This window comes from Microtus oregoni, unplaced genomic scaffold (genome assembly GCF_018167655.1).
Source record: "Microtus oregoni isolate MIOR12 unplaced genomic scaffold, Mior012 000018F_ref0000195, whole genome shotgun sequence".
Taxonomy (NCBI): domain Eukaryota; kingdom Metazoa; phylum Chordata; class Mammalia; order Rodentia; family Cricetidae; genus Microtus; species Microtus oregoni.
In genome coordinates this window covers 9,322,778-9,466,956 of record NW_024543077.1, presented here as the reverse complement: position 1 = coordinate 9,466,956, position 144,179 = coordinate 9,322,778, and the positions used below count along the sequence as shown (strand labels likewise).

Sequence of the window (144,179 nt, the reverse complement as noted above, 5' to 3'; positions counted from 1 at the left end):
AAACACGTATGTCATTGTTATTTCTACTGTGTATTTGTTTATATATGCAAATATACAATTGTGAAGACCCAAAAAAATGTGAGCCTATTCTACCTTGTCTGAAGGTCAAAGAGTTTGAGTTTATTTTGCACTCTCAAAGTTGGTGATAACAACTGTGACTACACACCCTGACTTAGGGTGTGGTTACTTGGTGTTTTGGACTTTAAGTGGCCTATAGAGGTAGATATGTTCCACCTTGAACACAATTCAGAGAATTCAAGCATACTTCTGCTCCTTCTTTTGAAATAGGAGGTATGACCTAGGGAGTGGCTGCCTTCAGGACACTTCGTCTAGGGTGGGTTCACTGCCTCCTTTGTATCACTTTAAAGCAGTCTTTGTCTTCTTCCCCTCCCTTTCGTATTGGGGTATAAAAGTTTATGGAAAATAAACGTGGGTGAACTCGAAACTCAATTTAGGAGGCACTGAGCTGACTTCCTGAATCTATACTATGTCTCTGTGTTTGTCTTATTTCTGTTCCTTCCACCTAGCATTCCTAGTCAAAATGCTCCTACCCCGAAAGTACAAACCCACTGAAGTTAGGATCATGACAGAAGTTGTTTTGTATTATATACTATTGATACACGTTAGCATATATTTGCCCCTTCATTATGATTGAATTATGTGGCTTTCTTTCATTTTTATTTGTTTTTAATTGATTTTACCGTAAGTACATTTTTATATATTTTCATATTTGATATAAATGCCAGAACATATTGTTCTTTAGTGATGTTTGGGATGATTTAGTGGTTTGTAAACATTTTTTTCCAATTTCAAACACAGAGCATGTAGAACAGATTCCTTTCATAAATTATTTTTCTTGCATTTGTTGCATGTTGATCAGCCTTTGCCTGACTTAATTATGATTGATATTGCAAGCTATTGACTTTTACAATAATGTGATACAATATCTTCATTTGACAGTTGGAGAATTTAGGCCCCTGTACCCAATACAGGAATAGATCCATGTGAGGAGAATTCTGAGAGCTTGTGGGAACAAACCAAAAGAACAGGGAAGGATACTTGGATCTCAATTTCTTCAGGACAGGGCTCCTTCTTGGTTTTCATGCTCCTCCCAGGGTAGCAGATGGGTGTAAGCTTACTTCAGATTACTCGTTATTGCTTGATTGTTATTCATAGTTCCTTTGTATGCGTCTATGGAAAACATTGATTTGCCATTTGCAACTTGTCCTTCTGATTTTATACAGCTTGACCTCATAGAACTTAACTCAAGTGACCATTTTTAACCATCAGAGTAAAGACTGCATGAGATTCTGAATAGAGTTGGCTATTGTATGGGGTGTGTGTGTGTGTGTTTGTGTCTGTGTGTATATACCTATATATTGCATTATGTATACTATATATATATATAAGTGTAAATATATAGTATATATAATGCAGAAACACAAAGTAGGCTGTTACAGCAAAGAAGTGGTACTACAAGCCTCAAATACTCTCTGATGACTTTGATGATGCTAGGCCTTTTAGCTGATGGAAACTACTGATATTCTAAGTTAATAGATTCCAAAATGTTTTTATCTGATAGTCACAGGGTATTGTCTGATACCAAGGTGGCCAAGGAGTAGCTATTGAGGAAGATAAAGATGGCTTGAAATAGACCATAATTCAGCTTTGCACTGGTCGCATTCCAATCTTTCACCTACCATAAAGTTCTAACTAGGTAATGAGACTTGCAGAAGTCTCAGGTGGAGCTTCTTTTTAGAAACTTCACAAGCCTAACTTTATTTTAATCAATATTGCACACACTAATGTTTAAAAATCACTTAACATAGTAAGATTTCAACTGATATTGGATAATATATAAATTATAGCTGTAAATATAAAAGTAAAAATTTAAATGCTATTTCTTTTCTTCGTTGAATTATTTTCCTTTCTAGTTCAAACATACTAGTAGATCCTAGGAACACACTTTGTGTACTCTCATCCCTCTGGGTTCTGTTCACACTGCTTCCTATCACGGAGAAGAACTTCGTTTCTTCCTGGCTTGTTGGTGTATTGTCAATTCAGACGTGACTATTGCTTCTGTGGGGAAGCATGAATTGACTTTTTTTTTAGTTATTTTAAAATGTACTTCTTTATTGTATGCCTAACTTACCTAAATTTCTGTAGCAAAATTAAATTACTTTTGTTGTTCCATTTCTTTGTGAAATGGTAAATTTTCTTTCAGCGATGGTGTCCTATAGACTGGTGCCTAATTCAGAATATTACTCAGTCTGAGCCTGATAATAAGAGTTTATATATTAAATTGAACAGACATATAAAATAGATTTTGCCTCAGCAAAGATATATCACTGAAATGCTAAGCTTAATTTTAAAAACCTCTGATAGATATAACAAAATTCACCAGATGGCCTTTGACAAAATAAATATATTTTAATATTATGCCATCTTTCTTCTGCATGTATAGTTGTACTATAATTTTCAAAATAAAATCTCATTAATGTTGTTTATCTATCTACATGTTTTAAGTTGTTTATCTCTCAGATGCATAATTTAGAAGTCTTTTCACATGTAACATTTTAAAATGAAGAGCACATTTAACATATTAAACATACTTGTGCTGAACTCAATTAGCTTGGGGCTTGACCTACCAACCCAACACTATGAAAGACATTCTAGGCTCATTTGCCCATCGCTTTCAGTTCTGAAAATAGGAGTCTCTCTCTCTATCTTCCTTCCTTCTTTTTAAAATCAATAATTTAGTTATTCTGTAAATGGATGCTTCAAAGGAACTATATTTTTAAGTCTGAAAATTGTAGCATTCCTCTATAATTTGGCCATTCAAATGTTATCTCTTGAAATTCATGAAGGTATGAATCCTTTGTTTATTTTCAGCGTTTAGTTTGTGGCTCTTTACAGTATGGGCACGGTGTCTTCCTGGAACAAGCGAGGGAGCTAGGAGACACCAGCAAGCTTTAGACTGGTCCCTGTTAGATTGAGATGTTTATTAGGAGAGGAGATGTTCCTTAATCTATAACTCTACTGTATGTCGCATCTTCATTTGTCTTGTGCATCATTGTGTTTTATTGACGTTTCCTGATGTCTTCACATAAGTTATGCTCTTGTGCCAAGAATGATTGCACTGTCTCTGCTTTTATTAGTTTACCATTTTCTCCAGGGAACTGACGAAGAGACACATTTTTGAGATTGCAATTAAGTGAAAGTTAATACTGGATTCTGAGAGAAAATTTTGAAAGAGTATAAGTCAAGGAAAAGTTAAAAAGAAAAGCCTCCTTATTTTTTAAAGAAACTTTAACACTATTTCTTTAATCTCACTTTTCAAGTTCCTATAAACTCAAAATGAAATGTTATATGACCCCTGTAAGTACATCCAAAGTGGGGGACCCCAGTGAGATTCATTTACACCCAGAGAGAATTAGATCATCCAAAGGATAACTTTGCTGAAATGTGATTATATGGAAGCAGACAGGATTTTGGCCAAAGAAATAGCTTATGGAATACCAGTTCTCATGCACTTTCATTTATGGATCTCCTTGGGGGCGCCAACTGTGCTGAGACTTATTGAATCTTTTTCTAGGCACCATCAACTTGGTTGCTACTTTCTAAGTCTCCTGTCCCAGCACCAATTGATAACGGTGCTGTGATTACAGCATTACTGTCTTTGAGTCCCTTGCGGTGGTTGGTGCATAGATGAAGAAATAGAAGTCCACTGGCATTGAACACTCCCAGTGTTGTACTTACCTTGTGCAAATCATTCACGGTTACATGACAGTGTGTTGAGTGCTTAATTCTAGAAACACATAAACACACAAACACACACATACACACACACACACACACACACTCATGCATTTTACAATGACATTGATAACATTCATGGGCAGCTCATAGTATAAATTAAGATGAACACTTACTTATTTTCCTTTTCTCATCACTTTTCTTCTAAGACCTCAGATTGCTTTGCCTGATCTCTTGATCAAGACTTGGGCATGTTTGGAAAGTTTCCACGCTCCTTGGTAGTCTCTGGCTTTGTCGTAGTGCTGGCTCCACTTCTGCCAATGCTCTTGAGGAAGATCAGTTTCTCCATGCATCCCAAAGTTGCATTTGCCAAAAAAAAAAAAAAAGATTGCTCCATTTTATCAATTCAGATAGAATGGCAAAATGATAGCCAAATAATTAAATTATAAAAATGATGAAAGCTTCAGGAACACCTTTCCATCTCTACCTCTGCTTAAAAATGGAAATTAGGATTATTATGAAGAAGAAATTAAGCTGTTTTTTCCAATCTTTGAGGTAAAGGTGCTGCTCAATGCCTGAAGATGATAATCAACAATTAAAATTGTAATTAAAAAATGGCTGACACACTAATGGAACAAATTAGAAAATGTTCTCCACGTGTATAAAATCATGGCTGTCAAGAAGGATTTTTCATATTTTAATAAAATTACATTAAATTAAATATGTTTGTATAAAATATACCTATGTGTATAAAACAAAATATTATTACCAAATGAGCAGACATAGTCTATGCTTCTCTTAATTGATTTTTATTCAGTTCTATTTTACACTTATTTACTTATTTTTGTGTGTTTAAGTACAGAGGACACCTTGCAGGAGTTTTCCCTCCTTCCATGTAGTAGGTCCTAAGAATTTAATCCATGTGGTTAGGCATGGTAACAAGTACTTTTACCCACCCAGCTATCTCTTTGGTTCATTTTAACATGGTATAATCTCATTTTGTTAACACAAATAGTTTACTTTACAAGATGTTCTCTATAACAGGGGAACATGAAAACTTTTACTCTAGTCTACTTTTGCTAAACTTCTCAACATCTGTATGAGTTGCAAAGGGGATTTTTTTTTTTTTTTTTTAGATTTGTTTTTGTCCTTAGACTGCTGCTGTACGTCGTTTGGTAGAACGCTTTCAAGGAAATCTGGTGCTGTGTAGGTATGTACTTGGACAGGGACACGGCCTGGTAACTGTAGGTAGGCAATTCTTTGATACAGAGATGATTTGACCCCAGAGAGTGCAGTGGTAGTGTCCTAGTGTGAGTCCCAGTATGGAGTGGAAGCTGCGAGCTCTGAATAGTGACAGTCTCTTGTGTTTCGTGCCATTGCACATGTGAGTGCAGCTGATCTTGTTCCTCACTGTCAGGCCCGCCATCCAAAAGGCCTCTTTCCCCACTGGGCTGCAGTTTGTGTTCTACTTGCATCTACTCCTGGCTCCTAGAACTGCTGTTTTAGCTCTTCTGTGGAAGCGGTTAGCCAAGACTTGCTACAACTTTATAGTCGTATTTGAGGAGTAGTATATCAATCCCTCCATTCTTGCTCTTAAATATTTATTTTGCTCTTTTGGCAGTTTGAATTTCAATGCAAGTTTTAGAACTTTCAGTGCCTGTGTGAGGGTTTTTGGTTTCTTTGTCATGGCTTTTATGCGCCAGAGCCCTTCTTCACTCTCATGGCTTTGAGACTGCATTTACCAGGAACGTCCAGTTTATAACAGTGCTAATTTAGAGAACTAAAATTAACTTAAAATTATTGCTTGCATTTTTTGAGATTATAATTACATCATTTTCCCCTATCCTCCCTCCAACCTTTTACATATCTCTCCCCCTGCTCTCCATTAAATTATTACTATTAATTGTTACTACAGGGAACTAAGGAATGCTGAGAGCAGAAGAAATAGTCTTCCCCAGGGAAAAGCACACCAATTGGTTATCCAATACCAATTTGTCAGACCTGAAACGTACATACGAGTAATATTATACATGTCGAGCAGGTTGTATATATACATTATACATATTGAGCATTATATATATATGTATATGCATGTATGTCAGAATTAACTTTTGATGTGAGAGGTGATTGATGTATGCTATGAATATGTTTTATTGCCATTGGTTGATAAAGAAACTGCTTTCAGCCAATGGTTTAACAGAGTAAAGCCAGGTTGAAAGAGATATAGAGAGCAAGTGGGCAGAGTCAGTGAGAAGCCATGTAGCTGCCTGCAGGAGACAGACACACCAGAATCTTGCCAGTAAGCCACAGCCATATGGTGATACACAGATTAATAGAAATGGGTTAATTTAGGACATTAGAGTTAGCCGGAAATACGTTTAAGCTGTTGGCCAAATAGTATTTCAATCAATACAAATTTCTGTGTGGTTATTTCAATTCAGGGCAGTTGGGGAAAGAACATGAAGCCTTCAGCAACAATGGACCAAGACCCCCTGAAAGGTCTCTGTGAACCCCCCAAAAGAAAATACTTCGCCCAACAAAAATCAGGAAGCAGTTTGGAGAGAACTATGCCCAAATTCCCAAATATTGTTTTAAAATGTGTGTTTACATTTAAAGGGGGATATGCTATAGTGATTTGCTTTGGTATGGATCTTGGTTTATTGACACAAATTTAAGGTAAATTTTGTTACATGTATTTTTCTGCCCTTAATTAAGGTATTGTGTTTGTGTAGCTCATTTAAAAATGTAATGGATAATTAAGAAATACAGGTTAATAGATAATCATCTATAATAGTCAAGTTTGTGGTAATGTTAATTTAGGTTTTCTAGATGTACAGAGATGTATTTCAGATGGATAGATATCTTCAGATCTTTCAAAGACTACAGAATTTAAAATGGCATCTAAAATGTTTTAAGAACTTAGGACTTTTCATGACAGTGATCACATCTGCCCCTGGCAGCACCAATCTACTTCAAGAGGATGATGGGCACGAAAGAGGCTACTCATGGAGTTTGCTAGTCATTTGGGCAAGAAACTGCTCTTGCCTGGACTGCTTGATGTTATGCTCTATAAACTGGACAAGCAGGACCCACACAAAATGACTGGTAAACTTAAAAAAAGATGAGACAGTACTTTGGGGTTCCTGCATCATAAAACAGTCTGCCAGACATTCTGCAGGACACAGAAGAAGGCAACTGATAGACTTTGCCATCATAAAGCAGAACAGATTTTTGGATTTCCTGCTTCATGGGAAAGTTTGCCAGATACTATGGGCCAGTAGGCTGAAGATGGGTACCTGCAATGTTACGGAATAACTTTGGGTGACTGTACAGGCAGTCTGTCAATTCTAAAGTTTTGGAAGTTGCTTACAATTCACTTGCTGTCAACTTAGGTAATATTATATCCTTCTGGGGTCTTTGATGGAGTTGAGGAGTAGATAGTTATAGTTTTCTTTAGTTATGATAAAAGATACAGTAGATATAAATATTGTAACTGTAATTCTTGTTTGATATCTGTTTTGTTTTATGTCATCTTGTTATGTTAATGTTAAAACCATCCTTTTCATTTAGACAGGAAGGTGATGTGGGACGTGATGTAGGCTGTGAATATATTTTATTGCTATTAATTAATAAAGAAGCCTTTTTTGGTCAATGGCTTAACGGAGTAAAGCTAGGCTGAAAGGGATATATAGAGAAAGGAGGAGGAGTCAGAGAGAAGCCGTGTAGTCACCTGCAGGAGACAGATGCGCAGGAACCTTGCCAGTAAGCCACAGCCTTGTGACACACAGATTAATAGAAATGGGTTAATTTAAGATATAAGAGTTAGCCAAAAGTACGCTTAAGCTATCGGCCAAACAGTATTGAAAATAATACAGATTTCTGTGTGGTTATTTTGAGTCAGGGTGGTCAGGGTATGAACAAGCAGCCTCTAGCAAGAAATTTTAAAAATTATTTTCACTTATTTGTGAATGTTCTCGTTTGCTGTTGTTATAAGCACTATGATCTAAAGCAACTCAGAGAGAGAAAAGACTCCAGTTTCAGAGAGAGAGAGCCCATGTTGGGAAAGTCATGTCCCCGGGTGAAAAGTGGAGATAACATCTCCACCAAACACAGAAAATAGAAACAACTGGAAGTCGGGGAAAGACTAAAACTATCAAAGCTCTCCTCAATGATGTTCTTCCTGCAGCAAGGTTTGACCACATGAACATCTTATAACCTCTCTAAATATCCCCAACAATGGGAAACCAGGTGTTTAAGGCAACCCAGCAGAATTGAACCAGCTGCCCCAACAGGCCCTGGCTGAGGAGGGGAAGTGCACAGCTGGCCACCCAGCCACCCCGGGGTCCAGGAGACAATAAGATGCAGCAGAGAGTCGAGTCAAGCAGGAACTCATTTACTTTCTTACAACCTGCAACTTATAAAGCAAAAACCCACGAATCGCAGAAGAAGCTTAAGGGAAATTAAGCAATCACATCAGTGGTCACGTCTGCATCAGCTGCAGCTCCTAGAGCCCCAAAGGGGGATCATGTGGACATCAGACACTCTACATCATCTTACCCCATCTCTAACTCCAATCATCTTCCTGCAAATTAGTCAGATCTCCTCCCTACTTGCTCCCCTTCAGCGCCATCTTGGCTGGGAGTATTCTTCACGGGCTTTGCAACGTCCTCACCGTTTTTATGAATTTCGCGCCTTTTTTCCGGCATGCTTTTGGTGTAGCTCTTGTGCTTTGGCACCAACTGCGCCTTTTTTAAACTGTTACTTTTTTTGCTCTAACTTTGACACTCCTGACTCCTCTATATTCATCCTCGATTCAGCCCACACAAGGGCAGCCCAAGGAGGACGTTCCTGGTTCAAATGATCACAGAGCTCACTCTGAGTGAGTGTGCAGAACATGCAATATAAAGGCATTATTGTTCCTTTAAATGGATATATCACAATGTATCAACTTTATGTAAGCAGATATTTGGATTGTCAGTTTATGCTGAATGAGAAAACTAAGACATTTTAGTACAGAAATTTGTGTTAATGTTTGCATGAAATAAATATCTAGAAATGAATTGCTGATGTACATGTAAATGGATCTTTGATTTTTATACAAAATTCCAATATTTTTTTCAAAACATGAGTTGTTCAATTTATTTACATGAATTTTAATGTCAGGCTTAATTGTTAATTTCCAGATGTGGAAAACAAAATTTTGCTGGGATTTTACTCTAATGATTCTGGGGTGTTTTTCACCTTTTAGAGATTTGTGTTTGTGGTGCTCTGTTTGCAGTAATACTCACACTTCTCCCTATAGTGTTTGTAGTATTAAGTAGAGCAGCAACACAAGGGCGATAAAGGGATACAAACAAGAGAGGAAGAAGTCAGCATGTCCTTATTTGTAGATTATCTAATTCTCTGTTTAAAAGTCCCTAAAGACCCACAAAAAAATTCTTAAGCTAATAAACACATATCAAAGTGCCAGGGAACAAAGTTAGCGTGGGAAAATCAGTAGCCTTAGTATGGAAGGCAAACATACTGAGAACAAAATCAGGGGGGAAAAAAGGTATCACAACATTAATCTGAATACTCTGAAAATAAGGAAAAGATGGGGAATAAGTTTGAACATTGGCACAGGAAAGGACTTTTTCCCTATATTGCAGGAATTAAGAAGAACAACTAACTGTCTGTGATCCAAGTGGTTACAGAATTATTTTAGGGACCCATGGTTGTTTTCTTGCTACTTTAGAGAACAACAGATAGACATCATCTTACCACTGAGTTTGAGATGAGGAGATGGTGAGAGGACAAAGATGTTCTAGGTGAGATGCTTCACTGGTATCTGTTAAAAATCATTTTATACTCCACCATGAGCTTGACCTGAACACTGTCCTTGAGAGGCCCTGGAAGAGATGAGTTTATTTTACTGATTATAAATACAAAATACATGTAGCTAGAAAACATAGTCACATAGTTAAAAATGTCAGTGTTTTAATAGTTTCTAGGAAGCTGTTGCTTGGTCCTCTTTCCTTGTATCTGAGGGTGTTAGGATGATTTGACTAGAAGAATACATTAAAAGTAAATTTATATTATTTCTGAGGCTCTCCTAGCAGATAAAGTGTCTTCTTTCCTGGGTAAATTTGCTGCTGGATTATGGATTCCTAGGTCACAATGTAACACATCTCTGCACGCATCTGAGGATACCCAAGCCGGATTAAGAGCACACATGAAACACTCAGTTGATAGTTACAGATGAACTCTTCTTAAATATGCCTGTCTTCATGAATGTGAATAAAGAAACTTTCAGATTATTTTAGCTATAGACACGGTGAAGTCCTTCTTACCATTTGGGTCTTCTCAGTTACACTTAAACAGAGCGATTCCAAGGGCAGCTTATTTGAGCTTCAGAACTGCTGGACACATGGGTAAAATTGAAAGGTGACCCTTATTTACCACTGAATTTAGATTGGTTTGGAGTAGATGACTAAAGTAGAAATGTCTTTCAATCACAAACTTGTATTATTTGGAGTTAAACATAACTATAAATCTAAAATCTATTTACAACCCCAAATAGAGTAATTCAAATGCCATCTAGTTTAAGTCCATGGGTTTCTTCAAAAAAAAAAAATCAATAATCAAAGTATGAGTTTTACATACTTTGTCATGATTTCTAGCAATTTTATTTTCTTTAATGACTTTGCCACATATAGGGCAAAAGGTCAAGGTAATTTCATTTCATTTATCTACTCTGGCTGTGGTTTGTGCCTTCTTTCTTTCCTCATTGTGACTTGTCCTGCCGTATTATAATCCTTACAACACCAAATGAAAAGCTTTTAAGCTCTGATTCTCTTTACTGAGAAAAGGTCTTTCATTTTTAATGTTTAGAGAAACACATGTGAATTTAATAACATGTGTGGGATAATTGTTTTCAAGCTTATTACCATGTTGAATGCCGTGTTTCATTTCTAACAGAGTACTAACAAGATTACGAAACCACACGTAAACATAGACATGAACTCGTGTTGATCATCCTTATAACTGGTCATTCAATATCCACGAAGTGAATGGCTACGGCTGAAGGGCTCAGATGACAAGCCGTGCTCTAAGGACTTAGTAAGCATGGCGTGAAGCTCACAGCAAGTGCTCTCTCTGCATCTGGGTGCTCTCTATTTTCGTGGCAGTGTTGCCCAGAGCACAGCATGTGCTCAACGTTGGAAGTTTTCTTTTTAATACTTGTGAAGGGGATTTAGCCTTTGTTAAATAGTGTGGTGTTCTGTATCTCTGCAGTGAAAACGTTGCATAAATTCTCACCCTTAATTCATGTATTTACCAACCCTGGTCTATAGAAGTAGAAGCTAAAGCTTAGAATACTCAAATAGTTAATGCAAAACAGAGAAACCATAATCATGACTCATTCTGTTGGATTTTAAGCCCCACCTTAGCAGTTTTTCATTAAATTTTCCTTTCTTACCATTTTCACTAATTTTACGTATAAAATATTGTTTTTGCTGATAAACTATACATTAAATTCTAATTAACTTCCATATCTAAAGCCAAAATGATGGGATTTGCTTCATAAGCCATTGCAATTATTAACTAGTATCTGCTTTATCTTGAATCTAGTAGTTCTCAAGTTCACCGTTAATTAATATAGATTAAATGACAGAATTATTGTTCACCAAGGTTGGCACCTGCCAGTGGAAATGAAATAATAAACATGAACTTTAACTATATTGGTAAAATTTCAAATTCAATTTCTGAGGGTTCCATGAGATGGAAAAGGTGCAGGAGAACACAATTGCAACGAAACTCTCAAGGCATGTTTACTTCTCCATGCCTCTCTGTAATATTAATTTCCCTGCAAATTAAATTTACATAAACAATGCTATAAGTGAGATATTAGTCATAAAGCAATTATTGCTATCTCAAATTTCTACTTTTCATTTATCCTCTTGCACCTTTGTTCAGGTCTCATTTTGTACGTAATACTTATATGTTTGTAATACTTATATGTTGAATTATAAATAATTCTTTAGGTTGAAAATAAAAAACTTTAACTTCTCTGAAGGCTTAGGTGAATTGTTCTAAGCATGTAGTAATGGATCGAAAGGACAAATCGTCTGGATTTAAGAACCATGGCTTTCATTCATTTAGCATGGCATTGTTCTAGAATGGTTTAACTTTCTGTAGTTGTTTAGTTTGACCTAATTAAGATCTTTTGATTTGATTGCCATGATTAGTCTCCATATGCCAGATGCTGAGCCCAAGAATCCCCATAGCTCCATGGCTCCTCTCAGAGCCAGACGCGATGAAGCAAGCCGCCAGGTCAGACATGCTGAATCTTTCCCGGTAAGACTGGTGCTACACAGATTACTAAAAATGGGTTAGGCAAAATACGAGAATTAGCCCGTAAGAGGCTAGAGCTAGTGGGCCAAGCAGTATTTAAATGAATACAGTTTGTGTGTCGTTATTTCTGGTGTAAAGCTAGCCGTGCGGGAGCCGGGCAGTACGAAAAGCAGGCCCACAGCTCCTTCAACAGAATGGCGCCCAGACGTGTGGACAACTGAATCCACTGAAAGCCTGAGAAAGCTTGGGAAAGAGTAAAGCATGTTTTCTTGGTAGCAGCAATTTCTCGGGTCTGCTCCGCTTGCTAGAGGCAAGCAAGTGCTCTCATCTAAGAGAGGCTTCATGATGTCATTTATGAAAGAAAACTCTAGTTTGTTGTTTTCCTCATCTCAGTCTTTTTGAACCATATATTTCAGCAACAGCTTTCTAAGTTCAATACAAAGAAATGATATCACCAAAAGACTGTTAGTTGAAAGTCATAGAGCTAAGGGTTCCCTCCCCTGCATCACAGAATGTAGCACACTGATTTCCAATGTCTGTGCTTCAGATACCCACAGAGTTCCATTTTCAACTATAGGGAGTTAAAGTTTCAACTGAATGTTTATGAATTCCAAGTTTTAAGGGTGCATGTGTACTTATGAAAGCAGGTTGGTGTTGTTCCAGTAGGTACAGAAAACTCAATACCCGTCTCATATGAGTCCCAGCGAGTGGTAAGTGAAAACCCAAGAAAAGGCTATTGATAGGCTAGTGACTTTATGAATATTTCACTTTTAGATACATATCTAAAGCACTTAAACCAAAAGATACAAAGTAAATATTCAAGATAAAGTAGCAAAAACAATCAAGAGGAGTTACTGGTGTGAGCTCTGCTGTTCTGAAATGCAGATACAAGCAAAGCAGAAGACAATTGCATTTTCTAATATAAAATTTTGATTATTATTTGGAAAATATGCAAGTGCTTATTTTTCCATAGTGTTAGGAATTTGAAATAATGATTAAAAACAACTACTTAATAAATGTTTTAGGATCATATTGACATATTTCACATTTATAATTAAAAAAGTGAGAATGAAAATTTTATATGGGAGAAGCCATTTTAATTTTATGTTCTAGAAAATGTACTAGGTGGTCTCTTAAGTAGGCAAAACCATGAATAATATGCTTTAACTCAAGACATATAGCTATTGACAGTTTTTTATTTATTTTTTTTCGAGACAGGGTTTCTCTGTAGCTTTGGGGCCTGTCCTGGAATTAGCTCTTGTAGACCAGGCTGGCCTCGAACTCACAGAGATCTGCTTGCTTCTGCCTCCCGAGTGCTGGGATTAAAGGTGTGAGCCACCACTGCCTGGCTTACTGACAGGTTTTTTAAAAGGAAAAATTATCCTTTTTGATAACAATGATGACACTTGATAATAGCTATAAGAAGGTAAGCTTTGAAGAAAAAGTAGGGACTATTGGGATTTTTTAAAATTAAATGTAGCATAGATCATCATTTAGCTGAAGTGGAATAATTATATTCCCTCATTGGAAACCCCAGAATGCATACTTCATTAACTTAGAAATATCTACAACTTTTCACTATCACTCACAAATTCAGTGGAACACATACTGAAGGAAAGTATAAGTGGAGAAACGCTGGCTTTGCCTTTTCCAAACACTAGAGAAAATGGCCATGTCCATTTCACAATGCTTCTACAGAATGCTCCTAAATTCCTAGTTCCCTGGGCCAACAGCTGGTTCCAATGGGTCATCTAAACAATCTAGGACTCCACTATGCTGGAAGAATGTTGTCCAACTCTGCGGTCTGGCAGAAACCAGTCTTTGCTGGTGGAATGACGCTGGGAGAAGGCACTGCAGAGACCCTCACAGAGTCAGAAGCTCTCGGTATTCAGTCTGACTGGGATCTAAGAGAAGCCTAAAGCTGTCCCAGAGGTTTCTATGGCCATGGCCAACTTCATGAACACATGTCTTTAAAGCAGTAAAAGCGTCTGGAGGGCAAAAACCTAAGAGCTGACTAAGAAGGAAGGGTGTGGTAGAGCAGTTTTTAGAGAGGACTTCTCATTGCTGAGAATGGATTGGAAAATTCAAGACAGAAGAGAGTAGTAGGCTATCTGATAAAGATTAAAGTGGGAAGAAAAGCTGAACGCCATTGCTATGAAAACTCCACACAGAACAGCATCTTAGATGAAGAACTTTTAGTGGGAAAATGGGGACGGGGGATAGAATGGCTCCTGTTTCAATTCAGTAACAAAAATTAATAAATATTATAGTATTTATAGTTCTTTTTACTGGCTTTGCCATTTAAAACTATCAACCGTGTATCCCAGACTGTGGAAGAGTTACACACAGACTGATAGAGAGAACAGTCTTCAAGGAAAACTAATAAGAACGACTTTGCTGTCAACAGTCAACAGAGTTTTAGGATATTTTTAGTCATTTTAATATCCTAAGGCAAAGAATAAAAATTTTAAACATTTTTGAAGAAGCATCTCACAAATCATAGATTTAAATAAAAAAAGAAAATTTTGTTGAAGAAAACTATGTGTTTTATGAGGTAAAATACAACTCCCAGGTTCTTAAAACAAAATAATGTAAACTATTGCCTAGATCTTACAAGTCTTTGTCATGCACACATTGGTCTGTTCCCAAAAAGGGATGGAAATATTTTTCCTGCTATTTTTCAAAATGTTATTTAGAATTCTTGTTACTTTTCATCTTGCCATTTTCAAGTAAATTTGATAAAAACGCTCCCATATAATAGACTCTAGCTAAAATAGTAAGCATCTATTTGTAGTAGCTATCGATGGCTTACCCAGAAGCTACGCTGTCATTCTGAATAGACCCATCAGACTTATCACTGAAGAGTAAGATAGTTCCTTAGGATCAAACATCTACAGATGTTTAAGACTTATGGTACAAATTAAAGGGAAGAAATTGTTTTAAAAGAGCCAACCTATTTAACATGCAAAGTTGTCTTTAAAAAAATTCTCCTTATGGAAATACAGCTTTCACTGAAGTTTTGTCTATGCTGGTAATCATTCTCTATGAGACTTGCCAACGTTCACTGTCTATCCCCACTGGAAAGAAAGAAAATGGATGTTTTCCATCTGCAGCAAAGTAGAGTCAAAACAAATGTATTTAAATTGGAAACACTTGTGGCTGAAAGAACCGTTCTCCATGAAAACATCTGGTTGTACTTTTAAGTCATTGCCAAATAAACGCATGCTGGAAAGTCTATTTTATGCCACACATGGTCACCCGTGTAGATGTAGCCTAAACCTGTTTTCCTTTGAGGTCAGCACCCTGTTTTAGGACGAAAAGTGCAGTCTGGTGAGTGTGGAGTGAGTATTTAACAGGACTGCAGGAGTGGCAGTTCGAGCAGGTCACCTTGCTCCCAGATGGAGGCCAGACAAAGGCAGAGCCCTGGCTGGTTCTCAGGTAGACGGTGCGGGAGGCTGGAGTAACAACTCTTGGGGGGGCAGCTCAAGCAACTACTTACTTGTGAACAAAGTCTGCCGCGGTGTCTGCTTTCAGCTAGCTCTGGCTCTCGCTTTTTTCCTTGTTTCTCTCCATCTCCTTTTCATAGGTCCAGGGAGATATAATCCCTTGAAAAGGTGCAAGCAGATAGCATTTCAGAATGTTTGGTTGTGTACCTTAGCTATGCAGAGTAACCTCCAAATGCCTGTGATGTGACTCTAGTTTCATTTCATGCATGTTTAGAGTAGACATTTCTGGGTAGGGAACAATTTTTTTTTTCATATTGTCACCCAGGGACCCAGGTTTATAAGATCCTGTGGCTTTCTCAGTCCAGGGGGCTTTGAGATCTCTGAAGGTTCCTGTATGTTTCATCATCAGAGAATTTGCAGGTTTTTGTTGGATTTTTTTTTTATATACTAGGTTTGAAATTTTATACAGTAATTTCTTCTACATCTCATTGGCCACACCTAGTGCAAAAAAAAAAAAAAGCAAAAGGAGACAAAAACCCAACAAAGCAAAAAAGTCAAAGATGTCTTCAAGTTGTGTATGAAGGAAAATGGGAAGTTAGTGTTGATGAATATAACATTACTCTTGTTTTAGTCGGGAGAGTCAGGAGTGTAGAACGAAGTTTCCATCCTGCCGTTCATCCCAAAGAAGCAAAAGAGGCCCATATTAATTATAAACTGTTTAGCCTCTTAGCTCAGGCTTATTATTAACTAGTTCTTTCAATTTAAATTAACCCATAATTCTTATCTATGTTTAGCCACCTACCTTGGTACTTTTTCTCGGTGAGGCATTCTCATCTTCTTTCCTCTGCATCTGGCTGGTGATCGCGTCTCTCTGCCTTTCCTCTTCCTGGAATTCTTAATCTGGTTATATTTCCTGCCTCCTGCCTAGCTACTGGCCATTCAGTGTTTGTTAAACTAATACAAGTGACAAATATTTATGTGTACAAGAGCATTATCACATAGCACGGGAGAATGAGTAGAGAGATCTTAAAATAGAAAACATTGACATATATTTTATATTGCATATATATATATATATACATATATATGGATGTTAGAGGATTTTCTGTGTGTGTGTATGTGCACACATGTGCACACACAGCATAATAACAATTATCTTATGTGACACACTCCTGATCTTTTTTTCTCTTTATCCCAAAGTTACCTGTATAGTAACCTCCAAGTATCCTTCTGAAAGTGTCTTATGGGCACTTATGTACATAGCTTCTATAGTCATATTAACTTCTGTATAATAAGCAACTATAAAGTACCATTGTCTCCCCTTACTGTATACTGCTCCCTTCCATGTCTACCCCTTTTGGAATCATCTGCAATGTGCTACTGTGCACATTTCAAGGTGAGAAAGGATACACCTCTGAGATGCCTAAGTCACATAAGTAGTGCTGGGACACACCATGAAGCTGGACGTAGGCAATGCTACTCTCATGTTCCTTCATGGTTTAGACTTCCCAAAACTTCATCATCTTCTGCCTGCAGACCCCATTCTTATTGTTATTCCCAGGAACTATTAAAAATGCCTATGCATGTGTAAACATGTATGAATCCTTTCTACCACTGAGCCTCAATATAAATTATACATAAATGTTTTATGTAGTCATTGCAATAAATGCAAGAGTTGGGTGCATATTATTTTATCTGTCTTGTCCCTGCATCTCTAGGGAGAGGACTTAGCTCCTGTCTTTCAGTTCCTAGAATCTAGTAAGATTCTGTCTCAGATCTACGAACCCAGAGTTCCCATGCACACTCAGTGTCCTGCAGAACTTCTTTAACATCTAGATTAGAACAGCTATGCACTAGCTGGTTTTGGGTGTCAACTTGACAATAGCTATAGAGTCATTAGAGGACGGAGCCCGAGTTGAGGAAATGCCTCCTTGAGATCCATCTGTAAGGTATTTTCTCAATTAGTGATCAACGGGGGAGGTTCAAGCCCATGGTGGGTGGTGCCATCACTGGGCTGCTGGTCCTGGGTTCTATAAGAAGGTGGGCTGAGCAAGCCAGGGGAAACAAACTCATAAGCAGCACTCTTTGTGTCCTCTGCATCAGCTCCTGCCTCTGGGATCCTTCCCTGTTTGAGTTCCTGACCTGACTTCCTTCAGGGATGGCAATGCTAAAGTGTAAGTCTAATAAACCCTTTCTTCCCCAACTTACTTTTTGATCATGGTGCTTTCGTCCCAGTAATAGAAACCCTAAGACAAACTATATTCTTTTTTTTTCCTAAATAAATCTTAGTTTTCCATACTTCCCCATTCCTTCCATCTACATTGAAATGCCTACTATTTCTTTCCAGTGAGACTTTCAGCACAGTACGAGGGCGGGCACCCATAAAACTCACGGAATCGAGGTCCAGCTTCACACACAGGAAATGAATGGTGCATTGTACATGTAAAATAGTAAAGCTGAGACTATGGTGTCTTAACTCGACGATGTCACTAGGCTGACTTAGTGACCGTCCTGTGTGAGAACTGCTTTGTTGAATCATAGGCTTCTCTGAGAGAGATTTTAGATTGGTATCTGCAAATTAATTATTATTCAGCTTACTTTTCTTTAAGAAAATGGGTTTCTCATCCATAATGCTTGAATGTTATCCTTTTTGCCATTTTATTATTTTATGGTATAAAATAAGGACTGCCTTATTTGTGCTGGTTCTATTAATATTTAATGACCATTAAACAGTTAATGGTTTAGTCACACTTTCCTTCTCTCCCTCATTCATTCATGTAATTTACACATCCACTTATTACTTGATTATCCACCAAACTGCAAATGATGTACAAAGGCACAAACCACAGAAAATGAAAATAAAATTATTCTGATTTTTAAGGCATTTATAATTTGAGACAGGAAAGAAAAATATCAATATGCAATCAAAATTTTGATAAATACAATATACTAGTCATGTCAAAGACAAAATTAGAATAAATTGAAAGATGAGGTATGTTCCTTTTTAACTCACAAAACAGCCTAAACACTTGAAATGAGACTTCACAGAAAGCAGAGAATAAGTATAACCAACTTTGATTTTTTTTTCATAAATGTCTGTATTAGTTTGAATCCCAGTCAAATCCCAGTTATCTTTCGGAGCACACTAATTAGATGTAGTGCGTACAGTAACTGGTGGCATGAGGAATTCCAAATCTGAATGATATGACTTTCAAAATAGCATATAAGAAAAGCAGAGAGAAGAAGATTATCACCAGCCTTCATTCCCCCCACCTAACTCATACTTGCTAACATAGCAATAGAAAGGGAAAGTAAGACTACAGAGTCCCTGTGGACTCCATCCTCCTTCTATCAGAGAATTAGCTATTTGTTTTTTTTTTTTTAACAGGGTAGGCTCCATGAAGTATTTTTGGACATTTCAGAATAAAGGTAATTAAAAGCACACTGCACAACCAAAGAACAAGTAAATACCTACAAGATCTCATAATCCTGCTCAAGTAAATTGTGTGGTCCTAACTAAACACATCAAGCAGGAAACGGGATGCTTCTTATTAAACATATCTTTTAGCCTGATATCTTATATGAGAGGATTCATATGATGGATGGGAATTTGTCTCAGCTGCAAGATGAAGCAATAATCCAAAACTGATTATAAACTGCCATTTCCTCCAAGAGTTCCTAAAGCTCTTGGTTCAAAGGGCTTGTGTCCTTCACCAAGCTCTATATTTTTTCAGGCGTGCAACCAGCGACTCAGGAAAGATAGCAGAGCAGGCCTGCTTCCCTTTCCCTATTTCCCCTGCTCTTCTCAGCTTCTCTAGAGGACAGACCAATTGACTGGCTTTAAAATACCCTGTTTCCTTATCTTTGCCTTTGACTTTTAAAGATGATTTAAAAATATTATATTCCAGCCGGGTGGTGGTGGCGCACGCCTTTAATCCCAGCACTCGGGAGGCAGAGGCAGGCGGATCTCTGTGAGTTCGAGACCAGCCTGGTCTACAAGAGCTAGTTCCAGGACAGGCTCCAAAACCACAGAGAAACTCTGTCTCGAAAAACAAAACAAAAAAAGGAGCTGGGGGCTGCAATAGTTTAGTGGGTAGGAACTGCTCATCTCGGTCATTCCATAGCTGCCCTTAATCATGGAGATCCTGTGGGGATCATTCTGCAGGTGTTATCTTCTGTCCTGTCACTTGGGTACTCTGTCCCCTTAAGAAGCAAGCCCCACCCTCTCCCCCTTCTGCTGAGGCTAGCGAATCTTCTGCCTGCCTCCTCTAGCTTGATCTCTGTCTCTTCTGTTTCTCTTCTGAAGGGTAGCTGCTGCCTCTTTCTCTTCTCCCCTCCCCCACTCTCTCTGCCCCCCCTCTCCTCCCCTCCCCCACTGTCTCTCTTCTCCCCCCCTTTCCCTTCCCCCTTTCCCTTTCCATTCCATGACCCACTAAATGAACTCTATTACCCAAACCCTCTCTCTCTCTCTGCATAGCATATCTGTCCATCTCTCACCAGCCACAGTCTCCCACACTTTGATCCACAGAGGCCTCTGGGGACCCACCAAGTGCATTGTGCCTGGGAAGGTAAAAGAAGAAACAAGTGAAGAGCAGAACTCTACATTCAGGGTTTTGTGGAGTATTTTGTAGGAAGCACATTTTAATGGAAAAGTAACATAGTCAGGTTTTCCAAGTAGAACTCCTTGATGATGGGCACAGAGGGTGGATTGCACGACGCAGGCAGCCATCTTCAGTTCTCAGTTGTCCATAAGAGGTTCCTGCATACCCTTGGATAAAGAGCTGTTCATTCTTTACGGAATCTTTATGGCATTACATAGAAATCCCACTGCTATTGTTGATACAGAGCAGAGTTTAGAATAGGGTAGGTTACTTCCGAAAATATTTAAATCATGACCTCATGGGGTATACAGTATGAAGGAATACAAAATTACACTGTAGAACTTGAGATTTTTAATGAGATACCCTAAGTAACTCCAAAGCAATAGCTTTGGAGAATGTTTGTGGAATGATTCTCGCATACCCTGAATTGTGCTAGCTTCTTTTACCCATGACCATCGAAAACCAGCCTTGATAAAAAATATGACTTACCGGGGTAGGGTCATGGGAATTTTAGAAATTTAAGTAAAAAATATAAAGATGCATAAAAATAATTAGACAGAAACCATAGAAAGTATCGGGAAGACATTCCAGTGACTGAAATCACCCATGTTTATTTTTCCACAGTTATTATACCCAACATAAACAGGTGAGGGGGGAAGGCAATAAAAGGCTTTACTAACATGATACAAAGAATACCTCACACAGTCAATCGCTTTATCCCTCTGAGACATCAAATCATTAGCATTCTGTTGTCTAGGTAGCAAAGCCGCTCTGGGTTAAGTATCCTGAAGCTGCCCCACCCCAGGTGACCTCATAGCTCCAAAAGAAGGAGCAGAAGCACATTTGCATATCCTGACCACCTGTCTGGATGGCATGGAGCTCGCTTCATTTCAAAGTAACCAAGCTGGGAGGTAGAACAATGCTTGTCAATCTCCAAACTTTCCAAACTGTCCAACAAGGTGGAAATGGGTCTGCCTTTTTCGGCCTCCACACATGACATCATATTTTCCATAAGCATTCTGAGGCCATGGTTTTAACTTACATATCCTATAAAGAGAAAAATTGACATCAAGGGAGCTTAAGCAGTAAGCTTATAGATGGACCGGAGTCTTAGACTTTGGTACTTTCCACTGCCTATGAGCTGTTATGCTACTTCTATAAAAATTTAGCTCATATTGGTGTTCATAATATTTCATCATGAAGGCATGATGCACACCTGATATTTTCCTTTCTGCATTTAATTTTTTTTTATTTTCTTGAGATTATAATTTTTTCTTTCCCCTTCTCTTTCCTCCTTCCAGTGTTTCCCATACATCCACCTTGCTGTCTTTCAAATTCATTGATTTTTTTCCCCCATTAATTGTGGTTACCTACCTACAAACATACATAAATACATTTGCACAGCCGGCTCATTCTGTACGTTACTTGTTTGTTTGTTTTCAAGACTGACCCTTGGGTATTGAATAAACACTTGGTTTCCATCACTAACTCTCTAATTGGAATTACAACCTGTTGAACAAGAAGGAAATTATGTGTGATACTGAAAACCTAGCCAACTGCCCTTGACTATTGAAGCCATAAATGAACCTGGAGGAGAACCTACAACTATCACTTTACTAAACTAGTATAATCCCCAGCTACATTCTAAATATTTCTACAGGTGTTTACCTGGATTTTGGTTTTGTGCTGAGATAAAAGGTTCTTGTGGTTAGAAACGTACATCGGTATCTTCATGGTAAAACCCATGAAGGGTCTGATGTCTTGTCCTGTTTTCCAGCTGAGAACTTAGCTTTCCTTGGGCATTGGGAGACTCTCAGGTCCTACACAAAGGACATTGTTTCCTATGGAAACCTCAGAGGTGATAATATCAGAATTTAGCTTGACTTCCACGTTGCGTCCCATGTCCCTGAAAGCAAGACAGAGAAGGCCAAATGATGCAGTCACATGCTATTGGGTAAGCATGGGGAACCTGCACGTTTACAAGTTGCAGCTGACGATTAGAAGTGTGACTGACCATGACATATGCTGGAGACTTTCTTATCCTGGCCAATGAACAACTCCCGCCACCACAGCCAGTCTAGGGGATAACACTGAATCTTTTTTTTTTTAAATTTATTTATTTATTAAGGATTTCTGCCTCGTCCCCACAACCGCTTCCCATTTCCCTCCCCCTCCCCCGATCAAGTCCCCCTCCCTCATCTGCTCGAAGAGCAATCAGGGTTCCCTGTCAGGGAACACTGAATCTTTTAAAGCTGTCCTACAAGACTGTCTTCAAGGAGAACCAACTACCAGTGTGGACAGGTACTAAGTTAACAGGGTTAGTAGAGGTGATAGAAACCTGGAGAAGTGCCTTGCAGCATCTCACTCAAAGTGAGTCTGTTCAGGATAATGGACATAGAACCATCCTTAACTGCCCTAATTATACACCCCAAATCCCGTACAAGACTTCCTAGATAAGTATTTCCAAGAGCTGTTCCTGGATTGCTAATATAAACCACGTTTCTGTGGGGGCCAGCCATGATAAGCTAAGTATGAACAGTTCATGCCATATGCAAGTCTTTTGATTTTATTCTTGCATGGTTTTGTTGCATTCATTAACAAATTTTATTTTTTTTATTTTATCATAGAGATTTTGACATCCTGGTTGAAACTATGTTTCAAAGAACTTATAGCACTGTGACAAGCTGAGCCTCCTGTATCTGTCTCAGGTCCCAGTAGAAGACTGACTCAGCAAATTGCTTAAACCATCAAAGAACCTTGCTTATTCTGAAGTGCTCACAGGGTCTTGAATGGAAAAATGGAAATGCTATTATTATTAAATTATTCAATAAACCAAGACATTATGTCAATTCAACATTGATAACCTTCAGTGGTGCTTCAGGTTGGAGTGGCAGAGCAGGAAGGAATTTCCCCCTTGATAGGGAACAACGGGGTGGAGACTCCTAATCAAGGCTGTCAGGAAAAGAGCCAACACCGAACAGAAAAAGAAATTCCTCGTACTTAGATCAGAGCTCAGAAATGGAGTTTTTTAGAGTTGCTATGACTTCACTTGGAAACCTGTACATTGATAAAATCAACTGCAATTTTAGCCTGAATCAGTTTTTTTTTCTTTGAAGTTTATAGTAAGTACATCTGTCCCTGTCTCAAGAATGGCCAGATCCTTGGTCTAGCTGGAGGTTTGCTACAGTGCACAAGGGGCTGTTTCCACTTCCTTTTCTCCATCCTGAGCAGCACAGTTGCCATCCCGACTGTGCATGTAGATAGAGCCCTAAAACTGGCCAAGCAACAGGCAGAGAGAGAGAGAGAGAGAGAGAGAGAGAGAGAGAGAGAGAGAGAGAGAGAGATGCCCCAGTTGAATGGGTTTATGTTTTGGCCTGCCACTTAAGTTATTGTGTGGGTTTTGCCCACCACTGAAAACAAGCAAGATCCGGGATAGCAAAAGTCTGTATGGCAAGGGACAGTCTTAATCAACACTACTCAAACCTCTGGCAGCATAGTAGCATACTATAGTCCATTCACAGAGGGCAGGAGAAGTTTCTGAACGCAAGACTTGAAGCTGACATGTAGTGCTAATGCAGGAAATCAAGCCTTACCCTGGGAGACCCTGAAAGTGACCTCTTGGCATCAGCCTGAGCCCAGGGCATCTAGCACAGCTCAAGTGCCTGTGGAAAGCACATAGCCCCTGCTGTTAGAATTTCTAAACCAGCCAGATAACTTGTGTCTGGGTGCTGTGGTCTTGGAGAAAAGTCCACTTCAGTGGGAAGGTTTTAGTATGACTCCCATGGCACGCTCTTCTTTATAGATTGTTGGGCTATGGTAAAACACAGCAGAGGGACACTCGTGACCACAGGCATGATGCTGGAGCCTGGGTTAGGTCGTGAGAACAGAGCGTCCTCCCTAGGCATGCTCCGGGTTCTTTCAGGAATAAGCACAGAGAGGGCAGAGGAGAGAAACTTGGACTCAGATTGCCCTCTAGTTCTGAAACAGTGATAATGCACCTACAGAAGACATCCAGCAAATCTGAACCCAGTGCCTTTCAGGGCTGAAGCAAAGGAAGTGAGGAAAAGCTCAGAGAAAATTAGCAACTTGCTTAGAATTTGTGCCAAATAAGGCAGAAGTGCGCACATAAACAAAACACCAACAGCAAAAGCAAGATTAGAATAAATAGTTAACTCTTCAATGTCCATATGATGTCAAGTCTTATATTTATTATTAAACAACCTTCTTTTTTTTTTTTTTTTTTTTTTTCGAGACAGGGTTTCTCTGTAGCTTTGGTGCCTGTCCTGGAACAACCTTCTTAAATGTGAATTTAGATTATATTTTATTATTTTCCATAATATTCAAGTTTCTTGTGTGTGATTATAAGAAATTATATTGTATCCATGATTTAAAAATAAATGTGTCATTTAAGGAGGAGTAGGAAAGCAACTGTATTATATAAGGAAACTCATATGACAGAAAGGCATATTTGAAATATAATATATACACACACAATCATTCTACATATATATAAAAAACATTCTATTTTAAGTTTTATTAAATATTTTACATACAATATATTTTGACCATATTCCTCACCTCCCCCAAATCTTCCCAAGTGCTCCCCACTTCCCTACCCACCCAATTTCATGCTCCCCCTTTGAGCCTAAAAAAATAACAAAAAATGTCCAAAAGAAACAAAAGCAACTAGTTAAGAGATCCCTAATTAAAACAAGACAAGAAAACCATGGGTTCTGCTTTGTGTTGGTGAACTGCTTCCTGGGTACAGAGTCTGCCCTGTAGTGGGGTTGATGTACCCAGTGACACTCCATTGGAACAAACCAATTGCCCTTTTTCTAGCAGGTATTAATTGCGGGAAGTATCTTACAGGGTAGGACTTTGAGTCCCACCTCCCTTGTTCACCACGTAAGTGCTCTAGACACATAGCATATCAGGAGGGGAAGTTTGAATGAAACATGTCAGTGAATTTTCAACATTACCACTGTTTAACAACTGGTGCTCCTCAGTTCTGAGTATTGTGGCTATGTGTCAAACACTACAACTCTTCCATTATACCTGTACTTCTGAGACATGGTTGGCACCCCTTCCAAGTATAGTAACCTCCAAGATATGCAAAATCTGAATTTTTAAAGATTAATTAATTACTGTGTGAACATACATGCCCGTGCACAAGTGGGTACATCATGTTTTTGCCTGCGGGGAGGCCCAGAAGAGAGCCCTGTATAGCTCCTCTCTGGCTCCCTGCCTATTATGTGAAATAAGGTCTCTGCCTACCCACGAGGCTCTCCTTTTCTAGGCTAGCCTGAAAGCCTGAAAACTCCAATGATCACATAATGTCTGTACCCTGCTTGGAGTTGAAGTTACCAATGTGAAGACACCTGGTTTTCCATATGCATAGGTATTCAAGCCCTAGTACCCTGTATTGCACAGCGTGCATTCTTAACTACCAAGCCAACTCTCTAGCTTCAGCATATGAGCTTTGGCATCAGTTATGAAAATATAAATCTATTAAACAATTAAAATAACATTCACTTACACAGAGAATAAATGACTATTGTGCATCCAACCCAAAACTGATCATTTATATTATCATCCCCACCCTAACACGAGGCTAAGAGAGAACCCTGGAAGAATTCATGAAAGTCATGTTAAGCATAGGATGACAGGGAAGGCGGCTATGACAAGCTGTCTTCTGTGCATGGTCCCTGCACTCATGAACTCATGAACTGGTTACCTGTATAAGATCAAGCTGACAAGACCCATCAACATTCCAACAGGCAACATTAATTGAACTCAGTGAATTATGAAAAAGAATAGAGGCCAAGCCAGAGTGGGAGTGGAGAGTGCAGTGTTCCTATATTCAAGGTGAATTGTTTACATGTATTAAATTGTTAAAAATAGAAGATATTATATTAAACAAAAAAATCACACTTTTATTTAGGGCGTTTATCAATTTTTCAATCTAAGTATTTTAAGGCATATAATGAGCTGTCATAACTTTGTGTTCTATATGACAGAAATATATGTAGCTAATAAAATGCTTAGTAAATAAAATTTTCTTTGAACAGCTAATGGGCCAAATAGAAATACATTTTTTTGGAATCTTTTTTCATGCTTTTTATTAAAAATTACCTTTTCATTTTACATCCCAACCCCAGTTCCCCCTCCGTCCCCTTCTTCTGCCTCCCACCTCCCCCACTTTCTATCTCCCATTCTCGCATCAGAGGGGACAAGGCCTTCATTGGGGAGTCTATAAGGTCTGGCACACAACCTTGGGGCTGGACCAAGCCAGTCCACCTCTGTATCAAGACTGAGCACGGCATCCAAACATAGGGAATGCGCTCCAAGAAACCAGTTTGTACACCTGGGATAGGTCCTGGTGTGACTGCTAGGGTCATAATTGTCACCCACATTCAGAGGGTCTAGTTCCGTTCCGTGTAGGCTCCCCAGCTGTCAGTCCATAGTCCATGAGCTCCCATTAGCTCCGGTCAGCTGTCTCTGTGACCCCCCTTGCTCATATGATCCCTCTTTCCTCTCTTCAGCTGAACTCCAGGAGCTCAGCCCAGTGCTTGGCCGTGGAGCACTGCATTTGCGTCCACCTGTTACTGGTTGTAGGTTCTATGGTGATGATTAGGGTAGTCACTAATATGATTACAGGGGAAGGCCCTTTCAGACACCCTCTCTACTACTGCTAGGAGTCTTAGCTGGGGTCATTCTTGTGGATTTCTGAGAATTTCTCAAACACCAGGTTTCTCCCAAACCCCATGATAGTTCCCTCTAGATATCAAGATATCTCTTTCATTGCTCTCCCCCACAACCCTCCCCCAACTCACTCTTCTTGGTTTCTCATGTTCCCATCCCCCCTTCTTCTCTCTCTACAGTTTACCCAGGAAAATGGTTACTGTCTCCTAGAAATGTGTTTTTACAGAAATAATATTTGCTTTTTATTTACTTCACTTTTCATCTCATTAATATTACAAAATAGTAATAATTCACATTATAAAATACATCATTTGCATTAGCAATGCTAAAACATTTTATCATGCCATATTTACATCATTTTCAATGTATTTATGGTCATAAATGTGTTACAATGTAACATAATACTCAAATAATTATATTACTCTTTTACATTTATTCTAGCTTGTATGGATAACTCTAAATTATGCCAAATTGTATATGAATAATTAAAAATACGTAAACACGTAAGTACTGGGAAGCATAAACAATCCTTTTTCTAACAAGATATTAGGAGTCTGTTGTTGTAAAGTAGTGCCATCTCTTTGAGGGTTTTTCTTTTTTTAAGTGTTTCTTTCTGACCTGAACTTTCACGCTTTTTTATCAGCCCCTATTGTCCCTCTGGGAAGTACAGTTATTTTTATCCATCCTTTATGTTTTCTCGGTTATGAGCTACCTAAGTATGGGTCTTGTTTCTCCTAGCAACTACTCAGCAGCCATAAGTACAGACATGATTCTACAGCCATGGCCGGCTGCAATGTCTCAGGCAGGGTTTGAAAGAACGCATAGGGTTTCTAGATGAATAAGGATTAACGAAGAGATCACCTGGCTCCTCACCAAAAATTCTCCTTAGGAAACCACCCCTCAACTGGAAAGGTGTACATTAAATGCGTGGCACACAGCAATCCTAGCTTTGCCGATAATCTTACCAGATTTGTGTGGGAACAAACACAGGAGCTGAAATATGACCTGGGCACAGTCACTCAGACAAACAAATCTACTGTCATCATGGTTGAGTAACAGCTGACTGACCTGCTGGATTAACTTGTAAGAAGACTGAATTTATATAAATAGTCGGAGTTGTGCATTTGTGAGGAGTTCTTGCTGTAGACGTGGGAGAAGCCAGCAGGAGCATGAATCCCTTCAAGACTGTGTTAATGTGTGGAGGTGAGTTTAAGTTTGCTAATTGCTCGCCTTTAGAAGACTCTGGGTATGAAGTCTTGGATCTGTGCGGGCATCCTTTTAGATTCTGTCAACATTCCTTAACTTCTTACTTATTCTTGAGTACACGTATGTGGCACGAGTAAGGAGAAAAACTTAATACGGCCTTGGGTTATTTCAAGCAGAACTCTGATTGGTATTTCCCAGACTCCTCTTTTTGCAGCAGTATTTCCTTTTACCCTCATGTCTACTATGTGACAGGATCGTATGATGCATTTTTTAAGTTTATGACTAATTTTCTGATTGTTGTTTTATTGGATACTGTATATGCTAATATATTATCCTTTGTGTTGTATTTCACAATTTGGGAGTGAGTTTACAATATTTTATTTCTGCTTTTGGCTGAGGAGGTGTGGCGTTATGAATCTATAGTGAGTCACATTGAAAGCAAAATGGAGTCTATCTTTCACGATGAAGAAAAACATTGAAAATAATAAAGCAAATAAAACCAGAACAGACATTACAGTGATGTTTTGAAGTGGTGTTTCAAATAAAAATACAATAAACTTTCTATTAAAATGTAGTTTAAGCAAACACACAAAATTCTTTGAATGATCAATAACAAAGAAGAAATTAGTGAAATTTCCTTTGGACAAGAACAGTCATTGCACTCGATAATAGTTCAACAGCCGAGTTAAATGGAGACATAATTAAGATGAAATAAGGCTTGAACTTCATCTTGTTCTTTTGTCAAAATAGTTTGTGCAAGGCCCAACAGAAAAAGTGTATTAAAATGTCATTTAAAGGGAAAACCAACACCAGTTTGGTTTTACATACAAACTTTCCTCAATTGCATGCACTGATGATTACAAACCTACAGAGTGATCATTGGTAAAAAAATTTCATTGTCTTGGTTTTACTCAAGTCCTTCTGTCTTACAGCTCTAGTGTTTTCTAATATTGTGGCAGAAATTCAGATATTAATCAACCCTGTGAATTTGCCTGAAAATAAGCTTCCTGGAACAGAACTAAGCCGGGCTTACGACAAAGATGTGGCCGGGAAACCAAACGCCTATCGCTTTTTGAACAAAACAAAATATTTTGTCATCGATGCAAGTAAATTAGCATTTTATGGACTTTTATTTATTTTATAATTGTTACTTTTAAGTAAGACTCTGAAAATAACGACTTAGTTCTACTTCAATGGTGCATTAGAATGTTTGCTCAAACTTTGCTTCAGATAGTTACAGTTTCCCTCCGTCTTACTCCACTTTCAAATGAGACATTGATTGCCCCAAGTGTTCTTCCCTGAGTCCATTAATTAGCCCGAGAGCTGCTTCTCTTTCCTCCTTTTCAGAGCAAACAGTGAAGGGTGGAGCTGGCTCAGCATGGCCCTCTGATTTCTCTTTTCTTTCCTTTTCTTTCTTTCTTTAAAAAATAAATCTATTTACTTATTTTACATTCTGGCTTCAGTCTTCCTTCCTTTCTATAGATTTGGGATCTATATTTTGAGCCAATTTCAAGGAAAACATTTTGAACAATAATTTGAAAGTGTCTCTATGAGGAGGAGTATTGAAGCATCAGTTAAGGCAGGAAGCACACATCACTTCCCACACTTACGGCAACGCCCAGCTAGGTAGATTGTGCGCTTGGTCACTTGGTAATAGGAAGAGATTCTCAGTTAAAACACTGAAGAAGTAAGCAAAATTCATTCCTTCCCGCAATTAGCATGTGATCCAGGTCACTAGGAATACAGGTGACATGATTCAGGCCATTGAGATAGAGGTGATGTGATCCAGGTCACGGGGATGCAGGTAACATGATCCAGGTCACTGGGGATGCACGTGTCATGATTCACACCGCTAGGGATACAGGTAACGTGATCCAGGCCCCTGGGAATACAGGTGACATGTTCCAGGTCTCTGGGATACACGTGGTCCTAGCGGTGATTGCTAAAAGATCATCAGCCTGTGTTTATTTATAATGCTTTTTGTTCAAAATGTGATTTTTTTCATAATTATATGATTTTATAATTATATATAAAGTTAACTTAGTGTTAATTGTAAACTGAGTTGTATCTTAGCGTAGCTCTTATTTATATTTCAGACAGTTATTAAAGTTCATGTACATATTTATTTGTACATTATACTCAAGAAATGTCGCAGCATTGCCTAGCATAATTTTCATAATTGTAAGAAAATTGGTTTTAAAAATAGAAATCACGTTGTGTCTCAGCTGCCAGCCATGTGTCTTCTTTGGAATGTTCTACTGAGACCAGCGCCTGTTCTACACTGTTTAACAGCCCCATTTGCGCAGAGGTCGTTCCCAACTTCTGTTATCAGACCCTCTTTCTCTACTCAGTTTCTGAGACTCTACATTAAACATCAAATTTAGCGTTAACTTATTCTGAATACAGTATGTCTAGAAATCTTTCTGTGGCAATAGGACCTCTGATTTACTTATTCACTCTTTTATCATTTGCATGTGGCATTTGTAAATGTCCTTGTATAAGCCAAAGACTGACATCAGGAGTCTTTTTCAACTGCTCCTTACCTTATTCTTTTGAAATAGGCTCTCTCATTAAGTCTGGAGCTCATCTGTTTGACTAGGTCAACTGTCCAGAAAGCTCCAAGGATCCTTCTGCCTCTGCCTCTGCCTCTTCAGCTCTGGCATTATGAGACATGAGCCTGAGCTCGTCTTTGATGTTGATCCGAATCCAGATCCTCAGGTTAGTGGCAGAAACACTTTACAGATCTATTTTCCCAGGTGGTCTTTGACTTTTCCTACTCAGATTGCAGCAAGACCCTCTCCTAAGCCTCTTGAGCTGCCTGCTACTGTTTCTTATTTGACCTCTGACATTTGATCCAAGACATTCTTTTTTCCTATTTGACCTCTGCTACAAGGAGAGTGTAAATCTTGACTTGAATGACTGATGATCACTCCATATTTCTCGCTCACCATTTCTTTATAACATGAATCTACCCAAATCGAATTATCAAAAACATGCGTGTATAATCTCTCATCTACTGGTTCCTGCTATTGCCTAAGATGAAAGTTCTTGCAAACAAGCATTTATCCTCACCTCCATGCTCATCAGCATCCCACCCAGCTGCTTCATTATGTTAATGCCATGCAGTCTTGTGTACCCAGAACTTTCACTTCTGCCCCCATATGTTCCACTTATGAAAAGATCAATTTGGAAAAAAGAATCATTCTTTTCGTATCCTATTCTGATGTTTTTCTGCCTCTCGTCTTACCCTCAAATTTTCATTTTCATGGACAAACGTAGCATGTCCCCTGCTGATATTACTCATACTCCCCCAGATCTCATATCTCTAGGTCAGGAAGCCGGGCATCAGCAAACTTCTCTGTCTGTCAAACTGATTCTTGAGTGGCTGCGGTCCTCATTGGAATTTCCCCTGCTTATTTTCAGCTCCGGATATTTTACTTCATCCCACACCCTGGTAGTCATTTCTCTGGGGACCCGATGAAGTCACTCATACTGCTTCCTTCTACTTTGTGTTCTGCCACAAGCGTTTCTTCTCTTTGATCTTCAAGCTATATCCTACCCAGTGTCCCAAATGCTCAATCCCTTATGTGAGCCAGTGTAAAACCCTGTATAACTTTAAAATAAATTGCCATCCACACATCCCTGTGGTTGTATCCAGAATTTCATCAACACCCGGAACAATTTTGTTTTTGAGTATATGTGTGTTCACATGTTTATAGCTGCATATATATATATGCACCTATATGTGTTGCATAAGCATAGATGCTCATGAACATGTGTTGGTGGGGGTAAGAGTTGACAGTGAGTATCTTCTGGTACTGCTTTTGACCTATTTGTTGAGTCAGGGTCTTTCACTTGAACTCAGAGCTAACCAGTATTGCTTATCTGGCTAACCAGTGTCTGCCAGGAAACCCTTGTATTTACTTTCCAAGACTGGGAATCTAGGCAGGCTATGTCTGCCTAGATTTAATGTGGGTTCTGGGAATCGGAACTCTGATGTTTGCGTTTGGACAAGTTAACCATGGAGCAATCTTCCAGTCTTTTTTCTTTTAATTTTAATTTCAGGATCTCAGACTCAAGTTATTTTTCAAACTCTTAATGCAGAATTACTAATCACTAATGCCCAAATCCACTGATTTGTGTTCTTTCTTTTTGTAAATTATCCCTTTGCTCTCTATAGTTGTTATAATCCCTCTATCCATCCCTCCCTAACCATGCAGCATGTAGTTCTTGGTAATTTTGCTTGAGAGAATTCATCCATTTGATTGCCCAATTGTTGTTGTTCTGCTGTTCCTGGGCCAAGGAATATTTAGGAAAGATCACACGAACGATCATATCAATCCTAAATTGTCCTTAGCTCAAAAGTTGTCTGAGTGATCATCCAAAATGGCTCAATCAGATCCATTTTCATTGACCACCATGTTTCTTTCTCTGTATTTCAAACCTCTGATATACCTACATTTTTTTATTATCAACTTAATTCACATCACATATTGGGTAAAGAATATAAGTGATCAGTAGAATTCCTTGGTTCATTATAGACAGGTGTCCTTCTCTGTTCTCTTGTTCCAGGTGTACTTTATTTAACCTGTTACCATTCCTTTCAAATTCCTCTGCGTTCCCCTTATGTTTTAATCCCCTTCTCAGTAATTATCCTGACTGAAATTTTTTATACTTTCTTTATTGGATCAATCTTTTCTTGTATTTTTTTATATCATTCAGATCAGCCTTTTCTTTTATATTCTTCATCTGCTTCTTCACTTTGGTACATTTCAGCCATCATTCTGAGTGAAGCTCGTGTGTCCACGAACCATCTCATACTCATTAAATTATTCAATGTCTGTAAAGAGTTCTCTTTAGCATTGTTCTTAGCTCTTGCATCTGTCATACAGTCTTTAATAAAGTTCAGTTTGAAACACAATTCCACCAAAATACATCATTCTACTTTAATGATAGTTTCAAAGATATAGTTTGGTTCTTACCTCATATAAGCTTATTTTTGTTATTGTAAGTAAAAGAAGCACACTTATCTCTCTTTTTTCTCTTAGTTTTTCAAGATAAAGTTTCTCTGTAGCTTTGCGCCTGTCCTGAAACTAGCTCTTGTAAACCAGGCTGGCCTAGAACTCACAGAGTTCCATCTACCTCTCCCTTCGGAGTGCTGGGAATAAAGGCACGCCCCACAACTGCCCTACCTGCACACTTATGTTTTACAGTTGCATTTATTTTTATTTTATGTGTATGGGTACTTTGCCTACATATATGTCTATGTACCATATGTACAAGTTGTGTCTAGAATCCAGAAGATGGTGTTGGATCCTTTAGAACTGAAGTTGCAGATGCTTGTTATGGTCATCTAGTCCCATATGAATGCTGGGACTAAAATTTGGGTTTTCTGGATAAATAGTACTCTTAACTGCTGAGCTATCTCTCCATCTTTCCATTCCTATAGCAGTGCAGTCTATGAATTACCCCTACTACACTTTTTCCTCCACCTCATCTTCTGTACAACCCCAGTATTTTCCTTGCTTATTTTGTACATTGTGGTTTTTTGGTACTATAGTTTTTTTTTTTTTTTGGTTTTTCAAGACAGGGTTTCTCTGTGGTTTTGGAGCCTGTCCAGGAAATAGCTCTTGTAGACCAGGCTGGTCTCGAACTCACAGAGATCCGCCTGCCTCTGCCTCCCAAGTTCTGGGATTAAAGGCATGCTCCACCACCGCCCTGCTGGTACTATATTAGTTTATGTCAACTTATTCAACTTTGTATGCATCTCTTGACTAAAACCTCACCTATTTAGCACATTATCACCGTTGTAAAATATATTTGAATGATCACAAAATGCACATAAAGTCCAAATATTATCAAACATTAGATGGCTATCAAAATCAGTTGCCTCTAGGTCAGCATATCTACTGCAAAGAGCTACTCAGAAACACCTTAAAATTCAATTATTTAAATATGGCTTCAATAGCTTTTCCTAAAACCAACTTCTCCTTTAACATTTGTGTGAGTTCTGTATATAATACATTCTCTCTTGATATAAAACAATCCTGTACAGGACCATATAATCTTCAAGGACCCTGTGGCCAGCACTGCTATTGCTTTGCAGGACATCGCACACGTGATTCTAATTTTTTGGTATATAATCTTTGTCTTTAAAAGCACCGTTACAAGCCATTCCTCATCACATCTCATCTAATATTTATACCAGTTTCCACCACAGCTTTCTTGCTTCTGGATTTCTTCCACTATTATTCTGTTATTGACAGACCTTTTATTAAAAAGCAAATATGATCATTTAGTACAATATTTTGACACCTATCTATGTTATACCACATAATTATTTGATAGGCTCCTATTTTCTCAAGATAAAAAGAAAAACTCCTTAAACCATTCAGAAGTCTTTCTAAAAATGTGGCTCCTTTTTTTTAAACTTCTGTTTTTAAAAGATAACACTTCTGGTCGCATGTTTTATGTATGAATCAAAGTCTTCTATGCATACCCTTTGCTCCTATCACGTCACTGGTTTTTGCTTTTCCCCTAAACAATTCCTTCACATCTTTGATTTTTCAGCTGAGAAAAAAAAAGTAAAGGACATCAGTTTAGAATGCATTCTGATCTCAACTTTAGATAAAATGCTCCCTTATCTGTTAACTCTCCTCCCATTCTCTCTCCTCCCTTCCCTTCTCCTCGATTCCCTTCCACCTTTCCCCATAGATATTCTCTCTAAGTAGTCCAAACTGACCTTAAATTAGAACACTATCCCTTTGGGAGTATTAACATCATGGTGGTGGGACATCATGCCCGACTCTCCCCATGTGCTGTAAGTCTTTACTGTCCTTTATCAGATTGTATTGCTTAAGGATAAGTGCCTAGCTTCTGATTCTTTAGTGTATGTACCTATACTAGTGAACTCAAGTCCCTGTTTCTAATTCTTGACCCAATTCTTTAGATCTGCATGCTTCTTCTATTTCATTGTGCTGCATAATAAATCATTTCAAAATAGTCTTGAGCTGTTGTAGGGGGCCACTTGTTCATTTCCTTGCTTCCCAGAATCCCAAAATGACCACACAGAAACTACATTAATTAAATCACTGCTTGGCCTATTAGCTCTAACTTTTTATTGGCTAACTTTTACATCTTCATTTAACCCATTATTTTACCACGAGGCTTGTGGCCTACTGACAAGGTTCCAACATGTCTGTCTCTGGCAGCAGCTCCATGGCTTCTCCCTGACTCTGCCTCCCTACTCACAGCATTCAGTTTAGTTTTCCCTGCCTAGCTCGATTCTACCCTATCACGGGCACAAGACTGTTTCTTTATTAACCAATGGTATTCACAGCATACAGAGAGGAATCACACATTGTAGAACTCTGCTCTTTCACTTCTTATAGTTCTGAGAGTTGGCTGAGTGAATTTTCTAATACTCCTGTGATCCTTCATGAGTTATGTATTCTGAAAATTTATTCAAATCTTTCTCAAAGAGTTTGATCAATCCATGGAACAAGTCTATCCATATTATCTAGACATTCTATCTTAATCAAAATTCTATTGCTGTGAAGAGACACAATAACCTTAGCAACTCTTATAAAGGAAAACCTTTAATCGGGATTGACTTACAGGTTCAGACGTTTAGTTCCTTATTATCATGGCAGGAAGCATGACAGCATGTACGCAAACATGAGTAGGAACATCATGATAGGCAAGCAGAAGGAAGAAAGAGAGCCACTGGACATGGCTGGAACATTTGAAGCCTCAATACACAACTTCCTTCAGTGACACACTCCCTCCAACAAATCTACACCTAAGGCCATACCTCCTAATAGTGCCAGTTCCTGGTCACCAAGCATTCAAGTCTATGAGGCTTTAGAGACTATTCTAATTCAAACTACCCTGTCTTATTTACTTTCTCTAACATGCTCAGGATTTTGAAGGTTATAGTTCATGATAGGTTGGTTCTATTGCTATTAAACCCGGAAACTCTAAGACAAGGTAGGGAGGCATGACAAGGAAACACAGTCAACTTCATAGACAGAGAGAGAAAGAGGAAGGTAGTGAGAGAAAATAGGAAAGGAGAGGGGGAAAAAAAAGACTGAGCTTGCAAAATTCTGTTATAAGACACCCCCTGGTAACACGAAGACCTGCCACTACTCCGCAACTTTTGAAGAACTCACCACCTTTCAATATTACAAAGATGGAACTTAGCTATTAACACATAAAATTGTATAGAATATTTTAGATTCACTGCAGACCATATCCTAGAGCTATTCCTGGGGACTCATCAACAAGCGTCTGGCACTACACTAGTACTGAAGTATGAGCTGTTAGGAATTTACTTCTCTTAGTAGTTGGGCCTTTAAACCCAAGATGCACCCAGATTTTACATGTTATCTACACAGATACAGGCAACATCACATTATATCCTTAACACTAAAATCTTTAGAGGGAGTTAGAGAAGACTTACAGTGTCATTCAGTCAAGTTTAGTTCTTAAAATCTAACAAAATGAGATCTACTAAAAGACACCATAGCAAATAAATCCTGTCATTTGTGCTTTTGATATTCCCTCAATGATGGATCTAGCACTATACTTTGAAATTATTTCTTGACTAGTTAGGAACAATAACAAGCTCCATTTCATTTTAAGTGATGTTCAATTAGGGTTATGTTTGTCTCCTGCTATGACTTGAGTTTATTTGGTATTTAACATTCCATAAAATTGAAAAGGAAATCTCTAAGAACTTATAGAGAGTTTGCTTCAGGAAAAATTAATATTTGTCCTTTTTAAACTCACAAGCTAGTACCACTAAGTTTATATCTTTTAAAATCTAGTAAAAGAGAGTCTGTTAATAATAGTGAATTTCTCAGAATATATAACCATTTTTCTCTCTATTCAATAGGATTCTTTAAAAGATAGTAATATATTTACTTTCAAGCAACTTATTTGTGGACACTTGTTTCAAATAAATAAATCCAGACAATAAAACTGATATGCCTAATAATTAAAAAATGTCTAAATTGTCTATATTTTTCTTCATTTTATCTTTATTGTCTCTACTCATCTTTATTTAACTGATCAGGTTAATCCTGAGAATCAGATTAGTCTAGCAGGAGCAATATATCTCCTTCTGCAACATAGAGTTCTTGGTAACAAATTTTATCTTAGTTTCAGGTCAAAAGTCTACAAAACCCAGACCACAGGGAGGAAAGAGATGGCTCTGTTGATAACTAGTTCCCATATAAACATGAATGTTTTGAGGTCAGATCCTTAGCACCCATGTAAAAACTGGGCATAGCAGTGGGTTTCTGTAATCCATTGGAGGTGGGAAAGGGTAAAGACAGAGAGACCCATGGTGCATGCTGGCTAGCCAGTGTACCCAGTCAGCTAACTCAAATGGTGAGCTATCCTGCCCCAACACAAGGTAATAAATGACCGGGGAAGACACCAACATCAATTTCATGTAAACCACTGTACCACATCCACATTATCAAACCCATAAAGACCTTATATCATGGATTTAGGGTCAAGTTATTATAATTAGTGAGGCTTTATATAAATAAACAATTTACTTTTTGTTTGTTAATACCAAATGATTATGAGGGTAATAAAATCTCTGCCACTGATAGCCTCTGTGATTTTGGAAATGATTTTCAATGAAAATGTTTTAGTAAAAACACAACTTATCAGACCAAAAAATGTGAATCATTTATATCTACTTGTCTGTATGTTTTCTTTGTAAGTAATGTTTTTATACCTATTTCCTTTTTTTCTGTTCTTCATGAAAAGTTTATAGAATGGCAATTAATTATTCTAGTTTGGTTAGATCATATCATTGTCAATTTAATTCATTTATATGACAATTATAGTTTCCAATTCTGACATGATTTTAGTCATTTAGGTATATTTTTATAGATAGATATTCTATGAGCTAGATTGATAGACAGTATTTAAGATTTTAATTGTCTCTTTATTAGATTCTGGTGTCATCACGGCTACAAAAATTTTTAATTATGAAACTGATCCAACCAGGTTTCTGCTTATAGTTGATACTGGAGGGGTCATGAGACATGTTTTGACCATTAATATAATCGATGTTCCAGAACCTCCAGACTGCACTGCTGACCCCCTCTTTTCTTCAGGTTCAGGTATGACTCTTGCTTTTTCCTATTATTTAGTTTCAACAGAAGCTACAGTGAAAGAAATGAGACATCCTTACTGTTTAATATGGGAATATTTGATAACATTATTAGAGAACGTAGTAGATACAAGGATACAAAAACATGTCAATATATATGTATATAAGAAAACACACAGATGCTCAATAAGATTAGGTTGAAAATGCATGTGCTAAGTAGCAATTTTCACTTACATTTCTGATGTTAGAAAGCAAACATACTAAAATTAGGAAAGTAATTCTTTTTTATTTATTTATTTTTTTTAGGAAAGTAATTCTTAAGAACATTTTTTTAAGAGAAGTAGATAGTAAGACAGGAGAGAAATATAAGTGATTGTCTTAGTGAATAACTCTTCTTTCTTGGCTAACAAGTGAGACTTTCAGAATCCTGCTTTGGTTATATTTTTATTTTTATTTCTTTTTATGAATAAAATCTGTCATCGTGAAATATTTCATTTAAAGTATACTTCTTCTGACAGTGATTTTCCATTTAAGTGATCAGTGCTTAGTCTGTGTTCTCTGTGAAGGATCAGATTCTTTTAATTATAGAACTATTGTCTGATAAATACTTCCTTCAAATTTTTTTCAACAACAAATTAGTTCACCTTCATTAAAAGTATGTCAGTCATTGTGCCTTCTTATTTTCTGATTATAAGGAAGAGATGTAGGAAGGAAAAATGATAAGTTATTGAGAATTGGATGCCTGGGGTACGGTTTGAGCTGATGAATTCGCCATCAACCAGCTCTACTCCTGCAGCAGCAATGCAGCCATGCACAGCTGACAGCAAGCAGGTGTATTGCTGTTATTTATGAATGCTGGAACATCAGCTTCATACAGCCTTTCTGGTGTCACAATGTATCATCTCTCTTCTTTGTGTGTTTCAATTATTTTCTTTTATTAGGACTTTTAATTTTATTTTAGTTCATAAACCATAGAGGCACAGACATATTATAGCTGTAACCCATATGAATAATTTTAACAATATAGAAAACAAATAGAAGAAGGCCAGCCAACAGTCTGTTGTCATAACCCAGGGAGGGTATGGTGCATTTCGGCCAGGGATGTGACAAAGATAAGTGTCAAGCATTGTCTTGATATGGTTAGATAACAAACCAACTCAACGATAAACAAAATACACTAGGAAGAAGGAAAGTGCTCAGGTTTCTGATTTGGTAAACTGAGGCAGAGATCCTCAAGCACAAAAGGGAAAGTGAGAAACAGACACCATTTGACTAGAACTGTGAGATGACTTTGAACATGCTATTTGGTTGTGTTTTGGGGGCCTAGGCAATAAATAGAGTGTAAGCATGACATGCAAGCGATCGTGCATAACACGTTGTTTTTGATATGCCTTGTTACATGTATCAAAGTAGGGATTTAAGTTAGCAGTTGAGCTCAGAGGTCATGTATAGGGCTATGCATGTTTTGTAATTGAAACCATGGATTTGGATGAAATTGCTCAATCACAGTGGGGAATTAGAGAAAAGGGAGGCAGAGGGCCAACTCTTGAAGAACAACGTTTAATGACATGGGGAAGAAAGTTAGCCTGCCAAGGAGAGAAAGAGGACTCGAAGGGGTGTTAGACAAAGGAAGCGTTATGCCATGAACAACAGGGAAAAGGACATCCCAGAAGAATGTCAGAGGCTTGCTAAGTAGAATTGCATTGTACAGTTAACTCAAATGGGGAATTGCATTTCTCACACACAACATGAGGAAACATAACAAATGAGTCTAGGAGCTATTTTACCATGTCACAAAGCAGAAGCCAGAGTGTTACAGGTTGATTAGCGAGTCTGAGAAAAGAAAACATTTCTTTAAACATCTCAATATGTAATTGGAGAGAAGGCAGTGACTGGTTTATATGGAATTGCAAGACTCCTGTCTAGTTTATTTCTTTTTAAAAAGAAGACATGGGGGTAATTTCACAAACAAATAGGGAGAATTCATTTAAATGGAAGATTGAGCACACATAACGGGAAGGACAAATGGGTGGGATAAAAAGCCCAGCTGGAATTAATGAAACATCTATCACTGTTCGCATCTCTCTTTTAAACATTTATATGTCTTTATTTATCATTTTAATTTATTTTCTGTTTATCAAATCAAGAAGTGCCTTGAAATTTTCTATTTTCTCCTTTCAAATTATGCTTGTACTCTACATTCTGAGAACATTACTAGTGACCCGAGTGTGTCAGTTTGAGTATCTACTCGAAAGACATCTTTATCACTGCAATTAAAGTGTAGGTTCATGAAAAGATGATTTACTATACCTCCATTTTGAAGATCATGAATTTGGACTATAATTTTTTGAAACATAAAGTAATTTTTGAGTATACTGTTTTAAGGTTTGAAATATACAAAGCAAAATCAAGTGTTCAATTTCCTAAATGAGCCATATTAAATTTTTAAAAAATGATCATACAATAAATTAGGATTTTTGTATATGAAAGTACCTGTATTATATTGCCCTCAGCTATTGCCTTTACTTCATTAGGAAGCCTGATTACATGGAGAAATGTAATGCACGCTCTGACTTCTTTTTACTGTTATGAAAAACGCTCCCTGGCAGTTATGTGCAGTTTGGTTTGGTTTCAAACAAACACACACATACACACCTTCACTGGCATTGACTGTATAGTTAATGAATTAACCGTGATCTTTTCGTGTTTCATTTTTCCCTTCCTATTGTAGTCAAGAAATGAGGTACCAGATTATCCCTCTTGATCTCTCCCCACCTCCGACCCGAGTTCCTGGGCCCTTTCCGAATCTCAAACTCCTATGTCTCTTGAGCGTGATGACTACCCAACTGTTACTTTGGGTTCCCTTCTTGCCTACAAGGGGATAAAGATGTGTGCCTGGCGATGCCAGAATAAGGGAGATAGTTACTAGATACCATGGGTTGTTAATTCACTGTTGGACACGATTTAAAAATGCGTGCCAGCATTTTACCTTATCAAAGACTTAATAGCTACTCATGAGATTGCCAACTTGGATATTCCCAGGAGATGTTTTCCATAGATTCTCGAGTTTTAGAGAAACTCCTTCCTTGTGGTGCTCTAGTGTCTGCCAAGTGATTAAAGAATCACTTGAATAAATGTTGATGGAAAATTAATAACATAGATACCATGTTTGGTCCATTTGTCAGGCAAGCATGGACATAGAAATAAGTTTTTGCACAATTGTTTCTGCTGTAGAGTGGATTTAAGATTGAGTAGGAGAGGAAAAGATCATATAAACCCGACAACGAAGGGTAGGAGAGTCGGGGCCATAGGCAATCAGTGCTTGCTCAGGAATGCGTTTGTTTGTGTGCTATAGAGGAGGAGGCAGAGGTGAAAGAAATGGAAGAGCAAGGGAGGTGCTGGACAGTGAGCAGGTTTGCCCCTTGCAGAGAAGTGGTTTCCCTTCCTGTAGGACAGAATTGCCAGCTCTAGAGGTTGTGCAGAACCGCTGGGGGAAGCTCAGCTCCTACTAGCCTAAGTGGCTGTTAGCTTGTTGAAGTTCTTGTTGAAGTTCTTGTTGATAGTTCTTCTCTGGACTGCAAGATAGATGATAGGGGCTTAAGGGTGTACGGGGAAAAGACAAAGTTTGAAGAAATGTAGAAAGTTAAAGAGGGCACTAATGAAGAATTGCTTCAGAGCATTGAGGGTCCAGTATAGTTAAACCTTTAACAATTCTTTTTGTTGATAAGAGTTTGGGCTTATAAAGACTCAAAAAAAAAATCCGACAATTGGCCAGCATTTGGACAATTCAAAAGGACATTAGGTCCAGTGTTTTGGTCATTTGAACCAAGCTGAGTTCTAGATGCCTGCATCTGTCTAGCTAGGATGTAATTCATTCATCTCTTTTACATCTGAACCATTATCTAAAAGTAACTTTGTTATCATAGTAAAAAACAAGCTTTCAGAGTTTTTTTTAAAAGTATTTCTGTATTTTATTACTGTACACTCATTATGCTTTGAACAGAATTTTACTTTTTGCACTTTCAATAGATTTAATTTTTGTGGCAACAGCTTCACAGAATAATTAGACCTAGTGTAAGCGTTTTTTTCTCTTACTGACAGTTTGCATTTTCTTTCTTGGCATATATCATCATAGTAAAGTGAAAAATTACGACATTAATTTTTAAGGTTATTAAGATTTTATTTTTTAGCTGAGTGGTAATGGCACACACCTTTAAACCCAGCACTCAGGAGGTAGAGGCAGGTGGATCTCTGTGAGTTCGAGGCCAGCCTAGTCTACTAGAGCTAGTTCTAGGACAGGTGCCAAAGCTACAGAGAAACCCTGTCTCAAAAAAAAAAAAAAAAGAAAGAAAATATTTTATTCTTCATATTTTATTTTATCTATTACTTTGAAATTGGGTGATGATATGTCTTTAAATTATGCTAAAGTGAATCTTTGAGTATTGATATTTATTCTACTTCTTCTTTCTCCTCCTTGTTGTTTTGCTTCTGGAGAATATTTGAGAGACATGCTCCTAAGTAACGGCATTATCCTCAGCTATGCCAAAATCTTGTAGAGTTTGACTTTAAACGTTAGAAAATTTAAATTTAGTTGAACAGTTTAGTAAAGTTTGATTTTATTATAAATTTCAATTAAGCTTATTACTTATATAAGAATTAGCAAATTTAAAAATGCTTTGTCACTGATGTTGAGTTCAAGTTTCAATAAGTTCTAGTGGATCAGCACACAGACACACAACCCTAATAATGCACACACACACACACATGCACAGACACACAGAAACACGTGTGTGTGCACAGGTGTACTCATTTCAGAAATGAAGAAAGCAATTCATTTAACCTGCCTTTTCCTGAGCCCTCTCCATCCATCCCATCAATGCCACATTTTTAATAAGTTTTCTGCATTATTTAAAACCTGTGTCTTAAAGCAATGTTACAAGGTTTGTGAGAGTGCCCACCTTCTTCTGGAAGAAACAGACCCTAGCATACACGGAAATCCTTTGTGGCACCCTAGTGGATCCTCGTGCCGTCTTCTTTCTTACTAATAGTTGCTGCCAATAATACTAAGGAGTAAGGAAAGCACTCTGTGAGGCAGAAAAGATGACAGGAAAGATGCCAAAGAGAAAAAGATAAAAGGGAGAAAGAAAAACTAGCTGTCGTAAATCATTAGCCCAGCCCCATAATAATCCAAGATTCACATGAACACAATTAATATTTTGCTTTTGCTATAATAGTCTTGATTTTTCCCTCACAGCTACATTTGAAATTGCTGAGGACCATCCACTCTTTCGACCCATTTATAAAGTGAAGGCTACAGATGAAGACGCTGCACATGGGGACAGGCTGACCGTAGGTGGCATTTTTTGTGAGAGATGCATGTCCTTCTGAAGCTGACACACAGGGCCAAGTATCTGAGACTGTTTCGAAGAGTAGACAATGTATTTTAACGAAGAAAGCCAATCATTCAGTGCAATACTAGTGTTAAAGTTGAAAAAACATTTTAATAGATTGTTTTTAATGTAATTATACAATAAAATGTGTTTGTATATACATACACTACTATAAATCAGCGTCTATGGACGTATGTGCCTGTGTGTGATGTTGATGCTCTGTCATTCTAATTCATAAGTATCTAACCTAAGGAGACAGATTTTCTCGTAATTGATTCATGGTTATACAGTTTCTCATAGACTTGTCAAGAAGAAAAATAAAGCCTAAAGTTCTTTCTGGAGAGTGTGCTCCAGAAACTCTTAAAGTCGGCATGATATCCCGGCAACTGTTCCTTTTTGTTTTTGTTGTTATTATTTGATTTTTGTTTTTCAAGACAAGATTTCTCTGTGGCTTTGGAGCCTGTCCTGGAACTAGTTCTTGTAGACCAGGCTGGTCTCGAACTCACAAAGATCCACCTGCATCTGCCTCCTGAGTGCTGTGATTAAAGACATGCACCATCACTGCCAGGCAACTGTTCCATTTGAACACAGAGTGACAGCCCTTATACCTAATTCAGTAGCTCTCACGGTGAGGTACTGGAGCAGCAATGGCTGCTGGGTTGTCAGTTGACCTGGGCTGTTCTTGTTTTTCCCAGACCAGTGTGGTGACATTGGGGTAGTCATATAATCTCTTCTGCCTTTGATATCCACAATGGGAAGATACTTTTTTCTTTCCCTACCCCTCAATGATATAAGTGCTGTTTTCAGTCAAAGTAAATGCAATTCCTTGTGGATTAATCAAAGTCATATTGTTATAGACTAGTCAATAAGAAATTCGAGATATTTCCATTTTGATAATGTTTTTTTTCAGTAGATAAAATAAAAATAACCTATGGTACAGCTGAAGATAGTATTGTCAGTCTGCCATTTGTAGGAATATGAGAGGAACCAGTGGGTGATATTCTCAAAATATAGGGTTTTGAGAATTAGTTAAATTGTTAGAGTATAGGATTCAGATCAATTTAAAAATAACAAAATAATAACTGGACCTTTCCCTAATAAATTGTTATCTTATTTCACTTTATTGCCAGCTACTTTTGAGAACAGATTTATCTAATTTAGCCTCTCCTCGAATTACTGGAGAACTTTCAGTGAAGTTTTAAAAACAAATATATAATTGTATTAATAATTGAGATTTTAAAATGTGTGTGTGTAAATCTTGATTTTTGAAATTTAAAAAGTGGAAATAAATTTATTCTGTATGTATATCCATTTATATACAAAATAATTTGTAGAATCAGAATTAGGCATTTTCAGATTCTTGGAGGAAAATGTGGCTATAAAACTTTATCAAAGGAATGTATAAGCAAGTATGTTGGTTTTCTTATTCTGCAAATGACAATATACCAGTGATTTTATAGCAGTTAGCTCATAAGAATGATAATTATGAAAAAATAAGAAACTGTCTTTATGTTTGTCCCATTATTGTATATTAGTAATATTTCTGTGCCTTTTGATTTATTTTGGAGTAAGTAATATACATTTTATTTTCCAGTACAGCATTGTGACAGAGTTATCTGGACCGAAGAGGGGAGCAAACTCCTTTGGAGTAGATCCTGTAAATGGTGTTGTTAGCTTAATAGGTGACTTGGACTTTGATGCTGGATATCATGTAATTTAAATTTATTTATTTCTCTATTAAGAATGGAATAGAATTAAAAAGTAACTTTGAACTCCTCATGAAAATTTAGAGACATTGTGACATTACAGAAGGGGTAATATTTTGTAAGATTAATTTGCAAGGATTTGTGTAGACATAACCCTTACAATTACCATAGTGTAGGGATAGTACTTTAACTACCTAAAAGCTTTTCAAGACATTTAAGACAAAATGACCAAAGATAACCCAGTTAAATGACCATTGGAATAACCAAGTGTGAAGGGCAGATGAATGTAGTTATTACTGCTATTACTACTATTGCAAAACTGTTCCTATTTTGGAGATGACACCCTATATGCTAATTCATGATGCAGTTGAAAGCTACTGAGTAAGAAAAAGGAAGACTCTAGAACAGCGATTCTCAGCCTTGCTAATGTGTGACCAATTCCTACAGTTCCTCGTGTTGTGGTCACCACAACATGAAATTATACTGTGGTTCCTTCACAGCTGTCATTTTGCTACCGTTATGAATCATGATGTAAATATCTGATATGCAACAGCAGGGCTCGAGACCCACAGTTTGAGAATTGCTGCTCTAGAACAAAATTCAGGAAGTCGCTGATGCTATTTAAGAGGCAGATGAGTAGTTGAAGATGACTTCCACTTTCTCATTTGAAGAAAAACGAATCTTACCTAAACTCCAGTTTGGAAATGTTGAGTGTTGCAGAATCGTAGAATAGGTAATGACAGATTTTTTAATTGATTTTTATTGAGCTTACATTTTTCTCTGCTCCCCTTCTTGCCTCTCTCCTCCCCTTCAACTCTCTCCCAAGGTCCCCATCCTCCCAATTTACACAGGAGATCTTGGGCAATGACAGATTTTATGGGTACTGTATTAGATTAAAGTAAGATGGAAAAGAGTTGAAAGTTAGGAATACTACTTCGATGTGGATGTAACTAGTTCAGATCTGACACTTCTGGTGTTCCCCTGCCTCTCTCCCATCTTTACTTGTACATTCCATACAACACAGGCAGATTTCTAGAACTTCTTCTTTCTTTATCCCCACTATACTCTTCGTCAACTAATTGTATGAGATTGCACGTGTGGTCACCCCCACAACCATTGTCTCTCATTCAGCAGGGAAGCTCATATGTTCTAGGCATCTATAGATATTTGTTCAAAGTCTCTTAGGGACCCTTTACTCTGTGAGCAGTGCTTAGTTTGTGTTCTGAAAGTGACACTTGAGGATAAGAATATCTAAGGGGTGAGGGGGGGACAGGCCCACAAGGAGCACACTCAAGTCTGGTGACATCCTCAGTCCTTCAGAGTCCGCAGTCCTTCTTATCTGAAAGAATAGCTTGAGGTCCCATGTTTAAGGATCAGCCTAAAGCAGCTGGCTCTGTTCATAACTTCACTTCATTATATTTTGGGTTTATGGCTAAGTATAGAATTCATTCATGTTTTTGCTTTAATTGCTTCTATATTTAGGGAGTAGCCCAGTGACAAAGACCTCCAAGTTAAATTTTATGGGATATAAAATAAAGCTTTTTGAAATGTATTGTGAGTGCAGTTAAGGAATATTTATACTATTGTTGTATAATGGTATATATTATATATAATATAATTTATAGTCATTCAGAATAGTATTTTCTTCATATATATTTGTATACTATATATGTAATAGATGTACAAAGTACATCTATATGCCAGTTATTAAAGGATATGTTATAAATTTTCAAGGTCTCTCTTCCAGACTTTTCAGCTATCAGTGAGAGCAACAGATTCAGTGGGATTATTCTGTCAAGGGACGATAATTATCAATATTCGAGATGTAAATGATGAGAAGCCTCAATTTGAGTAAGCACATTTATTTCAAAGTGTAAGCATAGGGGAATGGTTGAAAAAAACCCTTTTGTATATATTACAAATGATAATAAATAGTCTGTGATAATGGAGAAAATGATAGCATTTTCTGTTGAAAGCATGTTGGTATAACCAAGGCTGATGCACGCATGCATACAGAGTACATTGTGTATGAGAAGATACCTGAACCAAGTTTAGAAGTGATCAGCCTGTAATGTAATGTAATATGATGGAAAGATTCCCAAGACGTTCAAATCCCTTATGATCATTTTTCATAACTACAGTGACCTTAAAGTGTATAGAATATTTAAATATTTTATTTTCATATTCCCAAGTACAATGTAAGGGGACATATTTGTAAATTGTGGGTATGTAACTTTTATATTCTAAAATGTAGTAGTTTAATTTAATATTCTACTATAATAGGGCAGTAGTCAAAAACTTCCTATACTAGTAAAGAGAAAATGTAATAGTGTTATGGTCACTTTCCTCCTGCTTCTAAGCTGTGTCTCCACATAACTATAGGGAAGAATTTATCGAGTTCCTCAATTCACCTGGATAGAGTATCTGAGAGACTGAAGCAAAATTAGAGGTTTAATAATCTCTTATATATGAAAATAATCGATCTGAAAGTCTACCTATATCTGTAGTAAAAGTACCGTCATGATTTAAGAATAATATTCTGCTTCTCTCAGCATTTAATAAATATAAATTATTGCCTATATAACATAATTTATTGCTAAGTATATATGAACCATGGCCAAATTATTTTTAGTTTCTAAATATTTTTTTATATCTGAAGATGCACAGACTATTAAGTAATAGGGAGACAGAAAAGAAAGAGATTTAAAGTGTTCCAGAATATAATTGTTATAGGAAACATTGTATTTATTATGTTTGATATGAGAGAGAAGGGAAATGAAATGTGATCAAGAATGCTGTTCGGGAGCACAGCATCGTACACTCAACTCTCTCGTCTTTGGAGCTCACATGGCACCCAAGTTATCAGTTAGGTATGATGCCTTAAAGATGCAAAATAAAGAGACTGACATTTCAGAAATATTCTGGGGATAATCAGAGACATTGTGTGAAACTCAGAGAGGTAATGAATAATGTTACAGAAATTGACATAGTATCTTGCTCTAAGTTATAGCTTTGGGCAGCCCTTCATCCTAGAGATTACAAGACGAGTGAATGCATCCAGTATATTATGTTCATTTGCCAACTATTCCATGCGTCCGCTTCCTGGAACAATAGAGATGCATTATTCCACTCTCTTTTTCATTTTCCATCTCCCTTATTCCATGGAGTTCCTGATAATCTGGCCTGATAGCAGGAACTATATAAAAGGAAAATCGTATTTTAAAAAAATCTATGTAACTTTGTTCCCCAAATAAATTTTCTCAACATTTGAATCATTAGGAACTCTTAAATTCTTGACAAGAGGCAAGGGTTTTATAAATAGAGAAGTTTCTTTACTTATAGTCAGTAATTACATTGTAAGAGTTGTTTCTTCACGATTTTATTCTTAGGCCATTTCCTATGGATTCAATTAATGTGACTGAAAAGAAACCCATTGGAGACTTTGTAGCGAGAGTAAAAGCAACAGACTGCGATGAAGACAGCAGTATTACGTATTCTTTTAAAACCCAGCAGGAAATGTTCGCTTTGGATCCACGTAAGTTTTATATAAATACTTCTAGAATACATTAGCTAAACATGCGCCTAGCTCTACAGTCCCTTCGAGCTTGGGCTGCTAAAATTACTCTTCTAAAACTAAACATGGAGTAGAAAGCATAGCAGAAACATGTGGCATTTATACTTATGACTTCCCTATTTGTTAAAAGACAGTCTCATGAAATAGTTACCTAAAACTTTGCGTCTATTGTGAACATTGCCCTTCCGAAATAGCGTGAATGCATCAGTGGAACACATAACTATCTCTTTGGTAATTGTAAAAATTGGCACTTTTACCAGGTAATTTAACGTTAAATATTTGATTATGGATCGATTTGTGTCTATGTGGACAGCATAGTTGCTCTGAAAGATTGTTCTTGCGGAGTTTCATTACACATGGTATTATCAAATGTGGTAATTGAACAACAAAACAGAAGCAACAAGAAAATGTTGTGGAAACTGACTGTGTAGTTTCAGATAGCTGCAGTTGCTATTTAATTCTAGAACCTGAAATCAGGAAAGGAAAGTGGGCATAGGGTGAAAAAATGCAAGGTACATTAGAACACAAACAGATAAGAGAGATTCCATCAACAAGAACTGTGAGAGTTCTTCTTGCCTCTGACTTTGATGGTGTTGGTGTCCTACAGAAGCTGGGTCTTTTCGTCTCAGACTTCGTATGCACACTTAATCTAGAAGTCAATGGAAGCTGAGAGCTGTTCCAGGTGTGGTCAGTCTGAGGCCGTGTGTAGCTATGAATATGGTAACACAAAATTATAAACCTAGTTAAAACATGGGATTTGTGTGTGTGTGTGTGTGTGTGTGTGTGTGTTTCCATTTTTGTATAACTCTACTGCCTGATTCTTGAGCATGGGCTTTGTAGAGTATAGTGTGTTGCAACAATGTGCAAATGTTGAAAAGACTGAGCGGAAGATAAGGTGGCTACACATTCAGTGGTAGCCAGTTCATCTCAGCAGCAAAATAGTAGAACAGCCGAAATTTACATTAGAATCTAAATTACAGCAAACTGAAAGACTGCCACGGCTTTTCCAGCCTCCCTCTTGACCAAGCATCTCCCCGTGGACCACCAACATGAGGAGCACACGAGAATAGACTCATCAGGTTGGCACATCACAAAGCCTTAGTTCTCATCAGCTATTATTTGAGATTTATTTGAACCCATAGTTTTTTATTTGTTCACAAATCTTCAAATTCAGGTATCAGTGGAAGGATAAAAGAAGAGGTTCGTAGAGTCCCAAAGGCTTGTGAACGTGCTGAAGATCTGAAGGATGAGGTCAAAGTAGGTCCTTGCAGAGAAAAAGAAGCAAGTCCTAGAGGGAAATAGGGGGTGGCACCTGGGATGAACAGTCACCACTTTTCGGCAAACTTTCCTTAGTCTGACCCTTGAGCTCATCCTCCTTCCACATTTATGTCTAAAACAATGGCTGAGCTTATTATCAGAAGCAATGAATGATTGGGACGAGCTCTCACACTCACTACAGAAATATGTTATTATAATCAATATCAAATGTGACTTCCTGCATTTGATATTTAGACTAGAAATGATACTTTCTATGATGATTTAGAAATTTAGAGGAAATATAGTGAAATAATTTTAATAAGCATTACTTTAAAACAAACATGTAGTAAAGAAAACACTGTTGTAGAATGCTATTTTAGCTACATAAAGATGCTTTACTTTTGTTTATGCTGTGTTTGTTTTCTGTTTTTCTGTTTTTTTCGAGACAGAATTTCTCTGTAGCTTAGGAGGCTGTCCTAGAACTAGCTCTTGTAGACCAGGTTGGACTTGAACTCACAAAGGCCCGTCTGCCTCTGCCTCTGGAATGCTGGGATTAAAGGCGTGCGCCACCATTGTCCAGCTGCACCTTTGTTTTCTTGTGTAAGGATGTGTTGCTGCCTAAGGCACCTGATTGGTCTAATGAAAAGCTGAATGGTCAGCAGCTAGGCAGAGAGAGGAATATGTTGGGTTGGCAGGCAGAAAGAATAAGTAGGAGGAGAAATCTAGGCTCAGGAAGAAAAAAAGAAGGAGGACTAAAGAGAGGGACAGGCCCAGGGCAGGAAAACAGGCAGCTACTAGATAGCAGGGCACAACAGTGAATATAAGATACACAGAAAAAAAAAGATTAAAAACTCTAAGGCAAAAGGTAGATAAAGAGAAAGAGATTAAACTAAAAGAGCTAGCCAGAAATGAGCCTAAACTAGGCTGAGAATTCATAACTAATAAGAAATCACTGTGTCATGACTTGGGAGCTTTTTTGTGACCTTAAAAGAAGAAAGCTTTCCATGTTTGCAATGGATATATACTTGGCAAATATCACCTTTCTTATAAATGAGAATTGTATTTTTATATAAATTTAAATATCATCAGTATAAACTGGCATAGGAATAAATAATTGTGCTTAAAAGTTTTTTCCTTTCTTAGTCACAGGTATAATCACTGTTCGTCAGTCTTTGACTCTTGACAACCCAAGGAGCTCCACAAACTATGTTTTAGAAATAGAGGCCAGGGATGATGGCAACAACACCAGCTCGTACGTGTTCACAGTTTTTGTGGAGGACGTCGATGATCCTATCTCCTGTGATCCGTATTTTTCAACAGGTGCAGGTATATTCCAAGTCTGTTTCATTTCAAAGATTCAGAAAGGCTGTCCTATAAGAAGTACAGTGGAAACATAGCTGAGTTTACTTGGTGATTTGATTTAGTGTGAAGAGCGCTAAGGAGTTAACCCATGACTTTATGTATGTAGTGGTATGCTCCATCACTGAGCTACGGCTGCCCTTCTCGGGTTTTTGAAACAAAGGCTCACTTCATGACTCAGGCTAGACTTGAATTTGTGAGGCTTCTGTGCCACCGTGTGCTACTGTGTTCCTGTATGCTACTGCATCTGTGTGTTACTGCATCACTGTGTGTTACTGCGTCCCTGTGTCCTTGCATGCTACTGTGTCCCTGCGTGCTACTGTGTCCCTGTGTGCTAATATGTCACTCTCTAACTGTGTGCTACTAAGTTTGAAAAACTTTATTAACAATAATCCTTGAAGAAAGAGGCTATATCTTGAAAACAAGGAGAGCTAGGTATATGGGAGTGTTTGAAGAGAGGAAAGGGGTTATTTTTTTTTAAAAAAACAAAATAAACAGCCAGAAAAAGTTGAGATAAAAGAAGAGTAAAAAAAATAAAAATAAAATAATACCTGTGTAGTTTAAGTTCCAATTATAGCTATTAGTTTACATGGTACACAGAGAAGATTTCCAAATGAATCTATAACATATGGGTCAATATGTTCTTCACAACTTGTCAAATGTATAAAAATCTAAAGAGGGAGATATGATTCATATGTCTGGGGAGATAGTGCAATCTGTAAGTAACTTTGCAAGAGTAAGGATCTGCATTAAATCCCCTAGAAGCCATGGAAAAACAAACAAACAAACACTCAGCTGGTGTTATGTGCTTGCAATGTTATTGCTGCCGAGTCAGCCATAGGTGGGTTTCTGAAGTAGCTTGGCCAGTCAGCCTAGGCAATTGGCACAAACTTAGATAGAGAATGAATGGCAACCAAGGACTACTGAGAACAGGAGAAATAGTCTTTCCCTAGGATAAAGCACACAGGTTGGTTCCTCCATACTATGTAGTTATCACTGAAAACATATACATATAAGTAACATTGCATAGACTGTGAAGATTGTACGTATATTTAGAAACACACACACACACACACACACACACACGGGCACACATGTATATACACATACTAGGAAATAATAAAAAAGAGGCCGTAAGTTTGATCGAGAACAAGTGGGTAGGAACATATGGTGTAGTTGGAAGGAGGGATGAGAAGAAGGAAAATGATGTTATTAGATTAAATGATGTTATTTAAAAATTTCAATTTTAAAAAATATAGTTAAAGAATAAAGCAAATCTTCCATGGATCCTGGTGCAGACTAGCTTTCTGTTTAAGTGTTCATGAAGATATTATCTTTTGGATGGCTATGAAACGATTTGATGTTCTTGGTAATTTCATTTTATTGTCTCCACATTATAGTAAATCCTTAAAAGATGAGCATGGATCTCAAGGTCATTATGACCTGATTTCCACCATAGACTTGGCTGAACTGCTGAGACACACTTGAGATCGGGGAGACTTTGTCCCATCGCATCAGTGGATCCTTGTAACTGAGACAGATTATGAAAAACTCACTTTGAATTAAACAAAGAGTAAAATTTCGTGAATTTACCCCCAAAGACATTAATACAGTCTTCATCCTGCTGATTTGACCGCCTGTATAATCAATTCTCTTACTGCTTCTACTTGTTTCGAGGTAATAGCTCTCCAGAGTGAATCACTACATCAGAACATCTGTCCACATACATCCAGTGTAGACCAAAGATTCAAAGCGAACTGGTCCTAGTTTACCCCAAAGTTGTTCTGTTCATATCCCTAGAAATATCAAAAAACATGAGGATGCTGTGGGACTACCAAAATAGATTATAAACAAGAGCCCCAGAACCTAAGAGAATGTTCAGTGGTTAAGAGCACTTGCTGATCTTGCAGAGGGCCTGGATTTTGTCCCTTGAACCGACATGGTGGCTTATGACCACCTGGAACTTCCATTTTAGAGGATCTGACCCTTCTGGCATTCTCGGGTTCAGGCATACATGTAGTGCATCCATCTATATTCAGGTGCTTACACAGAAACGTAAAATAAAAATAAATAAATAAATCTTTGAAAAATCCACCAGACCTGGTGTTAGACTGATGTGTGTAGTAAGTAAGAATCTTCAAGTAGAGAATGCTATAACATATTTGAATATGTTATAAGACTTTGCATATAGTTAGCCTTAAGCACCATAGACTAACTCAGTTAATTCTTGCTGGATCTATTGAATGTCAGCAATTATATCTTTTCTGCTTGTCTCTGCATTCTTCTCTCTCCATATGTTTCCTTTTTGCTCCTTCTTTTTATGTTTATGCATATGGTGTGACTATGTGCACGCATGCATACATGCATCTATCATATGTTTTTAAAATATGGATCAGTTTTTCACCATATGAAGAAACTAACAACATTTACATACTCTTATGTGCTAGTTTGGTTTTTTGGTGGGGTGAGATCCAATCACACTGGGTTACATTAGAACCAAGATAAAGAGCAGAGTGTGCAGATAGTAGGATTTGTTGAGACGTTAGAGACTTGTACATACTATCCATAATTTTGAAAGCTACCTGAAGGTTTAAAGTGTACTTTGTCTATGTTGGACATATAATAGCGCTGCAGCATAAATTAAAACACATTTTTTCTTTACTTCACTATCGTCATCTAATTTTATGCATTACTGGGGAAAAATAAAAACTTCAATACTCCAGCATATGGGAATGGAAGTGGAAGTATTCCTGTTAGCATTAATATTTCAGACACTGAGAACGTATGTCTCATTCACCACCTCAACCAAATATTTAAATTTAAAAGTGAATATCTGAATTATGTTGATTCTTTTAAATATCCAAATTTAAAAGCAGATGTCTGGGTAGGGTGTTCTCAGGTTAGAGTTCTGATAGTCAGGAAGTTGAGGCAAGAGGGTTGCCTGGACTCAGGCCTGGAAAGCTTAGCAAGGCTTCCTGTCCTTTTACGTAAATAGGGTGGGAAAGTGTCTGAGTGCTTCAGTGCTGTGTCTGCAATCTTGAAGACCTGGTGCTATTTCCCTATTGCATACGTAAGATTTGGGTGTGACAATGCCCATCCATGAACCCATTACTGGGAAGATGAAGTGCAACCCCAGGGTCTCACTGGCCAGAGAGCTGAAGTAGAGCTCCATGGAAGGGAGGTGATTTGTCTCAAAAAAATCAGGTCAAGGAATGATTGGATAACACAGGAACCTCCATCTCTGGCCTTATACGTGTTTGAGTGGGCAATTGTACTAGTAAACATGCAATCGTCCCTACCCTAAGACATAAATAAAGTTAAAGAAAAAGATTACTATTGATGCTCATGTGAATAAACACTTGTAGTGTTTTCTAGAGAAACTATCCTGAAAGAAATTACTCACTAGAGACTTTTTACCCAGCCTGATGACTTTGAGTGGCCACATGGAGTAAAACAAGACAGAGGCAGGGGCCGTTTAATTACTCTTGATTACTTGTGTGATTGTGTAGGTGTTTCAGTGTCTGTTCCTGAAAACATCCCTTCCTCTGCTTTCATATATGCAATTCTTTCAAGAGATCCAGATCTGGCACAAGAAGTTGAAGTAAGTCTTTAATTGTCTTTTATGTTTTTCCAAAATGGGAAAAGCAAAATGCATTGCTTAATTTTCAATGAGCAAAAAATGATTTCCTCAGGCTTTAATTAAACTAGGCTTTGTATTTTGTGATGGTTACTGAAGTGAGAGGGGGAATTTAAGCTGTGAATATAGCAGCAAAATGAAAATGCTAAGAGAAATTAGAAGTCCATAGACCTTAAATGGTCTGAAAACACCATAAGAGTGAGCCATTATTATCACTGATGATGCCTCTACACTCTAGATCTTTCCTGCCTCTTTTCTTTTCATTTATATTTCTTTCCTAGACTCAGAGCTTTCATAAAGGATATTTTAGGTCTTCATATTGTTTTTGGTTTCAGCAATGATTTGTAAATAAGAATTAATGAATAATAGATGATGAAACAGTTACAGTTTAATGGGGGAAGAAAGAAATTTATCATTGTGTTTTCTCAAACATTTTATGGTGTAATGTAGCCCATAACCCAATTATATTTCTAAGAAAAGATTTAGTTTCTTGATAGTGTAACAAATCATTTTAACAGATTGGAATATTCTTCCCTCTTTTTAGTAGCTTAGTCAATGTCTTGATAGACTGGACAAGAGTTTTCTATTTGCTCACGCTGGTAAAACTGACTTATAATCAAACTTGGGAATACTTCTAAAGCTAAAATTTGAGAGGGCAGCTCTCAGGAGATTTTATGGAGTTTCTACTCTGTTTTGATTGAGAACCACTGGTAAGCATGCTCAGATTTATGTATTTTACCTTATCAAGTTTTTAGACTGAGAAAACCACACAGGAAAATGTAATTCCTTTTTGTTGGACTCAAAAGCCCCATTTATGAGAGTGCATTGTGTTGGTGGAGGGGAGAATGTAAGAATATGATCTAGCCTTGTGTACTTGAGGCTGTGGGATATCCATTCATGTATGTATGAATGTGTGTATGTGTAAACATGTGTATTGTGTATGTAAACATCCATATTTTCTGTAAATGAAATTAAGACGTTTGAGTTATGAGTCATTAAAATGAGAAAAAAACACAAATATGTTGAAGGTAATTATTTTCATCAAATCCAAAACCACGATAATAAGAGAAGAAATAAAAGAATTTTTTCCCATAAAAATGTTTAGTGGGTTCTAATCTAAAGTAAACTGACATTGGTTGTTGGTTGAAAAACAGCAAAGAAAAGTACCTCAATGTGTCCATCAATAAATTAACTCAATGTGTCCATCAACATGGTCGTCATGTCTTTTTTGGAGCATTAATCATTGCATCCCACAGGTTCTTTTTTTTCTTTTTACCAAAACCAGGATGTAAATTTTGCTTTTGTATAGTTTAGCTTTGCATTCTATAATATTTTTCTAAAGTCTGAGCCCCATTACTGTGTTATAAGTGTTATAATAACAATGGAGAAGACGATGCCATTACTCTTGAAAACAATCTGTTTGTTTAAAGTATTATTTCGTTTTATTTTTTCATGCCTAAAGTCAATACTGGGATGAGACCGAAAGTTGTTGTGTGTACCTCTTTAGATACACTTCTTCAATGTACAAGAGGGAATGGGGTTTTATATTGAAAAAAGCTGTCAATGTAACACTAGAAAGTAAACTAATTATGAAGCCAATGAGAGCTATTTACCAAAAATGCCCTAGATCTTAAGTACAAAACAAAATATGGAAAAAGTATAGCTGAAAACGTGAAGGAATGTTTGTATTGTTTTTGAAGTCTGGATACAAAAGCAAATTCAGATTTTATTTATGGGTACTGTCTTCACAAAATAAAGCTGAGTAGAGCTTTTGCCAAATAATAGCACCAAAAATGTCAGTTCGAAATTCATGCTTTAACAATAATATATCAGCCATGTTTGTGTTTTTTGTTCCTAGTTTTTAATATTAAATTCTTCAACCAATGCCACTGCCTACTTTGCTTTGGATCCACATAGTGGTGTCATTTCTAAAACTTTAGAACCTCTTTTGGATTATGAAACAGATCCAAAGGTGAGAATGAGCAGTTTTTTAAAAAAAAAAAATAACAAATGCCTTTATTTACGCTTTAATCAAAATGTTTGGAATTTACTTAAAATGAAACAAAGCATAAGAAGCCATCCAATTCATCTAGATCAATAGAAATACATTTAAGACCATGTGGAGAAGCACATTTGATGTATTTGTTACAGGGATCTTGGGATGAGGCGTGATCGTCAAGGGCCAGTACATTTTTTAGGATGGAAAAAGACAGACAGAGACCAACAGAGAGAAAGTGAAAGTGACGGAAACTGCAGATGCCAGGAAAGTGAATATCAGATGTAGCTAGATGGTCTTAATAGTGCGTACAGAAAACCAACAGCCATAGAGAGAAAGAAGCAAGCAAACTTCCTTAGAGAAGACATGAACTCCCATGAGACCTGGAAGGACCCAGAGCTGTTAGTCTGCCAGGAGTCTCTGGGTCTGACTTCAATTGGATCCTTGAGCCTTCCCCTTTCAGGAGTCTCTTACCTTCTTCACCACCCAGGTCCTGCCCAGCAATATCCTTTACATTGGTATTTTAATTCTAGCTGCATTCATCTTTAAATTAAATTGAGACTAATTGACATCTATAAGCTTTTCACATTTATTTATTCTTTTACAAAAATTTAAGAATAGATTCTTATACATCTTGACCAGCTCCTCTTTCCTCCAAGCTCTTCCACACCTCCCCTCTCCCCTAGATGTCAACCCTCCCTCCCTGTCGAAAGACAACAACCAAACTTGACAAGACACAGTAAGATAAGACAAAAGCCATCACCTGTATTTATTTTGCAAAGCTTCTTTTATTTTTTTTATGTTTTTTTTTTTTGATACACAGTCTGGATGTCCTAGAACTCATTCTATAGATCAGGTTGGCCTTGAACTCAGAGAGATCTGCCTGCCTCTGCCTGTCTAGTGATGAAATCCACCCAGCGGAAGAGGCCTTAGCAGCTTTCTATACAAATATTTTAAAAGGCCCTTAATTTTATTTTCTTTCCCCAGATTCTCCTCTCTACTCTGCCCCCCTTTCTTTATCCATTTAACTTTCCAAGGAAGGGGAGATAGGATACAAAGATATAAAGGAGAAAAGGAATATAGTCAAATGAGAATTTAGTGGGGTGACTTTCAGTTTCTGCTTACTGATTTGAAATATTCCAGGAGTAGAGGTTTCAGTAAGGGAGGCTCTCATTTAGTGCACTTTTGAGAATTTTAAATACATATTTAATCTGCATAATGATTACAGAATTAACTTTAATAAATAAAAACTGAAATCAGACTTTTTCAGACTTGTTATCTTGTAAGATTATATTTCACAATTGTTGGCTTTCTAGAAATCATATTTTTAAAAAATTTTACACATTTAAAATTGGTAAAAAAACTTTGTTATTGGTATTTTCTAAAAGTGCAATATGTTTCAGATGTTTTTGAACAATGAGAATTAGCTCACCATTTGATTTTAGTACTGTAAAAAATTGAATTCAGATATGTTGCTATAAAGTAATAAAGTGATGTTTAAAATACAACCTAAAATCTATGATAGTTAGAAGGCAGAAATATTGGTGAAATATATATATATATATATATATATATATATATATATATGAGATAATCCTTTCAACAAATGTTAAGGTAATTAGGGATGGAAAAGGTTTGTGTTTCCAGTTTTTTTCATTTAATTCATGAAACATTATTTTTAATGTAAAGGAAGCTGTATGTCTTATGTCCTCCAAAGAGAAAAGAGCTAAAACATTCTCTCGTTTGTTCTTAGCTTTTCCAGTTGGTCATTGCTGTGAGAACCAGGGACAGCGTGTCCCTGGAGTCATGTGTTGGCACCGTCACTATAAACATCCAGAATGTCAATGACGAGAGTCCTGTTCTGATGTAAGCAAGGCTTAATCTAAATATTTAAATGTTCGATTAACCATTGAAACATTTTTATTGCAGAACAAATATCAATGTCCTACTATTTTTTCATTGCAAAATTTCTTATAACGTCAGAGTGTCCTAGATAGCAAATGTCTATGAACTCTATAGCATTGCTCTTCTCTCACGTGCGCTAAACAGAATCAACTCCATTCGTATTTTGTTCTTGAAACCACAGAAAGTGATCATTTTTTTTATGGACTAGAAATCACAATTTCCTGCTCCTTCCTGCTATTTATGATTAATAAGAACAGTAATATAGAAATGAACATTGATAATGGTCATCATATGAGATCAATATGTCTACTCGAGATTGGGGTAGTAAATAGCTTTGCCATGAATATCTGTCCATATATATATATATATATATATATATATATATATATATAGCTGTTGCTGAAGTGTTTATGGATTTTTCCCTTCTGTTATGATTTATAATTTCTCAATCAGGTGAAGGACAAAAGGAAGAGAAGGGATGAAATATTAAGCGGTGTGTAAGTACATTCACAATGGCTAATGTATACAAAGCAAGTTTCAGGTCATTTGAATTTGGGGCTGTACGTTGTCACAAAAGTGTACCTTGTGAAATTTCAAATATTTTCCCTGTGACATAGATGGAAAGAGACATTTGTTTACGTCAAGTTCTAAGAACTTCTCCTTTGTCCCATAGATACAGACCAGATGCACCTATAAATATTAATGAAAATCTGCCTGTTGGAACAAAGTTGGCCAAGTTCACGGCAATAGACAGAGATATAGAGGATGCTGTACATTATGAATTTATAGGTACACAGAAAGCCTTTGCTATAGATGAAGGTATAATAATTTTTATGGCTAACCATTTCAGAAAGCATGCTATACATTATTTTATTCGTTAAACTAAGCTCCGAAGTCATTATAGCCGGATGGAATAATATTCAAAATATGTAGGAAAGCACTTAGCATATTTTTATGACAGAAACGGTAATCCCTCCTTCCTTGTTAGAAGTATTCTCTGTGTCATTCTGCCCTGCAGACTTTTTGCCCATTCAGATATGTGAGTTTGGGCTGGAAACGTATTTAATGACCTTTCTCTGAGAAACCAATTTTCCCATGGAAAACAGAATGTTAGCTATCATAAATGGAATATCCATTTGATGTCATCCATTCTTGTAACTACATTACATGCATAAAAGTCACTGAGTTTTTCCTGTATCAGTCTCCATCTGAAATGGAGTCCTGGGAGGAGCTTTTCTTTCTACCTCCTATCACCATGGAAGAGATCAGAGGCAGGGCCTTATAGATGCCCTCTCACTGAGCTGCTCAAATCCACAGCCTAAACACATACAATGAAGTTTTGTGTGGTGGATAAACTTGAGTTCAGGCTGTCAGTCCGATACTTTTGACTCTAAATGGATCTCGGGATACACAGGATAAACTTGAGTTCAGGCTGTGAGTCAGACACTTCGGACTGTAAATGTTTCTCAGATATACAGCGGTTTCTGTGTCTCTGACAATTTAGGCATGAGGTTAGAACATGGAGGAAAGAAATATTTCTCTTCATTTTAGGAGGAAACATACTGATCCACACACAAACAGAATACAATTAAACATGCACTTCTCATCGTTATCAATGCAAAGATTCCCATGGAGTGTAGAATGGATAGGAAGGTGGCCTATAGAAGGGATGCAAGCGGGGCAAGGCAGAGCCTATGTAGAGAGACAGAGCATGTGCAATGGCTGGGTTCTTCTTTCTGGGATGTGCCTCATAAAAATGGAAAGTGGGAAATTTGGAGGAAACATACGTCAATGAACTAAAATCGACAGTATCAGGATGAACTTAACATTTTAATACATGTACTCGAGAGGTAAATGGATTTATTTTTTACCACCCAGGCTGACTAAAGAGACATGACAAGGAATGCTTGTAAACTATGTATTTTAAAACTATTTTAAAATTAAAACATTGAGAAAATCAGTGAAGTATGTTGGAGAATACCTCGGTTTGGGAAATGCAAATTCCAGTCAGAGTAAACTTTTAGGTCATGCACTTAACCTCTTTTTGTTCAGAAGTTTCACAAAGTTCTAATTATTTGCAAATACAGTCACCATAAAAATAACCACAATGGAGAGAGAGATGATAGGTTTTAAAGGAAGAGAAGGTACTTGGATCATATTATAAAATTCCTGAAAAAGTCAGTAAAAAACAAACATGGCTAATACTTGAACTTCCTTCAAGAAAATAGACATTGATTAGATTATAAGCATCTATTCCTCTGGCACCTATTATGTAAGATCAAAAAGTAGCATATTTAGGAAAACTGAAAACACAAAATGTGAACTCCAAAGCTTACACACAGTATCTGGGGAGAGGACTTAGTGATTCAAAGGATTTGCTCGCCTTACAGAGGTTCCTCTCTAGCACCCACACCGGCTGACTAACAGCCATCTACAAGGGGACTCAATGTCCTCTTCTGGCCTTCCCGGACACTTACACTAACATGCTCTTTACCCCTACCTCCCCTCTCTACAACTTCACATAATTATAAACAAACAAATAAGTCCTTTAAAATGTTGGTATCTGGAAAAACAATGACTCCACAGAGAAGCTGCCGTGAGAGAGAGGTAAGCGATAAAGAGGTCATCCTGCTGGAGATTTACCAGCACCATAGAGACATACATCAGTTCTTTACACACCTATAGTTTGTAAATCAGAATCTACCCTTAAAGCTTGCACGCGCTGCAGTACAGATGTAACACAAGTATTTAGGAAGTTAATTCCCACCTGAAACACCCTTTTTGCTTTGGGTTGTTGTTTGCTTTCCCAACACCACCCTCTCCAGAACCCCCCGTTTTCTTCCTGCCACTCTCCCACAATCATTCTAAGCTTCACTGTTTCCCACTGAAGCCGTCATGATGTCCCGTGAGACGACCTGTGTAATACAGGTGGCTTCTATTTCTGTCATACATTCAACAGTTATTTCCCACAATCGTGACTTGTTTGTGACTTCGTTAGGTCGACAGCTGACCTTTATTTTATCCTTAGGGGTACTCTATTCATGTCATGACTTTAATGCATATCTCCTTTATCTCGTGGATGGCAAACACATCCATATGCCTACCTTTCAGACTTGGGAGATGTCACTGTGGCCTACCCTTTAGACTATGAAGATGAAACAACCCCGAAATCTTGGGTATTGTATGTTAGAGTGTATGACAGTGAGCGAACACACTCAACAACTGGGACACTCACAGTGATTCTGCAGGATATCAATGACAACCCTCCACGATGCTCACAGGACATTTACGTGTAAGTTATGTCACTGATTGTTGGGTCTTCGTGTATTTGTAGAGAGAAGACATAGCACAAATGAGTGAGGGGCATCAGTTATCCTAGAAGAGAGGCAGGAGCCTCTCATTCTTTTCTTACTTTCTCCTCTCATGTGGCACAGCTTGTGCTTTTAACTGCTTAGACAAGTTGACTTGCTTCATTTGTTGACACAAAGGTAAAAATCAATACTGAAATTCTCCAAAATCTAGAATGTCTAGAAAGCCAACATGATGACAGATATGGAATATATGCAGAAAACCCATGGGAAAGTTAGGACTGTCTATTTAATGTTTAAACAGCAAGTAAAGAATAAAGCCAACTATTCACAGTGAAGGGCAAATTGTCTTATGGGCTAAAGAGTGAACACTCCTGACTCCTGGAAATTTTTACTTTGAGTGCACAAACAATGTTTTCATACTTTGCGATTAGGTTATGGTAGCCTTCCCTTGAATAATTTGTCTCTCCCTTTAAAAAGACCTTCAGTATAAATAATGCAGACATGTCTTGATCACTTAGAAGTAATAGGACACAGTACCAGCCTCCACATAAAATGAATAGGTCTGCTCTGTGGAGTTGTAAAAGTCAATGCTTGTGGTCTGACAGATGTGAGTTACTGATCATTCCTGGAGGCCTGGGATAGTGGCAGGGGAGAAACAGAGGTTCTGGGAGGCTAATACACAATACAGTGATTATAGATAACTATAACACCCTGTGTTTTGCCACAACTTAAAGAGTACAGCTTGGAAGTCTACACTCTAAACCTGAGGAGGATTAAACTGTCATTGTTCAGTATATTTCCTCTTGTTAAATTTTCTGTTCAGAAATCTTGTATAAGAGCAATGCCATTTCCCCCGGTCTCATCATAAATGCTAAATCATGTCTTGGGCAATTTTTCATGGATACTATAAAATACTTATTGTCAAAATGGCTTTTTAAATTATAAGCACAGCATTTCAAATGATGCATTATATTAAATTTAATCATCTGCCTAAATCAAGTTCAATGTATAACACTTTTTTTTTCGTCTCATTGCAGACTTGAACTTCCTGAGAACATCCCAGTTGACACCACCTTAGTGTCCCTAACTTGTACAGATAGGGATGGAACGATTCCCAACAACAACATATCTTATCATTTGATTAAAGACACATTTTCAAATAGAACCTTTACTCTTACAAACAGTGAATTGAAAGTAAGTATCATAACCTCACTCTCCGACTGTGGCCCTGTGATTAACCAGAGATAGAAAGAAATGTGTTTTTATTATTATAAAATTGTTAATGAATTGCAGTAGTTCAAATAGCTGATGGCAGAATCTGTTCCTGGGTTTTCAACTGAACCTTAAACTGCCGAAAGCCTAGCTTGCTTCGGGATGAGTGCTGGAATGCAGTTTTCATCACCAGTGCTGGACTCAGAAGGTTATTAATTTCTTAGAACAATAGTTTTAGGTTAAATATTGTGTATTCATTTGGAATGTGCTAAAATACCTTTGATAAATAAGTTAAATATGTTTTTACCAGAGACTATGAATAGAACAGAGATGCCCATTTTATTTTTGTATACTGTAGCATGCAGCAGCTCAAATATTTTCACTAATTAGGTGTGTGTGTGTGTGTGTATAGAAAAACAGATAGATATATGAGTGTGTGTGTGTATAGAAAAACAGATAGATATATGAGTGTGTGTGTGTTTTATTTCCAATACATTTTGAAGTATAAGTCAGGCTAAATATAGTTACATTCATACATTTTAAAAGTAAACTAGGCATAATAAGGTTAGGCATTGTGCTCAACAATAATTAAATACAGCTCATCAGAACAACGGCTCATGAACAGCCCAATGTTCTCTGCAGGAGAAAGATGGAAGTAACTTGCGTGTTTTCATCTTGTTTTTTTTTTTAATTTTTTTTAATTTATTTATTTATTAAAGATTTCTGTCTCTTCCCCGCCACTGCCTCCCATTTCCCTCCCCCTCCCCCAATTAAGTCCCCCCCCCACTCAGCCCGAAAAGCAATCAGGGTTCCCTGTCCTGTGGGAAGTCCAAGGAACCCCCACCTCCATCCAGGTCTAGTAAGTTGAGCATCCAAACTGCCTAGGCTCCCACAAAGCCAGTGCGTGCAGTAGGATCAGAAACCCATTGCCAGAGAAGCATCACCTTTCACGATAGCCACAAATAGCATAAAATATCTTGGGGTAACTCTGACCAAGGATGTGAAAGATCTATTTGACAAGAACTTTAAGTCTTTGAAGAAAGAAATTGAAGAGGACACCAGAAAATGGCAGGATCTCCCTTGCTCCTGGATTGGGAGGATCAACATAGTAAAAAGGCCAATTCTACCAAAAGCAATCTATAGATTCAATGCAATCCCCATCAAAATCTCATCTTGTTTTGATATGGATTCCATTGCATTGACCATTCAGGATACATTTCATGCAAACTCCTATTGTTCTTGTGCCTTCATGTGCTGTGAATGAATTGCAGAGAATCACATTCATCATCTTAAATCAGAAGTCTTTCAGTTTTGAGATTTGTAGAGTGCATCCACCCCTCCCTTTCTGTGCCTCCATTGCATGTATTTGTGTACAGTTTAAAAGTTTCTGGAGACGTTTCTCCTATGTATCCATTTCTGACATTTCTGCCCTTTGTCACATTCACACGTTTCGCCTTGGATTTTCTCAACATTTCTTGTCTGTCACTCTGTGGCACTAGTTAAACATTTCAAATGTCCCTAGTTAGACAGTGAAAGAGCACATTACAATATCAAATGAGTGTCTGGAACTTCTCTACTACTGGATAGATATCTACTAATTTTTGACCGAATTCATGATGGAGAAAACTGTAGGTGTTTGTGGGGTATTGCAACACATTTCTTCCAAAAGTCTCAAGGTGATATTTCATCCCTGGAAATGTGGATGTGATCACAATATGAAAATAGATCTTGGCAATCTAAGACTTTCTATAAGTTGATAATGCTAGAAACATACGATATCAATATTCTTGAAAATATGAAAATGATGGAAATGTTTACAATTCTTTAAAATATTTCTGATTAAGGAATTTTAATGGGGATACAAAATATATGAACAAACAACCAAATTATTGTTTTGAGTTCTTTCTAATTTTTACTAATTTCCTGAAAACAATCATATACAATTTATAGGAGTAAAGCCATTCAATCAAATACAAGCTAAACATACTGATTGATTACACAATTTTTCTTTTCTTTTTTTTTTGCCTGTTGGTGTATAATTGGAATAGGAATAATAGTGCTTTCCTCAAAGGGTAATAAGATTTCAAAGGTTATTAAAATGCCTGAATTCTTATCCTTCTCCAAGGAAGGGAAGAGAAGCCAGTTAAAGAAAATGGTACAAATTTAATATTTAATGAATTAAATATAATTATGGAAATATAGAAAGAAAACATACATAGATTTCCAACAATACTCAACTCCTAAACAAGAAGATCACAATTTACATATAAAGTGTTTAAAAGTAAAACTAAAATCGATGAGCTATCAGATAACCAAAAATGGTATGTATGTTACAGAAAAACGGAAGATAGCTTTAACAGTTATTCAAAACTAAGCCTAAGAGCACTCACTAAAAATTTATATGAAAATAATAAATATGGTTTTAGTAGGAGCCAGCGGGGTCAAGGACGCCAGGAAAACACAGCCCACAGAATCAATTAAGGTGCTCACAGAGAGGGAAGAGGCAACCATGAGGCCTACATGGCTCTGCCCTTGGTCTTCTGCATATCTGCTGTGATTGGTTAGCTTGGGGTTCTTGTGGGACTTCTAAGGCAAATGGAAGAAGAACAGTTCTGGGAAAGAGGGGAGGTGGGTGTGGGGGACGGGTGAGAGGGAAGGAAGTGGAGACTGCAGTCAGGATGTATTTTGTGAAAGAAGAAGAAAGAAAAAGAAAAATCTATACAATATATTTTGATCAAATTACTTCCTTTCTTCTAACTCTCCCCATATCCTCCCCCTCCCTATTCACCCAATTTCAGTCTTTTTCTTTCTCACCAAAAATCAAACAAAACGAAGTAAAAACAAACAAAAAAAAATTTTATTATAGAAACAATAAGACAGAAACAAAACAAAACAAATTAAAAAAAACAACCCTACCCCCAAACAAACCAACAAACAAAAAATAAACAAAAGCTTCCCCTACACACCCAAACAAAACCACAGGTGAGGTCTGTTTATAGGCCAAGGATTCCAATACCATGGCTCTTCCTGGAGTACAATTGATAAATCCAGCGATATCCCATAATTTTCCCCCTTCCCAGTACATATCAATTGCAAACAACTAGTTAGTTAGCATGGAACTTTGTATCTATGTCCCGTTCTCAACGCTGGGATTTCGTGTGGACCCTTACTCGCTATCTCAACTCTGGTTATTTGGATTCAAACCACATGTCTACAGCTTAAAAGCCACGTCCACACACAAGGGAAATATTCAATATTTGTCTTTGGGTGTCTTCTGGGTTGCCTCATTCACAATGATTGTTTTTAGTTCAATGTATTTAACTTCAAATTTCATAATTTAATTTTTTAGTAGGTGAATAATATCCTATAGTATAAATGTACAACATTTTTATTATCTATCTTCATTCTTTGGACATTTAGGCTGTTTGCAATTTCTGACTGTTGTGATGAAGGCAGCAATGAGCATGAGTTAGCAAGTGTCTTTGTAGGAGGATGTACAGTCCTTTGAATACATGCCCGAGAGTGGCAGGATCTTGTAGTAGAGCAATTTACAGTGTTTTAAAGAGCTTCTACCCTTGTACAATTTTGCATTCCCACCAGCAATGACTAAGTGCTATCCTGGGCTTGCAACCATCTCAATGTGTTCTGTTGCTAGTTTTATTGATTCTGGCCATGCTGACCAAGGGAAGATAAAATTACAAAGTAGTTCTAATTTGCATTTCCATTATAGCCAAAAATGCTGAACATTTTGAAAATCTGTCTCAGCTGTTTGTGGTTCATCTTTTGAGAATTTTCTGTTTAGTTCTTTAACACACTTTTAATTGAATAAAGTCCTTGATGTACAGGTTTTAAATTCTTCATATATTCTAGAAACTAACCTCTCAGATGTACAATTGGTAAAGATTTATTTCTGCTCTATAGGTTGCCACAAGTCTTGAATGATGGTGCCTTTGCTATACATAAGTCTTTGCATTTTAAATAAAGATTTTAATAATTGGTCTTTTTTTCTTTTTCTTTCTTTCTTTTTTATTTATTTTATTTTATTTTATTTATTTTTTTTTTTTTGGTTTTTCGAGACAGGGTTTCTCTGTAGCTTTGGTGCCTGTCCCAGAACTAGCTCTTGTAGACCAGGCTGGCCTCAAACTCCCAGAGATCCGCCTGCCTCTGCTTCCCGAGTGCTAAGATTAAAGGCGTGTGCCACCACCACCCGGCTATTTCTTTCTTTATACATATATTTTTTGTTTTTCTAACTACTTATTGGATTTTGGAGACAAGATTCCCCTGTAGCTTTGGAGCCTGTCCCGGAACTCACTCTGTAGACTAGGCTGCCCTTGAACTCACAGAGATCCACCTGCCTCTGCCCCCCACCCCCCAAGTGCTTGGATTTTAAAGATGTCTGCCACCACTGACCAACCCTCTTAACTAATTAATTAATTAACTTTCTGTCCCAGCTAAAGTTTCACCTCCCTCCTCTCCTCCTAGTCCCCCACCCTACTCCCTTCAGTTTTTACCTCCAATCCATTCCTCCATTTCTGCTTAGGAAAGGGCAGAGCTCCCTTGAGTATCAATAAACTGAGGCATATCAGGTTGCGGTAAGACTAAGTACTTTGGAATGGAGAGACAGCTTGGCAGTTAAGTGCACTGGCAAATTTCCCAGAGAAGTGGAGTTCAATTCCCAGCAATCACTCAAAAAAATCTGTAGTGGGGTTTGATGCCCTATATTGGCACAATAATAGTATAATGTAGTCGGAGGCTGTTCAGTCATTCCCAGACACTTGGACCTAAAATAATTACATAGAAACTACATCATTTAAAGCATTGCTTGGCCTAGTAGCTTATGCATTCTTCTAGCCAGCTCTTATATCTTAAATTAACCCAATTCCATTATTTTATATTAAACCATGAGGCTTGTGGTTTACCGGTAAAGTTCCCAGGCTTCTGTCTCCTTTGGTGGTGACTGTATGGCTTCCCACTGACTCCGCCTACTTTCTCCCAGCATTCAGTTTAGTTTTCCCACCTAGCTCTAATCTGCTCTATCACAGGGCAAAGCAGATTCGTTATTCATTAACCAATAAAAACAACACATAGAGAGAAGGACGTCCCACATCAGAGTAATCATATACATTAAATAAATAAATAAGCTACAAAAGATAGCCTCTCGTATTAAATGTCAAATATTAAAGGTACACCTTTAAAAAGCAGGTCTAAGCACCTCCCCATGTATTAAAGCTGGGCAACAATACTCAGGAGGAGGAGGAGGAAGTTCCCAAAAGCCAGTAAAAGTGACAGAGACAAAGCTACAGAAAAATCCGGTCTCAAAAACCAAAACCAACCAACCAACCCACCAACCAACCAACCAACAACAACAAAAGAAACCCAGAGTCAGAGACAGCCCGTGTGCCCACTTTTAGGAGTTCCACAGAAAGTCCAAGCACATATGTTCAACTGTCACATATGTTTAGAGGGCCTGGGTCAGTCCCATGCAGGCTCCCTGGTTGTCCATTCAGTCTCTGTGAGCCCCTATGAGCCAAAGTTAGTTGGTTTTGTGAGTTTTCTTGTGGTGTCCTTGACTCTTCTGTCTCCTACAATCCTTTCTGGCCCTCTTCTGCATGGTTCTCCGAGCTCCACCTAATGTTTGACTGTGGATCTGTATCTATCTCCATCAGTTTCTGGATGAAGACTCTGAAAACAATTGAACTAGGCATCAATCTATGCTTAAAGCAAAATATTCTTAGACATCATTACAGTGACATTGTTTTCCCCCAGTCATGTTTGGTTCTAGCCTAGGTCTCTGGCCATTCAGCTTATGTATCACGGCGCTCCAGGCAGTGTTGGGTGTGGGCTTACTCTCCTGGCATGGGTTTTAGGCTAGAGTGGTCATTGATTGGCCACTCCCTCAATCTCTAGGTCACCCATACCCCAGCATACCCCATCACAGGACAGTCTAAAGGTCAACGATGATGTGGCTAGGTTGGTTTCCCACTCCTCCCACTTGAAATCTTGCCTGGTTAAGGGAGCTGGCCATTCAGGCTATGTTTCTGCTATTGCTAGGAATATTAGCTGGGATGATCCTTGTGGATTCATCATTTCCTTATACCATGTTTTTACCTCACTTCCCCTCCCCTTCCATTAAGCTTTTTAAGTCCTCTTCCCCTTCATACTCCTTCCAACCTGATTGTTCATGTTTCCATTCCCACCTGCCTGCGCTAGTAAAATATCTTCTATTTCCCATTCCCAGGGAAATCTGAGCTTCCTGTCATGAGCCCTTCTTTTTACCTAGCTTCTCTGGGTATGTGGATTGTAGCACAGTTAACTTTTATTTTGCAGCTAATATCCACTTATGTGTGAGTACATATCTTGTTTGTCTTTCTCGGTTTGTGTTACCTCACTCAGGATGATTTTTTCTAGTTCCATCCATTTCTTTTAAACTCCCTGGTGGCATTTAATTTTATTTATTTATTTATTTATTTATTTATTTATTTATTTAGTTTTTGAGACAAGGTTTCTCTGTAGCTTTGGTGCCTGTGCTGAAACTAGCTCTTGTAGACCAGGCTGGCTTCGAACTCACAGAGATCCACCTGCCTCTGCCTCCCCAGTGCTGGGATTAAAGGCGTGCGCCACAATAGTGTCATTGTTTTTAACAGCTGAGTAATACTCCATTGCAAATGTTCCACATTTTCTTTATCCATTCCTCAGTTGAGGAACATCTAGGTTGTTTCCAGGTTTGGGCTATTACAAATAAATCCGCTATAAACATTGTTAAGCAAGTGTCTTTGCGATATGATTAAGCATTCTTTGGGTATAAATTCAAGAGTGGTATAGCTGGGTCTTGTGGTCCCAGTTATCAGAGAAACAGTTGCATTTTCTTCCAAAGCAGTTGTACAAGTATGTACTTCCATCAGCAATGGAAAAGTGTTCCTCTTGCATCACATCCTCTCCAGCGTGAGCTGACATTTGTGTTTTTTATCTTAGCCATTCAGACAGCAGTAAGATGGAATCTCAGAGTCATTTTGTGCAGCATCCATGCTACTAAGTGTACTGTGGTCCTGTGGCACCTGTACTACGTGTACTACGGTACTACGCCTGTAGCTAATACCTGTTCTAGGGATGGTTAGTGAGCTGGGAAAGGGGCTGGAGATTTAAACATGTGCACACACAGACAGAGACACAGGGACACAGGTCATCATTGAGTGCTCCAAGAATACCCCCTTTATTGTGTTCCAGGGAAGCTTATATAGGGATCCTTAACTGATAGCCACACCCTATCCAAACCCACCAGAAACCACTCCACTGCCATCCATAACTCCTGAGGGTCTCGTGATCAGAACAGTTGCAAACACAGAAAAACAAGCTGTTTTGCTCAGAGCAGCTGCAAGGACAATACGTTGTTTACAAGAAATTTAGGGTCTGGGGGTCCACAGCCTCTAATAAATTTTGATTTGTATTCCCCTGGTGGCTAAGGATGTTGAACGTCTCCTTAAGTTTTTCTCAGTCAGCTGATATTCTTCTGTTGGGAATTCTTTGTTTAGATTTGTACTCCATTGTTTAATTGGATTGCTTTAGTTTAATGATATCTAGTTTCTTGAGTTCTTTGTATATTTTGGAAATCAGTCCTCTTTTGGATGTGAAGTTTGTGAAGGGTTTTACTCATTCCATAGGCTGCCATTTTGTTCTATTGGTGGTGTCCTTTGCCTTACAGAAACTTTGCAGTTTCATGAGGTCCCAATTACTAAGTTGTGTCCTTAGTGCCTGTACTATTTGTGTCCTGTTCAGAAAGTTGTTTAGTAGCAAAAGCCACATAGTATTGGCATTAAAAAGCAGACGGTGCATCAATGGAATCTAATTGAAGACCCAGATGTAAATTTACACATTATGGACAACTGATTTTCAAAAAGAAGTCAAAATTATGCAATAGAAATAAGGAAGCAACTTCAACAAATGGTGCTGGTTTAACTGGAGGTAGCATGTAAAGAACACAAAGAGATCCATATCTCACCGTGCACAAAATTTAAGTCCAAGTGAATCAAAGATTGCACCATAAATCCAAATAGACTGAACCTCAGAGAAGACAAAGTGTGAAATAGCCTTGAGCACCTTGGCCCAGGAAATGATTTTTCTTTCCATTTTACATTTTTCAAGATGTAAAGAAATGGATTTTGTAGTTTGGAGGAAAATAAAAATTCTATTCTTTACTTCTTGTCATTCAGGAATATTGAAATCTCAAACTTTGAATCTGAGAGTCATAATTCTCTAATGGCCTTCAGTGTTATTGCTGTCACACATAGGATTTCTATAATGTTTGTACTAGCCTTGGTTATTTTCTTACAGTATCTATAATTCCTTCCCGTGTTCATTTTATTTTTACTTTTTGTATGATAAAACACAAATAGGCTTACCAGAGGAAATAATTTTAGTGGAGCACGACCATTACAAATTAATTGAGTTATTGATGCTACTGCTTTTGATGTTACTTATTTTACCTGCCCTTATACTTAGAACACAGACTATAAAATTTTAACAGTGGCTTCAATTCAGATGCCACCTAATATCTTCATTAATTTCTAAAGAAACTCCTTCTCTTACAGTTGGTTAATGTTCATAGCTTTTTATTTTTGTAAGTCTTGGAAAATTGTGGAATCTTTAAAAAGCAACATATTTCTGTGCCAACTAATCACTTGAATGCTACACACAATTTTCCAGAATAATTACTGTTTATTGTTAGGAAAAATAGCTAATATCGACACGGCTATGGCACGGAAAGGACCTCAGATAAGCTGGAGACGCCAGCAGCAATCACATGCTTTCCTTATGCTCTCGGAAAGTCTCAGAGGAAGTCCAGGCTGTGAGCACTGTGAGGATTATATGATTGCACAAGATATGTGGATGGAAGACTTTTAGATTGCTTTGCCTGTGTATTTACCGTTATTAAACATTCTGATGACATCCTGTCTGCCCTGTGCACCCATCCTAGGAGAGTAAAGCTATAGGACAAAAATATGGCATGCTCAGACCCCTTGGGAGAGTCATCCTCAAGTTTTGTATTGGCTTGGTTTTGAAGTTCTTAATTTAGTCTTGTTTTTTGAGATATTATCCTTGTTAATTCTAATCAGGATTTAACTCATTTTTAGAAAAAAGGACATTAATTTATTGTAATGTCATTGCAAATATCCTAAATGCACAACTGTAATTTCACATGTCTCTTAACTTAATATCAGTTAAGTTCCAGTTTAACCATTTCTAAATTGAACATTTCATAAGTTGAAAATCCATTTTCTGTAAGTGATGGTACACCATATTTCAGCACCATGGTGTGCTGCAGAAAAGTAGAATTTTTCTCATGATGCCATGGCTGATGGAGGGCTGGGTGCACTCTACTGAGCAGCTTTGTAGAGATAGCTAGCCAGGAATAGTTCAAACTTTCCCATGGAAGCCAGTGTATTTAGCGCATCTTTGAACACCTGAACTTTTCTTGGTTGCACTGCAACTGTGAAGTAACTGATGATCTCAACCAGATTATTGTTAACAAATGACTGCATTTGCCTTCAGTATTTTTCCTGTTTGTTTCTTTTTCAAACAATACCAATTTAAAAATGCTCGCCCGAATAAAGTATTTGCCTAAAATAAAGTTGCCTGAATAGAATAAAAGTACACTCATTATAATTAATTATGTATGTTTTTAATTTTTGGTATGGTTACTTTTTAAGCTAAAATTACATACATGCCCTTGTAGCTCATAGGATATTCAACTAGACTGTAGTATTGTACTGTACACTTTTATTTAATGGTTTACAATCTTCTCTCTGGATCCGTAACTGGCAAAATTGACATGTACTCAAAACAAAACTGAAGGCATGTTATTTTTCATTTGCAGATTGGACCTACACATCTAGATTATGATAATACCATTTTTGCAGGAATGGACTTTAAATATACATTGTTTGTAAGAGTCTCTGATGAAGGAACTCCCGTGCTCTCAAGTAAAAAATTGTAACTTCAATATCTTAAAATAGTTTGAATTAAGTAAGATAAATAGCATCTTAAATATTAGTTCTTAGATTTTTTAATAGTTAAAATGCTCTAACCATATGTTATAATAATGAATTAAATAGTTATCCGTAAATTAGCTTACTTAGCTCATGGATATTTCTATTTAAAAACTGAAAGCCAAGATAAAACTAGAATTAGTTTGAAATAATGCTTCCCAAATGTTAAATACAGAACTTTGCAGCCACTTGAAAATTATTTAATATAATCTCCCTATAATATTTGCATGTTTAAAATATTGAGCAAGGAATCAGTTTATTCTACATTGTATAATATTACAAACTTGTCAATAAAGTGCTTTTGTGCTAAACTTAGTTTTCAGTACTCTATAACTAAAAGTAAATAATTTACTAATAAAACATAAATATGTTTGTGAAATCTACACAAATAATATATAGTATATGTTTGCTTTGAAGAAAAAATAAGAATTACTGAAGAGGACATAGCATCGCTCTATTTACTCACATGAACTTTTTCTCCATAGCAATTATTAGAATCATATTAAGAGTGAACCGTATAAATGAATTCAATCCTATTGGGACTATGACGTCATTCACCTTCAGTGTATTTGAAAATAGCCCAATTGATACACTAGTTGGAAAAATTACATATACCGATGAAGACTGGCCATTTAACAATGTACAATATACCATGGTTGGAGGCAACTTTGGAATACCACCCAAATTTTACATCGAACCAGATACAGGTAATTGTAAAAGCAATGATATTAGTTAATAACAAAAAGGAGAATAGGTTTTTCTCCAGGGCCAAGCCCCTGATAGGTTTCCTAATCCTAAGTGGTCAACTTTAAACACATGTCCATGCAGGTAACACTAATTGGATTCAGTAGATTGTATACATACAGATGTATTTGTGTATATATGCACATGTGTATATGCATATAAATCTATATAAGTGCAATATGTAAGTATGTATTTATGCGCAACAATAATAGTTATAAAAGAAAAGGATATAAACTTGAGAGGGATATGGAAGGAGTCAGGGGAACAATAGGGAAAGGTTTAAAAGACACTAACAGTGTACTCATGTCTGAAACTCTGAGAAGTTAAGATGAAAAATAAGCATCTCATTTGGAAGGCAGCTTATTCTGATGAAAACTTTTCATCAGAAGCCTTCCCTTGAGCCATATAGTGCTCACCTTGCTTTGTTAACTGCATCCATAATTCTTAGCCACCACAGAGGGAGCACTGAGTCTTTGATCTTTGATATATTGAAGCTCAGAAAGCCTTCGCACACATGTTCTTCCAAATGCCTAAGAAGGTACAGTAGGTGACTAATGCAGGAATTAACATCTGGCATGATTCGACTGTGGAAGCAAGGATATGAAAGTGTAACAAAAATCAATTGTATCGTGTAAATTCTATTTTCTACTGTAATAAAGACTTCATTTCTATAGGTTATAATACGGCATTGATTGAGACTGTTAAGTGATACCTAGGTAACAACCTTTCCCCTGTTTTGTTTTAGGAATGATAAAGTTGTTGGATTCCCTAGACAGGGAAGCAGTTTCTCAGTATAAGATAGCTGTGAGAATCACAGATGTGGCCAATGATGCCCTCCCTGACCCTCTCAGGCAGAGAAGCGCTACTGCTCAGGTGACCGTTCATGTTCTGGTAAGGATGCTGGAGGTATTTTTGACACTTAAGAGACAGACTTACTCTTAGAACATGAAGAGAAGGGATAGTTGGGAATGGTTGGTAGAGTCTTTCGATGTTGACCTAAGTTCACAGTGATATGTGTGTTCTCACTACTTTTTAACTGCAATGAACAATGATAAAACTGTCAGTACATGCAAAATACTGTGTTAATGAATCACAAATCAGAATTTGTATGAAGAAAGAGTCTGGTATCACAAGTTGCACTTAATTTATTAGAAATATAACTGTATAACAAAATATTTTTGTAAACAAATAAACATAGTTAAAAGATTTTGGAGGCTACTCTGATGTACTTTAATTTGGGTATTTGTTCATCTTAATGTATTTTCCATATCTTTCTTTTGATGTGGGATTACCTTCATATTTTACATAGTAAAGGCTAACATATCAGTCAGAGTTTCATAGCATGAAGTATAGACACAAAGACTTTTAAACAATCAGTGTGAGAATATAGTTGACCTGACGTGTTTGAGTTTTACATCAATACAATCAAATACATCACTTTTATTGGTGGAAGTGTGCAGAAATATGAATTATTTTTTATATAGATAGAGCCAGACTCCCCTTCTTTCAAGCTATTGTATTCTTTTCACTGTTTGAGAACTGTAAGATTTTCTCTACCCTGGATGGCAGTGAAAAGGCAGGAATTTCTAAACAAATGATGATTTAAAGCCGCAGACGTTGAGTAGAGCCTTTGCATAATGTTTTGAGGTGAATATTTTCACATGTGCTGTGGTGGGCTGAACCTCTCAGTGGTGCCTATGGCATCATGCTGTAATTCCCCACTACAGCCTCATTATGACTGGAAAATGCAATAAACCGGGCCAAACTCTTTTTAGAGAGAAATTTAATGAAGTGACTTTAATGCTTTTTACCATGACTCAGGATGTAATGAACTAACGAAACTTCTGGATGATACAAGTTTCCAGAAATACACCTTAGCCTACTCAAACATGCAGTTTCTTTATTGGGAGAGGACCGAAGTGAGAGCACTTCTGTACCTGCTACTGCCGTTGCGTTCTACAGGACATGCCTAAGATCCAGTACTGAGGATTGCTAGATTCTTCATTGATGGGGCACTCTTATATCTTTCTTTATTGGAATTAGAAAGATACAATCAGGTAAAAAAAAATACTTGGTATCTTGAGATCAGGCCAAGATTGTACATTTCTTAGAATTGCAAACCCTTTAAACTGAAAATATTCCAGAGGATACTGTTTGAAAGTTACTAATATTTTATTCAGAAAGACAGTGAAGGCCAAAATTTCTAAAAGCACAGGTTTTGAAAAAGTTCCTTATTTTTAACAGAGACTAAATCCCATAATGAAGATAAATGCAGTTGTGTTCTATTACTTAAATCAAAGCATAAGAATGCATCTATAATTTTGTCAGGATGAACTAACAAAAATCTGTGCTTTTTGTGAACTGAAAACTTAGTGTTCTTTTAAACTGAATGGCCGTACACACCCAGGTTTCTAGGTTGAGTTTTGATCTCCAGTGTGATTTGTTTGGTGTTATTTGCATTCGTACTAGGAGGTCGTTGGGTAAGTGAAAACAGGAAGGTGGTGTCCAGTCTGATGGGATTAGTATACTCAGAGGATAATGATCTCTGCAGGGAGAATACTTTCTCCACTCTGTAGACGTCCTGAGAAAATCCGACTGGAGCAAACACTCGCTGGAACAGATGCCCCAACAGATCGCTGTCTATGACTGCTGAAAGTCGATTTCTGTTCTTTCAGCCAGGCAGGCTTTTGTATTTTGTTATGGCAGCCCACGGAGGCTTGAAAAAATATTTGAAAGATATAATTTTAAATCTACATCCTTAGAAAACATATGGATAGGTAAATGGAAGGAGGTTAAGCAATGAATTAGTATATAAATAGGTAGAATAACTCAACAACTCATGTTGGAAAACTGATAGAAGGAGCCTATCCTCGGAGCAATAAAATCCCTAAAAGACACCATTCTTGTCTCCCAAAGACCAAAGTTTTGTATCCCTAACACTCAAGGTAAGCAAATCAAGCTGTATACCAATAGCGTGCCTGCCAGAGTCTGAAGCAAGCCAAAGTCGTGGCTTTGAATCAAGTAAAAGCAAAACAAAGTAAAAAAGAAAAAAAAATCCCCAAGCAAAAATCATCTCATGGTATGATCATATATTGTGTATTACACCATAATGTACTTGCTGACAAGAATTTGCACACAAAACTGAAGACTGTTTTGTCTCCTGCAAAGAGCGTGATCGATTTCCTCGGAGGATAGTTTCTAAATCATCACTGTCTTTCTCGTGATTCTTTTTGAAGGAATTGTTACCAAACATATGCCCTTTGTTTCCAGACATAAGTACAGCGGCTCTCCCAAGCCAGATGCATGCTCCGCTTCTGGAACATGCAAAGGTTTGCCATTCTCTTTACATCTCAAATAATAATTGAATAATGGCTAAAAGAAATGATTGTCTGCAAAGAGTAGTCTCAGGCTCAAAACTCATTCTGTAGGAAGCCATTAGTCTAACAGCATGCAATGTCCACACAAAATTGGTGTGGCTTTATGGGGAGCTACCTGTTTAGAAGGGGAGTTTTACTAACTTTTCTTTTAAACAGAAATAACCCTCTGAAGTGGGAAGGTTTGCACATACATTGTACGTTTCTGCTAGTGAAATATATACAGAGATTATATATATATATATACATACATACATACATACACAGAGATCTTTAAGTTGGATCTGTTAGCTCCGGAACCTGTGAATCTGTATGATAGGAACTATATGCCCATGTTAAGTGGGAACACGCCATCTCATTTCACTTATACCCATTGTTCCTGCAAGGGGTGAAGATTTAAAAAGCTTAACTTGGGTTTGAATTCCAGCCTTCCCGCTTACTATTGGGGAAATAGGACAGGCTATTGAAACATTTTAAACTGTTTCTTCATCATAAAATACTGAGGATACACTATGTAATCCCTCAGCATAACTGAATTTTAAAAATAACTCTCTGTAAAGCACTCCGAGTCTCGTAGCGAATACTGTACACATCTTTTGTAAACAAACAAGGACCACTCCGCAGATGGAGAAACACCCCATTGGCGTTGTTTTTCTATTGGCACAACGTATTTTATCAGGATGAGGTTTTCATCATTTTTTCCATAAAATAAAAGCTAGAAACTACTTAGCTATGACTGATAAACATGTTTAAAATGTTCTTGATTTTACAGATTGTGGATTAAAGCTAGAGCAGAAATGCTCCTCATCTTGGGTATCTTTTAGAGCACGCGGTTCCTTGAATTGTTTATGTTAATAGGAAACTTAAACTGTAAAAACTATAAACCAATACCTTTCATGCGCTAAGAATGGCAGAGTTTGGGGGGATTTTAAAATATAGCATAAAGAGCTAACCTACCTCAGATTTTCTTTATAAGTTGTGTAACATCACATTTGGATGGGAAAAGGAATTTAAGCTGAAGGAGACAACAGAAACACCAAACATCGTGGTGGATACTGAGCTGGATAGGAATCGTTCTTTTCAGTGTCCCCAGGTTTCTACGTGTGTGTGTGTGTTTGTGTGTGTGTGTGTGTGTGTGTGTGTGTATTTAGATCTTTCTGAATTAAATTATAACAGAGTAATTTTAATTTATTATGTTCTTAAGCCCTTGAAGACAGAAATCTTTCTCATATATCTTTTCTCATTATCTAATTATCAAAGTATTTCCTTAAATATTTACCTACAATAGTATATATTGGAAGTGTGGCAAGAAAGTTTGAGTAGAATAAATGCCCCGAACCCTAAATGTTATCACAAGAAGGAGAATATTAGAGCTAGAGAATATTGAACAGAAACGTATTTCTTCTCCCATGTACATAATGGAAACTCAGACCCACCTCATCACTCCTTAAGACCAACTGTCTCCAATAAGCATTCTTTCTGACTTTCATCTATTATTTTTAGTGAAAGACTTGTTCAAGTTATGATAACTCAAGTTTACCATGTATAATTATATTAATACAATGTGTTTCCTTGATTATATACAAAAAGCAAATGCACCAACATACATGGGGAAGATTTAAGCACGTACATTTGTACCTCTCTGTCTATCAAATAAGACAGAATCTGATGATTACTTCAAATAAAACCATGATACAAATATGAACATAAAATGCTATTTCCTGGCTAGCATTTAAAATTCTGCCCAGAGTTAGTTCATCAGCAAATGAAGGTTAGAATTAATCACAAACATGATTCCCTACAAAGTATTATAAAAAGGAGTGAAGGATCTTTTAACTAACTTATTCTTTGACAATTTAATCCATGTAATTTTGATTACATGCCTCTCTCCATCATCTTGTACCTCTCCCTCCCACCATCTTCTGCCCCGAGTCTTCTCTTATCTTAGTGTCATTGTTTAGTTGTTTTTGTTTGTTTGATTGGTTCTTATTTTGTTTTTATTTTGTTTGTTCGCTTGCTTGCTCCAAGCTGATCCATTGAGTTTAATCAGGGTCTCTTATGTGGGAACAGCTGCGAATGTACCTATGGAAGCATGAGTATCACAGCAATGATGAGTACCTTTCCTCTAGTGACCCTCCACTGCCATTCATAACCCTGCACAGGACAGGGATCTAGACCCCCTCTTCTATCTATGACCGAATGTTCGCAGGATCAGTCTTGTGAAGGCTGTGAGCGTAACTGATGCAAATTTGAGTATTCAGCCATATCATACTCACAGACCAGCGTTTACTAGCTATACTTCTGATCATTTTGCCCTCTATTTTTTGTGTGTTCTTTCCCAAGGTTCGCCCTGTGTCTTGGAGGAGGCTATAAGGATGTCCCGTAGAGCACACAACACTTACTTGTTCTCTGTAACTCGAGCAACCATGAGCCTCTGCATTAATGACATTCTCTGCAAAGTTCCTTTGATCAAGGCTGATGAAAATACTAGTTTACAGTTATAAAAATAGATATTTAGAAAGCAGTTTAGCCATATGTCCACTTAATAAAACAGAAGTATTCAGTTCATCTCTTGCTTTTATGATTTCTGAAGCCATGGGCCCTTGAGCAAGTCCACAGTAACAGACATGAACATATGCCTAGGAAGAATGTTCCCTGTCCAATCAGAAATCAAGAGGTTATTCCCATAGCAGTCACCTGACTATTGTGTCAGTAAGCCTCTCTTGCTTAGCAAATTGCTGTTGTAGTACACAATGTCTAAGGCTGGGGAAGACCTTACTGTTTCTCCCTCCAAGCTGCCTGAATAGCAACTTCCAGCCTCAGGTACAGAAGGCTTCTCATTCTTCTGCAGTAGGGCCTTACCAGCTAGTTTGAGTAAGAAACCAACAGAAATGACCATAATTTGCATGTTTTTTGTTTATTTATATTTTTTCCTTCTTGTAGATCTTGAGCTCATGTGTAGATGCAGAAGGTATATGTTGATCTTAGTGCCTCTCTCTTTCTCTCTCCTTTGCAAATTTCAGCATTATCTACTAATTTACTGGGTATCTGTTACAGTTTTCTTTATTAAATATATGATTTTCAATAATGTTATGAAGTGGTCAGTTTCTGTATGTTTCCTGATTTGCCTAACCCTATCTGTACACCTTATTTTCTTCTCCACCATCTCTATTCACAGAGAATGTGTTCCACCCCCAATATTCATTTCAGCAAATTAAGAACAATGAAAACATATATAATACATTTGAAAATATCAACTTGGATATTTGTTTTCTAAATTGAACTTATAAAATATTAGTTTTATATATGTTAGTTTTAACTCTTTCAATTACATGGTTGGACTTAGGACATTGGATTTATTTTTTTGTATTAACTATTTTGTAATAATGCCTTGACATTTGTATAGCTATATTGAGTTTATGCACTAATTAACTCTAATACTGAATTTAGTTGATGACTTCTGAGTTTTCTAGGGCTTCCAAAACAAAGTGACAGGAACGAGGTATATTAAAACAGCAATGTATTCTACCTTTTGAGTGTTGACATCTCAAGGTGATAGTAAGCAGTGTTTTTGGAGAATGTTTTAGGGAATACTATATTCTAAATTTTTCTTCTAACTTCTGCTGAAAGACATTAATATTCAGTGTTATTGAGCTCTGAAACATATCATTCCAATCTCTCTCTTTTTAATCTATGTTCTGTCTTTTTATATTTAACTTTTTCATATGATATATTCTGAGCATTATTTTTTCCATTTCCCAACTACTCCTGGATCCCATCTATCAATCCAGTTTATGGTCTTCCCACTCCATCTCTCTATATTTCAAAAAAGGAAAAAACCAAAGACTTAAAGCAAGAAAAAAGAAAATCAAAACTAAATAATGAAATTTCTTATAAGAAGGAAGGACATATTGGACTAAATTCCAGCATCATTCCAACATGATTTCAGGCTGTATCACTTAAGAATACAAAATGAAATGTTTTTGGAGGGACAGAAATCAGCCTACATATTACATATGCCATCTTAGTCAACTGCTGTATTGAAAGGGGAGTTTAAAATAATATCAAGAGACATGACTGGTGGCCTCAAATATATAAATATCTGTGAACACTTTAAAAAGGCAAAGTTTGTAGAATTTTTAAAACTAGGTGACTGTCAATGTCCAAAGAAAACAATAATGTGTTCAAGTTAAAATGAAGCTTTGAATATGTATGCATTGAATGTCAAAAATTATTTAAGCAATTATCTCTAGAACCTCGTGGGATATCAAAGAAATAGTTCTAAAATCTGGGGTGACTAGATTTTGCTTATCCAGATCTTGCAAAGAAAAGAACATTGCAGAAATTTGCAGAGAGAGAAAGAGAGAGAGAGGCACTGAGATCAACTATATACCATCTATGGTTACACAGTGAGCACAAAAAGGAAAAAGAAGCAATATAAATAAACAAAAACATACAAATGATTAGATTTCATTTTTTATTATTCCCATCAAACAATATTTGGATACTTAGCATTTACCTGGTGATTGGATAAATAAATTGGATAAATTTCTCTAAGTGAGAAATTAGCACCTCTCAATCTTGAAAACATATGCTCATAGTACTATACCATCAGCAAAATGTTTTTTTTTCCTAAAGAGAAGATATTTCTGATCCTTATTGTATCCTATAGGTTCAAAGATGATATAGAGAAATGCTGTGCCTTCATAAACCATTTCTTGCATTCAGAGCATATAGAGGCCCCTGTCTTGTTTGTAATTGAAAATATTATCAGCATTCCTGTCTAGGTTTTGGACAATAGTGGCAGGAGCACTTCATAAGGAAAAGGAAAAAAATGAACTTAGCAAAATTACTTGTAAGATACAGATGAAAAATATCAGAAAAATGACAGACCACTGCTTTTCATGAATGTAGATGCAAGCATCTACAGTCAAATATAGCAAATCATTTCAACAATTTGCAGAGATACTCATACATCATGATCATGTAATTATTCCTGGTATACAAACATAGTTGAATATTTTTATAATCTATTATACCTATGTAATATTTATATTATAGGTATTATATACTATATGTCTACTCTAGACAAGTCCAATTGGCACAATTACACCAATAGATGGTGTGGTGGTTTGGATGTGTTTGAATGTTTAGCTCATGTAAAGTGGTACTATTAGGAGATACATCCTTGTTGGAGTAGGGGTGGCCTTGTTGGAGGAAGTGTACCAGTATGAATCGGGCTATAAGGTCTAATATATGCTCAGTCCACACCCATTGTGACAGACTTCATTTCTGCTCCCCGTGGGGTGCCAGTGTTTCTATTCTTACCATTTAAATGTATATCTATTAGTCTTTCATTATAGTTTTAATATTTAAGTTTGTGTGATCACACTGTTGGGAAGATTGTTTTATGCTTACTTCCACCTACAAACTGTTAGTAAAATATCTGCTCAAGATTTTCATTTCTGTTGTCATTCATGCCTTGCTAAACTATCTTTTGCAGTTTTGGACTGCGTTGGACAATAGTCTTAAAGCAGGCAGGTCTCTTACAAATATTATCTCTCACCCTGTAGCTCTTCTTTAAGTTTTTGGACATCACCTTTGAGAAGCAAAACTAACGACTTTTGGTGAAGCTCGGTTGGTCAGCTCTTCCTTGTGTCCCATGTCCAGGCTGTATCTTTAAAATTGGTACTAACAGTACCCCTGAATTCTTCTACAGTTCCTAGGAGTTTTACTTTTAGATGTCAAACCACACAGAATAAAGACTCTCAAGAGCATGAGGTCTTCGCCCGGCCTCACTCCAACGCTACTTACTGTAGATACTGTCTTTGCTGAATACTTTGGCTTTGTGCTATTTATTTCTTTGTTTTTTCATACTAGGACACCATCTTCATTACTACGGATTTATATATTTTTTTTTGAGCCAGCACTTCACACAAAGTGTTCTGATATCTACAGCATCTCTGTTTATAACCGTTCAATTTAGAACCAAGTGGGATGCTCTTGAGTAGGTGAATGGATGCTACTTATATAAGAAATCATGTTTTAGGAAAGATGCAATAGGTACATACTATTGCAATTTTATTTTAAGGGCTAAAAATCTAAGGAACTTATTCTTGAAAACCCAAGATGACTTTATTAAAATAAATGGGGCTGTATTCTGAAAATAAAGAAACAATCTGCAGCTTAGTTTTGGAAAGCTAAGGGGACCTGCGACAGACTGGGACCAAGGACTGCTCAAGAATCCCCAGTAGTGTTACTATTTTTACTTTGGTTTGATCCTTGGAAGTCGGCCAGACCATAACAAAGCAAGTTCCAGGTTATGATTAGCAGACACTCTTGTGTTGGCTGCAGCGCCACTTCTCTGTCTGTCAACATCCATACCATCTTGTATTCGAGCAGCGTGGCAGACATATAACTACCCTTGCCGTGGAAACCAAGATTCCTCCTGAGATTCTGAACACTGGGATGACAGCAACATTGGATGGTCTACCCACAGGAGAGCTTTTCAGAGGCTTCTCTTTCTTCTTTGGCCAAAACAGGAAAATGCAGAAACAAACCCTGAAGGGGACTGCTTTTTATTTCTGTTATTTTTTTACACTGTAAATGAGCTTAATTCCATTCCAATGTTGCTGTTGTTTAATACGAACTACTCTGCTTGTCATTTTTCCAGCTCAGCAAATCACCATAGCAACAACAAAAAGAAGGGTGGGAACTATATTAATTTGTTGTTGTTGTTGTTGCTATTTGGCTCAGAAATGGTTAGAATGAGTTTAAAAGAAAAAAAAAAGACAAGAAAATCAGGTCTGTGCCCACCCGGAACAAAAGGCTTCTTGAGTAGTGAAAGCCCAGACTGAGGCTAGAGGTAGTGTGTGCTTAGACCAAGGAGATAACATGAAAACAGCCCCTGGGTGTCCTCTGGGACTGAGGATGTACACTCAGAGTCCAAAATCTCAAGAACATATGTTTTACAAGGGAGAAAGCCAACATACAAACTTTCTTGTAAGTACTACAAATACCATATGGGAAACTGATCCCATAAACTAAGAAGAAAAACATAATAAAGGAATGAGTTTTGAATCCCACTGTGCCAGTTAAGGGACATATTCCAGTCTTTTATCTTGACTTCCAAAAAGTATGACTGAATTGAAGTGGGGGATCTGACAAGTGTTTCAAGGACCTTTTCTAATTTTTCTTGCAAATCTTACACAACTTCCTACACTATCTTGTTACTTGCAAAAAGGAAAATTGAGGAGAGAGAGAGAAAGAGAGGGAGAGAAAGGGTGAGACCAAGAAACAGCAACAGAGGAAGACAGAGACAGAGAAAAAGCTAAGGCATACATTATTAGATTTTTGTATTATATAAAATTTTAATTTGTGTTTTCTTTTTCAAGTAATGCTGTTAAATGGTAGCAAATGTAAGTTGCAGATGGCCTCCGTAGGAACATCAAAGAGAGCGTTGTTTCTGTTTGGAGAACTATCCCCTTGCAGATGAACTTTTATTTCTTTACCTATTTATTTTGTGTGTGCCTACATGTCTGAGCATGGCACATGCCATCATTTCCGTGTGGAGGTCAGAGGGACACTTTTGGGAGCTGGTTCTCTCCTACCATGTGGTTCTGGGGTTTGATCTCAGATGCTCAGGCTTAGTGGCAAGTACTCTTACCACCAAACCATCTCCTTGGCCACATAGTTTGGAGTTATTAAAGGAAACTGGATATCAGTGATTTTATCATAAACTATAAGAAGTATGAACACATACGAAAGTAGCCTATGTTTCTTTAGTCTATTTTGTTTTGTTTTTCAAGACAGGGTTTCTCTGTGTAGCCCTAGATGTCCTGGAACTCGCTCTCACAGACCAGGCTGTGAGAATTTATAATACACTTCTCATTAAGGTTCGCCAACTGTAAGACTAGGACAAATCTGAAGTCAGAGAGGAAAAGAGCTGTGTTCTCTTGAGCAGAAGCTAACAAGACCTTGCTGAAACTGGGCTTCACACTTTATCTATCCCTGAAGACTCAAGACCACGGAGGGAAAGCCCGCAGGATTTAGTTCCACTGTCCCGTTAGTGCCAGTCTAAAGGCCTGAGAACCAAGATTGGGAATGGGGACATTTGGATTAGTTTTGAACAATCAAAGCTAAGTAACCTGGAGCTCTCATGCCCAACTAAAGTATGAGATGAGCCCCTGGCCTTTCTTCCTAACCTGAGTCTTCAGTGGATTGAATAACATCACCCTCATGACTGGGTATTTCTTATTACATATCTTAGGATATGTTAAACTCATCTGTTAAATTCACTGACACACCCAAAAATGTCTTCTTGGGTATCAGAAAACTCTTCACAATTTTCCCAAGGTGGTTGGATTACTTTATACCCATCTATGAAGTGCAAGAAATCAATTTCATTTCTTCATCATTTGCTGCTATCACTATTTTATTCTAACCACTGGCGTTTAGCTTGCATTTCTTCATAGCTTTGTGATGATCACTGACAATTTACAGTGATATTCATTTAAATGACAAATTGGCTGAGAGTTGTGAATACACCCAACTATTTTTTTTTCTTTGGTTTTTCGAGACAGGGTTTCTCTGTGGTTTTGGAGACTGTCCTGGAACTCGCTCTTGTAGACCAGGCTGGTCTCGAACACACAGAGATCCGCCTGCCTCTGCCTTCCAAGTGCTGGGATTAAAGGCGTGCGCCACCACCGCCCGGCACACCCAACTATTTTTATGATAATATTGTTCTGTCATTTTTGTTTATTTCTTTTTCTTTCTTTTATTTTTTACCTTTTAACTCATATCCTTATATTTTTGCCTTTAAATAATTTTCTTGTAATTTTATGGTTTATGATTTAATATTATTTTTGTATTTGTCTTTACATTCACTAGTGTTGTTATTATATTCATAATTTATTCTATTATCTTATTTAACACATTACCAGCTATGCTTATATTTCCTTTTCTACATTTTTCTTCATTTATGATGACCTTTTTTTTCTACTTGTTTTGAGTTACATATTACATTTTTCTCAGTGGCAAAAAATTACCCAGGAAACAATTAAGAAGGCATGAAGCAAATTGAAGCCCATTTACAAAAATAAGCAACATTTAATATAAAGGACAATATATTTATACTTTGTAGACATCAGTCTGAATATATTATATCAATAATCACTTTGCTAACTAAAGTAGACATTGCACTATTGAATATACAATATTCAGAATCCGATTAAGAATTAAAAAGTAGCAGACCAGCTACAATGGTCCTAAAAGGAATGTAAAGTGTTTCCAAAGTAGTGGTGGAAATAAAAAGGCACAGTAAGGGAGGACAATGAGATGGCACTGTGAGATGATGACACAGCCTCCTTTTTGGATAGAAAACACCTCAGAGTACTCCAATCATCTGTGCTACAGCCAGCCACGGTCAATGGAAGAGCAAAGCCTAGCACTCGGGAAGGTGAGGTGTTGTAATAGGATCAGTGGGGCTGTGTCCCCAGCACCCCGCCGCCTGCTAGCTTATGCCCGAAATAACAACATACAAATTGTATTCATTTAAACACTGCTTGGCCCTTTAGCTCTAGCCCTTACTGGCTAATTCTGATATCCCAATCAACCCATCTCTAATAATCTGTGAGCACCGGTCTTACCGGGAAAGATTCAGCATGTCTAACCTGGCTGCTTGCTTCATCGCGTGCGTCTGCCTGGAAGAGGGGAGCATGGCGTCTCTCTCTGAGCTCACTTCCTCTTCCTCCCAGCATTCTGTTCTGTTTACTCCTCCCACCTATGTTTTAACCTATCAGGGCCAAGCAGTTTCTTTATTGCTTAACCAATGAAATCAACAGATTGATATATGACACTCCCACATCAGTGAGGTAGGCAGAATGGGAGTTCAAACAAAGGGAAAAAGATAAAGAATGCAAAGCAAACTGAGAAGAAGGAACCAGCCTGGTCTGCAGATTCAGAGGCAGCACTTGGTAAGACAGCTGGCTTGACCAGATACGTTCTACCTGGGCTACTCAAAGTCCAGGGGGCAGATAGGACATGGGCCATACTGGAGCCATCTACTGAGGAGTGCTACCTGGCAGTGAAGACAAGATCATATGGGACATTACTGGAATTGATGCGAAAATAAAAACATTAAAAGTACATTACGCTGAATTCTCCTCTCACATACACACACACACAGCAAAACACTTAGCCATATAATAGTAAACACAGGATGAAAACACAGGAAAAGGTTTCCTTCTGTGGGTATAGCTTGGTAGTTTGCCGCTAGGACTTTCCTGTGCTAAAGCCCTCGGGAATGTCAGGCAGCACAGAGGAGTCAGGGAACGAGAAGTCCAGATCTCCCTTCACAAAACATAAGAGACAATCATGGGTAATAATTAAAACCTTAATAAATTTCAGCATTAGCATCACTATTGAGAACTTTTCCTAACAACTTCAGTCTATAAACTTAAGTCTATTTTCATGTGCCTCTTTAATATACACACTATCAGTACATACTTTAGCTTTGGGGATTTTAATCACACTACGTAGTTTTTTTTTTTATTACTCAAGCTTTTAAATACAAATGGACATGAAATTCTCTATGTTTAATTTAATGAACATCTATTTATTGTATGCATTCATCTGAGTGCCTGTGGAGTTGAGAGGACAACTTGGGAGTCCGGTCTTTACTTCTACCGTATGCAGTTGTCTTTTCTTTACTCTTGTTCTTTGGTCTTGCCCACTCAGTTCCCAGGTAAATACATGGAGACTTAGTCTTACTTGTGAATGACCAGCCTTAGTTTGCCTTGTTTCTAGTCAGCTTTTCTAACTTAACTCTGGGCTTTTACTATTCTCTATTATATATCTTTCTTTCCTTACTTCATGACTGGTTGTGAGCCTGGGTGGCTGATCTCTCATGTCTTTTCTCCTCTATTTTTGTCGTTCTCCCTTTTTCTTTTCTATTATTCTCTCTGCTTAGCAGCCCGCCTATCTCTCTCCTGCCTCTCTATTGGCCGCTCTGCTCTTTATTAGATCATCAGGCGTTTTAGACAGGCAAAGTAGCACAGCCTCACAGAGTTAAACAAATGCAAGAGAAAAGAATGCAACACATCTTTACATCATTAAAGACATATTCCACAGCATAAACAAATGTAACACACCTTAAACTAGTGTTCCACAGCAACCCTGTTTCTCCCAGGGATAGAACGCAGGTTGTTGGGATTGAAGACCCGTACCTTTACCACTGCATCATCTTAGTGAGGCCCCTTTTATTTTATGTAAAAATAATGCGTTGAAATGTGTCTTAGTCACTTATCTGTTGATGTGATATGATTATCTGACATATACAAGTGAAAAGAGGCAGGCTTTGTTTGGGCTCACAGTTCTCCATAGAGTCCGTGATGGTGTGGAGTCAGAGGCAGGAGCTGACCACACTGTAGCTAATGTCAAGAAGCAGCGAGCTAAGAATATAAAATTTCTCACAGATGTGCCTGAAGGCTTCTTTTCTTAGAAGATTCTAGATTCCAGCAAGTGGACAATTAACAATTATTAGCTTACCATCAAGGTATGTCTACATAATACGGTTTCCATGACAATTTGTTTGTACTCCATCATTCTTTCCTTATTTCAGAAGTTTATATGTGATGGTTTCTCCTCTCTTGAAATAGATACATATATTTTAAAACTCAGGAAGAGCTAGCAAGCCATTTTATTAGAGAGCTTTTATGTTTTTAATTGCTTAAGTGTAAGTTTTTTCGGTTCGGCTCGACAAACCTCTCCGCCAATGCAATAATCCAAATCAGACCAAATCAAACCAAATTAGAAAAAGCCCAGGTTTAATGGATGCCAGTGCTCCCGGGTGACCCTCCGAGAAAACACAGAGAAACACGGGGTGGGGGGGGGACGGGGAAGACCACGTGTTTGTTCTCTGGGGGCAGTTTAAATAGCCTGTGGAAGTGGTCTTGACCCTCTCTGGGGAGGGGTCATTGTTTGGCAGGCTTTCTCAGAGGTGGAGTCTGGACTGCAGCAACTCCAAGGGGAGGGGCCTAGGAATGGAACTTTCCACCAAATATTCCAGACTCCTTGGATATATAGATGCCAGGGCGCCTGGGGTGACACTTGGACCCAAACATTAAGATCACACTCATACAAAAAAAGTAAATATGGCTAAGGGTATAAATTCTTTTCAACATTACTAACCTGTACCACCCATGACTATTTTTACCAAGTATTTTGTCCTTTCTTCCTCTTTTAATTGTTTTATATTTACATTTTTAAATAATTTTTTTATCATGTTTTTTCCCTACCACAACTCCTCTTAGATACTTCCTTCTTTCTTAACCACCTTACCTGGTATCTGAAATTACCTGGTATGAGTGAGAAGGAAATGGGGAACATGCAACAAACCAGCATAAAAATTTATTGGGGGTGGGTACACAAGCCTGGTGAGGTCGGTGTGCAGAGAGAGAGAGGAGAGAGAAAGAGAGAGAGAGAGAGAGAGAGAGAGAGAGAGAGAGGAGAGAGAGGAGAGAGAGAGGAGAGATAGAGAGGAGAGAGGGGCGTGGGGTCTGTCTTGCAGTGTGGTAGATATACCCAGTTTCCTTCATTGAAGAAATGTTCCCTTTCCCAGCAGGTGTCAGTTGTAAATAGCTTCTTGGTTAGGGAAGAGATTCTTATGACCAATTCCCCTTCAGTGCAGGGGCTGATAAAATAGACTTCCAAACCCAGCTCAAATCAGAAGGTGTATGGAAGGATATTATATCCTCATTAAGGAAAAAATCCACAAGGGGACATCACTATATGTCCCCAACTTCATGACTGATCCACTTATTGTTTCTGTTTTACTTTGAAATCAAGAGTCCAAATCATATTGAGGAAATGATCCACAGCGTCCTGAGTTGTCCAAATTTACCATATTTGTATTTAAAAACTTATTAAAAGAGTTACTTACTTGTGTTTTCTAGTGTCTGTGTATTCATGTTTGCCTCTATAGACACACACCATGTATGCCTGGGTTCCCAGTAGATCAAAAGAATGTTCTTGATTTTCTGGAACCCCAGTTATCCACTAAATCCTATAGGTGCTGGGAACTGAACCTAGGTCTTCAGAAGAAACAGTGAAGGCTCTGAACTCCTGAGCCACAGCTCCACCTCCTGCAATGAATAGCTTGGTGAGCTTCTGTGTGGGAAGACAATCGCGGAGGCCAGAAAATGTGAGCCTATTTCCACATTGACCAAAGGTCGGAGAGTTGGAACTTACCTCTCGTCCATCAAGGTTATTGTGTTTCTACCTCAGACAAAGGTCCCACCTAGATTTAGACCAGAGAGTTCTGCTCTCTCAAGGTTATTGTCAACAGGCATGGTTAACAGCCAGACTTTGTATTTCAAGAATAGAGAAGTAACAAAAGTCTGTGGATTCCACTAAGTTCCGGTTCCCTTAAGGAGATAATTTGGATTCCACCCAGGGGGTGGTTTGCCTACAGAATGTTTTAGTCTGTTGTGTGAGCAGGACTTGTTTAGTTCTAGCAACAGAATGTTTAACTTTGAAGGTAGTGCCCCTCCCCCCCATCTTCAATTGGGATATTAATTTCCTTGTATCATGTTAATGCATGATACATTTTTTTTTTTATTTTTTGTCTTACTCCTACCTTTTGGGGTCAGGGGTATTTTAAGCAATTGGAAATTAAACACAGGTGGTGAATTCCAGTACTCACTGGAACTTCCTCTCTATACCATTCTATATGTTTCTGTTTTATTTTTATTTGCGTCTTCATATTCTTTACTAATATTTTCTAAATCTCCATCCCTCTACCCTGGAAAGAGGTATTTTTTTGTCAAGGCTGGTCCTCAACAGACAATGTATTCTGTTCCAAGTGAAATAAAAGTGAAAAATATTGCTAAATTATGATTTATGTGTTAAGACTACATTTTATTTATTAGGAACTAAGAAAATTTAAATAGTATGGTTTATTTAATAATCACTTTAGGTAATCATGTAACAAAACAGGGTTTGAAAATGCCTTTCTAGATTACTCGAAGATAATTGCAACTCAATTTATTTCTCTTTAATTGGGAACAGGTTTTAAAGAACTTACCAAATGTGCTGGCTGTTTGTTTTTATTTATTGAAATTTAGTCAATAAATACATGTCATAAGGTTTCAGCGTATGTTTGTTCCAGAATTTTGGTGATTCTAGTTTTTTAGTCGCATGAACAACTAAAGCCATGGTTTTGCTTTCTTGTGTTCTTTGTATTGGTCCAATTTCCATACAGAATAATAACTTAGTAACACGAACACGCTATGTTCTAATGTGAGGAGAGATCCAGTTACTTAAGAAAATGATGGTCTTTTGCCAAAATTAATTCTGGCAAGCAAGATTGGAATGATATATTAAATTCCAAGCCATAGGAACAGCAAGCACCTCAAAATAAGAAACTGATGATTCAAGGTTGGCAGAGCACCCTTTGCTTAATTTAAGAGCGAGCTTAAAATCTGGCCATAATGTTGGAACACTAAGGATTTCCTTCTTCCAAAATGTTCCCAGAGCTTCAAACTGTAACGGGAATATCAAAATGATTGTGGAGAACTACAGTCCCGGCAGGTTATTTAGAGATGAGCTGAGTCCACCAATAAGTGTGAGCCGTGTATGATAGTAACGGCATTTGTAAAAGCATTTAGATTATTTCTGAAAAATATTTGCTTGGCTCTGTATTTTTTAAGATGACATGTTTATTTTTTTATAATTGTTAATCATTTTTTATGCTTGCTTTTACTATGTTAAGAACATAGATTAATTTTTAAAGATAACCACAATCCTTCCAAATACATTCAAATCAATTTATTGATTCCTGTTCCTACCATTTTACTTTTCTCCTAGTAACTTGGATTATTCTGGTTATCAGTTCATAACTTGAAATTATAAGCCTTAATAAAGACAATGGTGCTCCTTAGCACCATCACAAGGCTTTTAGGCGTGAGCACTTGAAAATTAAGTAGCACTGTTTCATACGTGCTGTTCAGAAGGAGCAATTGCTGGCTCTAACCAGTAGCGTCAGCTGTCCAGTGTATACGTCTCATTTCACAAGCTAGTAACTCGAGGACAAGAGAAAGGTGAGGGAGTAAACCAGTAGAAAATATGTGTTGAAATAAAGGTTTACATTGGATAAAAATTGCAGAGGTGAGGAATCCTGTGGACATCAGCTTTGAAAATTTAAATGACCATTATTATTCTGCGATCATAGAATCAGAGTCACTATAAGTCTCTCTGTGTGTGTGTATGTCTGTATGTGTGTGTGTGAGTGTATGTGTGTGTATGATGTATTTCTATAGTTCACTGGAAATTATCTAGGCCAACACTAGACACAATGAAAGTTAGAGAACTGACTAATTATACATGGTGATAGTTTTGAAATATGATTTAATCTGAGAAAATATCCTTTTGTTGTAGAATGTGAATGATGAGCCTCCTGTCTGCACACCACCACACTTAGAAACTCAGATTTATGCCAACTTTAGGGGTCCTTTCACTCGCCTCAATTGTTTAGACAAGGATTCCCCCCAGGATCATCTCAGCTATTCCATCGTAGCAGGTAAAGCGTGGGCATTGACATTGGTTACCTCCATGCTGTCTCATCAGAGTCTCACGTCAGAGGCGTTGAGACTGTTGAGGACATACCATAAAATACAGTTTAAACAAAAACTTAAGCAAGCAAATGAAAATGAGCTTTCATAATACAGTTCCCTTTGTTTTGTTAACTCACCATTCTTAGGAAACACAGACAATCAGTTCACGCTTTGGAGAGAAGGTGCCGAGTCTCCGTTTCTGGCCACCAGGCAGGATTTCCGGTATGGTCTATTCCAAGGAGCTCAAGATGCAGTGACATTCCAGTTGCTTATTGAAGTCACTGATGAACTGGGTGGGAGTACAGCTAGTCAGCTGACGGCCACCGCTACAGCCATCATTCATGTGCTTCCCTGGACCACAGCCCAGCCAGCTTCTTCCAGAAGCACAGCTCCGACTACAGTGAGTAACACTGGCGACCTGTAATTCTGAAGGCCTTTGAATGAGGCCAAACGGGAAGTTCTTGAGCACAGTCATAGGAGTTATCCTGTTGTTTTGTCATTGAAAGACTTGAACTGAAACAGTTACATTAGTACATCCAAACTATTGTAGCTATTAGCCATCTGTGTTGAAGTGAGACAAATATATTAAACATGATCATTTTTGTAGTCTTTGCTGTTTAGAATTCCTAGTAGTTCTGGTCAATCTTTTTTAAAAACATTTACTTATTTATTTAGTGTACATTACAGCTCTGCCTACATGTATATCTGTAGGAGGGTGTCAGGTCCCCTGGAACTCATACTATAAACAAGTGTAAACTGCCATGTGGGTGCTTGGAATTGAACCCAGGTCCTTTTGAAGAGCATCCAGTGCTCTTAACCACTGAGCCATCTCTCCAGCCACAGTGTTGTTTATTCATATCATAGTGTGTTTTTTTCTGTTTAAATCAGTACTCCGGATTAATTTGCTGTGGTAAAAGTGTCATTTTATGCTTAGAAAAGGCATTTGGCAGCTTCCTCTTTTAAGAAGCATTGCTGGTTAGGATTATAACAAAGCATTTTGAAAGAAACAGAAGCATCAGTCCTCAACACATTGAAGTTAGTAATTTTAATATAGTTTGTAAAAACTACACACTGTGAAATTATGGTACACCTGTTTCAGTAGTTGAGGCTGAAAATAAAGTAAGTTTTCCAGGGAAGTCTTTAGTTCTCCATTGTACAGGAAAATAAAAATGTAGTTCTTTTTTAAAAATATAATTCATATTTCTATGTAAAGAGAAAAAAACTTTTCAAGAAATAGGCACCAATTGTCCCAGGAAGAATATAATAAATAGCAAGGCAGTGATGCTGTAAGCTATTTTCTCTTTCAGGACAAAGAGTGTTGAGCATGTAGCTTAGTAAGAAAGAAGAAGATCATGCTTGGCATGTATGTAAACTATTGGAACACGGGAGGTCTTGAAGCTGAGAGGGCTGGGATTAGAAAAGACCTGAAATTGCAACCATTTCACAGCAGAGAAGATAAATCCATAGTGTTTGGTAGACTTTAATAATATTCAAAGAAGCATGGTCAATGTGGTAGAGTTGATTTTTTGTATGACTTCAGACAAGTCAAGTTGCGACAGCCACGCCTCTTTGCATATTTGTGATCTTACTAACATGTCTTTGATACAGTCTATGTAACAATACTAACCCAAAGAGACACACTTGAAAGAAAATAGTCATTTGTTGAATGAATTTAGAAAATATTTCTTGATTTCATATTTAACTTTTGTGTTAGCTGTAGAAAAACATAGTAATCCAAATTTTGCTATTCTAAATTTAAAGAAAATAAATGAAATTTTGATGGAACAGTACTGACTGTTCTCCCAAGTGTTTAATGAAGTGAAGTGAATTATTATAAAGTATTAGTATTTAAGAGTTCGAGTTTCCTTCCTATGCAGCCTTCATAACTGAACTGGTTTTACTCATTGATTGAAGCTCTGTCTTCTGCTTCAGGGACTCTAGTCATACATTTTATTCAGTTAAACTCCATCATTTTTTACTTTAAATATGAATATTCATCTGGTCATAAGCAATTAGTTTTTAGTCTCTCTTTCTCACTCCAGGATATATGTTCATAGAATTTCCACGAATATGCTGTGATTTTATCAGTCAGGCAAACATTGCCAAAAGCCTATCTTGTTGGTAATGCGGTCAGACGTTAGAGTAGCCTTCAAAGGGTTAAAATGCATTGTTTCTCCTTCCTGGGTCAATGTGAACCTCACCTCTTTGTTCTGAATCATTCTACTCTAATGGATCCTGCTCTTCTCTGAGAGATTATGTTAGCCTACATTGCTATTGGGGATAAATACGTCCATCCAAACTTACTTTTATATCCACATTTCTGCCACTCAAGAGGCTGAAAGCAACATCTAGCAAAGCAGAAGCCATTATAGTAAAATGTATTAGATAAAATAAAGATGTTCTACATGAAAATGTACAAGATTTTTTTTTTTTTGTAGTAGAGCTAAGTGGTATTGTAATCTATACACTTCCCTTGGTGATACACATAGGCTTTCTAAGAGAGGTAGGGCAATTAAAGCTGTCTGGAAGTGATTTCCAACTTGTAATCTACGAAGTCATTTCCAATAAGTAAGTGTTTTCCACACAAGCCATATCAGTGTTAATGTTTGTATGTGCACTAACATAATACACAGATCTCCACAGGGAGATATATGTACTTCTTTTTTGCAGAAAAATTTTACCAAACCAGAAATTACCTTACAAGTTCTGTAGTCCAACTTGTTTATTATAGAGGAAAAAAATAAATGCTGCTCAAACAATTCTACTTCCATATGCTAGCTTGAGAGTGGGTAGACACATATGCAAAATCAATTACATATTATAGAATAGTTTTAAAATAGAATATTTCTAAAGTTTCATTAAAAGGATCACCAGCTAGCTAGTATTTCATTTAAAGATATTATAAAATTATCAGATAAAATTCACCCGTGCCTTTAGCTGTTTGCTTATTTAGTTCTTCTGCAGACTTTGGGCTAGCTGTTAGTATACAATGTTGAGTATGCTAAAGAAAAATAGATAACAAAAGATGTGACTAGATATGGCTTCAATAATAGCATTGTGTTCAGCATTGTAGCAGACTCCCATGGAAGCATTTTGAAACATGTGCCAGTCTAAGGAATATTGACTCTATATTCCATTATGGAGGGTCTTCAGAGAGATGTGGAGATACTTGTGCCAGACACAGTGTTTCTATATTTGGTAGGGTTTCATAAGGGTACATAAAATTCTAAGTGAATATTGGCAGATTGTGGAAGAAATGCCCACAGTAGCGATTAGTCATTTGTAGTAATGATTTAGATACAGGAGCCTGGAAAATAAGACCTTTGTCTTTTCTTTGCATTGCTACATCAAAAACATGTTTATGAAACAGTTTTTCGTGCATTTTTATAGGAACAGGTCAAAGAATATGAATATAATATGTCATTGGAAAGAAGATTTCTCTAAATAGCAATAAGCTATATCTTTACTATTATTAATATAAAGCAGATCTTTTTACTTAGCGTGTTGAATTAGATATGAAAACTTAAAAACACTTCTAAATGGTCAAAGTACACTGCCAGAATTTTATCTGCTCCTAAAGTACAACCTCAAACACAAGTTATAAAAATAGATCTTTCTTAAAAACAGATAGCTAACAATGTCTGCCTGTGTGTTCTAGAGAAATGAGGTTCGGATGATAAAAAGCTTAAAGGAATTCATTTTATTGAATTATGTTATAAGTACTTTAGAGTGCATCTTCAGTCTGAAACTCATTGTAAATGCAGAGAGAGATCAACAAATGTTTCCTGTATCTATTGGAAAAAAGATAGAGGGTATCTCAGAAATTGCAACGTACTGAGGACATTCCACAGACTTCTGCATATTTTACAGTGGCAAGTACGGCACAATTATGGTCAAAGAACCAATGCTATATGTTACAAGGAAAGCATGTGGCACTTTTTAGTTGAGAAAGGTGGTGGTGCATGAAGAATCAGATGAAATCTTTGCTCCCTTTATGCAGAAAAAGACGCTTGCATATGCACAATTTTACATTTCATTTCAGAGACTTGTAAAAGATCATCCTTGGAACCCAGATTAAAAACCCCTTAAAGAAAGCAGCATCACAGCATTCCCTGCCTGTGAATTTGTGAAAAAAAAAAAGGTTTCAATGAACAAATATATGTCTTTTGGAACAAAGTAAACAGAGAAGACAGGGTACAGAGCCCCTGAGAGCACTATAAAACACTCCTTAAAGGTGGTAACACTTGTCAAGATAGACATTAGAATAAGTAACACGATTCCAGGAGGGAAGAAAGCAAGATCGAATGGCTTCAACTACGGAGCAAGTTAGATAAAGGGCTGATAGCAAACAAGCCCGAACATGGACCAATGAAAATAAACAGAGCTGTTGTAAAGGGTCCCAAGATCACCCCAAACCTCACTCAGACTTTTGCGAGAAGGTAGAGAAGAGAGACACTAAGTCATCTTTCAAGAAGTGAATAAAATTCTTCAGCTTAAATGCATGTTGTCTAAAGAGACAGTGAGGTAACCGGCTAGACACTATTTCCTGCAAATACAATTCCCCAAAGGAATCATGAATCAAAATTCCAGAGACTGTGTGCAGCAAATTGAGACCAGAATAAAAATTCCAGGACTAATGTCTATTTTGACAGAAGGGATGATGGTAGAGACTTTAAATCATCCTCATTTGTAACTATGATCTTTATTCTTTTTTCATAGAATAGAGAAAGTCCGTGCATGACTGTCCTGTCTTGTCATCAGCCCTGAGTAGCACATCCACACTTCCTGGTGCACATCAGTATAACCGAAAGGCTTTTATCCTATCAGGGGGAAAAATGAGAAAAGACATTAGAGTACAAAGTGGCAAAAACTGAATCTTTATGGCCTTTACTGAATCTGATCTTTAAAAATGAATACTGAGCCTTTCCTGTACACATGTAGCTCTGTGTTCTGTTTCCCTGTAGTGCACACTGTGTTTCCAAGACTGATTCCCTATCACCAGAAAAGCAATACTTATTAATATGGACCCCATAAACCAATTGCAATTAATGTCCTCCTGATATGTTTCTGGTATAAACTGAAATTAATAAACTCATCAGGGTGGAGGAGCTTATATTGCAGTGGTAGACAAATGCCACCTCTTAGGATTTTGCTTTTCTGATTTTTTAGAGTTGCTTTTATCATACAACTAATAATAACAGGTACCCTGAGCGTATAGGGGTGGAAATGTTTACTACATAGCTTGAGCCTTCCAGTATTCAAGATCTATTTGTCAGACTATGTACTGTTCTTAACTTGCAGATATGAGCACTTGTGAAAAAATGCACCTTTCTTTCTCAGGTGTACCCGGTGAGTAGGCTCTTAAAGACCCTGAAAACATTTCATTTTCTGCTATATTGGGAAGTTACATGTTAGACAAGTGAATGAGAATTCACTTCTATGTGTTATGCCACAATAACCATTTTTTAAATGATAAGATACATAACTGGGTGGTGGTACATGCCTCTAATCCCAGCACTTGGGAGGCAGAGGCAGGCTGATCTCCAAGTAAGAGGAGAGCCTGGTCTACAAAGTTAGTTGTAGGATAGTCAGGATTACAAAGAAAAATCCCGCCTTGTAAAAAAAAAAACAAATACAAAAATATGCATGCATAAGTTGTGCATTTTTAGTCTTTTCTTGGCTTCAGTACTCATGTAACTCTCATAAGAAATGAATACAGAATGACTGAAGGAATGTATGAAAGGAACTATTTGGAAAAGCAATGACAATACTGAAAAAAAAATTGGGGACCTCCACAGGGGCAGGCCTGAGCCAGCAATCTCCACAGGAGCTGATACACGGGAGTGACCACGGAGGGAGCAGGCCCAAACCAGAGACCTCATGGGCCCAAAACATGAACTTACATGGGAGCAGTCCCAAGCCAGGGACATCTGTGGGAACAGGTCCGAGCCAGCAACCTCAGCTGGAACAGGCCAGAGGCAATGAGCTCCGCAGGAGCCACTGTTGAGAGAGCAGGCCTGAGCCAGAGACTTCTGTGGGACCAGGCACTAATCCGCAACCTCCAAGGAAGCAAGCCCAAGCCAGCAACCTCTTTAGGACCAGGCCCAAGTCAATGACCTCCACCGAAGCAGGCCTGAGTCAGCAACCTCTGCTGGAGCAGGCCCAAGACAGCAACCTCACTGGGAGCAGCCCCAAATAGGCAACCTCCATGGAGGCAGGACCAAAGGATACCACCGATTGCAGAGTAACCCCTGGGAGTGCTAAGTTACCTCTGGAAACACCAAGTGACTTCTAGGGTGACTGAACCCTGGTCCTACTGTACCATGAGGAGTAGCCATCTGAGCCTTAGATTTACTGGCACCTGGAAGATTGATCACCAGAGTCAGAGCCCCAACTACACCAATCAGAGGAAAAGATGGGTAGATAAGGTAAGAACACACTCAACAACATAAAAAGCAACATGACACCAACAAAAACTAGTAGTCCTACAAGAGCAAGACTTGAACAAATACAGATGAAGCAGAAGAAAATGACCTAAACAATAACTTTAAGAGAATACTTGAGGACCTTAAAGAGGAAATGAAAAAATTTCCTCAAAGAAATGGAGGAAAAGGCAAACAAAAATAAAAAATCAACAAATCTCTTAAAGAAAACCAAGAAAAAGCAATCAAACATATAAAAAAGAAACCATACAAGACTTGAAAACTGAAATAGAGACAATAAAGAAAAACACAAACACAGGGAATTATAGAAACAGAAATTATGAGAAAATGATCAGGAATCAAAAATACAAGCATAAGCAGCAGAATACAAGAGATGGAAGAGAGAATCTCAAGTGCTGAAGATACAATAGAGTAATAAAGCTCATCGGTCAAAGAAAATTAATCCAATGAAAGCTTAGCACAAAACATCCAGAAAATATGGGACACTATGAAAATACCAAGCCTAAGAATGATAGAAATAGAAGAAGGAGAAGTCCAACTCAAAAGCACAGAAAATATATTCAATAAAATTATAGAAGAAAACTTATATTAAGTGTGGCAATGAAAAAGGCCAAGTAACATATAAAGGCAGACCTATCAGAATTACACCTGACTTCTCAATGGAAACAATGAAAGCCAGAAGGTCCTGGACAAATGTCATGCAGACATTAAGAGACCTCAGATACCAGCCCAGGCTACTACACCCAGCAAAACTTTCAATCAACATAGACAGACAAAACAAGATATTCCATGACAGAATCAGATTTAGCCAATGCCTAGCTACAAACCCAACCCTATACCAAGTACTAGAAGGAAAACTCCAACCCAAGGAAGTTAGATACATCTACAAAAACATATACAATAGATGATCTCACAGCAGTAAGTCCCAAAGAAGGGAAACACACAAAATAACATCACCAACAATGAAAACTTAAATAACAGGAACTAGCAATCCCTGGTCATTAATATTGCTTAATATGAGTGGATTCAACTCACCTATAAACAGAATGGATATAAAAATAGAATTCATCCTTCTGCTTCATACAAGAAACACACCTCAACTTCAAAGACAGATATTGCCTCAGAGTAAAGGGTTGGGAAATTTTTTTTTTAATCAAATGGACCTAAGAAACAAGCTGGTGTAGCTATCCTAATATCTAACAAAATAGAACTCAAACTAAAATTAATCAAAAGAGACAAAGAATGACATTTCATATTAGTCACAGGAAAAAATCCATCAAAGAAAATCTCAAAACTGAACATCTGTGCCCCAAATACAAGAGCATCCTCATATGTAAAAGAAACACTACCAAAGCTTAAATCACACATTAAACCCCACACAATAATAGTGAGGTATTTCAACAACTAACTCTCACAACTGGACAGGTCTATCAGACAGAAAATTCACAGAGAAATAAGTGAACTAATAAATGTTATAAACCAAATGGACTTAACAGACATCAATAGAACATTTCATCCAAACATAAAAAAAAAAAACCTCTTCTCAGACATCATGGAACCTTCTCAAAAACTGATCACATACTAGGTAACAAAGCAAACCTCCAGAGACACATAAAAATTGGAATAACCCCATGTATTTTATTGGATCACCTTGGCTTAAAATTATAATTTGACAGCAACACTAATTCCAGAAAGCCCACAAACACTTGCTAAGCAATGCTAACCTGAACCACCAATGGGCCAAGGAAGAAATAAGGGAAGAAATAAAAAACTTCCTAAAGTTCCATGAAAATGATGACACAACATACCCAAATTTATGAGACACGATGAAAGTAGTGTTAAGAGAAAAATTCATAGCACTAAATGTCTACTTAAAAAAGCTGGAAAAAATCCCACATCAGTGAGTTAGCAGAACACCAGAAAACTCTAGAACAAAAAGAAACAAACTCACCCACGAGGACTAGACAGCAGGATTATCAAATTAAGAGCTGAAATCAACAAAATAGAAACAAAGAAAACAATACAATCAATGAGACAGTTTGTTCTTTGAGAAAATCAACAAAATAGACAAACCTTCATCCAAACTAACCAAAAGAGAGAGAGAATATCCAAATTAACAAAAGCAGAAATGAAACAGAAATAACAGACATGGAAGAAATTATTTTTCATGGGATCATATTTCAAAAGCCTGTACTCCACAAAATTGGAAAACTTAAAGGAAATGGACAATTTTCTGGATAAATATTCCTTACCAAAATTAAATCAAGACAAGATAAACAAATTAGACAAGCCTATAACTGCTAATGAAATAAAAACAGTCAATAAAAGTTTCCTAACCAAAATAAAAGCCAAGGACCAGATGGTTTCATCACAGAATTCTACAAGATTGTTAATGAAGCACTAATACCAATACTGCTCAAATTGTTCCACACAATAGAAACTGGAGGAACACTGCCAAACTCTTTTCATGAGGCTACAATTACCCTGATATCCAAACCATACAAAGATATTACTAAGAAAGAGAATTACAGACCAATTTCCCTCACAAACATTGTTGAAAACATACTCCAATAAAATACTGACAAACTGAGTCCAAGAATACATCAGAAAAAGTATCCACCATGATCCAGTTGGCTTCATCCCAGAGAAGCAGGGATGGTTCAACATATGAAAATCTGTCAATATAATCCACCATATAAACAAACCGAAAAATTAAAAAAAAATAATTTAAAAAACATATGATCATCTCAGTAGATGCCAAAAATGCCTTCAACAAAATACAACATTCTTTCATGATAAAGGTCTTGGAGAGAGCAGGGATACAAAGAACATATCTAACCATAAAAAAGCAACATATGGCAAGTCAACAACCAACATCAACCAAAATGGAGAGAAACTCAAAGTGATCCCTTGAAATCAGAAACAAGACAAGGTTGTCTACTCTCTCTCCATATTTATTCAACATAGTGCTTGAGGTTTTAGTTAGGGCAATAAGACAACAAAAGAAAATCCAGGTGATACAAATCAGAAAAGAAGAAGTCAAACTCTTACTATTTGCTGCTGATATGATAGTTTGCATAAGTAGCTCCAAAAATTCTACAAAGTAATGTCTACAACTCTTAAACACCTTTAGTTATGTAGCAGGATAAAAGATTAACTTAAAAAAATCAATAGCCTTCCTGTACACAGATGATAAATGGTCTGAGAAAAAAATCAGAAAAACATCACCATTCATAATAGCCACAAATAACATAAAATATCTTGGAGTAACTCTAACCAAACAAGTAGAAGACCTGTATGGCAAGAACTTTAAATCCTTGAATAAAGAAATTGAAGACGACACCTGAAAATGGAAAGATCTCTGATACTCATTGGTAGGTAGCGTTAACATAGTAAAAAAGACAATCTTACCAAAATCAATCTATAGATGCAATGCAATGCCCACCAAAATACCAGTAAAATTCTTTACAGACCTTGAAAGAACAATACTCAACTTCATATGGAAAAACAATATAACCAAAACAATCCAGTACAATACAATACAATAAAGGAACTTCTGAAGGCATCACAGTCCTTACCTTCCAAATCTACTACAAAACTACAGTAATAAAAACAGCCTAGTATTGGTATAAAATCAGACAAGAGTACCATTGGAACTGAATCAAAGACCCTGATATCAATCCACACACCTTCAATCACCTGATTTTTGAGAAAGAAGCTAAAAATATAAAATGGAAAAAAAGCATATTCAACAAATGGTGCTGGCATAACAGAATATCAACATGTAGAAGAATGGAGATAGATTTATTTGTATCTATCACCATGCATAAGACTCAAGTCCAAAGAGATCAAAGAACTCAACATAAAACTAACCACACTGAACCTCATAGAAAAGAAAGTGGGAAGTACACTTGAACACATTGGCACAGGAGACCACTTCCTAAATAAACCCAGTAGCACAGACACTGAGAGAAACAATTAATAAATGGGTCCTCCTGAAACTGAGATGCTTCTGTAGAGCAAAGGACATGATCAACAAGACAAAATGGCAGCCTACAGAATGGAAAAATATCTTCACCAACCCCACATTGGACAAAGGGCTGATCTCTAAAATATACAAAAAAAAATTTAAAGAAACCTGGAAACAACCTAGATGCTTTTCAATGGAAGAATGGATGAAGAAAGTATGGAATATATACACACTAGAGTACTACGCTGCGGTAAAAAACAATGACTTCTCAAATTTTGCATGCAAATGGATGGAAATAGAAAACACTATCCTGAGTGAGGTAACCCAGACCCAAAAAGATGAATATGGGATGTACTCACTCATAATTGGTTTCTAGCCACAAACAAGGGTCACGGAGTCTACAATTGGTGATCCCAAAGAAGCTAAGTAAGAAGGTGAACCAAAGGAAAAACATATAGTTGTCCTCTTGGCTATGGGAAGTAGACAAAATGGCCGGGGAGAAAATTAGGATCTTGGGGGTGGGGTGGGATGGTGGTAAGGGGAGATGGGGAGAGTAAAGGGAGAAGGGGAGAATGGGGGGAACTTGGGGAAAAAGGAGGATTGGGATAAAGGAAGGTTGGATAGTGGAGCACGGAAGCACAATTCTTAGTTAAGGGAGCCACCTTAGAGTTGGCAAGAGACTTGAACCTAGAGTGGTTCCCAGATGCCCAAGCCAAGGTCCCCAGTTAGTTCCTTGGGCAGCTGAGGATAGGGAACCTGAAATGACCCTATCCTAGAGCAATACTGACGAATATCTTGCATATCATCAAAGAAACTTGGCATCAAAATACCAAATAATCCAATAAAAAAAAAGTGGTGTATAGACCTAAATAGAGAGCTTTCAACAGATAAATCTCAAATAACTGAAAGACATTTAAGGAAATGCTCAACATCCTTAGCCATTAGAGAAATGCAAATCAAAACAACTCTGAGATTCCATCTTACCCTTGTCAGAATGGCCAAGATCAAAAACGCTGATGATAGTTTTTGTTGGAGATGATATGAGGTAAAGGGAATGCTCCTCCGTTGCTGGTGAGAGTACAAACTTGTACAACTACTTTGGAAATCAGTATGGAGTTCTTTCAGAAAATTAGGAAACAATCTACCTAGAGACCCAGCTAAATACCACTGTTATGTATATACCCAAAAGACACTCAATCTTACCACAGGGACTTGTGCTCAGCTGTGTTTTATAGCAGCATTGTTTGTCATAGCCTGGAAACAACCAAATGGTCCTCAACTGAAGAATGGATGAAGAAAATGTGATACAAGTGCATTATGGAGTACTACAGAGTGATAAAACTAACAGAAAAAAATCAGCCTATGGGGCACGACCACAGAGAAACTAGACAACAAATAGGACCTTAAGAGATACATACATGGATCTACATAGGAAGGTGAGAAAGACAAGCTCTGCTGAGTGAACTGGGAGTGTGGGAATTATGGGAGAAGGTAAAATGGGTGAGGGGAGAAAGGGAGGGGAGTTGAGAAAAATGTGTAACTCAATAAAAATGATTTAAAAAAGAATAAAATCAGCCAAAAAATCAGGTATATATCTGTCATGTCTGTTTTTTCATAAGTGAACTACATTCTAGAGAAAAGATATCTAATTCTCTTTTTAATAATTGTACTTGATTACTCCTATGCCTAAAAGTACAAATTAAGTCCCACTGGACTTATCCTTACAAAAAAAAAATTCGACCTAGTTTTTTAAGGAAAGTAGAGTCTTCCCTAACAAAGAAGAGAGAAAGAGAGAGAACATTCCTTATGTTAATCTTTTATATGTTGTTCTAACTGCTTTAAATGTTTATTTTATTTTATTTTTTTTTTGGTGATTGTCGTGTTTATTTTTTCTTAAATTTATTTATTTATTAAGGATTTCTGCCTCCTCCCCGCCACCGCCTCCCATTTCCCTCCCCCCCCCCCCCCCCCGATCAAGATCCTCTCCCTCATCAGCTCGAAGAGCAATCAAATTTAGAGAATAGTTTTGAATTTGAAAGATTTGGGATTGGGATATATACTGCATATGGATGAGGATGTGGCTCTTAACTGCTTTTTTAGCACCCTGTTTGTGTTCCTGCCACCTTGCTCCTCACCAAGGTGATAGTTCAGTAGGCACCTGAAACTGTAAACAAGCCCCAAGTAGATGTGTTCTTTTATAAGCATTGCCTTGGCCATTTCTCTTCACAGCAATAGACTAAGCCACCGAAGTGAGACAAATCAGAAACTCGAGAAATAAATTAATTCATTTAACATCATTTTCATTGGACTTCTTAAACATTATCTTCCCTGTTCTTTTTTTTTTTCATGTTTGAAAAGGAAGACAGGTGATTAATAGCTTTAAATTTTTGTTCTGTGTTTTGTTTTAACCAATCTTGTTATGTAGTCCAGGCTTGCTTTAAACTTTCATTGTAGTTTTTTTTCCTTTTTCTTTTCTTTTAGATTTTTTAGATTTAATATGGGACCGGGTGTTTCGCCCACATGTATGTATGTGGACGACATGCATGCCTGGCATACACAGAAGTCAGAGAACATTAGTTCTCCTGGAAGTGGACTTAGGATGGATTTCAGATATCATGGGAATGCTAGGAAATGAACCCATTACAAATGAATTGTAAGAGAACAAGTGTTTTAAATGGCTACAAACTCTGCGTGGGGTAGGCTGCCTTGAATCCATCTCAGCTTCCCAGGTGCTAGAATTTCAGGTGGGCACTAGGACCTCTGGAAGAAGTGTCCCTCTTTATGTTTTAAAGTCCTTTTTTCCTTCTTTTCATGCAGTTATTTTCCATTAGTGGAATGTATGAATTGAACTAGGACCTAATATGCAAGGGTAGATAAGAAACTTGAATACCATTATTATTATTAAAAGATGTAAAATCCATGTGGCAGGTGTCCTTTAATTATAAGAATTCTTAGCAAACACCTGTAACTTTAAATCTGAAAATGTTCTGCATAGCCGTTCATTCATATTATGACCAGGTTCCCCATGCTAAGAGAAAATAAAGATTGAAATGCAAGACTATGTAATGATCTTAGGTCATGTAGATTTTGCTAAAATAGTTTTATCCTGATGGTAAACAATCTTAGGCCCAAATGGAGGGGCAGGTTGTGGCCTTAGTGATAAGGCAGGTCCCGGCTTGACTCTTAGCTTGCCCTTCCCATCACCATGTAAACCTGTGCTGAGTCATTCAGCATACTACACCTCAGTTTCCAGTTTGTCATAGGGATTATGAACAGAGATGTCTTCAGCCTGTCCCAGTGTGTTGGCCAGAACATAAGATGTCATTAATACATAGCATGCTTTATAATATATTTTATTAACTGAAAACATACAGAAATAGATTGTTTCTTGTTTTGAAGTATTAGGCACAAACCACTTACTTCTCATTTACAGCTCCCACTAAGGAAAAACAAGTTTCCATGTTTTCTTTATAATACTAAAATTTTCTAATATTTAATTTCACAACTTTTACTATTTGTGGTTTCTAAGGAAGTAGAAAAAAAACACTGTTTCTGCTCTAATCAGCAGTTTTACTATTAAATGTTACTTGACATTTTCAGTAGACACCTAGTCTGCATTTAATAAAATATTTGAGAACAAAAAGTTAATAAAAAAATTGTTATTGACATCTTTTCTACAATGTGTGGTTCAGTGAGCGTTAAGTGGAATAACATGAAAGGCGGTAGACCAGGCAGCTCTGGACACCTGTTGTGACTCAGATTCTGAACACGGTCGAAAGATTCCATGACAGGGAACACCATTATTATTGTCCTTTCTGTAAAGTAATTAAGGTTATGAAACAAAATTAATTAGTCGCATGCAGCAGAGAAGCTTAGAGCATAGCCGAGTGACAGATGGGATTCTTTTGTTTTCACCAGTGATTTACCTTCGGGTGAGAGAAATGTTTGACGATACATATGGTCTGCCAGTCCTGAGCAGGTCGTGACCTCAGTCTTCAGCTTCTTCACCAGGAGGAGACATCACTCCAGTGTCTAAGTTTATGAGTGCCTTTGGGTTGTCTGCTTAGGCAAACTTGGGAGCATTCGAAAATCTCCCACGCTTTATTTCTAAACAAATATAGAAACCATGCACTTTGTACAACAATGAATGCACAATTTAAGAGGGATTCTGTGAAGTTTGGGGTTTAATAATTAAAGTCAGTTTTCTTCTTATAACATTGTGTAACTAATATTTGAATGAGACTTCTTACCTAGGAACGAGATTTATGTTTCTAAATACATCCGTATTTGAGTTTTCACATTTAAAAAGTGATTTTATTTAGTCAAACACAAAGATTTGGTTTTTGTCTCTTTACAAAATTGAAACTGAAATGCTGAAAGTCCAAATTCTTTTCTCGAGGTCAAATTATTTTCTAAAGCTCACAGATTTACTAAATGATAGAACCAGGGAGATCAATAGCAATCCTTAAAGAAACAGTGAAGCTTGAAGTTTGAAGAATCATGTGACCAGTGTAGCAACTGAGGTATAAAATAGAAGAAAGTGTTCTTAGCATATAAGACGTTCCCATGAGTCCAGAGGGTGGTTTCCAGCAAATTAAGTTACAAGTCATTTTGACAAGCACTCTAAACAAACGTAGGGCAGACATCATATCAAATTCTGGCCTGAAGGATCTGAGAAAGTCCCAGGAGAGATAGTGGAATTTTAGGTAGGTCTTGATGGACAGAACGAGAAGAGCAGACATTAAGAAACAACCACTGATGAGGAAAGGTAGATGCGAGAGCACATGGTTTATTCATAAAAGGAGGGTGATCAAGTGTGTCTTGAGATGGAGAGCGCGGTTGGTCTGATACAGAGATAACGAAGATATTAGGCAGATCAACAAAGCTTGGAGAGCAGCAAAATGCAAAATGCAAAAGAAAAAAAAAGGAAGAAAAAGGAAAAAAAAGGAACAGAGACAAGAAAGTTAGACAGGAAGGTGCTACAACGAAATTTCAAGCAAGCACTGAGCTCTGTTGTGACTTCTGGGCTCTGGTGTCTCCAATAAACTTGAAAATATTTAAAACATAAAGTGATAGCTTAATATGCCTTGTGAGAGGGCGATAAGAATATAAAGTCCTACATCCAGTACTCTCAAGTTTGTTTTGAGTCACACCATGAGAAGGGTGTAGCAAGGGCGTCCAGCCAACACAAAATACACTTCTAAATATTTACTAAGTCTACAGCGATTACTAGATGGATTAGAATAATTCTATGTGTTGTACAATGGGTTTTATAAGTATCAAATGAAGCCAGAGAAATGAAAGGTCTTGTAATAAACATGTTATGTAAATGCAATCCATTGACATTGTATTAATAACTGTAGAAAGATTTTGCTCTTTTTACACCACATCTCGGTATGATCCTGACTCACCTTAGAAGACTGACATATTTCACAATGAAGCATGGCATTTTGCAAACAAAAAGCATTATATAAATTTTACGTGAGCACATGAGAAAATAAAACCCACTTCAAAAATCTTTGCTTGTTGTCAAGTAAGTAAGCTTGACACACACCAGGTGTCAAGAGCTGTCAACTTCCTACAGATGGCTGTGTGTAAGAGGGAGCTACAACAGCTCTTGAAATAGTGTAGCTTAGTGCCTTGCTATAGGGTGGACTATTTTAACATTAAAATTGTTAAGTTTGAGAGTATGTATTGAGAATGTGTAAAAAGCTTGTGGTCTTTGGAGACATGCAGACTTGTGTGAACTCCATTGCTGCCATCTTGAACTTGGCCCTGTCCAGGATGCTTGGTACCACTGAGCTCAGCTCCTCCTCCAAGTGAGCCCCACTCCTCTGAGATGAGAATTAGAAGAATAACTAACTAAAAGTGTTTTTGCTGAATCGTGGTTCACAGTTGTTGGTAAATTAATGTTGTGCCCGGGATTCCGATTATGTATGACCTTTATCAGTTAATTCCCAGAGCACAACAAATATTCAATAAGTGTTTATTAGAAGGAAAGAGAGGGAGAAAGGGCAGTAGGGAGAAAGAATGAGCAAGTGCAAGTTAGAATCTATCTTCTTATACGGTGGAAAGTATATTTGTGAGAGCATTATTATTCTGAACTCGAACTCCTTGGCACTAGTAATCTTTGAGCCTCTCTGCCTCCGGAGTAGTTGGAACTGTACGGGTGTGGCATCACACCGAGCTATTTCTTAACGATCTGAAAATAAAGCTATATGACCAAGTGACTAGCAAATTGTCAACCTTTCAATCTATTTATTTAGAAACACAGCACGACACTATTTATTCATGAAAATTAGATCACAGCATTTTAATGGGCATCTCTTAAGCTTAATCTGTTTTCCCCATCTTCCTTTGTTTGGACATGCCTACACTTGTGTATTGTAAAGCAGAATGACTAGTCATAGAATGCTTAATCTTGACAACTACCAACATTCAACACTTTCAACAGTGAAAGGGTTCCTTTTACTCAGCCAGATAAGCAATGAGACTTCTTCCACCTCTCCTGCTGACAAATCCTTTCTGGCAAAGGTCTCCCTTAAGTTCCAGTTTTGGCGTTCCCTATTTCCATGCCATCTTTGTGAAATTAGCTTTATATATTACTTTACCTTAAATGTCACACCTAATGCGCGTGTTTGCAAGCTTACCCTAGCTTACACTGCCATCTGCTGGATGCCACTGTTCCTTAGGCAAGGGCGATAGTCAACATCCATGAAAACCTTCTCCTCCTTAGTGGTTTCTTAATGGTCATAGTTGAGATAGTAATAGGAATTTATATGCTGGGAGGAAAAACACGCTGAGATTTTTTGGCAGGAGGCAGAAAAGGTCAATAATGCTGCGGTTCATTTTGAAGTAATACTTGCTGACTCATTCTTTATGTCATTTAGCCAGGAGTCATTAATGTTCCTGCCAAGATTTTCATAGACTCCACAAAGGCATATTTTTTTTCTTCAAAAAGAGTTTATTCCCTAGCAGGAATAATCATAAAGAAAACGAATATAGAGAAATCCTTTCAGTATACACTGTATTTTATATTTTTTGACAGTTGTACTTCCGATGCTTAGGACGTTTTTCTTGCATTCCCTCAGATTACTACCTCTGTCTTAAGGAAGATCTCCCACTACTGGAAGCCCGACAGCTGGTTTCCTGCAGCCCTCACTCTAACGGGAGTGCTCTTGGCGATGTGTCTGTACGCAGTTGCCTGGTGCCTCTTCAAAGAGTAAGATTTTCCTTTTTGCTTCCCTTTGAATCAGTTTACAATGACATCTATCAAGAATGCCTTCGGAAAAGGATGAAAATGGAGACAAAGACTTGGGAGAAATTTCTGTGTTGCTTTTCTGGCTTCATCACAACTGCTTTACATGTGGATTTTGAGTGCTAAGGAAAACCTTCCTGCCTGAAAGCCAATATCTGTTACCAAAATTGTTGATGAAATGATTCTAGCTTAGAGCCATTTGATTTTTAAAAATGATCATAAATGAGATTTTAACTACCCATATGCATAATCAAGGTCAGGATCCCTGGTTATATTTGCTTATCAAAGGACCGACAGCAGTCACAAAGAGACCAAAGCAATTGAAGGGTAATCAGAGAAAGCTTGAAATAACCCAGTAAGCATCTTGTGATCTCTCGTGGTTGGGGTGAGGACAGGTGAGCAACACAAGGGCACAGTAACAGACAGTGTGTGTTTTGCACAAACACATCCTTTAACAGAGAAAGAATCAGATCACAGAGCAGGGTGATATGGGTGTGGCCGAAACGCAAGCATCTTTCTATGAAATTGGCCAGAGAAAGTTTTGCTGAGAAAGGGTTATCACAATGGTCTTTTGAAGAGCAATTGGAAGCAAAAATAAAGGAAGGATGCTGAAAACACTTTATCTACACCAAGGGCAATTGGTTCTCCTTTTCATAAGCATAACAATGCAACTGCGTTCATACGAATCTATTTTTTACAACCATGGGCCTTATCCTGAAAAGTTGACTATATATTCTGAAAGACAAAGTGACATGATCCGAAGGTGAAGGAAGGGTTAACAAGAAGGTTTGAAAAAAGAAAAAAAAGAAAGAAAAAAGAGGACAGCTGAAAGAAATGTAAGAATCCTTTGATGGGTATGGGAGGGCCGTCACACACAAGAGCTCACAACATCAGAGACCGCATGCATAACACCTGCACAAGATCAAGCCAACCAGAATCGCAGCAGTGCGGGGGGATGCATTTCCCATCCCTAATTGATAAGCTCTTGGCAATTCACTGCTGTTGGCATTGGGGTGGGGGAGTCAGTTTCTTCAGGGATGCAGGCCTTGAAAGGCTATACATGTCCCGTAAATTTTTCTTCATTCTTATACATACAAATAATAGTAAGTGGTCTAAAAATAATAGTAAATGGTCTAAAAAGAGAACTCACTGTTGCAAAGGAAAGCAGCAGGGGACAGGGAAGAAAAGGGAGCACTGAATTTCCCTTGCACTGACACTCTCTGCATTTGATTCCTTCCTTCCAGTGTTCCTGCCTGCTCACGACTGTTTCCTCACTGTTACAGACAGCAGAGTCAACCGCGTCTCACTGAAAAGGAAGCTGCACAGGTACCAAGGTAAAGCAGATTTAGTGATTTAGACAAAGAAGTTTGAGGCCCTACAAGTTGAATCTTCAGTGATTCAATTTATTTTAAGTTTAGATATAGGTAATGTCAGTTGGGGCTTTGGAATGTTAAATCTTACCTGTAAATTTTACATCGATTTTTAAAGTAGCCTTGCTCATCAATATTTATTTCTAGGTCTTGGATCATAGCTGAGAGCAAAGTCAGATTTGAAATGAGAATTATAATATAGTCCTGGTATCTTACTACTGGTAATATCATTGTACTTTATAAATCATTTTGTTTATTCAATGACAAGGGGAATTCAGGTTAGAATAATAAGAATATAGTATTTTATAGAATTTTTTAGCATACTATCAAAACACATTACTTATTTATGTAAGAGATAATATAAAACACTAACAATAGGCACTACAGTCTGAACTTTAAACACAACCAGTTCTGATAACATATCAGAAGCTATTAAAGCTACTTTTAACACTGTCTAAGTGTTGAATATGTAGGGTAGGTATACTTAGTGATTTATAAAAGTAGACTGTTATATCATTCATTGTTTTCTCACATTAGCATGGGAAAATGTATTTTGTGTTAATGAGTAAAGTAAATGTTTCAAATATGTTCTGTAATAGGTATGAAGACTCACTGAGTATTGGCTTCAGACTGAATACAAGACCAAACTTGCTGCCTGGAAATGATAAAGTAAGGACAAAAAGAAAAAAAAAACAAGATGTAGAGTTCAGAGTATTTATATATTTTTTTCCATTTCATAGACTTTAGATGACAGAAAAGCACTTGTGAGTAAGAACTGGTGAATAGGAACTCATAAACAGAATAGAGAGTTTAGTTAATTCAATTCAAAGGGTAAGCAAAACTTGGAGGGGGTAGAGTTCCCACCCATTTTTCAATGATTTGATGCTCATGATGTCAATGAGGAGGCAAGGGACAGTGCTGATACATCCATAGAGGTCAAATTGATTTCGGGTATTGTTGAGATAGTTTCGGGTCTCCTTTTTTCATTCTTTAGGTGAAATTAAATTACATAGATAATCTAGCAGGGTCATTGCTAAGAGTAACTGTGGTGCCTGTTCATCTTTATGCAATTCACTTATTCACTGAATACTTGTGTCAAACTGTCTCTTGAAAAAGTTTCTGTTGGGATATTCACTGAGTATATGCTCTTTTTATTGCATTTTTATTATTTAAGTAAGAATTTTATACATGCATGTGATGTGGTTTTATCAAGTCCACCCTTCCCATTCTTCCTGCTACAAATCCCCCTAGAGATCCTTTCGCTGGGAATATCAGTATTTCTTCTCAAACCAAGGTGGTTTCTTCTCAGACTGGGTTGCAAATATGTGTATAATGAAAGGATACAGAGACAGAGACCCACATTGGAGCACAGGACTGAAATCTCAAGGTCCAAATCAGGAGCAGAAGGAGAGAGAGCACGAGCAAGGAACTCAGGACCGTGAGGGGTGCACCCACACATTTAGACAATGGGGATGTTCTACTGGGAACTCACCAAAACCAGCTGGCCTGGGTCTGGAAAAGCCTGGGATATAACCAGACTCTCTGAACATAGTGGACAATGAGGACTACTGAGAACTCAAGAACAATGGCAATGGCTTTCTGATCCTACTGCATGCACTGACTTTGTGGGAGCCTAGGCAGTTTGGATGCTCAACTTACTAGACCTGGATGGAGGTGGGGGTTCCTTGGACTTCCCACAGGACAGGGAACCCTGATTGCTTTTCGGGCTGAGGGGGTGGGACTTAATTGGGGGAGGGGGAGGGAAATGGGAGGCAGTGGCGGGGAAGAGACAGAAATCTTTAATAAATAAATAAATTAAAAAATTAAACAAAATAAAAAAAATGAAAAAAAAGAAGGGTTATCTACTGAGGCATGATTAGCCCACACGAGAGTTGTGTCCATAGAGAAAATTAACTTTTCCTCTCCTAGAGACCACGGATTGTCAATAGCTCCTCAGCTAGGGGTGGGACTACATGACCACCTTCCCTCTCATTGCTGGGACTTGGTCTGGCTTTATTATGTGCAGCTCTTGTATGTGCTTTGCCAATTGCTGTGGTTTTATATGCCAAGCTGTTATGTGTGTCTCATAAACACTGTCCTGTAGCCATCCACTGGCTTTTACAAACTTTCTGTCCCTCTTCACCTTAGGAAGAGGAGATGTGACATAGATTGCCATTAAAAGAATAACTTTAAACCATGATGTTACAGAAATAGATTTGTCTAAAACTATATGTGGTTCAGTATCTTTGACAAGTAAAACGTTTTTTCAAGTCAACACGAAGACAATCAATAATATTAATTCAATGGACAACTATTCAATATCTAACTATAAAGGTCATTTTAGAGTATATGAAAGTTTTAAGGAGATATTGAACATGAATTTCACTGTTTCTAAGGCCATATTTCAGCTAGGAGAAAAAATAAATAAAATATTGGAAGGAATAATGCTGGTACTTGATACATTCTCAATTGTGTTCTGCACGTAGTAAGTTCCACAGAATTTCAGAGATCTACAAAGTTCCTGTGCTGTAGAACATCTAGGAAAACTGCACAGGAACTTAGCATGAGTGTTCACACAAAGGAGTTGCATTGCTTCTAGATGGGAAATGGAGAAACATCACACATGTTTATCTTGGCACAGAACTTGGTTTACAAACTCCAAGATGTTTCACAACCTTTCCTTCCACTTGGGCAGCCTTCCTCTCTTTTGCCTTTCTTATACTCTAGGACTCTGTGTGCATATTCACAGTGCCACAGTCCCTTAGTCTCTGATTCTCCCGACTAGTCTAAGTTAAATACGTCCACAGAAGTCTCCACATCCTTCGCTCTTGCTCTGTCATGTCGTAGGCACAGGCATGTGTGCATTGTCCACGTGATTTCTTCTGCCTTCACTGATACAGAGGGTTTTTTGTTCACTTGAAGAGCACTACCACTGAAGTTCTATGCACAGCCACATCCTAATATCTCAAGGAATGTAGAGGCAATCACTAACTTAGTTTTAAATCCTTTTTCCTCTTCCTGTGCACATTTCTTTCCTCCTCCAAATTACTGTATTATGACATAGGTACCATTTACAAACACTATTCCTGTTCAAGTTACCCCTGAACTAATTGAACACTTTGCTCTCTGGCTCCAACGTGTCTTTCCCAGTGGTGTGTCTTTGGCATCTTTCATGGAATATTAAACTTTTTCAAAAATTGGCCAACATATATCATGACCAATGAGTCCTTTAATTCCTTTGTTCTTCCTCTTCAGTCATTCTCCCTAGTCTAGAAAAGTTTTCTTATAGCTACCCTCAAGACTTTACTGCCATGAAAATTTTTAACACTTTCAAAACTACAGATTAAAAATATATCCTCCCTGGTTATTTTCCAATTTGATTAAAAAAATATTCAGGTGTTTATCAATTCACCCCTCTCATTTATGTTGATAGTCATGCTTCTTAATTTTTTCTTTGTTGTGTGTAGTGCATTTTTCTATCTCTCCTTTCTGTCGGCCTCCCCCCCCCGTGTGTGTGTGTGTGTGTGTGTGTGTGTGTGTGTGTGTGCGCGCACGCACACACGCGTGCATGTTGGTGGGCATATGAAAGACAGATGTCAATGTTAGATATCTTTCTGAATCACCTTTTGTCTTAGTTTTGGAGACCAGAACTCAATGTCTAGGCTGGCTTACTAGTTAACGTTGGGATTCCTCTGAGTTATGTGTTCTCCACCCCATGTCTAGGATTAGAGACATACTTGACCATGGCCAGCATTTAACTGTGTACAAGAGACTCAAACTGTATAATACTTGTGGGCTCACCACAGTACAGTGGCTCTTACCCTGGAGCCATCTCCAGAATGCCATGCATTTTCTTTCCTTATTACTGATCTAATGTTGCACTTTGCTTCTATCTGTCTTGGGATTTACTTTCTAGCATCTTGACTCTACCAACAATCATTTCACTTTTTTCTTTCACCATCTCATTTAAACTCGTTTAGGGAAACTTTCCAGTCCTAATGAAATCCATGGATCAGTTTATTGTGTGGCAATATTAAGCTGCCCTGTGTTTCCTAGGAAAATAATGTAATTCTGTCCTCTGAACTCAATACAACTTAAGACAATGCTTTCGAACGACAGCTCAACATAACCACGCTAACTATAGATTCATAGTAAATTAACCTTCCTACTGTGAATGGTGTCATTTCGTAGTCCTTCTTCTCTCCTTATTTCCAGCACATCTCTGTCTTCTCACTTTGAACTGTGATATCTCTGCATACTTCTCAAACAATAAAAAGGAACAAAATTAGATCTACAACTCTCTCAGACATGCTTAGAGAGATGCCTTAGTAGTTCACAGATCATATCGCTCTTATAGAGGACACAAGTTTGGTTCCCAATACCTACAACCATTAGCTTAAAACTGCCTGTAACTCCAACTCTCCAGAATCAGATACCTCCGGTCTTAATGGATACCTGTACACACACACACACACACACACACACACACACACACACACACACAATTAAAAATGTAAAGCTTTTAAAAGCTCTCATGGGCTCTTAAAAAGCATCCTCAGAAACCTTCTGCTCTACCCTCTAGGTGCTGAGATGCACCCTCTGCTCATCACCTCTTTTTATGCTAAGTTTTCCCCTTGCTGATTTCATCAAAACATTTCTTTGCCCTGTTTCTGCTGCCTAACTGCAAGAACTGAGATGGTAGTCACTGTTATTTGTTTTTCCCACTATTCTCTCAAGGTCTTCTCCAGACTTCATTCATCCGTTTAGGGATCATACAAACCTTAGGAAGGAGACTGACTGCCTACTGATGCTAACCTCCAAATATCCACCCAATTCAAAAATATTTCTCACATAATCAATATTTTCTTCGTATACCCCTTACTCAGGTCCCTATGACACACAGTTTAGGAAAGAATTGGCCCAGTTTTGAGTTCTCTAAGCCTATTGTAAGAAATCCAATAGGAAGGTAGTACTACATGTTCCTTCTAAGAATCCTGGAGAAACTGTATAACAGTAATCAGTGAACTGAGTGATGTTTTAACCAGCAAATTGCTTTGAAACTCTAAGGAAGTCTTCTGAATGTTATAAATAATTATTTAATAATGGTAAATAGTATTAAGTTAAGTACCCTGTTGTCAGATATCTTGATGTATAAAGGACGCTGGGACAATAGAATATATTGTAAAGCATTTTTCTTATTAGCATTTATGAGGTGGTTAATAAAATCAATAACTTTATATAGTGACAAAAATTTGGAATAAAATAGTTATAAATTTATTTCTTCCATCAGTAGTTTATGATGGACATGCAATGGATACTGGAAAGAAGCTCCTGATTTTAACACATGGAAATATTCATAACAGTGCGTTATTGGGTGATCTGTATCACACTGTCAAGTTTTCTTTATGTTAAAGATACTGAGGAAGGGAACTCTAGGTGCTCATTTATGCTAAAAGATCCATATGCATTATTAGTTATTTTACTCTTTAATAGCCATTGCTTCCTTTTGTGATCACATTTTTCTTGAAATGTATATTTCAAAAATTCACAGACCTCATTATTGATTTAAGTAGTTTTGAGTACTTCTATTATCTCCCATTAATCTCAATTTTTACCTGAACAGCCTTAATTAATTTTTTTCAGGCCTAGAAATTACCCCTAATTTGCCTTACTCTTTCCTTTCTGTAATTTTTAACACTTCAAATACTATATCCATTTCTATTGCATATTGACACAAGCTATCCATGAATAACATTGGAGAAACCTGTTACAAATCCAAGTCCACATGATCAAAAAAGCATTCCAATATTCATTCCTTCCTGATCAGTCTACAAAGATAGAAATAATTATATTCTAGTTTTTCCTACAGGATGTAAAGGTTTGAGGCAAAGAACATACTGTCAAACTCACTGGGTGACAGAGATGAAAATGTCTTCACTGTTCTTAAGCATCGAGAGCCCCAAATATATCTCATCACTTCTGATACTGTCGTGACATTTGCGGTTTGTAACTCTGTCACAATGTGTCAGGCCCTTGTTCTTTGGTAAAGGACATCTTTGAATACATGCTGGTTATGTAGTTTTCAAAATTTAGATTACTCTGACCCACTTAACTTTCTTAAATATCTAAAAAAAAAAGCAGGATAGAATTCATAGCCTCTGAATAAACTCTATTGAATGTACCTGTCTCCACTGTGCTTACAAAATAGTTACCAGCATATATAATAACACTGATCTCTGCTAACCTTATTACAAACATCTCTGAAGACGGTATGGGATGCCAGTTAAACTATTATGCCTTGTGTTAAATAAATACTAGACATTCAAATTGTGTTTGATTAAAGGGGGTTTTCTATTTAAGATATTATTGGTACCCTTTAAGAAAGTAAATTTCATAGTTTAAACGGTTAGTCACAACAATATGTGCAATCTGGTACAACCTATTTTTTCCATAGATTTTTTTAAAGTGTAATTTAGGAGAGAGGAGGGTAAACAGCATAGAGGACATCACGTAATAACTTATCTTTGTCCTATGATAGCATAAGGCTCTACGTCTGGACTCCATCTCCGTGTGTCTCTGTATCTCTGTCTTATGTGTAATGATAAGCTACGGGGATATTTTATTGAAATAGGAAGTGAGGTAAACAATATATACTGTTTGATTCATATGTGGAAGGTGTAGAGAGGCTGGAGTTTGGGAATACTTTGGAGTCATAATTTCATTGTTTAATTCCCGTAAATTATTAGTCTGTCCCTTCATCTGTAATCTGTAGCTGTCATTATTGTCAGGAGTTACTGACACTTGTACCTAAAACAACACTTTGGATTGATGAGGGTGGAATAAAGGAACCACCACGTTATGCCTCTGATGACTCAGATGTGTACTATAAGTTTTACTCTCTGTCTCTATAAGCAACCATTATTTTATCCTTCAAGTTAATAAATTGCCATCCATAACACATAGTTATGGTTATATGAATATTTGCTGAGTGAAGGAAGTCCTGAGTACATGTGTAAGAAACATATGAAGTCCTAAATGAATGAGTCTTATTGACAAGGACCCCAACATTACACACCAAAGGGAATTTACAAAGCCTTTATGGGGTCAACTTTGAAGACTTGGAAAGCCACGCTTTGGTCAACATACAATAGTTTACCAATGACTGACCAGCAAGTTCCTAAACTAGTAGCACAGCTTCCTTTTGTCTGGTAACTGAACCCTGAGACTGTGCCCCTATGGAGGCTAGCTGGCTCCTCTCCTCTGCTGAACATGATAAATGTGCTGGAACATGAGGTTGCTGTATAGTTTTGGTGTCTCTCCACCAGGGCCAACTGATCGCAGCTTCTCTGTATGTGTGCTTGTGTGTCCAACCTTTCTTCACTCCCACATCACCATCATTAGGTTCTGGGGCACAAGGCATGCAGTACATAACATGAATACAGTTTGATGACGAGCTAAATGGAATTCAAGCATGGCATTTATTTGCTTTCTTGTTATATTCCATGCATTTCCTATTTTGTCAGGGAACACATGACCCATTTCCAGGAACAAGTTTAATGCCTCTTGGCATCACACATGAGTGTGTATATGTGGACTACTACACTATTTTGACTTCTACATCAAAGTACAAGAAAAGATGTGAACTTTAAAACACTGAAAACAAATCACAGCAAACGTCCTATGGCCACAGGATTATGTGCGTGCATATTTGGAAGCCATTATTCTACAAGTGCAGGGTAGTAGACCCTAGGAAGGAAGACATGGTTATCATCAACATCCAATTATTTGTTTCATGCTCTTTATTCATTTTTGTGTTTAAGGAATGATATGCTTCTTATTTGAAATAGAGCATTAATTTTGTTAATTTTTTTATTGATTAAAAGCTAGTACAGTTTTGCCAATTTCACAGGTTAATTTTGTTTCTAATTGTTTTTGTTATAAGGAATCCAAGTTCCATGGCATTACCTTTATCTCCCATCAAAGATTGCCCTTCCAAAGCTCTTCCTTACCACTCTGTGCAACTTGGAACAAGAGTTGCAAGAATGCCTTCTTCTCCAGATATTCCATATGGAGTGCTACCACTCCATGAAAGATGTAAAAAATATATATATATATTTATTGAGATGATTTTTATTGAGCTCTACATTATTTTCTTTAGCATTTTACTCTGTAACCCAGGCTGGTTTGGGACTCACTGAGTATCCCAGAAAAATCTAGAATTTTTGACCATCTTGCTCCAGCTTCCACAGTAGCTGGAATGTTAGGCTTGTACTACCAGGCCCTCTTTTTCCTTGACCTTGGTTAACATTAAATGCACATCATGATCTCAATTCTGTTATTTCATAGTCAAAATGAAATGAAAATTTTTTTCCTTGAGACAGGGTCTCTGCATTTAACTCTTATACTAGAGTTTGGGAAGTTACTTTAAACTTCTGTACTTACTGCCTTTAGGAAATGATACCTATTACTCTGGGTCAGGGCATGGAGCAGTATAGAATTAAAGATTGCAGCTTTATATTAGATTAGGTCGAGAAAGTTGACACATGGGATGCTCAAAGCAAGTAAAGTTGGCTGTTACAATGTTCTCATAAAGGCAGGCTAAGCAAATATTTCGATTACACAGTAGGCTGGCAGTCTTAAATCTTAAGTGACTTCCAGGCATATTATTCACTTCAGTTGTGAGCTCCAGCAATGGTTATGGTCATTTAGAATGTAAAAGAGATTTTCAAATACTGCGTTGTTAATATTCATTGTTAGTCTCTCAGTGAGAATGCTCTTCAAGACCTTGACAAATGGACTCAACAAGATGTTAGTGATAGTGGAGTGAAGAGTTCCTGAAGGATCCAAGCGGCTTCATGCAATTTAATGAGAGTGAAGGAATTTCATTGGCAGAATGCAATGATAAGAAGAAATTAATATATGCTTATGATTTTTAAGGCAATTAAATTTAATCTAAATCCCTTGTCTTTATTCTTTCTCATACATTATATACATAATCCAATGAACATACAGTTGAGATTATTTGGTTAATTATTGGTGAACCTGGTATCATGGGGTGCATTTTGGTTAATTATTGGTGAACCTGGTATCATGGGGTGCATTATCATTTTCACTATAATTAATAAGTTTTAAAACATATGTGACAATAGCAATAACAATAATCTTAATATTGTTCAATATTTCATTGTCATTATCTTTATTAATCAAGTTATATTTTAATACTTAATATTCAATTTTTTACTAAGGTTTTAATCCAGTGTTTTCCTTTTCGCCAGTGACAGAATGTAATATCTATTCAACAGCCAGACAGGGGATGTCAAGAAGTTGAACTATTAAGAAGAGAAAATAATTTTAACAGAAGACATTTTGACTTTAACTAGAAGAAAGGTCACTATATCCTCATGTCACTTGCTCTGTTTGAAAAGGTCTTTGAAAACACAGCTTTTTCACAATAAAACAGCACCAGGGTTTTCAACATATCCAAGTACTTTTGTGTAGCCTGTCACATGATTTGATGCATCTGAATTTTACTACTGCATCTGTGCTAAGGTTTATATGTCATAAAGATCTGCTTGTGTGCCTTTAAGAAAGTTACTGTGATATCCTAATAAGCAGGCAAAAAATAGACTGAAATTTTACTCAGATTATAATGATATCTCAATAACTGTTTTAATGTATTTAAAAATGGTAATCATTGTATGAATTAATTTAGAAAATAAAATATATGTTATAATACTAAATTCTTCATTAGACCTCTGGGAAATGTTTATTTTTGAAAGACAAGGTCAAACGTGTGTGACAATTTCTTATCTGTCAACAATCCACTTTTCTGATAAACTTGTTTTTACTTGTGTGTATGGGTGTTGTCTCCTTGTCTATATGTTAACCATGTGTGTACAAGTGCCTTTAGCACTGAAGGAGAGAGTGTTCCATTACCTGCACAGCTGGGCAGGCTGCAAACTGCTGTATGCAGCAGAGAATCTCACCCTAGTGAGAATCCTCACCCTGCATCGGGACAGACTTTCCCAGCCTTCAATGTCACCACACTGCTTCTAATGGCTTGTTCTAGATCTTGACTCTTCATGTGGATGGTTTCTGTCGTATTAGCATGCTTTCATCCCCACTGCAATCGTGATGAGTCTGTCAAATGTCTGCTGCCACCATTGGCTTGCAGACGGCAGCTCCCCCCTGGGATTCTCAGCAGGGACACTGTACATTAGGAATTCTTTACTGATATATTGAATAATGCAGTATTTTGGAGTTCCCTTATAGAGCATAGACAACAGATAACGTTTGTTTTTTAATATATTTTTATTTATAATCACATTTTAAAAATCATTTTGTTGCTTTTGTCTATTTTCTGTGAAAAAATTCTATTTTTACTTAATTTCATGAGGCCCTTTTATTTTTCCATCTTAAAGGGAAATTTAGTAGTAAAATGTTGTCCCTTGTGATTTGTGCGAGGTTCGTAGTTTCTACTCTCAAACTGATGAATTACCTTATCAGTTTTTTTTTTTTTGTAACAGTACTGTAAATCTGTCAAGCTCAGCATCCTCAGGAGTTAATCTCACGTGTCCCCTTGAAGCTCCTTCTAGTCTGTGCTTGCTCCATTTTGCAACTTGACTGAAATACATTTCTTCTTCCATGGCAAAATCAACTTTCCCCCCCAAGGATGTATGTCCTCTGGACCTTAGTTAATAGTCTGGTAACCAGGCGAGAACGTGAAAGTCAGTTGTCACTTACCTGCAAAGGAAATTTTAAGGCATTGCCTTCCAGTTTAATGGAGACTGCTACTCATTTCCAGAGTGGGTTGGGCCATTTCCACAGGGCTAAGGGGTTCAGAAAAGACTGTGTTTCAAGCGGAATGCCTTCTAGATGTCTTGATTCCAAGTTTCACTTCTTTCCAAATAAGGTCTTGACCTTGGTAGAAGAGATTTGCCACAGCTGAGAACTGAGGTTTTACTGGAACCCCACACCCTAGAGTTATGTGCAGAGCCAGCTTGTTTTTTTCCTGGCCTTTAAAGGCTATAGATGAGAGCTCAAGGCTCAGAGAAACGCAGGCCCCAACTTCCTTCCTGCTGTCTTTCATCTCTCTCTGTATACATGTCTCAGGCTGTTAGGGAGGACGAGAATGCCTCCTTGCCACAGGCATGCACTCCAGTAATCATTATTGAGACAGTCCCCTCGAAGACACAGTGGTTTTTAAGTTGTGCTAATTCTATAGAAAATAGGTTCATTCAACATCAATATTCATGAAGATTTCTTGTTGGTTAGTACCCAAGTAACTGCTTTTCAATCGTTGATTTCCAGATAGTAACACGTTTCTCTTTGGAGGAATGCCTACTGAAGTCAATCATTGTGTTTTGCATTTGGGTTGTAGGTGCTTTGTAGTTGTCTTAGGGATAACGGTTCACTCCTCCTCCCCTCAGTCTGTAGGTTGACCTTTCACTCTGTTCTGTTTATTGCTCTACAGAATGTTTTAGTTCGATGTAGTTTTGTATATATATTTTTGCTTTATTTCATTATCATTCTTGACATGACATCACTGTATACCACTGACTATTCTGAAAAGAGTTATTTGCACCAGGCTGGCTTCGAACTCCCAGAATTTCATTTGAATTTTTCTCCCAAGTGTTGGAATTAAAGGTGTGCCCCACCAAGCCCAGGTCTATTTCTTACTGTAACCTTATGTGTTTTGGGTATAGAATACACAAAACTAGAAATTTTGGGGAGTCTCAGCAGAATGCCATACAATACCAGAAAAACTGGGGTCTGCTCTTGGATCCTTAGTCTAATTTAAAGAAAGAATTTAAGGAGCTGGGAAGACAGAGAGCACTTGCTCATCTTTGAAGGATTCCAGGTTCAATTCTCAGCCCCCACACACTGGATAACAATCTTCAGTAACTCCAGCTTCAGGGGATCCAACACCCTCATCAGGCTTTAGTGGGTACCCTGCATATACATGCTATACAGACATGCATGCAGCAGAACATCCACACACATAAAATAAAAATAAATCTATAAAAATGTAAAAGAATTTAAGCATGGGGTCAGAAACTCAAAGACAATTAGTATTCAACAGAAAAACCTTAGGGAAGATGACCTGTAAGTCTTGGCAGTTGCCTAGAGGAGAATGGAGAAGAGAAAGAAAGAAAAAAATTTTCCTTGAGTTATGTCAGCATGGAATCAGTTACATGGCAGACAAGCAGGCCACATGATATCAAGGGGCGAGTTAGAGGAACAGTAAGAAAGCCCAAAGACAAGGTAGGGAACACATACTCAGGTTTTGGCTACTTTCTGAAAGAAGAGGACAGAAGAGGAAAATAGATAATAGGTACACATTCATGAGTTAGGACTTAGGAAGGCAGGCAGACACAGCTGACCACCAGGATAGCTCTCAGGAGCACTGAGGGGTGAGGGGCAGGAGCCCTAAGGAGAAAAAGTACATTATCTCAAGGATGAAATTGCCTTCTTGGGACAGTACCTTAGTCAGGTCCCTGACCAGCCAGTCTTACCCTAAGGTCTAGCAAAGACATGTCTCCACCTAGAGGTAGAGTCCACTCTACTGTAACTGTGCTAGAATTTTATCCTGAAAAATAATGTAAGAAAGAAAAGGTGTAATAATCAGATTGGAAGAAAAGAAATTAAATGCAGGCTTTCAGTTTTTTCTGTTGCTCCTATTAGTTGTAAAGTGTCTTTATTTTCTTATTTGGTAGTTGTATAAACAGAAACGCAATGGACTTTTTGTGTTAATTTTCTGACTTGAACTTTTATTAAACTGGTTTACTTTTAACAGCAGCTTTCTGGAGTCTTGTTATCTTTAGGACATGTTCTTAATGATCATGGCATTTGAAATCAGCACACAAATAAACAAAACCAACAGCTGTTTTTCTGAAGGGTAAGTAAAATTGACAAATCTTTAGTCTGATAAAGAAAACTGGAGAGAAAGCGCATGTAAACTCAAAAATGGAAGAGAAGACATTGCTACTGATAAAAGCCAAAAGCATTGTCAGAAATCATAAACAATTACCACAAATTATGTAACTTAGAAGAAATGGGTAAATTCCCAGAAACATAAAATCTACTACAATTTGTAGTCATAAAACGAAAACCTATGCTGTTCAGTATCAAGTAGAAGATTGGATCAGAAGAAAAACAAAGCAAAACAACTTATCAAAGAACAACCAAGGATCAAATGGTTTACTGCTGAATTGTACCAAACAGTTAAAGAATTAATATCATTCCTTTCCAAACTCTTTGAAAACATTGATGAGGACACTTCTTAGAGAGCAGCATTGCATTGATTCTGAAGCTTCTCAAAGACATCATAAGATGTGAAAACCCTAGGTTGATCCATGACAAATTTTATGCAAAAATCCTCAATAGGGACAAGAAGGTTGTTTCAGTGATTAAAAGCATGTACTGTGTAACCATGAGGACTAAATATTCAGACTCCAGGACCCATCAAACAGGCCTGACATCCCGCATTCAAATGGACCCCCAGCTCTAAGAGAGACAGGCCTGGCGTGCCTTGTACATATGGCACCCCAGCTCTAAGAGAGAAAGAGATAAAAATATAGCTAAGGCTCACTAGTTTGCAGCCTAAGCTAGTAAATCTGAGTCCCAGATTTAAGGGTAGACCCTACCTTAGAATTGTAACTAAAGATTGCTCGTTCATTCCCAGCCTCCCACACCTGAATAATCGCACAGAAACTGTATTAATTACAACACTGATTAGGTCAGGTTTCTTATTAATTAATGCTTACATCTTAAATTAACCCATTTCTATTAATCTATGTATCACAATGAGGCTGTGGCCTTCTGGTAAGGTTCCGGCGTCTGTCTCCTTTGGCAGCTACATAATGTCTCCCTGACTCCATGTATTCTCTCCCTATATTGGCTATATTCTGTCCTGCCATAGGCCAAAATTTCTTTATTGGTCAATGGTAGTAAAACATATTCACAGCATACAGAGGGGAATCCCACATTATCTGCCCTGTTTTGTCTAAATAAAAAGGAAGGTTTTAAGTTTAACATAATAAAATTACATATAACAAAACATGTATCAAGCAAGAATTACAGTTACAATATTTCTTTGTGAGTCTAAAGTTTCACATCTAAATTATTTTTTATCATAGCTAAGGAAATCTATAACTATAACTATATGTCTTCAACTCTATCAAAGACTCCAGAAGGATACAATATTACCTAAGTAAAAAGGAAGTGCATTGTAAGCAACTTTTGAAACTCTAGAATTGATGAGACATCTTTCTGCCTGGACAGTCACCCAAAGTTCTTATATAACATTGTGGCACCCATATTTAGCCTACAGGCCTATAGTATCTGGCAAACTTTTCCATGATGCAGGAAATTTGAAAGACTATTTTGCCTATATTTGCAGTTTGTCAGTTACTTTATTCTGGGTCCTGCAGGATGTAGACTCTTTCATGAAGCAGGACCCTGAGGGAATGTCTCACCTTCTTTAGGCAAGGTCAACAGTCATTTTTCTATAGGTCCTGCATACCCAGTTCAAACAGCATATAGTCAAGCAGTCTTGGCAAGACCAGTTTCTTTTCCGAATGGCTAGCCTTGTCACATTGAATGCAAATTCCATAACAAGTTTCTTCAACGCCCATCAAACTCTCTAAAGTAATTGGATTGGTGCTGTCAGAAAAGTACATGTCTCCCAGTAGAGAAAAGTCTAAATTCTTAAAAATTTTAAATGCCATATTCTGTAGGTCTTTGAAGTCTTTCAAAGTTATCTACCAAACTGAAATATGTCTGTATATATCTAGAAAACCTAATTAACATGATGACTATCTATTAATCTGTATTTAATTATCCATTAAATTTTTAAATGAGCTGCACAAAAACAATACCTTAAACAAGAGCAAAAATACACATACACCATGTAACAAAATTTACTTTAAATTTATATCAATAGACCAAGGTCTTTACCAATGTAAAATGTTCATTTCCACACCATATGCCTTTAAATTAGGTTCAAATTTTGAAGTCAAGGTTTGTTTAAAATATATATGTCAATTTAACTTAGCAGCCTCCAGAATCAAATGTCTCTCTGCATTTAAAAAAAAATTCAAAGAAAACACTACAATATGCATAATCCAAACTCTATGTATCTTTCATCTTTACATGGCCTTTTTAAACTTATTACTTTGTAATATTTAAATATCTTTACTCCTTTAAACTATGACTTTCTATACTCTTTCTTCTCTCTCATAAGTCCATGTACATCCATGCAAAATTTTGTCTGAATCTGTCTTATTGTGTATCTGTAATAATTTTCTGTCCAGGAGTGCCTTTCTTTGTTTTTTAATGTGAAGTGGGCAGGGCTAGGACCAACTCTATGACTATGCCTGTTGGCCCCATCCCATCCAACTTGGTGGAGCTACGTCACTGCCTCTGCTAGCTATACTCACCACCCCAGCTCCAGGGATGCAGCAGGTCTATGTTGCCATTAAGGAACTTGTAGTACATTGCTCATTAACCCTATTTAGGTGAAGGGCCTCCCCAAAGAGCCAATGTTTGTGCGGTCAGCATGAACCAAGAAGCCACCATTTCTTTAAGAAGTCATGTAGGTTTTGCTGCTAATGCTGAGTCGGGAAGCTTTCTTTTAAAGGAGCTACACCTTTGTTCACCATCAGCAAAATAGAAGTTATCTAAAAAAAAATGTGGCTACCAAGAATCTGTGCCTGGCTCCTGCTTTTGTGGTTCTAGAAACCCTTTTTAAAAAGCTTTTAAAAAGGTCTTATGTGGATCCATGTTTCAGATGTTGGGTGACATTTTGGAGACTCCCAAAAGAGCCAGAATCAGATAATGCTGTGAATATATCTTATTACCATTGGTTAATAAAGAAGCTGTTTGGGCCTATGGGAGGGCAGACTCTAGTCAGGCTGGAAGAGATATATATATATATAGAGAGAGAGAGAGTAGGCAGAGTCAGGGAGATACCAAGTAGCTGTTGAAGAAGACAGATGCTAAAACCTTATCAGTAGGCCACAGACTCATGGTGATACACAGAGATTAGTAGAAATGAGTTAATTTAAAATGTTAATTAAAAACCTGAGCTAATAGACCAAGCAGTATTGTAATTAACATAGTTTCTGTGTGATATCCGGGTCTAGGAGGTCAGGAGCAAACGGTCTCCAGTTACATAAAATAATTGTTGGAGACTGATAAAGAGGACACCAAAGCCCCCTTCTACCCCATAAAACTACACACACACACACACACACACACACACACACACACACATATGCCACCTACACATGCAAACACACACACACATTAATAAATCTTTAAATCTTCAACAAAATAATAGAAAGCAGAAATAAGCAACATATAAAAAGAACTATACATTTAAAGAAAATGGGATTTAACATGATGCAAGGAATGTTCAGCATATATAAACCAATTAACAAAATGAATCACACTAACAACTGCAGATGAAAATGGCAGGCTCATCTGAAGAGGTGCTGAAGAAGAAGGTAATCTATTGCTTGAAAAAAGTGTTCTTTACAACTGGATGTAAAAGGAATTTACCTCAGCATAATAAGGAGAACAGGCAGAATAGTATTTGAAGGGTAAAATCCAAAAATTTTTACTCTAAGATTTGGAAGAAAATAAGGTCACCTGATCTTACTATCTAGTGTAGTACTAGAAATACTGTCCAGGAGAATCAGATAAGAAAAATAAATAAAATGTACCCAAATTAGAAGAGAGGATAGGAAATTATCTATGAATGAAATGAACCCTCTTTATTTTAACTCAATATAGAAATAATCTATATTATTACTATTCAACTTTATTTCAATGTGAGAATAATTGTTGCCTAATCTGCCATTTTTGAGAAATAAATTTTGTTACCATTTAAAAAATCATACAATCAGGAAAAATGGAATCTACTAAGTGCATACATTTGATATGTAGGAGAAAGAATATATCTTTTCGCTTTTATTTATTACTGTGTATTTATTGAGCACCATGCAGGGAAGCCACTGAATACGCCAGAAAGAATATTGTAGACAGGATCAGGTCACAGTATTGATGGTTTTGCATTTTATTTTTCTGTATTTAAAATATTTGTTTTGAATTTATATATATATGTGTGTGTGTGTGTGTTATTTTAATTAGCTATATTTTGAGATTTTTGGGATGCAATGAATTAAGAACATTGTATAATATGAGATCTCAGCTCTTTTCTGCCATCTAGTGGCAGCAGACATTGTTTTACGAATAACCTTAAATAAATTCTTTTATTTTAAGATTATAATTGTATAATCTTCTTCCTTTTTTTAATCCAAAGCCTATCATGAACACTCTCCTCTTTTTAATATTAATTTCATCTTTTATCATCAATTCCTCTGTGAAACACACACATACACATCCTAAATACATAAGTACAACCTATTCTGTCTGTATGTTACTTAGTTTTCTAGGTTGACCATCTGATAACTGATTACAAAATTCTCTTCTCTTGTCCAGACAATTTTTATTGCTATTAGCATTTCTTAGCTTCCTGTGGTTTGCTTTGTAGCATTAAGGCCTCCTGGGTTCCCTCTATTCTTCTCCAAGGAACACAATCTCTAATTATACTCTAAATATTTGTCATTATATCCACATGTAAGTGTGGTCCTTACCTGCAACAAAGAAAACTTTAATTCCAACATAAACTATTACAGAGAGCCACAACAAATCAACATGCAGAGTTGTACCAGTCACAATGGATACATCTACAGAACACGGTACCTATGGCTCAGAGATATGAAGACTTATAAGAGCCAGAGGATCAGGAGTTTTTTGGGAGACTGTGTCTCTTAGGATGTCAGTAGCTACACCTATAAAGTCTTATCAAGATGAGTACCTAAACATGAGCTGAGCAAAGACAATACCAATAGATATACTAATGTGTAAAGTTATGATTGTATATCCTCCTCCTTGTAGAATGCCCCTTACCAGTTTATTCTTTTGATTCTTTATGTTTCTCATTTCTACAGTGTAGAATATTCTATTTAAATGAAACCCCATGGTTTTGTCTTCTTTAGACATCTTACAACCACTTTTTAAGGAAAGCTAAAGGGAAACATCGTTTTTACTTGGGTTTTAGTTCTTCCAGCCAGTACTAAACACTGGTGATAAAGGAATATTGAAGTACTTATAAATTGCTGTTGAGATGCATGTTATTTTTATAAGTATCTTATTTTTTAATTTTCACTTTAACCAGTTGGAGATCTGAAATGGTTTTATAGTTGCTGTCTCAGGAGCAAGCCATGGACTAGCTGTGTGTGCAGGAAGCGATGCTTGCCTACAGCACCAAACTGAAACAATAGCACCAGAGAGTTCTAAATCATTATCTACAAACAATAGCTCCAATGAAATACCACAGGAAACCTCTTCCAATTTCTATGACATGAGTTTTTTTATCATAATTAATATAACTTAAACTTTGAACACAAGACACAGATACATACCCTGTTTTGCCATTTTGATTCTTAGAAACTATAGCCAAAACTACAAATGTTCTAAAACTTCAGTAAATATAAGAATACTTTAATTCATCCATGTTAGAAATTATGCCAATGTAACCATTCTTACCAAAATTATAAGCAGTATTCCATATTGTAGTAAAATAAAGTTTCTGAAAAGCAGCTTGCTAAAGAATCTAGTAGAATTTCTCAATATTTGCAAAAGTGAATTATGAAAGTATCACTGAGAACTAATGGCAACAATATTGGAAGCAGAATAAGCATAAGCAAGCAGCATAACACTTGTCCAAAGGCAGCGAGAATCCTCAACATTTTACAGAAGGTAATAGTTTATGGAGTTATATCATAGACAGTATAATTTAATGTGTGTAAAATAAAATGTCAATGAAAATATAAAATATGCGCTTAGATCATAATTAAAATCAAATGCTTAAAATATTTTTGCTTATATTTTTCCATTTTATCAATTTTGTGCAAAAGATATGTGTTATTTGGAGACTTTGAAATTGATAGTTTTTGTAGACTAAAATTGAAAGGAAATTTCAAACCACTCAACCTAATGTTTTACAGTATTTTTTAATTCAAAAGTGATCACTTCTATGGTTTTTTCCTTATTATATACACATATTAGCAATTTTACATAAATAGAAACCAAAAACAAATAGAAAATAATAATTTGTATGTAGCAGTGGGAATCACTGTAAAAGTCAAAGGATATATGCTCCCTAATTATAGATTCACCTTTAGAGGAACTTCAGTGTTATTTATAAAACCACCTCTGGTATTTGAATCTCCCAAGATTCCTTTCTCAGGCAAGCAAACCTTTAAGCATGAATTTGATTTACATTGACTTCTATCCTACTCATGGGATTTCCATTATTATCTTCTTCCAACAATAGAATTTAATTATTGTAAGTTATGTGTTTGAAGCTAATTATCACATTAGCATAAAAATAATTGAAAAGAGAGACATAAAGAATTTCTACTAAGCTCAAGATTAGGCTACTACCATGACAGAATCTACTTTGATGAGATAGTCCAAAGGTTAAAAAAATTCTAATAATAACAGTTCAGCCTTTCACTAGGAGTCTTAGCTAGGACCATCCTTGCAGATTCCTGGGAGTTTCCCTTGTACCAGGTTTTTACCTGTCCCTGAAATGACTCCCTTTCCTGTCAATTCTTTCAGTACTCTCCTCCAATCTGCTCCCATCTTTTTACTCATGTTCCCATCCCCACCTGCCCCTGTCAACCCCCCAAAATCTCTATTTCCCCTTCCCAGGAAGTTCCAAGGGTTCTCTTTGAGCCCAACCTGATATCTAGCCTCTTTGGGTTTGTAGATAGTAGCATGGTTATCCTTTACAACCAACATTCACTTATAAGTGAATACATACCATGTTTATCTTTCTGGATCTGGATTACCTCACTCAGGATGATTTTTTCGAGTTCCATCTATTTGACTTTGAATTTCCCGGTGTCATTCCTTTTAACAGCTGAGTAATACTCCATTGTGTAAATGGACTATTTTCTTTATCTATTCTTCAGTTGAGCGACATCTAGGTTGCTTCCACCTTCTGGCTATTATGAATAAAGCTGCTATGAACATAGTTGAGCAAGTGTCCTTGTAGAGTATCCTTTGCAAATATGCCCAAGAGTGGTATTTCTGGGTATTGAGGTAGATTGATTCTCAATTTTAGGAGCAACATCATATTAACGCCCTGAGTGGGTACAGAACATTGCACTCCCGCAAGCAACGGAGGAATGTTGCCTTTGCTCCCCATCCTCTCCAGCATCAGCTGCCACTTATGTTTTTGATCTTAGCCATTCTTACAGGTGTAAGGTGGAATCTCAGAGTTGTTTTGATTTATATTTCCCTGATGGCTAAAAATGTTGAGCATTTCTGTAAGTGCATCTCAGTCATTTGAGATTCTTTTGCTGAGAATTCTCCATTTATATCTGTTTCCCCCTATTAAATTAGATTATTTAGTTTTCTGTGTCTAGTTTCTTGACAGGTAAGACTACCAGCGGAGGAAATGGGACATAAATCCAGCCACATAACTTTTGACTTAAAATCCGTCTGACCTATGGGATATGAATTGCCACTTACTGCTTCTCTGACATGGCCCCCAGCAAGCACAGATGCCACTGGAGAAAAAGGAATGTCAATGTAATGATGTTTAATGATATTCTGCTATACTCATCAATTGGTACCTAGCTCAAAGGCTGTCTGATAGGCTTCATAAAACAACTGGTGGGAATAGATGCAGAGATTCACAGTCAAACATTAGGCTGATCTCAGGAAATCCTCCAGAAAAGGGGGAGAAGGACTGTAGGAGCCAGAGGGGTCAAGCACAACACAAGAAAACCCACGGAATCAACTAACATGGGCTTTTAGGAGTTCACAAAGACTGCATTGATAACCAGGGAGCCTGCATGGGACTGACCTAGGCCCTCTGCATAAATATTATGGTTGTTGTCTTACTTAGGGTTTTTATTGCTGTGAAGAGACACCATGACCATAGCAACCGTTATAAATGAAAACATTTAATTGGGACAGTTTACATATAGTTTCAGAGGTTCAGTCCAATATCGTAATGGCAGGGAGCATGGCAACATGCAGCAGATATGGCGCTGGAAGAGTGGCTGAGAGTGCCAACCTTGCAGGCCACATGAAACTGACTGAGATACCGGGAAGTACTGTGGGCATACGAAGCCTCAAAGCCTGCCTCGACGCTACGTAGAAACTGCTCATTCATTTCCCGGCTGCCTAGACCCAAATAATCATGCTGAAATTATATTAACTACAACACTACTTGGCCAATATCTTAGACATCTTTCTAGATAGCTCTTACCTCTTAAATTAACCCATTTCTATCAATCTATGTATTGCCACAAACCTGTGGCCTACTGATAAAGTTCTGGCATGGTTCTGGTGACTGTCTCCTTCAGCGTCTCTTTGACTTCACCTAATCTCTCTCTCTTTTCTTATTTCTGGCTTTACTATGCTAATTCATTGGCTGAAACAACTTCTTTATTAACCAATAGTAATAAAACATATTCAAGCATACAGAGGAGAATCTCACATCATCTCCCCTTTTCTTTGTAAATAAAAAGGAAGATTTTAACCTTAACATAGTAAAATTACACATACAAAACAGTTATCAAGAAAGAATCATAGTTACAATATTTAGTTCATTTACATTTGGCAAATTGTGGGAAAATATTCTATCATCTATCCTATCTTTGTGAGTCTAAAGTTTTATATCTAATTTATCTTTTATCGTAACTAAGGTTAACAACAAATATAACTATTTGTCTTCAACTCTTCAAAGACCCCAGGAGAATACAATATTACCTAAGTCAATAGGAAGCACGTTTTAAGCAACTTCCAAAGTTCTAGAATTGTCAGAGACATCTTGCTGTCTGGACAGTCACCCAAAGTTCTTCTGGAACATTAGGGGATCCATCCTATAGGCCCATAGTATCTGGCAGACTGTTCTATGAAGCAGGAAATTTGAAGATTTGTTCTGCTTTGTAACGGCAAAGTTCATCACTTGTATTCTTTTGTATCTTGCAAAATGTCTGGCAGTTTTTTTTTTTTTCCTGTGAAGCAGGAAACCTGAAAGTTTGTCTTACCTTCTTTAGGCAAGTTCAGCAGTCATTTTCTGTGGGTCGTGCATATCTAGTTCATACAGCATACCATCAAATAGTCCAGGCAAGAACAGTTTCTTGCCCAAATGCTAACAAGCTCCATAAGGGGACTCTTCAATGCCCATCTTCCTCTTGAAGTAATTTGTGTTTTCAGAAACAGACTTGTCTCACTGTCAAGAAAAGTTGAAGTCCTTAAAACATTTGAAATGTCGTTATGGCAGCTGTGGATGCTGGCTCCACCTTTCTTGGCCTTTCAATATGGCAGAGGTACATTTACCACCAGCTCTGGAACTTCTGGGTAGGAGCCATGCTCACCATCTCTACCCTGGGAGGCACTGTGCAGCACATAAACCCTTTTAGTCTGAGTAAAAGCTAAATCTGTCTTGCAGTGTGCTGCATGGCCTGGGAATGTCTCCATGTATGGTGGTAGAATCTGCCATGTTTTTCTGCTATGCGTGCCTAGCTGACACGACCCAGCAGCTTTCCCAGGTGTTGGTACCGTGCGGTAGGCATGCTCTCAGCTGTTTCCCCCCTGAGCAGACATACAAGCACCCGGATCTGAAGTGTGTGGCTTTCCACGTGGGTTAGCCCCAAATGTATGGGAGCCATTTTGTAGGTGGAAACTGCTTGTTCGGTTCCCAGCTGTCCAGATCTGAATAATCACATAGAATCTATCTTAACTACAACATTGCTTGGCCAGTAGCTTAGGCAGCTTTCTATCTAGCTCTTATATCTTATTTTTTTTTTAATTTATCTATGTATTGCCACAAAGCTGTGGCCTACAGTTAAGGTTCCTGGAAGTTCCTGGTGCCTTTCTCCTTGTTAGTACAATTCTTGGAAATCTAAAGGACTGAAACTTTTGATGCCTCTCAACCACAAAGAGAGTTGCAAGTTCAGTTCAATAATTATTCTTCTGTACTAGATTATTTCCTTGTTTTATAATACGATGCCCTCTTCCCATTGTTCCACAGAAAGCCTGAGAAAGCTTGGAAAAGAATAGAGTAAAGCATGTTTCTTATGGCAATTTCTTGGGTCTGCTCTGCTTGCTAGAGGCAAGCAAGTGCTCTCATCTAAGAGAGGCTTCCTGACTCAGCTTCAGCTGCAAAACCCTGCAGCTCTTAAGAGGTCCTGCCACGAAACACTTAAACGGTGTTGACGAAAAGCTGAAAGCATGCTTTTTGGTTTTCAGCCATAGCAGGAAAAAAGCTGCGCCGCTTAAAAATGCTGGCTTTCTGGGATGTCCTGCCAGGGCAAACTCTGACTCTTTTATGCAGGTGGTTTCGGCGGTTTGCAAGCACAGGCTCCTGAAGCTCGCTTGCTGGCAGGGACCTTGAAATGCCATAGAGTTGTGGCTATAAACATGACTGCAGCCTGTATATACGCCATGAGGCTGGAAAGCTAAGGAATGGACTGGATCTATCTGACAAAGCCACGGCTTTAATCCCACCCATATTGCTCAGTAATTTAAAGGCTCTTGTGGTCAGAAAAAGAGAGATATACATTAAAGAGAGATTCAAAGATAAAGAAAATTTCTAAATGGTTTACAGTGTGTTAAAAATATATGCAGACTAAAAGTTGAAGTTCTTAAAGTAATAAACAAAAAAAAAAGGAAGAGAGTTGTTGTGTGTGGTAGTACACACCTTTAATCCCAACACTTGGAAGGCAGAGGGAGATTGATCTCTGTGACTTCAAGGTGTGGTAGCACACGCCTTTAATCCCAGTGCCTAGAAGGCAGGGACAAACAGATCTCTGTGAGTTCAAGGTGTATTAGCATACACCTTTAATCCCAATGCCTGGGAGGCAGAGACAGGCAGATCTCTGAGAGTTCAAGGACAGCCTGGTCTACAGAGTTATTCCAGGTCAAAAATACAGAGAACCTGTCTCAAAAAGCAAAAAAAAAAAGTAAAAATAAACAAAATAGAGGTTAAAATAAAGCGCACAAAGATGGAAAATATGCAGAGACTTTTGATACTGTATGCTATTATGCTCTCTTTGAATTGTTTGAATGCTGAGAAAAGAGCAACTGCTGCTAAAAGATATTTGTTTATAAATGCTGCTGAACTAATCTAACATAGATATTTTGAAAATGCCTTGATTTTGAAATTTGGATCTAAGGACATGATGCTTTGGAAAGGAGTTTCTTATTTTGTTTTCACAGAGGATGAGACCCTGTTCATTTCTTCTATTCGGATATGGTATGATGGACCATGCCCTCCTGAAGGGTTGCAGTGAACATCTTCAGAAAATTGCTTCGCTCAACTGCCAACTGAGATGAAACTAGCACACAGGTTATACCATGAAAGACCTAATTAACGATGCCCCCATTCAGCAGGAAGCAGTTTGGAGAAAAAAAAACTGTGCCCATGTTCCCAAAAATTGTTTATAAATGTTTTTTAACATTTAAAGGGGGATATGGTATAGATATGAATAATTTGTATTAGTATAGATTTTGCTTTATTGATAGAGATTTAAGGTCAATTTTGTTATATGTATATGCATATTTCTGCTATTGATTAAGATATTGTGATTGTGTAGTTTATTAAAAAATGTAATGTATAATTAAGAAATATAGGTTAATGGATAATCATCAGTAATAGTCAAGCTTGTAGTCATGTTATTTAGATTTTCTAGATATATATAGATACATTTCAGTTAGAAAGACATTCTTCATATCTTTCAAAGACTGCAGAATATGACATTTAATGTTTTAATAACTTAGGACTTTTCATGACAATGAGACACTCTGCTCCTGGCAGCACCAATCTACTTCAAGAAGAAGATGGGCATCAAAGAGGATCCTTATGGAGTTTGATAGCCATTTGGGCAAGAAAACTGCTCTTGCCTGGACTATTGCATAAACTGGACACAGAGAACCCGCAGAGAGAGGACTACTGAACTTGCCTAAAGGTGAGATGATCTTTCGGGGTTCCTAATTCATGAAAGAGTCTGAAAGACATTCTTTAGGACAAGCAGATAGTGACTGCCTTTGAAATTTCCAGCTTTGTGGAAATGTCTGCTGGAAACTATGGGCCTGTAGGCCGAAGATGGATGCCCCAATGGTACAGAGGAACTTTGGGTGACTGTCCAGGCAGCGAGATGTCTCTGTCATTTCTAGAGTTTTAAAAGTTGCTTTTTTCTTGTTTGCTTAGGTAGTATTGTATCTTTCTGGAGTCTTTGATGGAGTTAAGAATAGTTAGTTATAGTTATAGTTTTCCTTAGTTATGATAAAGATTATTGTAACTTTTACTTGATAACTGTTTTGTTATATGTAATTTTGCTATGTTAAAGTTAAAGCCTTTTTTTTTTTTGTTTAAACCAAAAAAGGGGAAATGATGGAGGAAGGTCATTGGTTAAATAAAGAAACTGCTTGGCCCATTTTATTGGTTAGAAGATAGGTGGGAGGAGTAAACAGAACAGAATGCTGGGAGGAAGAGGAAGTGAGGTAAGACGCCTCAGACAGAGATGCCATGCTCTGCTCTCCCGGGCAGATGCGATTCAGCTCCGACCCAGGATGGACGTAGGCTAGAATCTTCCCGGTAAGTGCACCTTGGGGTGCAACACAGATGATTAGAAATGGGCTAAATTAATATGTGAGAATTAGCCTAGAAGAGGCTAGATAGAAATGGGCCAAGCAGTGTTTAAAAGAATACAGTTTCCGTGTAATTATTTCGGGTAAAGCTAGCCATGCGGGCGGCCGGGTGCTGGGGACACAGCCCACCACTCTTATTACTACAGGGCAGTGCTGAAGAGCTCATGCTAGTGATAAGGATGAGAGAGAGCTGGTGGGCTGGACTACATAGCTACCAGCCAGGCTCTGAACAAGGGCTATGAATTGGCCCACTTCATCTATGATCTGTAGAGCATGTAATATGGTGCCAATATTTCAGATCCAATGTTGTAAGATCTCCATGACACAGGGCATCAAGAGGATATTGTTTACAAATGTTTGTTTACATTTAATGGGTGATATGTTATAGGGATTTGCATTGGTATGAATCTTACTTTATTGATACAAATTTAAGGTCAATTTAGTTATATATGCATACTTCTGCTCTTGATTAAGATATAGTGTTTCTGCAGCTTATTTAAAAATGTAATGTATAATTAAGAAATATAGGTTAACACATATTTATCTATAGTAGTCAAGTTTGTAGTCCTTTTAGTTAGGTTTTCTAATTATATAGAGATATATTTCAGTTATATAGGTATTTTTCAAATCTTTCAGAGATCTTCAGAATATGGCATTTAAAATACTTTAAGAATTTAGAACTAAACATGACAATTAGATACATCTGTTCCTGGCAGCACCAATCTACTTCAAGAGAAAAATGGGCATTGAAGAGGCTCTTTATGGAGTTTGTTAGCGATTTGGGCAAGAAACTGCTCTTGCCTGGACTGCATGATGCTATGCCGTATGAAGCAGACATGCAGGGCCCACAGAAAAATGATTGTGAAACTTGCTTAAAGGTGAAATGATCCTTTGGGGTTCCTACTTTATAAAATAGTCTGCTAGACATTCTGCAGGAAACACAAAAAATGTTACTGACAAACTGCCAATTTAGGCAAAATTGTCTTTAAAATTTCCTGCTTTATGAAAAAGTCTGATGGATATTGTGGGCTTGTAGGCTAAGGATGGATGCTCCAACAATACAAAAAAAAAAAAACAACTTTGGGTGACTGTCCAGATAGCAAGATGTCTCTGTCAGTTCTAGAGTATTGGAAATTGCTTATAATGCACTACCTGTTAACTTAGGTAATATTATATCCTTCTGGAGTCTTTGATCAAAGTTAAAGAATAGATAGTTATAGTTTTCCTTAGTTACGATAAAAGATAGATATAAATATTGTCACTGTAATTCTTGCTTGATAACTCTTTTGTTATATATAATTCCACTATGTTAAAGTTAAAACCTTCCTTTTTGCTTAAACAAAAAAGGCAGGTGATTTGGGATTCCCTTCTGTATGTTGTAAATACCATTGGTTAATAAAATGTCCTAGGCCTGCGCAGGGAAGAATAGAGGTAGGCGGGGAAAACTAAACTGGATGGAGAAGGCAGAGTCAGCGAGAAGCCATGTAGCCCTGCTGGAGACAGACACCCGCACTTGACCCGGTAAGACACGGCTCCATGGCGATTCACAGAATAATGGAGATGGGTTTATTTAAGATAAGAGTTAGTCAGAAATACGCTTAGGCTATTGGCCAAACAGTATTGCAGATAATACGACTTCTGTGTAACTATTTTGGGAGTCTGGGCAGCCAGGAAACAAACAAGCAGCCTTCATACAACACTAATGTACTATTCTGTTTATATTATAAACTTTGAATTGATTCTCACTATTTCAGTTTCATTACTTTGTTACCAATGAAGTTAAAAAAAAATCTAAACATATAGTACCCTTCTCTCTCTTATCTCTGGCATTACTTTCTGCAGTTTTAGCTGTGTGCCCCGTGACTCAAAAAAATACTAGATGGACAATTTCAGGAATAATCCATAAGTCAAATCAAGTACTGTTGGGAGGAGCATGGTAAGATCAGCAGTGTTGTTCCTAACGTGAACTATACCCTGGTCAAACACGTCCATGTAGTTTATGTTCCCTGCCTGTAAGTTACAGTTTCTCCATTGACAGCAGTGGATCTTCCCAGTATCATAGTGCTTTCTTTAAGAAAATTATGATGTTCTTAATAGGAAAAGACATAAAAGTGTTGCTTCTAGCATTGAAAATGACAAAATATTTCTTCAGATTGAAAAGGTGGGGATCATTGACTTGGGGAAGACAACCCTGTATGCTGAGTTTACTAAGATCAAGGGCACAAAAAGTCAGGGCCTCTTTCACCAATTATCATCCTAATCAGATTTAGCAGGGATAACACTGCTTCAACCCCGAAGTGAGATTTCCTGGTTAAGAGCACCTAGGCTTTCAGGGAACATGCAGACAACCTTGAGATAGGAATTGTACTTCACCCCACTCAAAAGTGGTTAGGCCTCATTAATGTTGGTGACTATCTAATATCACAATGATATATGGTATATGGAAAAGTCTAATTTTACCCTCTCTTTGAGGTTTTGATGGGGTTTTATCCTTTTACTTTGGTTTGAGTGCTGGCCATACATGTAGTTATGAATTATAGTACATGTTACACCCAGGATACTCACTATGTCTGTAGCCCAGTCGGCAACAGTTTAGGAGAATTACTGTAACAGGATTAATTTTTTATAAATGTTATTTAGAACAAAAATCCCAAATCACAGTTAATCAATTGATTATCCATGGTAATATATTTTGCTGTTTGGAAACAATATATGCATTTTTTAGTGTTTTTAGACTCAGGACTCAATTACTGGATGACACTTTCACAAGCGGCATAGGATAGTGATGCCTGAAAAATGGAGTTGGCTGTGTTCAGCCCAGTTACTGCACTGTCTTTGTAGTGCTCCAGGATACCCTGAGGTGAAATCCAAATTGTTTGGAGACATGCATTCAAATAATCTTAAAACTAGTCAGGTATTAAAAGCTCAGAATCAAAGGATTCGTGCATCCATTATATCTGACTGAAATTTGTAAAACATTAAATTATGATTAATTTAATTTATCTTTCAAATTTGAAATGTAGGATAAGAAACAGGAATGTTAGAGACCAGTTACTTCACAGGATGAGAGATTGAAAGCTAAGAAGTTTCAAAAATCAAGGGGGAAAAGGCCTTTTCCTTACTAGAACATCCAAGTCATTGGTACTGTAGGGCCTAGCCCTACAGTCTCGATAGAGACCACCTAGGTGCCACTCTGGAACAGATCACCCAAGGGGAATTAATTAACATTCTAATCATTAAAGATAGGATCATCTGATGTCTCTTAGCCCATTGTACACCCATCTCCTTTCACCAAGACACACCAGACACATATCAGCCAATCAGGGCTCCTGAACCTTAAAGACCCCACCCTAACTAGGCTCATGGCTCTCAGAACTCACCACTAAGTCACATGGACGAAGGGTCCAACCTCGAGATGGAATAAAGTCTCTTTGCTTCTGGGTACGAGTGCAGACTCCTCTGTGATAGCTTTTGGGGGACCCTGCTATCTGGGCATGATAGTACAAAGTGATTGTAACATTTGTAAACAGAAATGGAAGGGGAATTAAGAAGAAAAAAGTCCAGAGGTGTTTGTTTGCTTTTTAAGGATGGTTTGTAATGGGGAGGGGGGGAGGCTGCAGCTAGCGAACAGACTTTAAGTCTGGTGGGTCTGTTTGTTGTTAGAAACGACACAGGCAGAAGAGACTAACGTGTGTTTATTTTGAAAAGGATCTAAACACCAAGGAGAGTTGTCTGGGCCTGCGAAGAAGAAGCCTGTGATCCCAACTACTTTGGTGGTTGAAGAAAAAGGATCACATATTCCAAGATGACCCGGAATATAAAATGCGTTTAAGAAAGCCTGGACAACTTATAAAGACTATTTGAAAATAAAACTTGAGAAAACACAAGGGCTAGGAATTGGAGGTTTACCTAGGCTCATGCATGAGGGCCTGCGTTCAATCCCAAGTATCAATGACAACAGAAGAAAACAAACAAAGAAAGAAAGGTAGAGGGAGAGAGAGAGAGAGAGAGAGAGAGAGAGGGTGGAGAGAGGGATTGTTGCAAGGAGGTTGCTTGTTTGTCCCAGCTGCTGAGAACCAAAATAATCACACAGAAACTGTATTAATTAAGTCACTGCTTAGCCCATCAGCTCTAGCTTCTTATTGACTAACTCTTGCAACTCTTAATTTAAACTATTTCTAGTAGTTTGTATCGCCATGTGGCTGTGGCTTACTGGCTAAAGTTCTGGCATCTGTCTCCAGTGGGGATTACATGGCTTCTCCCTGACTCCACCTCCTTTTCTCCCAGCATTCAGCTTAGTTCTCCCCGCCTACCGCTATTCCCTGCAAAGGCCAATACAGCTTCTTTATTAACCAATGGGAATCACAGCACACAGAGGGGAAATCCCGCATCACTGGTGCAGTAGGAATTCCTACCACCAGTAGCCTTTGAGTTACCCGCACACTTGGGCGTGGCCGCTTATACTATATATGCCAATGTAAAGCATGTGTCTGGCCTCTTTACTGGCTGTGGGATTCAGTTGCTTTCCCCCATTCCAGCAGAGGACTGTGATCTGTGAGTCTGCCATTAAATAAATAACCTATTATTATACTAAATTCTGAGCTAGTGTGGGATTTCTTTTTTTAGCATCCTTCTTCAAGGGATGAAGGAAAAAGTAAGACAAAGAAAAAGGAAGTGAGCTAAAGGAAGGCTCACTGTCAAATTTGTGTATTATGAAAAGATAAATAATTTAATATTTAATATTTATTAAGATAAATAATTTGAATTTTATATGACATTTGTACCAATTATAAGATAATGGTTAGCCCATTCATAATAAAAGGCATATATTCTTATTTTGAGGAGCAGATATGTTATTCTAACCATAAATTCACTAATGTAAGTAAGAATAATGCATGCACAAAAAGAAAGAGTTGTCACGGGATAAGGGAAAGAATCCTGAGTGAAGTTTCTGTGGAGAATACAGAGAACAGACTAGTTACAAAACATGGCGAAGGTGGGGCCCGGGAGCATTTGGTGATAGGCCAGATCGGAAGCTCTGAGAGATTAGGGGACAGATGGAGGATAACAAGTCTTCTGTGCACAAGGGACTCACCTTGGGAAAATCCCCGACCGTGTGTGTTCAGCTAGGATAGAAATCCAGGCCTGCTCTTTCCCAGTCGCACAGGCACACTCCAGAAGATGGAATGAGCCGCATTCCAGGCTGAGAGCCGCGCACACTGCTCCCGCTGCTCCATTCCCTGCAACAACCACAGTGTGAAGCCCGAAGTAACGCTTGCTGTAACGAGGAGGAACACATGACACAGTATCTGGGAAAGTGAAGTGGTTTTGCCAAATGTCACAGAAAGCATCCCAAAATGCAGGAACAATCCTTCCATTTTCAGCATCTTGCACTTTCTCCTTTTTGACCCTTGTCACCTGCACTCACTTAGATCTTAAAATCCACTTTTTATTCCGTTGATAGCCCAGAAGACCGGATGTGCTCTTTCCAGAGACCCCACATCAAAACTGTACCATATACGTGTCTCAGCTGAAGACAGTGACGTGTGGTTAGAAATGCCGGACCCTCAGATATGTGTGGTCTCCCATGTTTCTCTTTTTGGAACACACTCTTGCTTAGACGCTGTATATGCCTCTTGCTGAAGAAATTTTCTACAATTTAATTAACCAATTTTGATTTAATGGCATATCACTTAATTTTTTGCCTTGGATAAATTTGTTCTCAAAAAGAATATTGAAAATTAAATCCTAGACTTTTCTTTCTTTGAGCTGTTAGGTGGAGAATGGCTTACCGTTGCTTGAGATTGGAAAGAGTTTTTTACAGATAAAGACAGGATGTTTATATGTTTCATACAGTGTTAACTGTAACTCTATTTAGCAAAGTTAGGTTTTGAAATATCAATCAGCATTTTATTAAATTCAGTATTTACTAAAAGCAGCATGCAATAGTACAATGAAACAGCAGGTGGCGCTGCAGAACGTATTACCACCCAATGTCCGTGCTATGGCTATGTCTGAAGGGACAGAGTGGATTCCAGTGATGTTGCTTGTGCGGTCTTCTATGACGTAACTGTCTTATGAACTCATCCAGTATTTCTGTAT

At 37.4% G+C, this 144,179-nt stretch overlaps 1 protein-coding gene across 1 annotated transcript; it reads left to right on the top strand.

Annotated features, from left to right (window-relative positions):
* Positions 1-28,005: 28,005 nt before the first annotated feature.
* On the top strand, positions 28,006-113,445 carry LOC121458649 (cadherin-23-like). The gene is made up of 22 exons (XM_041667952.1): positions 28,006-28,039; positions 28,981-29,148; positions 38,014-38,184; positions 43,429-43,523; positions 45,159-45,275; positions 47,018-47,121; positions 48,660-48,805; positions 51,245-51,427; positions 54,970-55,061; positions 58,847-58,959; positions 59,672-59,817; positions 62,110-62,290; positions 63,347-63,503; positions 73,393-73,498; positions 74,050-74,271; positions 75,054-75,199; positions 93,118-93,259; positions 93,440-93,693; positions 110,798-110,928; positions 112,209-112,298; positions 112,934-113,003; positions 113,329-113,445. Exons 1-22 carry the CDS (start codon positions 28,006-28,008, stop codon positions 113,443-113,445), a joined length of 2,985 nt encoding a protein of 994 aa, XP_041523886.1.
* The last annotated feature ends 30,734 nt before the right edge of the window (positions 113,446-144,179 follow it).

Excerpts from the sequence above, each read along its gene's own strand:
- LOC121458649 (XM_041667952.1), top strand. The coding sequence starts at position 28,006 with ATGAATCCCTTCAAGACTGTGTTAATGTGTGGAG. Across the intron at positions 51,428-54,969 it reads GTATTTTTCAACAGGTGCAG|GTGTTTCAGTGTCTGTTCCT; the intron begins GTATATTCCAAG and ends GTGATTGTGTAG. Across the intron at positions 93,694-110,797 it reads GAAGCACAGCTCCGACTACA|ATTACTACCTCTGTCTTAAG; the intron begins GTGAGTAACACT and ends GCATTCCCTCAG.